General features: G+C 37.0%; 2 protein-coding genes and 1 pseudogene across 5 annotated transcripts; 1 reads left to right on the plus strand and 2 right to left on the minus strand.

The window, feature by feature from the left end:
* Positions 1 to 2,119: 2,119 nt before the first annotated feature.
* On the minus strand, positions 2,120 to 62,879 carry CDS2 (CDP-diacylglycerol synthase 2). 4 transcript variants are annotated; one of them, XM_074287154.1, is made up of 15 exons: positions 61,181 to 61,807; positions 29,309 to 29,362; positions 20,831 to 20,945; positions 20,072 to 20,205; positions 19,443 to 19,539; positions 18,703 to 18,800; positions 15,904 to 16,043; positions 14,871 to 14,929; positions 14,255 to 14,337; positions 8,979 to 9,066; positions 6,521 to 6,589; positions 4,672 to 4,824; positions 3,885 to 4,004; positions 3,404 to 3,507; positions 2,120 to 3,072 (listed from the first exon to the last, which is right to left on the minus strand). In XM_074287154.1, the coding sequence occupies exons 5-15, from the start codon at positions 19,497 to 19,499 to the stop codon at positions 2,931 to 2,933; spliced, it is 1,113 nt and encodes a 370-aa protein (XP_074143255.1). In that variant the 5' UTR covers positions 19,500 to 19,539; positions 20,072 to 20,205; positions 20,831 to 20,945; positions 29,309 to 29,362; positions 61,181 to 61,807; the 3' UTR covers positions 2,120 to 2,930. The 4 variants fall into 4 exon arrangements, with proteins under 4 accessions (XP_074143255.1, XP_074143254.1, XP_074143253.1 ...); XM_074287153.1 differs by lacking the exons at positions 29,309 to 29,362; positions 61,181 to 61,807 and adding an exon at positions 62,706 to 62,879; XM_074287152.1 differs by lacking the exons at positions 20,831 to 20,945; positions 29,309 to 29,362 and having other exon boundaries at positions 61,805 to 61,979.
* Positions 62,880 to 78,491: 15,612 nt separating this feature from the next.
* Positions 78,492 to 83,521, plus strand: PCNA (proliferating cell nuclear antigen). The gene is made up of 6 exons (XM_074287149.1): positions 78,492 to 78,921; positions 79,508 to 79,605; positions 79,691 to 79,758; positions 80,780 to 80,974; positions 82,726 to 82,849; positions 82,943 to 83,521. The coding sequence occupies exons 1-6, from the start codon at positions 78,701 to 78,703 to the stop codon at positions 83,020 to 83,022; spliced, it is 786 nt and encodes a 261-aa protein (XP_074143250.1). The 5' UTR covers positions 78,492 to 78,700; the 3' UTR covers positions 83,023 to 83,521.
* A 10,668-nt stretch (positions 83,522 to 94,189) lies between these two features.
* On the minus strand, positions 94,190 to 94,308 carry LOC141559256 (5S ribosomal RNA; annotated as a pseudogene).
* Between the last annotated feature and the right edge of the window lie 12,917 nt (positions 94,309 to 107,225).

Genomic DNA, 107,225 nt, shown 5'->3' on the forward strand with positions numbered 1-107,225 from the left:
ACAGAAGCCTACTCATTTTTCTTCTTTTACTTTTTTTACCCACTTTAATCTTCTCATATGTGAAGTAAGGATAATAATATTTGTACTACTCACTCTGTGGGATTAATGAGCAAAGTACTTTGTAAACCTGAAAGTGTTGTAAAAATGTGTAATTATCATTATAAGATAACATTATCTTATACCCTCAATAGGGCAAAATCATTTTGATTGGTTCTGATGCAGTGATGATGGATTTGGATATAGGATCTTCTACAACTTCTTGCCTCTTGTAAACAAAAGCTATGACTACAGAGGGTGTCTGGCCTCAATCCATGATTCTCTAGCCATCTAAGCTAACCACCTCACAGTCATGAGTTTTTTACATTTTAAATGCTTTTAGTTGGCGGGTTATTTTTTTTTTCTTATTCAACTAAAGTCAATTACTGTCTGAAGGGCAAAAAGGTGAAAAAAAAATAGGTGGAAACCAATGAAAAGGGGAGGAAAAAATTTCTTTGGTGTGGATACTTCCTCAAATGATGCAAATTACTACCTCATTTCATCATAATAAATGGGTCTTCCTGGAATACTATGATTTAAAGTTCATCATACTGTGGAAAAACTCACTTAACTGTGCCAGTATTACTTGAGTTGTCAGATTCTCTTTTCTTATCAAGATTCTTTTAACACAGTCTTCCTAGGGGTAGCATTCTAGTTTTCTTCTTTGAATTGTAAATAAGGTTCTATCATTGAAAGAATGCCAACCAATACACCAAATCCAGAATGAATTAAATCTGATTCTCAGACTAGATATATACTTCCATCATTTCAATGTCAAAGCCAATAATTCATTGTTGATTTTCCTCTTAGAGATTTAGGCTCTGAATAAATTTATTTTGGGATGCCAGAAAATAACTCGATAACAAAAGCAACCTTTTATATTTTATCTCTACCCAGCCAGAATCAGAGCATTTTAAAGCAATAGAAGGAACCTTAGAGATCACCTATTCCAAACCTCTCATTTTATAGATAAAAAAACCAAATCCCAGGCAAAATATTTTCTACAAATTAGAACACTAGAAAACTAAAACACAGATCTTCAGACTCTAAAACCCCTTGCACTGTAGCATAATACCTCATAAGGGGGTCTTGGCAATAAAGAAAAAAGAAAATACTGATGTGTTCTTATTCATTCATTCATTTCATTCTCATTCTCTCTCTCTCTCTCACACACACACACACACACACACACACACACAATTTACTTTTATTCCACACACATAAAGCTATACTCAGCTTTGCTTCCCCCAGCCAATACCCACTTGTCCTCAGTAAGATGTTTGGCCTGTGCCAAGGCCCCAGTGGTTTGGCCTAATGACTATAGATAACAAGGCCAGTAAAAGACACAGCTAAACAGACCAAGGTGCCAAGGAAATTAAAAACATATTAGATTCCACATCTCCATTTTCAACAGAGCAAGTGGACCACAGTGACACTGTGTGATCTGAACCACCTCCATTAGACTACCAAAATCTCTCTCCAGAATCACCTTGGTTGCCTGGATGTATCTCCAGGTTTGGAGATACAAGCTTGTCTCTTCTGTCAATTTCATCTTGTACTCAAGAAGAAAAAAATGTTACAACTTCTTTTTTTTCTTTTTCAAGAGCTCTGGGAAAAGACAAAGTAGGCTGACATTACCAATGTCAGAGACTAATGCATTTAACTATCAAGGCATTTAGAATTGTACAAAGGTTCTCAAGGACTCAGATTGGGTTTGCAGCAGGGTTCCATTTAGATGAGACACATAATAGTTAACAAATTGGTGACTATTTACAAAGACACCAACAGTGCAACAAGTACAATTTAAGTTAACCAAGTAAAAGATAAAAGCAAAGAGCCCACAGGCTAGAAGCCAATCCCTTCCTATTCTTTGCTCAAAGAAAAACACAAAATCAACAGAAATAATTCAGCAGCATCAAGTCTCCAGCTTAAATACAGCAGACAGACATGAGTGACATAATCCCTGAAGAGTGACAGAATGAGCTATGCTATTCTAGCTAGGGCTTGTATCTAATAATGTAAGAAACTCTGTATATTTGGGTTAGGTATACTTTCTTATTGACAGATGAAACACTACTGTGTGGGCATTCTCCCCATCCAGATTTTATTTTTAAATCAATTTTAATGCTCCATGGTTTCTTGTTTGCTTTTAATTAAAACTGAAAGACATCATCTAATGTGCACTGGAACAAAAGGGAAAATCAAATTATGATAATGCTCACTCAAAGTGGGATTTCTTAAATGAAATGTCATCTCATTAATTTTTTTTTTCAATAAATAAACCTTTATCATAAACCATGTTTTCCTTTCATATCAGAAGACAACTTTGCTTTCATTCCAGAACTGATGCTAGAACTTGAAAATGGTTTGTGGTGAAAGCGTTCTGTGACTGCAAAGTAATTCGGGCTATGCATGAGTTTTAGATTATCTAGAAAAGCTGCAGAAATGGGTGAAGTTTACTCTCCAGCCTGGCCATCAGCCCATATATGATGGTTCTGCTCTCCAAAAAGACAGGACAGAAGTACTGTTAAATTTTAAAGGCCCTGGATCCAACAGTACAAACCTTGGAACAGATGCCCCCAACCTTAAGGATTCTGTATTTTATTTTGCTTAAACCCATATAGGTTTAACTCCTGTGATTTTTTTCCAACTCAAAGCTCTGATTTACATACTTAGTCACATCATATAAACACACATATGCAGTATGCGTATATATAGATAGGTATTTGTTCCTTAAAACCCATAGCACAAAAAAAAATTCTACCAAAGAAAAAAAAAAAAAAAAAAAAAGAAAACAGTGAAATGAAGTCTTATAATGGTCTTAAATGTGACACAAGCTGGGATTGAGTTGAAGACTTGCCCTAGAGCTCAGTTCTGATCCTATTGTCCTCTTTTTAGATTGCCTCCTGATCTTCAGTGCTGGCAGTCAACATCCCCTTGTCAATAAGGTGAGCCTTTAATGTATTGAAGATGTGAAGCTGCTGATCTGGACGCAAAGTCAAAAACTGCTGAATCAGCTTACTTGGATTAGGTCCTCTGAAAGAAAAATCAGAAAAAATTAAATAAATCAAAAAAGAAAAAGAAACTAAATCGGGGTTAGAAATACTTTTGTCATGTGATTATGCCCAATGGCTTAGTTTCTTAAACAAAAAAACGATCAATACTCAACACAAGAGCAACATGGAAACAGTTAAGTAAGCAGCATGTTGAATCCCAAAATTCATTTGTATTTGGCTATGGGACATGTTTTTATGTTAAAAGTTGAATAGGAAAATATCTGACATGCTACAAATTCAATGCTGTAAGAGCAAACTGGACAACCAAATCCAAAGAACCATCACTGGATGCAGAAGGAAAGCTGTGTTACCTGATAAAACTGGCAATGTACACATTAACAAAGGTAGCCATCAGATACTGGCAGTCGAAGCGGTCCATGATACCTCCATGGCCAGGAATGGTATTGGCAAAGTCCTACCAGAATTGAGGAGAGAATTTGTAAATCTAAACTCAACAAAATAATCACATACCTACCTAAAAGTCCTAATATACCCAACTACTCCTCAATAAAGAAAAACATTAAGCATTTGTCTTCTTCTCTAGAACACAGCAAAGACATGAATATAAAAGACAAATGAATATAGTGGGGCTTGTGGCAAAGAAACTTCTAAAAACAGACAAATTAAACAGCCAGTCACAAAACTCCATTTGTTCAACAACTGCAAGTTTACTTTGAATGATCTCAATTAAATTCAAAACATGTAATATGAAAGCAAAATGAATTCAGAAAATCTGACTGGTTTTGTCTTTGGGGAGAGGAAAAACTGAAAAAATAAAAGAGGTTCTCCTACCTTGATTTTAAAAGCCCGTTTGAATCCACTTGCAAAAAAACCTCCAAAGGGGCCAATGAGGGAGGCAAAGGTGGAAAGAGCAATGCTGTGGATCTGAAAGGGATACATTCGGACTGTTTTCTGTAAAAGAAAATTGAGGTTGCCTTCAGTTTTTATTTTATTTCTTTAATATCATCACTAAAAGAAGTTAATTTTGCTAGATCTGCAGTTTCAATGTGCAAAGCTCACCAACATAAAAACAAAAAATAAAAAAAAAAATAAAGTAAAATAAAACAAAATAATAAAGTAATAAAACAAAATAAAACAAAACAAAACACCAAAACTGTTTCTTGTAATTTTTTTCCTTTGTAAGAGAAATAATGTTTGGCTTCATTTTGTTAAATATCAAAGACTCTGAGCAAGGAATAATCATTAATTGGGAATTACTAAAAGATATTTCTTACACAAATTGACAAAAAATTCCAAGGTGCCTTTTTATTCCTCAGCTAAAGGACTTCCAACATTTGATTAAAAAACTAGTAAGTGCCTTCTATATGCAAAATAACACAGACGCATGTATACTTCCATGTTATTTTAAATAATTAGGGGGGAGGGTAGCAAGAGTTTAAGAGAAGGGTTATCCTTGCATTGAACCTGCCCTGACTATGCTATATAGATAGGCACCCATTCTGGTTCGGCATCTTCATACCTTTTGGAAAATTTTTGTGGAGAAGACCCTCACTTAGTCTACCAACCAAATAGATGATCTTAGTTGGGTTTGATCCATGCCAAATTAAAAGGGACGCACCCAGCCAATGATGGACTGGATCACTAAAGGGACGTTGTATTCTTGAAGTCTGAAGAGATCTGAGGGTTCACAATCCACAGTGAAGCTGTTGGTGTCATTGTTGAACTCCACAGGACAGATGAAGCATCTGTATCCAGACATTAAATAGGAGAGCTATTTGGAGAGATAAAGAGCACCAAGTTAATGACAATTATAAACAATTTATCTTTCCTCTAAGCTTCCAAAATGATCTTGACCCCAAAACAGCTGAGTGAAAGATGGGCTGGAATGGGGAGAGACTTGTGGCAGAGAATGAGCAAGCTCTTCCAACAGTCCAGATAGAAAGTAATGAGCCAGCATGAGGGTGGGGGCAGTGTTAGAGGAGAGAAGGGGCATATTTGAGAGATGTTATTGAGGCAAAATTGACAGGCCAGAGGAGTCAAGCATGATGCTAGATTGGGGGACTGGGAGTTCAGTGTAACCCTCCAAAGCAATAGGAGAATTAGGAAGAATTTTGGGGGAAGTAATGAATTCCATTTTGGACATGTCAAATTTAAGATGTCTCTAGGAGGTGTCCAATTCAAAATGTCTAACACACAGCCCAGAGTCATAAAGATAGTAAGTATATAAGGCAGGATTTGAGTCCAGGTTTTCTAGATTACATGATCAGTGTTTTATCCACCATATCCACTGGTTGCCTAAAGTATATACCCCTTAAGAGCCACATTCTAGATATGGATATCATCCCCAGCTCAGTGAAAACTATGAGGTTGGATTTTCTACTTAGTATAAAGACTTCTAGTTCATCCTGTTGCCTAGATTTTGGATCTCATCAACTCCCCTGGATTCAGTAATCATCTTGACACTAATGTTTCTCAAATCTACTTATCCAGCCCTGTCTCCCATCTTCTCTCTCTCTCTAATGCTATGTGGCCTTTTATGGGAAAACCATTATTACTGACTTGAGAGGAGGATTTAGAATAGCCCCTAAAAGATGAACTCTTCCCTGCTTAGGAACATCATTTTTCTGAGAGTCCTCCAAAAAGTGGGAGTTTGATCAGAGTACTTCTCAGAAGAGGAATCTTGGTTATTAAATACAGAATGCATTTTTACATCGAGCCAGCAGAGGGCAGCACAGGGATACCTCTACCCACTTACCCCATACTCTCCTACCTTCTCTTTTAATAACTCACCACACCCACATTTCTCTCCCTAAACCCCCTTCCTTTCAATGAGCTGACTGCCTAAAGATATAATATTGCTTTTGTCTGGTCATAAGAGAGTTGAGCAAAGTATCTAAAGAAGGGAACATGCCAGATTCTGAGGTAGTAAAGTAAAAGAGAAGAAAGTGATCCACTGCCATGACCCCACAGTAGTTAGTGGCTGCAGCAGTTCTCTGGGGTCTTATTGATATTCTGGCACTGGGCTGTGGCAACTGTCACCTTAAAAGGCAGCGCATTCTTTAGCCAGCTGCTTCCTGACAGATTCAGGCGGCTTCAAAGTTATGATACGGACCTACTCTAGCAGAGAAGGGCTTCACAAGTCGATTTGTCTACAAAATGTAAATCTGAGAGACAAATGGTTCACATTTATATAATGTCTTAAGGTTTGCAAATCACTTTACATACCTCTTCTCATTTGATCTTCAAAACAACCCTACCCAATAAGTGCTATCATTGTCTCCATTTTAGTAATGGGCATGTAAGCAAACATCAGAAGCAAGATTGACACTGCTGACCTTTCCATTACACACCTCTGTACCTGAGGTGAACACATGGCACCCCTGCCACCTCAAAGACACTAATATGGATCAATAATAATTGCAATAATTCAACAAACATTTACACATTTGGGATTGTCAACTACCTACCAGAAGCCCAAACAACACAGTGGCGAAGAATCCGCCAATGAAACCTTCCCACGTCTTCTTTGGAGAAAGCTGCAGTTGGGGGAGGAGGGGAACAAGAAAGTAAGATTTGATTGATATTATTTGTTATCCTACATATCCTACCATAACTTGATTTTGTCTATACCTCCAATGAATCCCTTTCAACTTTATATATTTATTTAAATTTATTTTAAAATGCTCTCAGAACTATCCAATTTCTTTATATAAAGGTCAAACTTTTAGAAAGAATAAAGCTTACATTTTGTTACTGCTTACTCGACCTCAAATTGTTACAATCTAGCTTCTCTCCTCCACTTTAAAGAAACTTCTCCAAGGACACTAACACTCCTAATTAACATACTCCATGTTTTTGGTTTTGGTTTTTTGTTTCATTTCCCTTTCTCTTTGTATCATTTCTTTTCCCTCAGTTTTTGTAATAATTTTCATATCTTCCACTATCTCTGACCATTCAGCTCTTCTTTAATCTTTGATAGTTTTAAATGGATATGTGTTCAGTAGGGTTCTGTCCTCAGCCCTCCCCTCTTTTCTCTATATACTATCTCCCTTGACAATGGATGAAATCATCTCCATGCAAATGACTCACAAATATTTGTCTCCTGTTCTTTTGAGCTCCAAATAGATATATGACTTTGGTCATATCATAAAAAAATTAAAGGAACAGGGAAGGAAATACCTTTTACAACTATGAACAGGGGAAGAGTTCATGAAGAAAAAGGACATCAGAAGATAAAATTGCAGAGTACAGGCTAGCTTCCTGGAGGGCCTCAGGGTCAGTCAGAATCAGGATAAATTAAAATCCTTGGTCTTTAGGGGGAGAAGTGAAAGAAGCAGGCAAACTGCCACGAGGCTCGTCAAGGATGTCTCCTGGATCCTGGAGTCCAGAATCACCAGCGTCTCTCCCCCTAATCCTGCAGCCAAGTGACTCTGGCCCCTCTTCCTCCACCCTCCAATCCCTGCCTATGATTATCTTAACACCAAACCTTCAGCAAGGACCAATGGTGAGAAGAGCCATTTATCCAAATATATGCTAATAGAGTCATTATCTCATATAGAATAGGTAGCCTTAAGTGCTCAGTTGTCTGATTCAAGCACACTTTTTTGAAGTTTCAGCCCTCTATATAAAGTGGACAATTTTGATTACATAAAATTAAAATATTTTTGTACAAACACAACTAATGCAGTTTAAATAAGAAAAGAAAGTTAACTACAGGAAAAAAAAACTTTTTTTCTAATTTTTCTAAAAAAAGTCATATCTAGTATATGTGTATACATAATATATGTATATATAATATATGCATATATATTACATACATATATATATTAAATTTTTATGTTAAAAATGAGAGTTATTCCCCTTTAGATAAATGGCCAAATGTTATCACTTCTCAAGGGAGGAAATCTAAGCTATTAAGAATACATGAAAAAATGCTCCCAAGCCATTAATAATTGGAAAGATATGAAATGAAAACAACTTTTAGGATTCTACCTCATATCCATCAAATTGGCAAAGATGAAAAAAAGGAAAATACTGCAAGAGGGCTGCAGAGGAAAAAAATACACACTAATGTACATTGGAAACTCTGTGTATTGGTTCAACCATTCTGTAAAACAAGTTGGAACTATGCCTCAAAAGTTATCCTTCAGTACCAATCCTAGATCTATATCCTAATGAATCAAAGAAAAAGGCAAAGATCCATATATACAAAAAATAGTTATAGAATGAATATAGTATATATATATATATATATATATATATATATATATATATATATATATATATAGTATATAGTGACGGAAAAAAAAAAACTGCTAAGGCCATGCCCATTTACTGGGGAATGGATAAAAAAAGTCTGTGACATGTGAATGGAAGAGAATATTATAATTCTGTAGAAAAAATTATAAAAGGTAAGATTTCCAAGAAGCTTGAGAAAGCTTGCATGACTGCAATAAGTAGAGCCAAAAGAACAATTTCAACAATAACAACAAATTTTTTTTAATTTAAGGATTGGAAGAGATGATTTATAATATCCTTTTCAGCTCTAAACCTAATATTGTTACCCAAAGGAAAAAAAAGGTCAAAGTAATGAGGGTCATTGAAATATTTTTTTTTAAGCACATAGGAGAGAACAAAAGGAAATAAGGCAAGCAAGAGAGCTTTGAAAGTTACATGTTGAATTTATTATATTTTTAACAGGAAAAAGGAAGATGTATATAATACAGATTCAGTTTCAAGCATAATTCTTTTTCTATTCTATTTTGTATTTCATATAGAAATGCTAATTTTATTTGGTCTTTGCTAAATTCAGAATTAAAAAATAGATTTTTTTAAAAATCAATAAAAGTTTCTATCTCCAAAGGCAACTTTTTCTCACTGAAAGAATTGCCTTGTGATATTTCAAGATAAGGAGAATTCTCTTACCTTGATGAGTGGGGTTCGACCAAAGAAAAAGCCAAACATATAAGCCATGATATCATTACAGATCACACATGAAATGGGGACAATAAACCTAGGAAGAATGAGAAAAGGAAGGAAACGAGAAGCACCATTAGCAAATTGTCAAGAAATTTAAGAATATATAACTCTAACATTTGTTTTTAAAGAATATCTTTTTTATTATTAAAACTTTCAATTTTCAAAGCATATGCATAATTTTCAACATCCACCCTTGCCAAACCTTATTCCAAATTTTTCCCTCTTTTCCCCCATGCCCTCCCCTAGGCAATAAATAATCCAATATATGTTAAACATGTGCAATTCTTCTATACATATTTCCACAATAACATGCTGCACAAGAAAAATCAGATCAAAAAGAAAAATGAGAGAAAAGAAAATGCAATCAAACAACAATAAAAAGTGAAAATACTATGTGTTGTGATCCACACTCTCACTGTCCTCTTTCTGAGTGTAGATGGCCACACTCCCACTGTCCTCTTTCTGAGTGTAGATGGCTCTTTTCATCACAAGACCATCAGAACTGGCCTGAATCATTTCATTGTTGAAAAGAGTCATGTCCATCAGAAATGAGCATCATGTAATCTTGTTGTTACAATGTACAATGATCTCCTAGTTCTGCTCACTTCATCAGCATCAGTTCATGTGTAAGTCTCTCTAGGCCTTTCTGAAATCATCCTGCTGGTCATTTCTTATAGAACAATAATATTCCATAACATTCACATACCATAACTTACTTATTCAGCCCTTGCCCAACTGATGGATATCCACTCAATTTCCAGTTTCTTGCCACTACTAAAAGGGCTTCCACAACCATTTTTGCACGTAGGTCCCTTTTCCTCTAAAAAATATTTTATAAAGTGGCCCTGGCCATATCAGTTCTAATTCTCTCTCCCTTGAGCTGTCTCACCCAGGAACAATTGTCCTCTCTGATCCCCTCATCAGCAACACAAGTGTGACCAAAATGGAATGACACTAACATATCTGAGATACTTTTACACTATAAGGATCTACAAGTTCATAGCTATGAATATTCCTTCCATTAACACAGAACAAAACTATTCTGTGACTTAGCAAATAGTCTGTGAGGTGTGCATACTTGATTCTTTTCAATAACGAGGTGATTCAGATCCATTTCAACAGATTTATGATGGAGAGAATCATCCATATCCAAAGAGAAGATGATACAACAACCATTATCCCAAAGTTTTCACTCTTCTCTTATTTTTAATCTCTCCCTAGCCACTACTGGCTCCTTCCCTGCTACCTAAATAAAATGTCTCCTCTGTCCTTATCACTGATACCACCATTCTCACTAGTTTCTTCTATCTTTCCTCACACCTCTATAACTAACCTACTTGATACTTCACTTTCCTCTCCTCTCATTCTGGCTTCATACTTCAACTGAAACTGGTTTCTCCACAACTACTCAATCTAGTACTGCCAGATTTGTTTAAGCCTTTCTTCAGTCTTCATCCTTCTTAACCTCTCTACAGTCTTTGACAGTTTTCCATTCTCTTCTGGATATCCTCTCATCTCTGGGTTTTTGATACTATTTCTCTCTTATTTCTCATCTTAACTCACAACCCCTTTCTCTTTTCTCTCCCTAACTCATTTGGAGATCTCATCAGCTCCTATGAGCTCAATGAACATTTCTAAGCAGATAGTTTCTCTACTGAGATACAGCTATACATTTCCAACTCCTCTGGGACATCTCAAACTTAACATGTCCAAAGGGGAACTTATTATCTTTTCTCAAAAACCCTCTCACTTTCTGAATTTCCTTATTAGAGATAAGAGCACCATCATTCTCCCAGTCAACCAAGTGTGCAAACCTTGCCCAATCTTGTTTCTACCTTTATATTATTTCTCACATGTCTCCTTTTCTCTATACATACAACCACAACCCTGCTTTTAGGCCTTCTAGGCCTATTGCAACAAACTTTTTTAAAAACAGGTTTTTATTGATACCTTTTATTTCGTACATCATCATAGTTATCATCCCAAATATCTCTTCTTAGGGCAGCTAGATGGCACAGTAGAGCGAGCACCGGCTCTGAAGTAAGGAGGACCTGAGTTCAAATCTGTCCTCAAACACAATACTTATTAACTGTATGATCCTGGGCAAGTCATTTAACCCCAACTGCCTCAGCAAAAAATAATAAATCTCTTCTCCTTGCCTTCCAGAGAGCCCTCCCATATGACAAAGAGTATTTTTTAGAGAGAAAATAAATCAGTATAATGATCAATACATTGAAAAAGTCCAAAAATATGTGAAATGTCTAACCATCTATGGATTTCCCACCTCCACAAAGTGGCAGGCTGGAGGAGTCCTGTCATATCTCTTCATTTGATGTTTATAATTTTGTTAAATTTACTTTTGATTTTTTGATGTTCAATTGTACTTTCCATTATATTGTAATAGTTATTTTGTATTGTTTTCTTGACCCTGCTTACTTCAATATTCAGATATAGAACTTTCCATGTTTCTCTGCAGTTATCATACACCATTTCTTAGAACATAGCAATATTAGTTATATATAGTTATTCTTATGTACCACAATTTGTCCCCGTTGATGGGCATGTACTTTATTTACAATTCTTGTTGGGATATTGTTCAGTCATTTCAGATGTGTCCAACTCTACCTGACCTCATTTGGGATTTTCTTGGTAAAAATCACTACGGGGGTTTGCCATTTCCTTTTTAGCATAGAAGAGGAAACTGAGGCCAACAGGATGAAGTGACTTGTCCAGGATCACACAAACTACTAAGTCTCTACAGCCAGATTTGAACTCAGGAAGTTGAGTCTGGCTATGTCAGATAACATGATTACAATTTACTTACCTGATGCCTAGGAAAAAAAAAATTCCATCCTCTCAATTTTACCGTATTTTTTTAATGTGTTTCTTTTAAGAAACAGACTGTCATGTTTTCTTTTTTTTCTAATCTGTCACTTTTTCATTTAATTGGATTATTTAATCCATTCATATTTAAGGTTGTGAGTTAGGTGAGTTTTTTCCCCTTCCCTGTCTCTAATATTATTGTTATTTGTTTCTCCCCAAGTTAAGATATTTCCCCCTCTTCTGCTGTAAATACAGTACTCTTTTTTTTTTTTCATTTACTTAATCTTACTTTCTCTTAAGGTGTCCATGTCTTCACTGGTTCTCTTTCCCTCAGCCCTGATCCCCTTTTCTCATTTGTTATCCCTTTCCCTTTAGGGTTTTATCTGTTACTTCCTTTTTTTCTTCTGTTTTTATTTGGTTATGTAATTCTTCCCCCTTATATTTCCTCTCGGTCAAATAGATTCCTTCTTTCTCTTCTTCCTTTCAACTAGTCCTAATCATTAGGCTTTTTTAATTTCATTTTTGCTCCCTTTCCAAAAAAGGTTTTTCTTACTCATCTGTTTACTCTAGATCCTCATTCTCTTATAATTATCTCTTTTTTCTGTATTTTTCATACAAGTATTTCTAAGGCAACCATTCCAAGGCTCTCCCTTTTAAACAGTTACTACCATCGCCTTTAGAGTCTGGCCCATGAATTCCATTGTATCTCATTCTCAATATATTGCCAATTATTGTAGGGGTCAGAGAGAATATTGCCCCATAGAAGGGTCTCTCCCCAATGACACATCTAATTATGCAACTCACCACTGATCTATAGCTTCTTCTAATTAACTTTTTATCCCCATTTTACTCAAGGTCTTTTCCTTGTCCCCATGGTTTCCCACTTCCCCAGGAGTTAGATAACCTTGGGAACTCCAATTCTAGTCTATTTCATAAAGAAGGGTAAGTAGATTTTTTCAACCATCAAATCTTCTAGATCATCATAAGCACAAGGTACCTATTTCCCTTCACAAAACATCTTTTTACCACTAGCATTATTAATCAATGAAACCCCTTTTCTCTCTCCCACTTTACAGTCCTTCCTCTTTCCTCCTTACCCACACCTCTCTGTAGGTTCTTCCCTCTATGACACCAAAGAAGTCACTTTTCCTTCATTGTTAGCCCTTGATTTGACTCCAACACAAAAAAAAAATCAACATTTCTATTTCCCTGTTCCCCTTTTCTACTTTTATGTACACCTTTTTCATGCTGTAATGTAGTCCCATAGAAAAAAAGTGATTCAATTTCAAAGTCCAATTCTTTTTGTACAGCAAAATAACTGTATGGTCATGTACACATATACTGTACTTAGCTTATACTTTAACATATTGGTCAACTTGCCATCTGGGGGAGGGGGTGGGAGGAAGGAGGGGAAAAATTGGAACAAAAGGTTTTGCAATTATCAATGCTGAAAAATTACCCATGAATATATCTCATAAATTTAAAAAAAAAAAAAGTCAATATGAAAAAAAAAAAAAAAAAGTGATTCATGTGCAGGCAAGGTATAGTCAGATTCTGTCCATAATGGCTCAGACCCATCTATTCACCATTACCTCCAATAAACTTCTGCCTTTAACCCTATCTCCTTATGTACATTAAGAAAGAATTTTTTTTTTTAAACTGATCTCTCCCTGTCACTCTGCTGCTGTTACTATCATTGGCTGATTCATTTCATTGGCTGATTCATTTATTCCCTTTTCCTACATGTCTGTTGTTTGGACTACTCAAAAAACAAATAATCTCTTCAGTTCTGGTTTTCTTTCCAAAAATGTTTCAAACACTTTATTGTTGAATGCCCATCTTTTTTATTTTTTTTTTCATGAATGGTCAAACTCAGATTTGCAGCTCCTCACACATAACACTTTTATCTCCTGTCTTCTGGGCCTTTACATTGGCTGTCCCCCATACTTAGGATGCTCTACCTATTTTCCTTTATCTCCTAGCTTTCTTGATTTATTCATCTCAAATCCCACTTTCTGCAGGCCCTTTCCAGTTGCCCAGCTGCTAGTGCCCTTCACTCTATTTTTCCATTTACCCTATATCTTATTTGTATCTAGTTATTTACATGTTGTCTCCATTAGAATGTAAGCTCCCTGAGAAGAAGGGCTATTTGGGAAGAAGGGGAGGGTTATTTTTGCAACTGCAATGTTTAGCAGAGTGCCTCAGGGATTCCTGCAGGGAAATGAAATGATCTGAAACCTGATCCAAATATTCAAGAGGACATCTAACACATGCTAATTTTTCTTCAGTTAAGGTTACATTTCACAAGTTAAGACTTGTTTTTCCTTCCATTCCCATAACCCACCTACACACACACACACACACACACACACACACACATTCACCTTGCTCCAACTCACCAGATCATTCCTTCAAACAAGTTGTGGATAATGAGATGAGATTGGGTCACAACAATAAGCAGAGTCACATGAGTCCAACCAAACTGTAGGAAAGAGGAAAAAAGTATCCTAGATTCCAGTCCATCACTAAAGTCATTTCAGAGAACAGGCTTAGGTAGAAAGCTATGGCAAATTATAAATAGAATATCTCCATTTGTGATATGGGTATATATCTGTACCTTGAGCTCTTATTCACAATGTTCTCCCTTCAATACTTCCTCTCCCCTTCAAGACACCGGAGATCAGCAATATGGCCAAACCAAGGAAAGATTCTTATAATGAAATGATGTGCTCAAATTACTAAGAGGGGCATCAAGAAATACCTCCTACATACTACACTAAGTAATGGCATCTGACTGAAAAGATTTAAGCAGCTCTAAATACTCTTGATTTATAAGATGCACTCCCATCATGTGCCTGCTCCAAATGTCTTAGAAAGGGAGGAGTGCTTATGGATACTGAGTTGCCTTACAGTGAAATTTAAAAAAAAATTAGCTGAATGTCCACCCTTAAATCTCTTTTAATCTAAAAGCATTAAACTGACTCTCCCCACTTGCAATCCACCATTTCCTCTTACCATATAGAACTGAAGTCGGTAATGCTTCTTAACAAGACTCAATACAAACATGCAGAACCCTAATGGAAAGAAAGAAAACAAAGATGATAGGGATGAGTCATTTCCTAGACTCATCTTTTTTTAATTATTTCCATCATCAGTACTTAGTGGCCCTTTGGCTAAATTCCTGGCAACATCTCAAAGCTTAGTTACAAAGGCCGGAGACAAAAAATAGCATTGCTACTAATGTTCTATACGGCTCAGTCACATGAATAATCTTTTCAGCAGCTTTCTCATTAGAAAGATGTTGTTTATGCTGCTATACAAGATTTAGCTGGTATTCTAGACACTGACTTTATCTTCTCTTCTGGACAAGCACTGAAGTAAAAGTCCATAGTCAAGCTTCACCAAATTTGTGCATGATTACATATATATACATTCTTTATACACAGAGAAATCAATTTATATATTCATTTATTGCATATTTATACACTCACCTTTAAAGTTGCAAGGAAACTAAGTCCAACCTCTTCATTTTATGCATGAAGAGAACCACTTTCAAAAATCAATATTATATTAAATTATTCCTATTAGTAATTTTAAATGTGTAAAGCACAATTAAGGTTTACAAATCACTTCCTCACAATGAATTTTTCAGAAAAGCAGTATAAATATAATCCTATTTTAGACAAAGAGAAACTGAGTTTGAGGGGGTGGACAATCTGCTTGTGGTCTGAATTTTTTTTTTGCATAAAGAATTTGGAGTTTAGTGACTTGCCCAGGCTCACACAGCAAGTAAGTATTAAGTGTCTGAAGCTATAGTTGAACTCAGGTTCTCCTGACTCCAGGGCCAGTGCTCTATCCACTGCACCATTTAGCTATCTCCTAACTAATGAATTTCAAAAGTCAAACTGAAACCCAGATTTCCTAAATTTTGGTATCAAATTATTTCTACTATATCATACTGCCCCTGTCTAAATTGCCTTATTTCCATTCAACAGGCTCTACAAGTGACAAAAACTAAGGACTAGTGAAGTGAGTTATAATTAATTACCTGTTAGGTAAAGAGCAAAGGAAATGAAACGATGATATTTACTGAGAATCCTCAAAGGTTCCTCTCTCTGGACCAGAGTGAAGAAGTAATCAGTCACTGTTTCACCATAGAAAAAATAATTCACACACAGTAGAAAGTACCTGCAAACAAAGAAAAGTTGCTTTCCATGGAAAAAGAGGGACCTACAACATGCACCTTATACTGAAATAATCAGACAGTGATGCAGGAAGATGTTCAACAGACATCCTATTTTTCTTTGTTCTGATTTCCTGTATATGGGAACAGCTTCCTAGAGTCTTCCACAACTTTTCAGTTGGAAACACTCCTTAGTAATTCTATTCACTGCAATATTCAACTGTTACTCTATGCAACTGTTACTCCTATGCAAATAATATTGGCTATTAAACAAATGATTCCCAAAACTCTATGCAAATAACATTAGCTATTATGCAAATGATTCCCATATCTAGCCCTTTGGTCTTGTCTGACCTCCTTCTGAAATTCAGAACTACAGCTCTAATTGATTTCAAGATATCACCAACAACATCCAACTCAACAGATCCCAAATTTTCATCTTTTTCTTCAAAAACTTTTCTCCTGAGTTGCACATGTTTAACCTATATTAGATAACTTGTGATCTAGAGGAGGTAGAGGGAGAGAGAGAGAAAAATTTGGAACACAAGGTTTTTGCAAGGATGAATGTTGAAAACTATCTTTACATGTATTCCGAAAAATAAAAACAACTTTTATTCCTTATGATCTCAGTTATGATATCACTATTCATCCAGTTGCCTATATCCAGAATCACTAATTATCTTTGACTCTTTTCCTTTCTACAGCCTTCTTATCTATCACTTATTAAAAATCCTGTCAATTCTTCCCAAAATCTATTTTTCCTCCTTTCTCTATTTTCAATACAACCATCAAGGTAGAGGACTTCATTGCCACATAGCTTACCATTACCACCAGATTATTGCAATAAACTTCTTCAGAAGTCATCCCATCCCTAATCCAACCTCTATACCTTCATACTATTTTCCTTAAGAATATATCTAGTCCTCTTATTCTTCAGTGGACATTTCCTGCCAGCCTAGCAGTATTTAAACCCCCTTTCTGGCATTCAATTCTCTTCAAAATCTGACATATCTTTATTTTTTCAGCCTTCTAAAATACTAATTCACTTCACCTATTTTGTGGTCCTTCCAAGACAGACTTACTATCTTGAACCCTGAACACCCATAGATTCTATTACACATCTTAGCCAATCCTATAACAGGAACGTTTTTCTACCTTCTTCTATATCCCAATAAATTTCTCCCCATCTTTCAAAGCCCTACTTAAATTTCACTTCTAATCCTGATAACAATATACAATTCTGGCATACAATTTTTCTCTTGATGCTGACATAGCACCATTTTGTACCTAATTATATTTCATGATAAATATCACTTCTATGTGATAAACATACTATAATCTATGTGACATATGTCCTCTTACCAGACTATAAGGTTCAAGACTGCAAGGATCTTATCATAGTTACTGAACTGCAGTCAGATCCTACAAATTAAATTTTCAACTCTTAATCTTTTTTGTGAAGCTTCCAAACTTAACCAGGAATATAAAAATCAGAATAACAATGTAAACTAGCATTCCATACTCTCCACATTCTGGGTCCAACCTACTCTGCAATCTACCTTCTTAACCACTATTCTCCTTATAGAGTTCTTCTACCTGAATTGGTCAACTCATTAACCAACTGCCCAAGCTTCCTTGCCACTTCAGTACTTTGATTCACTGAACTATAGTGTGTGTGTGTGTGTGTGTGTGTGTGTGTGTGTGTGTGTGTGTGTGTGTACACCTTCACACAGCTAGAAGGAATCATCAAACACTCATTTTACAAATCAGAAAACGGAGACCCAGAGAGGCCAGATACCTTGTCCATGCACATACTAGTCCGTTAGTGGCACTACCCATCTCCTTTTGGTCATTCCATGGTTGTAGGTCCCCCTGGCCCCCGAGCTTATTCACAAGACCCAAGGAATCCCCCTAATTAATAAGTCACAAAGGAGATTGTTCTTTACAAGAAGAAATTTTGGAATTTTCAGTGGCCTGCCACTGCCCACTATGATTTGTGCAGATTTTCTTTCTAAGTTTTATTATCTTGTATACATTTCAGTAACTTTGTGAAAAGATAAAATATTGAATCTCTAAATTCTAGCCCAATGGGAGAAGCCAAGTGAATGTCTAAAAGTAAATTGATAGCAGAATGAATATTAAAAATAAGCACCTAAAAATCTCAGTCCTGGACTGGAAAATATCTTAGTCTAGTTATAACAATAACTTCATTTTACAAAAAAGAAAAATGAGACTTATATGAAGAAGGGAAAAGAGAATAGCACTGAGGAAGAAATGATTTGCTCTTAATCACACAAATATGGTTAAAAGCTGAACTGAAATTAGAACCCAGATTTCCTGACTCCCAGTTCAACATCTGTCTTCTAAACTTTGATGGATAAATTATGGTGGATCAGAAAATTTTAGTTTCTTAAGCAGATGCTATAAAGCCCAAACATACTCCATGCTATAAATATGACCATTTAAGTTCCTTCTGAGTTAAAATTGACATTTGTGGAAGCTGCTTAATGCCTCCTTGGCTCCCATGAAGCAGAAGCACACTTTCCTACCAAGAGAAGGGCACCATACACCTTTGTAGGTGTTGGTGAAAAATCTGGGAAACAAAAAAGCCCTTGATTTGTTATTCAGGGTTCTTACAGGCCCTTGGGAGGGCAGAGTGCTTACCAACTGAGAGTCCTGAACCAAGGTAAGTCATATGAGTGATACACATTATAGCCAATCGTGATGATCTCATGGAAACATTTAATCTGAACACACATTACCTGTAAGACACAGAAGAATTTAATCATTTCCTATGCTTTATATTTTCAGCCACTTCCTCCCCTCTACCCCAACATTATAATCTGAGGGAGCAAAATCTTGTGGTGGTGAAGGGAGGAGCAAGACTTTAAATCAGTACATAAACTATTGGTTAAACACCAAACAAGACATAACAAAGATTTGACCTGCTCAGACCTACAAATGATACTTCTATTCTCATTATCCTGATTCCCATCATTTGCTTCCCTCCATAAATCCTGGGCAAATATCTTTTTTTTTTTTTTTTTTTTTAATTTACATTTAAATATAGTCTCTTTTTAAGAATTAACTTTAAATTAAAAACTCAGGGTTTCCTTAATGTAGTTGCTCCTCTCACTAGAGATAACAACTCTCTAATTCAAACCTAAACCTCTTTCTAGGAGCATTGAAGCCTTTATTTAAAAGGGAAACAGAGGCCCTGGGAAGTCTAAAAGGCTCTTAATCTTACTGCTATGCACATAGGAAGCACTTAATATTTACTGAATGTCTGTGGCTGAGTTCTGGAAGCATTCTCATCTCCAGATCAAATCAGTCTCATAATTAATAAGATGACAGACCATATAGAATTCAAGGTCAGACTACATTAACATGCAAATACTACTTACGATCATCATTAAAACCATAGGTCCCAAATAGATGATGATGAAGAAAAAGGCAATCATAGCCAAAGTCAGGATACCTCTCACCCACCAGTTTTTCCATCTAGTTCAGAGAAAATACATTTAGGTACAAAAAAAGAGATCTAAACACATTAAGTAGAACCCAGAATCAAACCCTTCTTACATCACTCATTTCTGATGGGTATGTCTATGATTAAGGAAAATAAGCATTTTTTTTTTTTTGTGAGAAAATCTTTTCTCCAGGTCAAGAACTCTGGCACACCTTCAAAGAAGTTGAACGCAAAGGACCTTCACTCAGCCAAATTAACTTTTTGTCTCAAAGCACTGAAGGAAACTAAGCAATGAACTTAGACCTTTAGACCAACCATAGCATTAATTATCCATTCCACACATTTACACGTAAACTTAACCACTGACCACACACTGTCCAGGATTATTTTGTAATTATGTTCTGTAGGATAACCATGACTTTTCAAAAAAATAATCATTTTAAAAAATACAAAAAGATAATCATCAACTTGAACAAATGGACCATTTCATATCTGATTTTCCTATAGCAGTCAGTAAATTGGTAACCATTAAATGAATTTCTAGTACTTGATGATTTGAGTTACCTTGAGGACAAATTTGACAGTGCTCGGTTGAAAACCTCAGGAGTATCATCAGAGGTGGGTACTGGTGCAGGTTCAGCTCGGCTTTCGCTATCTGATGCAGTCTCCCCATCTGTCTTTGTTTCCACCTCAGACTCCTAAATGCAGTGAAAATCCAGAATGTTAAAAAAAAAAAAAAAAAAAAGACTTGACTTAAGTAAATACAACCTACAACATGACAAAAAGATAGCTTCCTAGACAAAGATAAGACAGATAGACAAGTAGATAGATAACAGATGGATATAGTAGATAGAATATATGGATAGATGATAGACAAGACAGAATGACAACCAAGTAGATAGATAGAAAGACAGACAGACAGAGAGAAATGGATGGGTAGATGCCCAGTTCAGTGAGCAGCTGTGGATGTTGAACAAGCCACTTCACCCACCTTGGGCCTCCCTCAGATTTCACATCAGAAAAATGAGAGATCATCTTTCCAATACACTGAGATCTTTTCCAACTCAGTATATTTAATTACACAATTCTAAGCATAGCTGAAGAACACAAATCCTAAGGGAATACAAATGAAAAGGTACAAGTAATCACGCTACCCTGATGGCAAGTTTCCCTGTCCATCACTGGATGCTGATCTCTGTCTGCACCACCATACGGGGAATGTGGCAGGACTAAAGGCACAGACAATTTTTATATAAAGCAAAGTGAAGGTGGGAAAGGTAGAGCAGGCTACTTTATGATCTCACCCCCCTCTTACTATCATACTTATCATAATCCAGAAGGGAGCAGAGGAAACTAAAGCCAAAAGAAAATCTACTCCTAGCAGAGCAGCCTTCTCTGTTCAGGTGGCACGATAGGCACAAAATGAAGCTGGCAGAAACTGTGGAAAACGAGAGGAACAGAGGTACCATAAGCTTGAAATTAAGTCTGCCAGCTACCTAATTCCAGGGCTGAATTCTTATTATGGCTGAGTCACCCCCCTGACTTTAGAAGGAGTCCAAAGTTCTTTTTATAAATTTTTTTAATATCAGCATAACTTTGATTCCTCAATGAAATGCAGATACGACTAGTGCAAAGAAGCAAGAACAACCAATAGCAGGTATGAGGAGGCTCCTTCAATTGAAAAGAGGCATTTTAGCCACTAGCTCCAGCTCTACCATACCAAAGCTCTACCTTTTTGTGAGGAAAGCACCTTGTAAACTTTGGAATACTATAAAAATATGATCTACTATTAGTATTATCACCCAAAGTGTTCTCCTATATCTATATAAAAAGGAAGCATAAGACAGTTGAAAAGCACCGGATTTAGAATCAAGTGACCTGAGTAGCTTTAAGAATTTCAGTAACTCCTTTAATCACTCTGAGCCTCAAGTTTCTGCATCTGAGAACTGGAGATAATAACACTTGTACTACCTACTTTACAGGGTTATTGTGAGGAAGATGTTTTATAAAGCTAAAAGTACAACTGAAACTGGAATAATTTAATGCAAACAATTCAGAAAGTTTAGTGTATTCACTCTGGACACACAAGGAGTCAAACCCTCAGACTTAACCTCAGAAACCCATTGATACTGTGCTGGTGGCAAACTAAAAGTTAGCAAGAGAGAAATACATTAATATTGGATAGACCTTTGGGGTAGAAAAAAAAGCAATTGAGAACAAGACTCCTATAATGTAATTCAAAGGGTTTTATAGTAAGAAAAGAATGTGAAGAGGAAACAATCTATATAGGTTCTCTAAGATAAAGAAATATTTAAAAAGCTAAGATGTCGAAAGAGTAGCAAGAAATATAATGTAACTAGCCAAATTACTAGCCAATAAACTAGCCAAGAAGCTAATATGAGACATTATAGAAAAGAACAAGTAGTAAAACTCAGGACAACATAAGCACGATAAATTAGAGTGCCTAACATAAAGAATCAAATTTGACTTCTCAGGTACCACTGAGACTTGCAACATAATTAGAATATGTCTCTAGACAGATATACTTTATTCAAAAGAAAAAGCAATTTGTTTTTGTTTTTGTCTTGTTTGTTTTAAAGAAAGACATAAAAGCCAACCTGAAAAAAATCTGGTTAATAAACTTTTCATCTCACAACTCAAGAAGATAGGAAAATGACATATGTACTAAAATATTCATAGTAGTTTCTGTGGTGGCAAAACACTACAAACAAAAAAGGGTATCCATCAATTGGGAAATGGCTAAACAAATTATGGTTAATGAATGCAATGGTATACTACTGTGCCATCAGAAATGATGAAGAGGAAAGTTTCAGGGAAACCTAGTCAGACTTATATGAATTGATGCAAAGTGAATGAGCAAAAAAAGGAGAACAATTTATACAATAACAATGTTTTGAAAACAAACTACACTGGAAGCTGTGTGCTCTCATCAATGCAGTATCTATCCATGATTCCAGAGGACTAATCCATGTCTGAAGAGAGGTGTTGAATTCAGGGTACAAAATAGACTTTGTTGGATACAATCAATGTGAGAACCTATTTTATTTAATCATATATATTTGTTACATGAAGGCTCGTTTGCTTTTATTTTTCAAATGGTAGGAAGAAGACAGGGAGAAATAATCAATTTTTTAATCAATTGAAAAAATAAAATGTAATTGAAAACTGAAAAAACAAGCAATTATAAACAAACAAAAAAAAAAAAATAAGGAAAAGATGTGAAGACTTCTTATATGAACTGATACACAGGAAAGAATCCAAAATCAAATCAACATATCGAAGGACTACAACAATATAAATAAAAACAATAAAAGGCAGTCAAATGATGATGAGAGGCATTTGCTCTTCATAGATTTAGGATGGTGACTGGCTATAGTTGTTTTTTCAGTCAGTTTTGTTTAACTATTTTTCTTTTACTGTTGCAAAGGAAGGTGAATCAAAAAAAACCCATTGTGATGTAGAAAATAAAAGACATCCAAAAACATTTTAAAAACAGTGATAAGGCATGTACAAAAATGTTTGTGTACAAAAATGTCCTTTTTGTAGTGACAAGGAATTGGAAACTGAGTGGATACCCATCAGTTGGAGAATGGTTGAGTACAAATGTAATAGATTATTATTCCCTAATGATCAGCAGGCTGATTTTAAAAAGACTTGGACAAGAGATACAAAGAGAAATTCCATTCCAAACAAATGTTGAGAGTATAAAATATTTGGGAATCCATCTACCAAAGAAAAGTCAGGAATTATATGAGAAAAATTACAAAACACTTGCCACAAAAATAAAATCAGATTTAAATAATTGGAAAGACATTCAGTGCTCTTGGATAGGCCGAGCGAATATAATAAAGATGACAATACTCCCCAAACTAATCTATTTATTTAGTGCTATACCAATCAGACTCCCAAGAAACTATTTTAATGACCTAGAAAAAATAACAACAAAATTCATATGGAAGAATAAAAGGTCAAGAATTGCAAGGGAACTAATGAAAAAAAACTCAGAGGAAGGTGGTCTAAGTGTACCTGATCTAAAGCTATATTATATAGCAGCAGTCACCAAAACCATTTGGTATTGGCTACGAAATAGACCGGTAGATCAGTGGAACAGATTAGATACAAAGGACAAAAAAGGGTACATCTATAGCAATCTAATCTTTGACAAACCCAAAGATTCCAACATTAGGGATAAAAATTCATTATTCGGAAAAAACTGTTGGGAAAACTGGAAATTAGTATGGCAGAAATTAGATATGGATCCACACTTAACACCATATACCAAGATAAGATCAAAATGGGTCCATGATTTAGGCATAAAGAGGGAGATAATAAATAGATTAGAGGAACAGAGGATAATCTACCTCTCAGACTTGTGGAGGAGGAAGGAATTTATGACCAGAGGAGAACTAGAGATCATTATTGATCACAAAATAGAAGATTTTGATTACATCAAACTAAAAAGTTTCTGTACAAATAATACTAATGCAAACAAGATTAGAAGGGAAGTAACAAATTGGGAAAATATTTTTAAAAACAAAGGTTCTGACAAAGGTCTCATTTCCAAAATATATAGAGAACTGACCCTAATTTATAAGAAACCGAACCATTCTCCAATTGATAAATGGTCAAAGGATATGAACAGACAATTCTCAGAGGAAGAAATTGAAACTATATCCACTCACATGAAAGAGTGTTCCAAATCACTACTGATCAGAGAAATGCAAATTAAGACCACTCTGAGATACCACTACACACCTATCAGATTGGCTAAGATGACAGGAACAAATAATGACAAATGTTGGAGGGGATGTGGGGAAACTGGGACACTAATACATTGCTGGTGGAGTTGTGAAAGAATCCAGCCATTCTGGAGAGCAATCTGGAATTATGCCCAAAAAGTTATCAAACTGTGCATACCCTTTGACCCAGCAGCGCTACTACTGGGATTATATCCCAAAGAAATACTAAAGAGCGGAAAGAGACATATATGTGCCAAACTGTTTGTGGCAGCTCTTTTTGTTGTAGCTAGAAACTGGAGGATGAATGGATGTCCATCAGTTGGAGAATGGTTGGGTAAATTGTGGTATATGAAGGTTATGGAATATTATTGCTCGGTAAGAAATGACCAGCAGGAGGAATATAGAGAGGCCTGGAGAGACTTAAATCAACTGATGCTGAGTGAAATGAGCAGAACCAGAAGATCACTGTACACTTCAACAACAATACTGTATGAGGATGTATTCTGATGGAAGTGGAAATCTTCAACATAAAGAAGATCCAACTCACTTCCAGTTGATCAATGATGGACAGAGGTAGCTGCACCCAGAGAAGAAACACTGGGAGGGGAATGAAAATTGTTAGCACTAATATCTGTCTGCCCAGGTTGCATGTACCTTCGGATTCTAATGTTTATTGTGCAACAAGAAAATGATATTCGCACACATGTATTGTACCTAGACTATATTGTAACACATGTAAAATGTATGGTATTGCCTGTCGTCGGGGGGAGGGAATAGAGGGAGGGGGGCTAAATTGGAAAAATGAATACAAGGGATAATATTATAAAATATATATATATATATATATATATATATATATATATATATATATATATATATATATATATATATATATATAAAAAAAAAAAGACTTGGAGAGAATTGCATGAACTGATGCTAAGTGAAGCAAGTAGAATCAAGAGAACATTATACACAGAAACAATAAAATTATGTATTGATGAATTGTGTTGAACTTGGCTCTTTTCAACAATGAGATGATTCAAAGAAATTTTAGTAGACTTGGGATGGAGAGAGCCATTTGCATCCAAAGATAGGACAACTAAGGAGACTGAATGTGGAGTACAACACAGTATTTTCATCTTTTTTGTTGTTGCATGTTTGCTTATTTTTTTCTTTCTCATTTTCACCCTTTTGATCTGATTTTTCTGGTGCATCATGATAAATGTGGAAATACATTTAGAAGGGGAATATACCCTACCAACAGGGGTAAGGCCAATAAAAATCAAAATGAGCTAAAAATAGTAGGGGAATCTAAGACTAAGAAAAAGCTTACTGAGCTATTTTGGAGAAGAGAAAGATCAAAGAGAGAGGACAGAATGTTGTTTAAGGTGAAAAGAACTATAATTGACAACCAAAAAAAAAAAAAGACAAATCTATTCATTTGTTTCTATTTTCTCAGTCTTGGTGAATGAAATGTGCACTGGAAAGGAAAACAGAAACTAAAAGTTTTAAGAAGAGAACAATTAGAAGGCCCTTGATGAGTTTATATCAAGTAAACTGAAAGAACTGACAGATGTAATTGCTAAACCGTCAGTAATCTCTGAAAAACCCTGGACCCATAAAAGAAATACTACAGGACTGTAGAATGGCAAATGTCTCAACTTTTTAAAAAGGAAAAGTGAATAGAATATGTAAATTATAGGCCAGTGATCTAGTCTTCGAGTCCTGGCAAAATTCTAGAATAAATTCTAGAATAAATGGCTGAACAAGTAGAAAAGAAAGTTATAATCACAAAGTGCAACATATCAGACCAACTTTATTTGACTTTTGACAGAGATTACTATTCTGATAAATTATTTAAGAGAACAGAAACAAAAAAGACAACTCAAAAGGGATAACTCAAAAGCTGGAAATAAATAGGGAAAGAATAATGAGAAAAAAATTCAAGGGTAGAACGTTCAATATTGAAACAAACGACCTTAAAGTCAAAACTCTAAACTGGTGCCAGCAAAGCCAGAAAGGCGTAATGGACTGGGAGAAAAGAGAAAGAATAAGACCACAAAAAAGGGAGAGAAGAAGAATTTCAGGAGGAAAGGTATAAAAACAGAACATTATGTTTGGAGAGTGGATCTTCACAGTTCAAGCTCTTGGGAGTTCTTCATTTAGGTAACAGTAAGGTCTAAAGGGTAGCTATTCTGGTGAGCAGTTAGTAGAAATGAAAATGGAGGTAAGTGTAAGAATATTAATGCAATTTAAATATTAAATGTCAATAAAGGTAATAATAGGGAATGGCTGAAGGGGGAAGTTTATAAATTAGATGCTGAAGTATTGAAGGGGAAGAATTCTAGATATCCATGTATTTAAAAAAAATAGGGTGGTATGGAAGTTAAGAGAATAGAGTGTACTGAATGATGATGATGGATTATGGCATTAGGAGAGAGAGAGAGAGAAAAAAAAAAAAAAAAAAAAAAGAGTAGAGGCAAAATGACAAAATTCCTGAACTAAGCCGCAGGGGATGTGGACCTAAAGGCTAAGCCAAATTTCAGATTACTCAATGAGACAGAAATTATCTAATAGAAATTGGGGACTCAAGGAAAATTTCTTTATAACAAAACATGGCACTAGGATCCTACAGGATAAAGTGAAAGAAGCTAATTATCCACAGAAGAGGTTAAGAACCACAAAGTCTGGCATTAATTAATAATAATGGAGATGGCTTAGGATAGTTTTAAAGTCAGGACAACCAAGTGTTGCCTCCAACAAATAAGGGCTCTGTGACCCAAGGCAAGATGTTTTACCTCTCATTGCTCTAGGCATTAGTGCTCTGGGAACATAGAAAAGCAGGTGGTAAAAGGAGATTCCTCACTTGTGAGGTTCTCTCTGCCAATGAAATCCTAAATCTAATCTCCATTTTACCCTTAAAAACAGCTCTAAGATAGGTGCTATGGTTGTCAACACTTTGCAAATGAAGAAACTAAGATTGAAAGAGATTAATACTTTAAGTGTCTTGTCTAGGGTCAAACAGCTATCAAGTGCCTAAAATACAAACCCAGGTCTCCCAAATGCTAGTCCAGCACATTTTCCTCTATCTAGTGCTGCCTCTTGATAATAACTAACTTCTGCAGAATGCTGTTACATAAACTATTTCGTGTGAGCCTCAGAGGAAGATTCAGATATTGTTCCAGGTCCAGTATGGGAGACAAAACAAAGTATGGCAATAAAATCAAAGGAAATAAAACTTGTAATCATGCAGCAAATCACAAGAATAATCCACATGTCCATAGCACAACAGTCTAATGGGGGAGAACATCAGATTTGACTTCATGGTCTAATCTGGCAGGTCACTTCATCTACACGTTTCAGTTTCTTCATCTGTAAAACAGGGAGCTGTATTATTTGATACTAAAGATTCATTCCTTTCCAGCTCATTAAAATGATGTTTCTATGTGAGACGATGAACAAATATGTTCATGTCTTTCAGCCTCATTTTCCTCTCCTTTAAAAGGAAGAAGGAAGCACAGCTGACCTCTCAGATCTCTTCCCAACATAAAACCATGGTCCTAGAATCTGTTTGAAGCTGATGGAACTGACACTCAAAAAGGTCAGGATCTGCCTGGACTCATATAGCTGGCAATCAGCTCTCCTGACTCCACACTCTACCATGGGTTATATGTACACTCACAATGATTAGCAACTGTTTCATGCATCTATCTGGTCTCCAAAACCAGACTTCAATCTCCCAGAATTGATCCCTATGGTTAGAATTTTATCTTACCCACAAGAGTGCTTAGAACAGCAAGAACTCAATATAATACTTGATGAACTGAATGGGCATAGATAACAGTAGGGATTTGGGGGGAGGGGGAATTGCGGATCAAATTCCTTATGCTGGATTACACAGCAAAGAGTGTAACAGGAAAATCTATTGTTTGTGCATTAAACAGGCTGCAAATGACCCTTTTGTCACCAAAAACACTGCCTCAGCTCCAGAAATCTGCTGTTTGGTGTTTGCCTTGGTATGCCAGATAACCAGCAGATACACATATACCATGACCATGGAAATAAACAGATGATTCCCTTAACCTTAAGATATTTATTAGTACCATGCACAAAAATTAATTTCACTATCAATTTTGACTCAAGAATAGAAGCTCAAGAGCTTATCACATTCAATATGGTTTACTCTGCAAAATTTGGAACAAAAATGTACTATGGCTACCAACTAGACAGTCCTTGCAGTAGCAAGAAAAAGGAGGGGGGCTAGACTGGTGAAGGTGTTTTGAGAGACAGTAGGCTAGAGAGGATGGCTCCTCTGAAAATTTTTGCTTAGAAATACAATTTATAAAAATGCATAACACTAAAGAAACTTTTCACTTTGCTAAATGTCTTTTTCCACCCCTGGAAGTAATAAAGAGAACAAAAGGGCTTCAGTTGTTCCCACAAAAGAGAGAATTCCTTCCTTCACATACTTCTCACTTCTCAAGGCTGACACTATTATAATGCAAAGGACCACAGCCAGATCTTACCATAGCCAGTAAGTTCTCATGGGAAAGTATATAAGTTAGGAGTCAAGAGACCTAGTGCTGGTCCTGCCCCTATCTAGTTAACTGACCTTAGTCTTTACTTCTTTGCAGCTCTAAAACTTGCAGAGACAATTTAATGTCACAGGACCTCTATTTCTATATTACCTGAAGTGGAAATGGTAATATTCTTCCTTATCTACCCTCAGGGAATAGTTAGAAAAGAAAAAACAAAAGCACACACACCAAAAAAAACTAAGATCTGGGAAGGATTTTAAGGCTCAACTAGTCTAACTCATACCCGAACCAGGATCCCCCTCTACAACAACCTCCCAAAAAGCAGAAATCCAGTCTTTCTTTTTGAAGATCTCAAGTGGTGGGGTATCTTCCACCACCAAAGAAGGACATTCCACACTTTTGAAGAACTCTAATTGTTATGAGGTTTGGGGGTTGTTTTTTAACACTGTTTTTTGTTGGGTTTTTTTTAACATTGAGCTGACAACAACTTCTCTTTAACTTACTAGCTATGTAACCTTGGGCAAATCGAACAATGTCTCTGATCTGATGTCTTCACCCTATAAAATGAAGAAAATCATAATAATTAGAATAGCTAGTGAGTCTATGATCTAATTACTTTCACATCCATTTCTGCATTGAGCTTCAAACTCTAGGAAGAAGGAAAGATATTAAACCCACTTTACAGACTAAGGCAACTAGCTCAGAGAACTTAGTTGCTTGTCCTGTATCATACAAGTAATAAGTGGGAAAACTAGAACTTCCTCCTCTTGCTCTGAAGTTCTCTTCTCTCTAGCCAAGAACAAGTTTAATTTCTCTTCCACATGACAGTCATTCTAATTCTTGAAGAAATCTATGCTATTCCCCTTAACTTCTCTCCAGGCAAAATATTCCTAATGCCTTCAACTGTTCCTTACAGGGCACAGCTTCCAGCCTTCCCATCTGCAGCCCTCTTCTCAAGAAGCTCCAACTTGCTAGGGTCCTTCTGAAAGGGATGTGAGGGGTGAGCTACACTAACAAGGCTCAATGAGAAAAAAGATTTAGCATCAAAAGGCATAGTATTTTGGTCTCAGAAACAATCTGATCCACTACACTCTGACCTTTCAGGCAACATCTAGAATACTATATTCAATTCTGAGAATCTAGAGAGACAACTGGGTAAGGGCTCAAGTTCATGTCATATCAGAGTTGTTTAAATAAACTAGGGATGTTCATCCTAAAAAAAGAAAAGAAAAGAAAGAAAGAAAGAAAAAGACTGTAGATGGAAGGGAAAGGAACATGACAGATGTCTCCATGTATTTAAAGGATTATCATTTGAAAAAAAAAAAAAATTCAGTATTAGATTTTGTCTGGGTAGCCCAAGAGGGTATACCAAATTAGCAACAGAAAGTTACCAAAAAAAAAAAAAAAAAAAAAAAAAAAAGCACATTTAGGCTCTCTCTAAACCATAAACTTCCTAAAGATTAGAGCTGTTTAAATATAAAACAGGCTGCCTCTCAAATATGTTCCCTCTCATTGAAGGTCTTCTAGCCAGTCGGCCAATTGAAGAGCATAGTATACTGGAGAGGGAATTCCTATCTGGGGATGAGTTGGAATATAGCCTTTTCAAGTCTGATATTTTGTGAGGTTGAGTGGGAAAAAGCCAAAAGCACTAGCTGTGAAATCAGATCTGGATTCAAATCCCACCTCTGATGTTAAGAAACAAGTCACTTCACTTCCCTGGCCCTCAGCTGAGGTGGGTGGATTAGAATAGCCTCACAGGTCTTTTCTAGCTTTAGATGCATCATCCTATGGTCCTGTAATGCCCAGATTTCCAATACTGCCGATGTAGTTCTGACTAGGAAAGAAGGCAGTTCAAATCAATTGTCATTCATTAATTTCCCTCCACATCCCCAACCCATGCTAAACCCTGTGCAGAATATGAAAGGGTTACACAGCCTAGTTTCTCTACTCAATACGAATTGAGTCAGAGAAAGATGATCAAAATACAGTCACAGGCCATAACACCAGTGACCTGTGTTTGCACCAGCAGAAAAAAAAAGTGACTTCAAAGAACAGTTATATGGGATATTTCAAAAGCCTTGGCGAAGTTTTAAGTGCTAAACTTCAGACTTTGGGGACATCATGCATATGAACCACAGATAAGGGCAGGGGCAGATTTTGTGGATCTAGAAAGTCAACTAAGGAATCTAAGCTATTAGGATTGCAAATTTCTTAACAGCAATAATGACTTCTTCAAGACTTCATTCACATCAGTGATGGTACAGAGAAGATTTAAATGTTTGTTAAACTGAAGTTACTTGATGTGGCAAGCAATGATTTCACTTTACATTTGCAGAGCATTTTACAATTCACAAAATGCTTTCAGATACATTCTCTCATAGCAAGTACAGTCATAATGTACAAGAGAGAGCACTGGGCTGATTAGTTATGTCACCATAAGCAAGTCACCTTCTCTCTCTCAGCCTCAGTTTCCTCATCTGTAAAATGACCAGAACAGCACCTGCCTCCAAGGATCAAATGAGATGATTTATATAAAGTACTCTGCAAGCCTTCAAGCTTAAATGTCAGTCATTATTATAACAATTTTTATCCTCATTTTACAGAGGCGGAAACACTGCAAAGTGAAGTGATTTCTCACAAAATTAACTGGGCAGTCAAGTTAAGGCTCGTAGGATTCCACTACATTTTTTCCCACTATATTAGAGCCACTATGAGTTCTTAAGATAAGAAATAAAATAGCCAGTTCTGTGTTTTAGGAAGACTAAACTGACTTCATGTGTTGCAGAAGCAAGACCACTGAGGAGGCAAATCTAAGGACATAGATAAATGGAGTTGGAATGGGAAAGCACTGAATCAAGAGGATGAAGTACTACAAAATTCTAACACCAGAGGTGGTAAACAGTAAATATGAGAGGGGAAGTTTGAGAAAGGAGGAAGCTATTTGGAAGATTTGGGCCTTTTAGAATACATTGAGGTTGCAATATAGTGGTCACCATAAATGACAATAAAGACGATGGGAAATGGGAGACTGGGGGAGAAATCAGAGATACTAGAAAGAATATGCAATCTGCAGTAAGAGGACCTGGGCTCAAATTCTGTCACTGACACTCACTAGCTATGTGACTTTGGAAGAAAGTCATTTCCCTTCTTTGGATCTCAGTTTCCTAATATGTGCTCACACCATATGTCAGGCTCCAAATGATATAAAAAGTCACATCATAAACAAATTGGGAACAAAAAAGGGAATATCTTTCCCAACTCTGGTAAAGCAAGAATTCATGACCAAACAATGAAAATGAGTTTCACAAAAGATAAAATGGATGCTTTTGAATATATAAAATTCTAAAAGTTTTTTCACAAAACAAAATCAATGTAGTTAAAGGAGTAACAGTTAAATGATAAAATATTGCAGAAAATTTATCTGATAAAAGTCTCATATCTTCTATTTAAGGAACAGTTTCAAATTTATAAGATCAAGAGTCATTCCCCAATATGGTCAAAAAATATGATGAACAGATAATTCTCAGAGGAAGAACTTTAAGTTATAAATTAACCACACAAAAACAACTTTAATGCTCCACTTCACAACATACCCATCAGATAATTTTTTAAATGACAATTATTGGCTATAAAGTAAACTTATAAAGTAAAAGAGAAAGTACACTTATGTTAGCAGTTCAATTCACAAAAAGCAATTTGGAATTATGCCATCCCAAAATCATTAAATCATCTTTAATCCAATGATAGTACTAAGCATATATTACCAAAAAAATAAAAAATAAAAAAATCAAAGAAAAAAGGAAAAGACCTATATGTATAAAAATATGTATAGTAGCTCTATTTGTTGTAGCAAGGAATTAGAAAACTAAGGGAACATCCATCAGCTGGAAAAGAGTGAACAAATTATGGTATTATAAATGTGAAGAAATAGTATTATATACAATATGTAATAGTATTATATGAAGAATGAGATAAGAGTCAGAGAAATTGGAAAGCCATGTATGAACAAATGTAAAGTGAGCAGAACCAGAATAATTTATAAAATAGCAACTTTTTCTGGAAAAAAAAAAAAAAAGAAAGGGTTTGGAATTGTTTCTGGGGTCCCTTCCAACTCCAATTCTATGCATTTTTGCTTTGAGACCATGAGAATGGATGAGTATCAAGAGGGTGAGAAAAAAAGAGCATCAGACTATCAGCAAGGAAAATGAAAAAGCTCAATCAGAAATTGTCTCTTGATTAGAACAAGATTAGTAACAAAACTGGGAAGGCTCTATAATGTGTGCCTGTCAAAATATTTTGAAGATACTCTGTTACCCAGAACTAAATCCCAGTAAGAAGTCTGTGTCCTAAGCTTTGGATAACAATAATCCTTTGCACTCTGGGTAATAGTACCATCTGGCTAAGTGTATTGCTTGGATCAGTATCAGGTGTACAATGAGGGATTTAGCTCCCCCTATTTCTAAGGGCCATCCATCACATGTTCACAATCCCTGCTCCTTGTCACCACAGATGGACGTCCAGAGTCCTTCCAATCATTTTCCTCACTCTGATTCCACTGTACTAACTCTGCTGTCACTAGCCTTTCTATTTTGGCTCTGGCCACACACAGGTTAAAAGTTGATTCTGGATGACTACATATTGACTCATTATTCTCAAAAGTATGACTCGGGCCACATAATTTATAGACAGCAGGGAGAACAGACACTTTTAAATGGTGAAATATATATATATATTCTTATTTTATATGAAAAAAGCCAATTGCTCTTCTGGGGGTCTCAGAAAATACCTCTTTTTAAACATATATAGTTAGCCACTATCAAATATAAAATGATTTAACCATTCAGAATAGATAGCAAAATCTCAAAAAGTTTTGGGAGGCAAAAAAGCAAAGAAATATTGCCCCTGTCTTTCTGGCATGAGATGGGTTCATAACAGCAAAACTTACAATTCTCTAGCACAGAGGTTATATCAAAATACTGCTGAGTGTGGTAAGCTCCTTCATCTATTCCTTCCCCTTGAAATAACAAAATGACATTTGATTCTCATAAACCTATTAATATTAGGATTCCCACTGTATAGATGAAGAAATTAAGGCCCAAAAAGGGTAATTATCAAAAATCACACTCCAATGTTCTTTTCCACTAGGGCAGTCTGCCTCTCAAAATGAGTGGCTTGCTTGCTTCCCCAACTAATAGAAGCTGCACAGAAAGATGAACTAGCACAGTTATTTTTAACTTCCCATCCTGTTGTCAAAGAAACTCACTCATGCTGTTTACCAAAGAGGATGAAAGGCCAGGGAGTAACAATGCAAGATTAAAGGTCATACCACACTTCTGGAGGACTGCCAGATGATTCAGTATTTATTCAGGATATTCTCCTTGTACCTTTGGATATTCTAGCAGCCTTTTTCTAAATTTCAAAAATTCTTACTGCTCAGTGTAAACTTTGGCTACTAGGCCTCCAACAACATTTTCCTGCCACAATTGTAACCAAGTGTCTCTTCCTTTCCTCCTCTTTCCTCCAGGTTATGAAGGGTTTGAGAGCAACAGAATGATTTTGTAGAAATAATGTAGAACTATTTCAAAGTCCGATTCTTTTTGTACAGTAAAATAACTGTTTGGACATGTATACATATATTGTATTTAATTTATATCTTAACATATGTAACATGTATTGGTCAATCTGCCATCTGGGGGGGTGGGGAAAATTTGGAACAAAAGGTTTGGCAATTGTCAGTGCTGTAAAATTATCCATGCATACTATCTTGTCAATAAAAAGCTATATTAAAAAAATAATAATGTAGAATATGTAATTATATTCTATATTAAACAAAAGCACAGTCTCCAGAATAAGAATGCCGTTCTCTGATTTTATAACTCTTTATCTGGTACTCTCTCCATCATTGGGCAACTCATTTTACAAAGGATATTAATAATCTAGAGCACAACCTGTCAGGTATGAGTGGGCTAGAGAGGGGACTTGAAACGATGCAAAAGAAGAAGTACTTAAAAGAAATAGGGACGCTTACCTTTGAGAATATAAGGGAAGATAGGGAAAGAATTATAACTATTTTTAAATATCTGAAGAGTGATCATGAGGAAAAAGCAATATGTTTATTTGGTCCCAAGGGACAGAACTAGAAGCAACTGGGAAATAACAGAAAGGCAAACTGCTGCTCCATACAAAGAAAAACTACTCAACAATAAGAACTATTAAAATGGAATGGACTGTCTCAGGAGCTAAGCAGAAATACAAAGATTTCTTTCTAAGAGCTAATTAACTGGATTTCCAACTCAAGGCTAGATGCTAGATGCCTATTAACATAGATTCCAACAATCATGGAACCTATCCTCCCCTCATTGTATATAGATGAAGAAAATGAAGACCAAAGCTAGTAAGAAATCATCCTGAGATCACATCACTAAATACAGCAAAGACTAAAATATACCTCTTCCCCTCCCAGTCCAGTATTTCTTCACTCCATCATGCTGTCATCAACAGGAACAGTAGTTACACAAGGAGAGACCACAGAATAAAAGTCTTAGTACTTTATATTTGAATATACTGCTCAATGGATAAAAACAGAACTACTCTTGAAGAAGGGACCCTGAAACTCTAAAACTGCTTGAAGGAGAAAAGGAGAAAATCTTTTTCAACCCTGCCTCAGTGAGACCCCACCCAAGAGAAACAAGACAAACAGCTTCATTTTGTTATCTAGTTGGGGTTGGTTTAGTCCTGAGCTAAAAGAATTCCAACCCTATTCAATTAAAGATCTTCTATTTAATTCAACTCTACCCACCAGCTTCTTTGGGAGGGGGAGCAGTCCTCCCTTGCAGCCAAAGACCTCCTTATAAAAATAGCAATTAAAAACTCATTTCTTTGCAAAGGTTCTAAACATGCCATGCTATGCCAAGGAGGTCTCTGCCCACTAGATGATATTCTTTTCCAGTGCTACCCTCTCTTTATCCTCACCCATTTCCCTAACCAGACTTTATGCCTCTGTCAGGATTTTTAACCTTACTTCCAATCCCCATAATAAACCTCTTTTATCAATATCTAGGTTTCCGGGTCTATAAATTCCTTTACAGAGAATTGTTAGGATCCTTACTAGGTGGTAAGTCGGTTCTTAACAATTCTCTAGCTCAGAATTCACACCTTTAGTTCACACCTTTAAAAGGAGTTTATATCTTTAGACTTCTGAAAGGAGTTTACACTTTTAAAGGAGTTAACATCTTTAAAAGAGCTAGCTCATTGGTTGTAAGGAGTTCCCACATGCCTGTGGAGTACCCACAAGCCCATTCTCTGAGAGGATAAAAGGAGCCAAGACTCAGTAGAGAGGGGCAGTCTGGAAGAAGAGAGTCTGGACTGGATCAAGGAGAAGACTTCCCGTCCATTCACAAATCTAAAGGAAAAGCCTGCTGCTCATGGATTTCCAGGAGAGAAGATTTAGAAAGAGACAGTAAAGGATTTTAATTTCTGGCTGCATTTTGGGGATTACTGGTACTGGAACTAAAATAAAACTAAGACTGCCTCCCCACAAGCTCCCCAAGAGATCTCCTCCCAGAGAACGATTACAATTCAGAGACAACAGAACATTAGAGAGAATCTCTGCACTGCCAAAAGGGGGGGTTCCCCAAAACTCCCTAACCTTGCGCCAAATCCCAAGGGGATGCAAGGGAGCCAAAGCTCTCCATTTGGTTCCATGAAGCCTGAACCTGCCACTGGAACTTATCATTTAACTCTCTGACCACCAGAAACCCTAATCTCATTTTGGTTCCCTAAATTTAGATCTCATTGTTTGGTTCCCTACAAAAAAAGGGAACCCCAAAACCTAAACCTCATCATATTTTTTATTCCCTGACTGGGAACCCCAAAAACTAGACTTCACCTCATCACCTGACCTAAAGGCATAACATCAGCAAAATTTATATTAGTTTTGCTGAATTTTGTTTGTTCTTTCATTTTAATTATTAATTACAAGGAATACCTTACTTGGTAAGGGAAAGTAGAGGTACATATTTGCAAATGAGAGAACATTAATACAAAAAAAAAAAAAAAAAACAACTTTTTTAAATTCTACTGACATGTAATTCTTATGTTCTGCTCTCTTTAATTCCCATTACTTCCAACTTACTGAACAGTTGTGTTTCAGAAGTTCTTATTTTAGTTATTTGAATTCTGGAACACATTTTCTCATAGGAATGATAATACTATTCATAGTGATAGTGTCCCTAACTCAACCCATAAAAAATAATGTTGTTCTGACCAATATTATTTTAAAACAATAAGATTAATACCAAAGGTCACAAAGTGTGGAGCTGATGCTGCTCAAAGAATGTTAAACAACATTAAAAGTTTCACCCAAGATCCTATTAAAGTTCTGTCCCAAGATTCATGCAAAGTGGAAAAATCAATACAGCAGAAAAGAACACTGAGAGGAAAAGACAAGAATAGAATTTTTCTAAGAAGAGATCACAGAAATCATAAATTAAGAGCTAAAAAGGACCTTAGTCATCTAGGCCAAATCCCTCATTTTATATATCTCTGAAGTATCCCTGAACTACTGGAACCAAATATGACAAAAAATCAATTACACAAAGGCTAGATACTGTACAATCATACAGATAATTATTTCCAGATACAGCTGGATATTCTGATGCCCAGTCCCTCCTCCTGCCCATCTGTGCCTCTGTTGATCTCCTAAAGATGTACCAGTGGGAATGAAGGGGGATGAACTCTGAAAACTGTGTCTCCTAAATTGTGTCTCCTTTCATCTGTAAAGAAGAGAGTTTCCAGTCTCAGCCCTCCTGGGAAAGCTTATCTCCCCAGACAGGTTAAATGGCATCATTCAACTGGGTTTTTCTGAGGCAAATCATCCCCCTACACATTGATCTTTTTGGGAAACCAGATCCCCCTAATCAGGCTGAAAAAAAGCCTTCAAAGTGATTTTCATTCATTTGGGAGATCTGGGTCTGATATTGATAAGTATCTAGGCCTGGCTTTCTTTTCAACTGGGTACTTGTCTCCCTATTAAGGAGCAAATTCAAACTCATTTTTTTGCAGAATGTCCAAAGCAGGATTATGCCTTGTCAAGGAACTTCTTGGCATAGCTGCCTGCCAGGACTCCTGCCTGCTGTTGACGAGACCTTCTTCTCAGGAAAAAACCTTTCGTTATTTCTCTGCCACTGAGAAGTCAGATTCTTAGCAAAGCCGACTTCTGCAGTGCCAATAAAACTTGGGTTCATGAATTCTTTCACGTTGAATCTGTGCCAACCAGAAGGGGATTCTCACAACTTAACTCTGCACTGCCACTAGAACAGCATCAGGAACTAGAACAGCATCCAAAACATTGTGAAATTCCACTGGATTGTCATATTGACAACTGCTCACTTATGACATTCCTGTGAAACTAATTGATGTTAAATAAAATCAGGTAATCCAAAATCCAAGTTTTCACAGAACTAACTCCCAACATTGAGAAGACAACCATTCTCACTTATAATCATATATAATAGTATTTATATATAAGAATATATATATTTAGCATCCCAAAACATATCCCTAATCCCAAACATTCCTTCATTTCTTATTAACCAGCCTACAGGAAAAGAAGCTTCACCCAGTTCTAAAACACTGATGGTAGTTCTTGTACACTGAATTAGGACTGACTGATATGACAAGAGACAGGGCAAGAGAGATCAGAAGTAAGGGGGAATCCAGAGCCATCATCCAGGAAAAATCAAACATTCATCGACCTGCTTCCCTTTCCCTCTTTTAGCACTTGTCATTTGCAAATAGAGTTTCTCTTATTCCAGGTCCTGCAGAACAGAGAGCTATTTCAGTTTCTTACCTATCCTCATCCCTGACCATTAATAACTTTACTAAGAGATATTCTAAGAATTTAGGATTTGTTGTTGTTTAATGATACCAGCTGTATAACAGATACACAAGGTGTTTTTCTAAGATCACTTTTCTTTCCCCTCCTCCCAAGACCCCTAATGCCTCATAAGCCCAGTGTTCATAGAGGTTTCCAAATATAAACTATGCAACATAATTATTGCCACAGGGCAGGCAGCTCACATCTCTATACTAATTTCAAGTTTACAAAGTATTTCTCTCACAATACAGTGAGGCAGACCCAGCAAGACCAATTGTCCTTTTTATATGAATGAGGAAACTGAGGCTTAGACACATTAAGCCTGTACTTACTGGGTCTGTCTCGAAAGGAAGTCATAAAGGAGGGGAAAAGACCCAAATGTGCAAAAATATTTGTAGCAGCTTTTTTGTGGTAGCAAAGAATTAGAAAAATGAGTAGATGCCTATCAGTGGCAAATGGCTGAACAAGCTGTGGTACTTGAAGGTAATAGAATATTAGTGTTCTATAAAAAAATGATGAACAGGCTGATTATAGAATGGTCTGGAAAGATTTACATGAACTGGTGCTGAGCAAAACAAGTAGAACCAGAAATATGGTGTACACAGTAATAGCAAGATTATGCAATGATCAACCATGAAAGGCTTGGTTCTTCTCAGTGGTTTGATGATCCAAAGCAATCCCTTTGGACTTTGGACAGAAAATGTCATCCGCATCCAGAAAAAGAAATATGAAGAATGAATGTAATATGTTCACTTCCTTTTTCTGTTCTTTTTTTCTTTCCTATGGTTTGTCTCTTTTGTTCTGATTTTTCCCTCCCACTAAGATTCATAAAGCAATGTGTATTAAAAATAAATTTTAAAACAAAATAAAAAAATGAAAGCAGGAACTAATGTGGGGTCATCACAGCTACTGACACTGAGTCTCTAAGTAAGACTCATGTACATTTCCAATGAATTAGCAGGTTCAGTGAGAAGATAATAAAATACCCAGAATAAAATCTCCAGAAAACAAGAATCAGTATTTTCTGGATGCCACTGAAGGACATCTGGGGAGCTACAGGGGTTATCTGTGGGAATAGGAAAAGAATTTGAAGCTTTGGCAACTTGAAGCCAAGGATTGTGCTCTGCTTCTTGAAGATAAAGGTGATTTTGGTTTTTTATCTTTGTATCATCTGTAGTTGGTAAAGTAGCAATCTGCACACAGCACAGAATAAACAGTTGTTCCTGCTTGGCCATTCACATAAAAGGTACACAAAATCGTCTAATTCAAGAGCTTTGAGGATAGAAAGCATTTCCATTCCCCATTTTGTGGCCTAGCAACATGAAATATGCATCAGTACATCTGGACAGAACATTGAGAATCAGAGGACCTAGGGTCTATCTCTGGGCTATAGTAGATAACAGCTATTATCTAAATCTTTTTCTTCAATTCTGTGCCCTGTCTCTTTCCACTGATATTAAATCCACAAGTCCAAATAGTTCCCAGTGTCCTGATACATTTGCCAAATATATAATTACTTAAATATTTGCCAGCTTTTATTAATTCAACTGGAAGGCTGACTACCATTATGAAAAAACTACCCATATCATGGCTTTTCCCTAGAAAATACCTGAAGATTAATTTATAATAATGAGAAACACAAGTACTTAAAGCCCTCCTTCTAATGTGAGGCCTTGTTTTCCATGTTGCACCTCTAGTGAAATGTTTGGTTTTGTTGTTGTTGTTGTTGTTTTGATGAGGCAATTGGGGTTAAGTGAATTGCACAGGGTCACACAGACCTCTAGTGAAATAGTAAGATACAACTGGGCATAGAGGAATACAATCAATGAGGTGGCACAGACAGAGCCCTGACCTGTGCTCAATTCTGCCAGCTCATCTGACTCTTGACTATTCCTGGCCTCACTTTCCTCCTGTATAAAATAAAGAAGCTAGGTTCTCTGGTCTTTAAGATATCTTCCAATTCAAATCTATTATTCTATGAAATGTGTCTCCCTCTTACTAATGTTGCCTAAAAAAAAAGAATGAGAAAAGGTCAGGAGGACCAACTTAAGGATGCAGATCCGATCCTCAATTCCAATCTCCCTCTCCCATTCATGTCTCAACATAAAGAAATGCACACTAATAATTTCTCTATTTCTCCAGGTAATACTGATCACATTCTGGTACTCTTAAGTGTAAACTCCCATCAGGGGACATAAAATGAAAAAGTATGATTGTTCTGTGGTACATTTTTCTGTTAAAGAACTTAAGAGGTTTGTGATTTAATTGTGCAGCTACTTCTTCCAATGATCTGGGTAGATCACAACAAGGCATTTGTTACCTTAGTACTGGGACTCCTAATTAACATGGGTTCTATATTTTGATAATTATATTACAATATACTTTCCTTTGTAATTTTATGCATTTTATTCTTTTAAAAACATTCTGAGGATGCTATAGGCTTTAGACTGCCTAAAGAGTCCATGACACAAAAATAATAAGAAATCTTCAATAGAGGGATACCTATAAGACCAGTTAAACTCATCACTCAGCAGCTAACCCTCTGGTTATGAACTTCTCTGAATTCTGATATATAATCCACCATTAGGCCCATACACTTAAAAGTTGGATTAGCAGAACATTCCAAAATTCAAATTCCAATGGCATTACCATAGCATGGCATTAAGACAGAGTAATGTAAAAGAAAACAGTACTTAATGCCATGGAAAATATAAAAAAGGGGAAAGGACCCATATGTACAAAACTGTTTTTGCTGTGGCATAGAATTGGAAATTGAGAGAATACCCATCAACTGAGGAATGGCTGACCAAATTATGGCATATGAATATAATGGAATACTATCATGCTTTAAGAAATGATAGCAAATGGATTTCAGAAAAACTTACATGAATTACAGATGCTGAGTTAAGTAGGTAGAACCAGGCAAACACTGCACATAATAACAGCAACACTGTGCCCTGATCAAAATAATCCAAGACAATTCCAAAAAGACCTATGATGGAAAATGCTAACCACATCCAGAGAAAGAATTCAATGCAGATCAAAGCATACTATTCACTTTTTGGTTGTTTTTTCTTTCATTCTTTGGTTGTTTTCCCTTTTGTTCTGATTCTTTTTTCACAATATGACTAATATAGAAATATATTTAATATGATTATATAGGTATAACCTATATCAGATTGCTTGCTGTCTTGGGGAGGAGAAAGAGGAAGAAAAGGATAATTCTGAAACTCAAAATCTTATAAAAACAAATGTTGAAAAATTATCTTTACATGTAATTGAAAAAAAAAATACTATTAATTAGGAGAGGGAGAGTGGAAGAAAGACTACTTGATAAACTTTAACTGGATTCCTAGGACCTGTATTCAAATCCCGCAAGTTCACTTGTGACCTGTGTGTTAGTGGGCTTGTTTTTCAACCTGTAGAATTCTGTGTCTCATTCATAACATGAGGAGATTGGATTAGATTGACTGACAAGACCTTTCCCAGTTCTAAAACTGAGCAGTCATTCATCTCTCTTGTGAAGAAGCTCCATCTTCTTCATCCGCCTCTACAAACACTGGTTCCAGTGAGCTCCCTATTCTCCTTCCTTCCCGTCCTATATTTATACAGCTATATTTGGCTGCCCATTAGGACATAGATTCCTAAAAGACCTGAGTCACATCTGTCCTAGCAACAATATGTGTTGCATGTTTACTGACTTACATGCGATAAAGCCAATATTTGAAAACCTGCTTAAATCCCATCACACATCTGTAGGAATATAAATATAGCCCCAAGATCTTTTAGAAACACCAAAGTATTCAAGCATATCCTGTTAAAGAGTTTTCATTGTTGTTTTCTATCACTATACATCTAGCTGTTTTCTCATGCAGAATTATAAAATTAAAAAAGAGCCAAACTGGATACAAATACATGAACTCATACTGATGAAGAGTAAACTGAGGTTCTAAACCGAGATGGATCAGTTCCTTTTCTCTCTCTCCTTCCTTCCCCAAAGTAACCAAGGGCGGAGTTCGGTAGCAACGGAATTTGCTACTTAATGCTGTATGGAAACAAAGTCTTTATTGATAGTAAAGGGATAAACAGGCATTTGGTCTTCAGGAAGACCCAAACTGCCTGAAAGGGGGACATTATGGCCATTTGGCTGGTATATACCAAATGCAAAGATTTCATTTTTCAGCCTTCCTTATATACATACATGATGACTAGAGTCATCAAAACAATGCTTGCACAGAGATGTTATCAATAGGTTCCGGAGATATTTGTCAATAATACAAGAATTCTCTGTAGTTGTAAATAAGACAGGAATTTTCTTATTATTGTAAGTAAGACAAAAATTCTCTTTTGTTATCTCCTTCAATCTCTCCCCAGAAAGGAATTTCAGATCATTAGAATGGGGGATGAAAACCGAAAATAGCCCAAAGGAAGTTGGAGATTAAACAAGAAATATTAAAGGGGGCTACTGTCCCCAACAATACTACCACCAGCCCTCCCTCAGTCCCCACCAAATAGTCCATCTGGGATAAATGCTTCCTAATGCATTGAGAGGTACAAAGCAGTTCCAATAAACTAAAAGCAATTGCAATTAGCTTTGAAGGGAAATTTTTAAGAAAATGATCTCATCAGCTTGAACATTCTCTCCCTTCCATTCTATATACTCTCTCGAACCATAAATCCCCCACTAAAAATATAACCAAAGAATTAGAGTCCTTCCTCTGCTTTTAAAAATTATCTAGAGGAATAACGTTATTAGTCCATTTTCTCTCATCTGATTGTCCTCTCATTCTCACTACACAGTCAGCCTGCCTCTTCAGGTCACTGAGACTTTGATAAGGCCTTTCCTCTTTTAGCATTAAAGGTAAACAAAAGATGGCACAATTAAATTCAAGGCAAAGAGATGAAGTTCAAAGTTCAATTACCTCATCACACTCATAGTTTGAGAAGCACTCATCCCATTTAACTTGCAATTTGATAGCAACACAATTTTTTCTATAGCCAAACAGAGTACAAGAAACCCACAATAAAAACCAAGATACCCACCCAAGCTAATAGCTAATGCCTCATTTGGGCACCATCTCCATAGCCAGACCTCTTTCCTTGGCTACTTAAGAGTAAAAGTACATCTGCACTCTGTGGGAAATGTGAAGTTTGAACATTTCCTGTTTACTCATGGAAATGAAATGGCTCTTAGAAAGAAAGCCAGGAACAAAGGGAGATTATTTGGAGTATTAGAATGAGCACATTGGTTCTGAGTTCAAATCCTAACTCTACTACTGTGTAATATTGAAAAAGAGACCAGCTCTCTGATTCTTCCTTTCTAAAACAAGAGAGACAGAAAGATTAATGAGACAATCTAAAGAAGGAAGAATCAAAAATAACTTTATTAATACAAAATCTGATTAATTTGAAAACAAATTATAGTCGGATTTGCTAACTACTGGGAAACTTGAAAGCAAGCTGGCAAAAACTAGATAAAGATCTTATAGTATATTCCGCAATAAATTCAGAATAGACACAACTTGTATATTAAAGGTCATACTGAAGAGGGGAGCCCAAAACTCTTAAAAAAAAAAAAAAAAAGAAAGAAAGAAAGAAGATATATTAAAATCAACATGTACAAAACTAAATTCATTACTTTTCTTCCCAAACTTTTCCCTCTTCCTAACTTCTCTATTGCTGTTTAGAGAACCATCATCATCAGTCATCCAAATTCCCAGACCATTTCCTCCCTTATCTCCCCATTCTCTCCCATGCCCACCCACCCACCCAATCTGTTGACAGTACTGTCTTTCTACCTTCCTAGCATCACTTAGGAGTCCCCCTCTCTCTCTGATCTCGCCAACACCCTGGTGCAGGTCCTTTTCACCTTACAAAGGGATTATTGCAATAGTCTGCAGGTAAAGTCAGCTTTGTCTCTCCTCTCCACTCCTGTTCATCCTCAACTCAGCTGCCAAATTATTCTTCCTAAAGCACAGGTCTGACCAGTTTATATCTCTATTCAATCAATTGCAGTGGCTCCTTGTTACTTCTAAGATAAAATATAAAATTCTCTTGTTTGGCTTTTAAAGCCTTTCATAACTTAGATCCTTCCTATAGACCCAGTCTTTGTAAACTTTACTCTCCTCTCCATGTACCACAGACCTCCTTGCTAGAGCAATATCATTCACCAGATGGTCCCTCTCCAGGCTTCAGGCATTTTCACAGGCTGTCTCCTAGGCCTGAGCTCTCTCCCTCTTCATCTCTGCCCCCTGATTTCTTTCAAATCTCATCTAAAGTCCTATGTTTTGCAAGAAGCCTTTCATCTAGTTTCCCTTTCAAGTCTCAACTAAAACCACACCTTCTACAGGAAGCCTTTCTCACCTTTCTTTAAGTCGCCTTCCCTTATTATTAATGTCCTTTTGGAAAAAGAAAAGGGGAATAAGGGAAGGGACTTGGAAGGAGGGGGACACTAAAAAAGGGAGGGGTGTGCATCACAAGTGGGGTCTATAAATTAAATATCGAGGAAGGGGTTCAGGGGGGTCAAGGGAAAAAGCATAATCTGGGGATAATATGATGGCAGGAAATACAGAATTAGTAATTTTAACTGTAAATGTGAATGGGATGAACTCTCCCATCAAACGGAGACGGATAGAAGATTGGATCAAAAAGCAGAACCCTACAATATGTTTACAGGAAGCACTTTTAAAGCAGGGAGATACATACAGAGTAAAGATAAAAGGTTGGAGCAGAATCTATTATGCTTCAGGTAAAGCCAAAAAAGCAGGGGTAGCCATCCTTATCTCAGATCAAGCAAAAGCAGAAGTTGATCTAATTAAAAGATATAAGGAAGGAAACTATATCCTGCTAAAAGGTAGCATAAACAATGAAGCCATATCAATACTAAACATATATGCACCAAGTGGCATAGCATATATAACTTTCTAAAGGAAAAGTTAAGAGAATTGCAAGAAATAGATAGTAAAACTATAATAGTGGGAGATCTCAACCTTGCACTCTCAGATTTAGACAAATCAAACCACAAAACAAATAAAGAAATTAAAAAAGTAAATAGAACATTAGAAAAACTAGGTATGATAGACCTGTGGAGAAAACTGAATGGCAATAGAAAGGAATATACTTTCTTCTCAGCAGTTCATGGATCCTATACAAAAATTGACCATATATTAGGACATAAAGATCTCAAAATTAAATGTAAGAAGGCAGAAATAATAAATGCCTTCTTCTCAGATCACAATGCAATAAAAGCCACATTCAGTAAGAAGTTAGGGGTAAATAGACCAAACAGTAATTGGAAACTGAATAATCTCATCTTAAAGAATGACTGGGTGAAACAGCAAATTATAGAAACAATTAATAATTTCACCCAAGATAATGACAATGATGAGACATCATACCAAAATCTGTGGGATACAGCTAAAGCGGTAATAAGGGGAAATTTTATATCTTTAGAGGCTTATTTGAACAAAATAGAGAAAGAGAAGATTAACGAATTGGGCCTGCAACTTAAAAAGCTAGAAAAAGACCAAATTTAAAACCCCCAACCAAAAATCAAACTTGAAATACAAAAATTAAAAGGAGAAATCAATAATATTGAAAGTAAAACAACTATTGAATTAATAAATAAAACCAAGAGTTGGTTTTATGAAAAAGCCAATAAAATAGATAAGCCTTTGGTAAATCTGATCAGAAAAAGGAAAGAGGAAAATCAAATTGTTAGTCTTACAAATGAAAAGGGGGATCTTTCCACCAATGAAGAGGAAATTAGAGAAATAATAAGGAGTTACTTTACCCAACTTTATGCCAATAAATTTGATAACTTAAAAGTGAAATGGATGATTTTCTCCAAAAATATAGGCTTCCTAGATTAACAGAGGAGGAGATAAATTGCTTAAATAGTCCCATTCAGAAAAAGAAATAGAACAAGCTATTAATCAACTCCCCAGGAAAAAAATCCCCAGGACCAGATGAATTTTACCAAACATTTAAAGAACAATTAGCCCCAATGTTATATAAACTATTTGAAAAAATAGGGGATGAAGGGGTCCTGCCAAACTCCTTTTATGACACAGACATGGTATTGATACCTAAACCAGCTAGATCGAAAACTGAGAAAGAAAACTATAGACCAATTTCCTTAATGAATATTGATGCTAAAATCTTAAATGAGATATTAGCAAAAAGACTTCAGAAAATCATCCCCAGGATAATACACTATGATCAAGTAGGATTTATACCAGGAATGCAGCACTGGTTTAATATCAGGAAAACTATTAGTATAATTGGACATATTAATAATCAAATTAATAAAAACCATATGGTCATCTCCTATTAATGTCCTTTTTATCCTGTATATAGCTCGTTTATACCTATTTGTTTGCTTGTATCCCTCACTAGGTGGTTACTTTAAGAGAAGGATTGTCTTTTGCCTCTTTTTGTATCCTTTAGTACTTAACACAATGCCTGGCATATGGTAAATACTTAATAAATGTTTATTAACTGCCTGTGAGATGTGGTCCTTGAACCAAGCCCTGAAATTGAGTGAGATAAGGTGAAACACATGGAACTTTCTTGTGCAAAAGTATGGAGAGGAATTGTGTTAAATATCTGCAAAGGCAAATGGACGATACACTATGGAAGGCATTAAATGTTTTATTTTTCTCTCTCCATATGTATCATACTCTCCATACTCCCCCTTACCAGGAAGGCAAAGATTCCATTTTAATTTACACTTTGTCTTGCCATCCCTTAGCACAACACTCTACACAGGTGCTCAATAAGTTTTTTTAATGAATGACTATACCATTATCTGAAAGGTATCTTCCACTTCTTTTGTATTCCTCAGAGAACCTAAAAGAGCCAGGGTAGGCATAGAGGAAGGAAGCCTTCAGGAAATGCTTGAGTTGAACCTAATGAATCAAATGAACTATGACAGTCCCTTAACACCTTAATAATAATAATTTTTTGTCTTTGCCTACTGCTTTTACATATATAACTTCATCTGATCTTCATAATAAACCATCAGAACACTAAACTACAAAGAACATTGATGGTTATGAGGTAAAGAGGTTAATGGAAATGAAGCATCTATCTCCAAATCCTACCAGGAAAGAGAAAGCCATTAATTAGGTATTATTGCCCATTCACAGATAGTGGTTCATTTAACCTGGGCAGGACTCTAAGTCCACTCAAAATCATTAAGATCTTTAGATCCAATTTCATCCTGCTTGGCAAACAAACCTCTGAGGAGAGCAAATTAGCTCTTCCTTTCTATGCTTTGGAAAACCATTACAGTAAAACTTTTAAAAACTTTTAAAAACCCTGAAGACTTAAAATTACAGCTCACTCTTTTGTTTTGAGAAGCCTATTTTGTTTGCTACTCTAAAATCCTCTTTCACAATCAAATTGTATTTTGGTTTGTGAATAGGCTCCATGCCATTTCCCAAGTGGATGTTGACAAGGAGATTTCTGAATTACAAAAACTGGGTTTTTCTCTGCACAGTGTAGTGACCAATCTTGATTGATTTCAAAGGGCCAGTGAGCAAAGAAACATGTCTTCCTTTCACTCAGCATTGACCTTAGCCAATATGTGCATTTGTTTTGCTTAACTCTTATTTGATTGTTACTGACATCACCTAGGTGCAGGTCCTCCTCACCTCACATCTGGACTACAAAATAGAGTATTAGTTGGTCTCCCTGCCTCAAGCCTCTTCCACTACACTCAACTATGAAATTTTTTTTTATAAGTATAGATTTAACTATGTCCTGCCCCTACTGAATGAACTTAAGAGGTTTCCTATTTTCATTAGGAACAAATACAAAATCCTCTGACTTTTATAGCATGACCCCTTGCCATCTTTCCAGTCTTCTTACACCTTACTCCTCTTCCTTCCATGCACTCAATCTCTTTGTTGTTCCTCAAACAAGACTTCTATTCCCTGATTTTAATCATTTTCAGTATTAGGAGCAGCAGTTTATAGTAGTAACCAGCATTTATATTTGTGCTAGGTACTGTATGCTAGGTACTTTATAAACATCTCATTTGATGTTCACAGCTATGGGAAATAGATGCCATTTTTACAGTTGAGAAAACTAAGGCAAATAGTGTTAATAAACAAGTTAATAAATAAGTTAATATTAAATAAATTAATAATATTAATAAGTAATATTAATAATAATATTAAATAAATTAATAAAGTTAATAAATGTTTTGACTATGGCTGTTAGGATTCTTGAAGGTGCTAAGTCACTGGAATGAATAGAGACAATAATTATGCAATTTAGCATGGTTCAGTCTGACTGATCTGACCCTAAAGGAGATGTTATGGGCCAGAACTTGAAACAAGATACTGAGTGGAATTGAGGAGACAATGGTTAAATCTAATTTAGCATTGATTTAATCTTACAACAAATAATGGTTTCCTAGTGATAAAATGACTGGTGTGCAGCATATAAGCAAGAAGCTCTCAGGGCCAGGGGGAGACTTTGGGAGATTCTTAACTAGGATTGACTTCCAGGAGATTCACAAGCCCGTAGAAACCCACAATCCCTCTCTCGGAGGAGGAATCAAGATTCATTCCAACTTCCACCTTTGTGCTGGAGGAGACATTCGGACAAGAACTCTCAGGAACCAAGGAGAGAGATAGGCCTCTATTAAAGCTAACCGGGCCCAAGGAAGGAGGCAACACTTGGAAGGAGAAAATAAAGGATGTGGACTTTAACTCTTGGCTGCATTTGGGATTATTGAAATGAACAGAAACTAAGGCTGCCTCCAGAAGCTCCCCAAGAAATCTGCACCCAGAGAACGATTATAATATAGAGAAGAGAACATTACATATGGCCACAAAGTTAGAAAGTGACTGAGGGTGAGAGATGCACACAATTTTTCCTATCTCTAGAACCCATGTTTTATCCACTGAACCACCTCACTGTCTCCAATCAAGAATTGTTGGATGACTTGATGCTTAAGACTATCTCTTCATCTTTGTCTCCTTCAAGTTCTCAGCTAAAATCCCATCCTTTAAGTCTTTCCAAATCCTCTTTTTTTCCCTTTAAAAAAAAAAAATTAGCTTTTTTATTTTTCAAAATACTTGGAAAGATAGTTCTTAACATTCGCCCTTGAAAGCCTTGTGTTCCACATTTTTCTCTCTCCCCATTTCCCCTTTCTCCAAGTCAGCAAGTAATCCAACATAGGTTAAACATGTGCAATTCTTCTAAACATATTTCCACCTAATTCTCCTTAACCTTAATGTATTCCCCTGAGATTATTTCCAATTTATGTTGTATACATCTGATTTATACATAGTTGTTTGCATATCATCTCCATCATCAAGCTGTAAATTCCTTAAGAACAGGAAGTAATTTTTGCCCTTCTATCCCTAACATTTAGCATAGAGCACATATTGTTGTTTCATCATTTTCAGTCATATCTGATTGTTCATGACCCCATTTAAGGTTTTCTTAGCAAAGATACTAAAGTGGTTTGTCATTTCCTTTTTCAACTTATTTTAGAGGTGAAAAAACTGAAGTGAATTGGCCAGGGATAAACACAGTTGGTAAGTTTCTGAAGCTAGATTCAAATTCAGGAAGCTGTTTTCCTTTCAGGTCCAATACAGTATTTACTGCATCATTTAGCTCCCCTACAGGAAATACAGTAGGTCTTAATAAATCTTATTGATTTGACAAGGGAAAACAAGGGAACAGTGGGGAGATGGAATAACTAGGAAATTACAGCAATTTTTTTTAAATATATCAATTAAATATTTAAGTTTCTTCTGCCTACGAGTTAGCAAGTTTCAGTATATATTATATTAACAATGCTTTTAACATTTCAAAATGCTTTTATTAAATGTTTAATTCAATTATTTCATTATCACTACAAGCTTGAGGAAGAAGTCACACCAAATGAGAAAAAATGGAGAGTACAGCATAGGCAGAGTACTCATACCACAGAGCTCACACATCCATCAACCACAGAGCTCACAGATCCATCAAGAATCAAGGAGCTGCAATCTCACAGGCTGGGAAAGGCTGTTCCCTATACTAACCCTAACACAAAGTTTCAGCAAGAATGCACATTTTGTAAACATAAATTAAAACTTCTTTGCAAATAGTAATCATTTAATAATGCTTTTCTACCCACTCATTCATTCATATATTCTGGGGGCCTCCAATATAGAACCAATAGAATCCTCCTTTTTTTACAGCCCTCAGTCCTACAAGCCTATGGAATCCTCCACATTGAGCAACAAATTTGGCACAAGAGAAAGAGCAATGACTCCAGGGCTGGACTATCTTGGTCAGAATCCAAGGGTTGCCACTTAGTAGTTGTATAACAATGAGCCAGCCACTTCACCACCACGGGCCTCTATCTCCTCCTTTCTAAAATGAGGTTAATGACAGTCTCTGTCTAGATCACCAAAACCTAGCTCTCTTCTGACTTCTCAATCAAAAAGAAGGCCCAATACAAAACCCAAGTCTCCCAAAAAAAGGTTTCTTCCTATAAGTGCTGACTAGAGAAGATGCACTATTTCTTCTGATGTAAATGCCCAACAAGAAAATAATTGAGGATGTAATCTCAGTAGGTATGCTTGGCTCAATAACAAATGTAAAATGTTCTTCTTAGAGTCAGCATTCTGAATTTTGCTGTGTCATTCCCAAAGGATTTGGGGAGTCATAAACAGCACCAGGCATTACCAGTGAAATCATAAAGACCCCCTGGTTAGTTGTATCTAAGAAATCCCTCTGCATTTAACCACTCTGCCTCCCAAGTTTAAAACAGGTGATGAATGTTCTATATCAGATTTAATTTATTAGTTGCTCAAAGAGAAAAGGATGGTTTAATTATCCAAATATTCTATTTTAAGATAAACCATATCATAGAATAGGATAAAATTTTACCTCTAGAAGGGACCTTGGAGATCCCTTTATATAATTCTCTCATTTTACAGATGAGGAAACCAAAGCCCAAAAAAAGAATGGCTCAAAGATGGAAAGAACTTCAGAAGACATCTAGTCTCCTTTTAATTTGCAACATGGAAAATCTAGTTTAAGAGAAGTAAAGAGGATTGCACAAGGTGAAACAGTAGTAGTGAAGCAGAGCACTCTCTCCACTATACAAGGCAACCTGCCTACAGAAAGTTTAAACAGAAAATTATAGGTGAATGCTTGCATTGTTGAAATAACATTTATAGGATCCTTTCCCATAGAATTCCCCCCAACCAAGAACATATAAAATTATGTAACTTGAGAAATTTGATCAATAATGACGATGGGCATTAAACTAAAAACTGCATATGGCCAAAATTACTCTTAAAAATCCTTTACAAAAAATGTTTATATAGTTGTAACTAAAAAGAGACTAAGATCTTTTTAAAAGAAGGAAGTTTGTATCCAAAAGCATGGAGAGATCTCAAGTAATTGCTCTGAAAACATATGACTGGAAGGAAAGAAGCAGAACATCTATTCATGTAAAAGAATAAAGGTTTAAAAAATAATAAAGACAGTTAGCAAGAATAATGCTGATTGGAGAGAAAATAATCTTGAAGGCACATAAGCGTGATTGAAAAATCAAAGAAAACAAAGAAGGGGTCTTCTTGATGACTCAAAAATGCTAAGATTATTAAAGGTGTCCTCATCAGCTCAGAATGAATGGATTGTGAGCATGGTGAAGAGATCCCACACAGCTTGGCTAGAGCTTACCCTAACACATGAAAGGCATGAGAAAAGGAGGCCAAATGAGGGTAAAGAAATGCAAATCCTCCAAGTCCTGTTCATTCCAGAGTCTAAGTTCATGAGTTAATGAAGTGGAATGGTAAGCAAAATCAAAGTCAAACTCAATCTCTCTATTCTCTCTCTGTTCCTCCCTCCTTCCCTGAGCTCCTTCTTTTTAAGCTAGTAAAGAAAGAAGTTTTGAGATATTTTCCCATTCTTCAAATTTTTAAATGAATAAAACGTACTTGTTACTTCTAACAGCCAGCTTATTTCAATGCTATCTAATGAATATAGACACTCAAAAGCATTCTTTTCACTGGCCTTTTAAATGGCTTTTTAAAAGCCATAAAAAATCTATTTCGTAAAGGCTTTTGTCTAAAATTTACTGTTACTAATATGAAAGATGAACTGCTGGAGGAGACATTAATTACCACAACTTATGCAGAAGTTAAGGGCTAACTCAAGATATTAGAAAATTTCAAAAAACAAAACAAAAAAGTAAAGAAATTCAGAGCACATTATTCATGAAACTTAAAAGGTCTTTCAAACAGGTTATCTTACTAAAGAGACAGTTTGTGGAGTACATTAAAAAGCACTTACCTTGAAATAAAGACCAGTTAGAGTGGGTTCCTACCCTTCAAGTGACCCTTGGGAAATTTCAACCCCTCCTAAGTACACAATGGAATACTTACTGATTGCTTCCTCCCAGTGATTAAAGCCATAGCATCAAAGATTTAGACTTGGAAGAGCATTTAAGAAATCATTTAGTCCAACCCACCCACTTTACAGATAGAGAAACTGAAGATCAGAAAAAAACAAAGTTATTTGTCCAGTATCATACAATTAAGACATGACAAAGGCAAAATTTGAAATCAGTTTAAGTTAAAATACAATGCTTCTACTACTACACTACAATTATATCTTATGCAATAAAAACATGGACTATTTAAATTCAACGTAAAAATTTCTCTCTCCATGGATTTTTATAGAGCGATTTGTATGCATACATCATTTCCGATATGAGTGCCTTTCAGCTAGCATTCATCTTCTACATTTTGGATCATCCACAGAACCTAGGTAGGCACACCAATTTACACATAGTAGACAGCAATTTTTTTTTTTTAAGTGTCTATTATAAGTCTTTGAACTTATTAAAACTTTGAACCTCCTCATAAAGATTTTTCTACAATGCATTTAGAATTTAATCTACTTTTTAAATTTTTAAAAGTTGATAAGTAGAAATTCATCTTGATTTTTACTAATTTAGAAAGGCAGTGATATTTTTTTAAAAACCTTTCTAAAAAGTTAAATAGCAAACAAGAGTAAAGCAAACATGTTTTGAAACCATGAGACTGACCAATAAAATGACATAACCAGCCAAATGACCTTGGGAAAGCCACTTCCCTTCATTGGCCCTTAACTTACTCATATGTAAAATGAAGGAACTGAGCCAGATAATCTCTAAAGTTCCTTCAGCCTCTACTATTTTTGGCACCTGAATCTGTAAGCAGGAATTTAGAAACTTTTTATAACAAAAATTCTTAGGCTGCCATTAATAAACTAACTGTAAAAAAAAAAAAATCTAAAATAGCAATAATAATAAAGAACAAGACAATTAGTTATTGAAGTAGATCAATACCAAGCCTGAAAAAACTATCCAATTATAGAAGCTGAAAATAACTCAGCCTTTTGAAATATATATTTCATTTATATTTCATTTCATTTATATTTCATAACATTTCATTTGTTACTGATGAAAATTATGTTTTCGTTTGGTCTGGCAAGTGCTATGAGCACTGTGAGAACAATTCCTTTATTAGAAACTGGCCTTTTTAAAAAAGGAAAGTAATAACAGATCTTAAAAGCTTAACCCTAAGATTCTGAATGCTATAAATGTCTCTGAAGTGTATGAACACAAACACATATTCCAGACTATTTTTAAATAAATAATGGCTGACTTATTTGGAAGAGTGTTTTGGTAGAAAAGTTAAACAGCTATGTCTAGAGGAATCTTTCAAAAATTTTCCAGCTCTTATATATAGCCGATATAAAATGATTCTTTGAATCCTCCCCCCCCTTTTTTTTAATCAGCAACTACTCAGAAATTTATTTTGATATCAATGATTAGAATTCAAAAACTGTTTCCAACATTTCTTAATTATGTAAAACCCATGGGCAAGTACGCCATCTCTGGGTCTTAGTTTCTATAGTATCATCTGTAAAATAGAAATATTTACTTATACAAATTTTTTCTTCATAACCCCAAGCCACTCCCTGAAAGAAAGGCTCCTCCTTTTTAACAACAATAATCACTCAATAATTTCAAATAGCTGTGAGTCACAGAATATGACTGCTCCTAAAGACCTAAAGTTGATCAACCAAAGGGTAGTTAAGAGTCCTAAGGCACGAGCAGGCTTCAACACATAACAAAAGGAGGAAGTAGGCAAGAGAAGCAGTATAAAGCATGTTATAAGAGAACCTATGCCCCCCCCTCCAGCCTTTCCCCCCAAAAAAAGGCCAATCAAACAGCAAAGAAGAGGGATAATCCAATAATAGCATTAACACTTCCCACTTACTGACATCAAGAGAACAGGGATATAGCTAGGTAGCACAGTAGCTAGAGCACTTCCGTGGAATCAGGAAGACCCAAATTTAAATCCAGTCTCTGACACTTCCTGGTTATGAGACCCTGGGCAAGTCATTTAATCCTGATGTGAGAGAAAGATACAGTGAGTGGCTGAGGAAGATCCCCCAACATATTGTTGGGTGAGCCTACACTACAGCAGATTTAGAACAAAATACTGACAAAGTGTCTCACGGATGGGCAAAAGACAAACTGGCTGTGACCTTAAATACTGGAAGGAGTATGAACATTAATGAGATCATAAATCCATTGACTTATTATAATACTTAAAGTTATAAGTATCCAGTCAACATTAAATATTATAAGATATGAGTCAATCTCTCTTTTAAAAACTTCCTTAAATTTCTATTGGTCAGAGAAATACAGATTAAGACAATTCTGAGGTACCACTACACACTTCTCAGATTGGCTAAAATGACAGGAAAAGATGATAAATGTTGGAAGAGTATGTGGGAAAATTGAGACACTGATACATTGTTGGTGGTTGTGAATTGGTTCAACTATTCTAGAGAGCAGTTTGGAATTATGCCCAAAGAATTATCATACTGTGATCCAGTAGTGTCTCTATCTACTAGGCCATAGAAATCATAAAAGAGGGGAAAGAACCCACATTTGCAAAAATATTTGTAGCAGTTCCTTTTGTAATGGCAAGGAATAATACTTGTAGCAGTTCCTTTTGTAATGGCAAGGAACAATACTTGTAGCAGTTCCTTTTGTAATGGCAAGGAACTGGAAACTAAGTGGATGTCCATCAGTTGAAGAATGGCTGAATATGAATGTAATGGAATATTATTATTCCATAAGAAATGATCAGCAAGATGATTTCAGAAAGACCTGGGGAAATTTATAGGAACTAATGCTAAGTGAAGTGAGTAGAACCAAAAGAACATTGTATACAGCAACAAGATTATGTGATGATCAATTGTGATGAACTTGGCTCTTTTCAACAATGAGATGATTCAGGCTACTTCCAATAGTCTTGTGATAAAGAGCAGTCCACATTCAGAGAGAGGACTGTGGGTACTGAATGTGGCTCACAACATAGTATTTTCCCTTTTGTTGTTGTTGCTGTTTGTTTTTCTTCCTCATTTTTTCCCCTTTTGATCTGATTTTTCTTATGCAGTATGATAAATGTGGAAATATGTTTAGAAAAATTGCACATGTTTAACTTAAGACTTGCTGTCTATGGAAGGGAGAAGAAGAGAGAAAAATTTGGAACACAAGGTTTTGCAAGGGTGAATGTTTAAAATTTTTTTTTTTTTTTTTAAGAAAAATGCCTCCTTTTATAAGAAAAGTCAATACTCTAGATGAAAATCTGGACAAATTATGAAATAGATAAGACTGAAAAAGGGGAGACATTTCTACTTTGGATTTATAACAAAATAACAAAAATGTACCCATTTTTTACTATTTAAAAAGTCTACCTTATGCTTAACCCTTTGCCTTCATCCTCTATTCCCTTCTCTGATCAATCATTTAGAAACCAAAAAAAATTTTCTGAATATTTAGATTAACACATCCATGATATTGTCTTAAAGTTTTAGAGCAAGCTTTTATTGGATACAGCTGTTATGCTTCAGGAGACATGATCTAATTAGTGTAAATAATGAACTTGACATAACATATTTGCATCATAATATAAACACAGTTTTATATATATATATTGTGTATTCACTACTTACAATTATTGAGCAGTGTCTATTATACTCTCTGCCTATTATACTCTTTATTCAACAAAATAGAATAAGGAGACCTTATCATAACCAGGTACAGAACTGACCTTAGTTTCTTAGTGATAGTGGAGTCCTAAGTTCTCACTGGTTGCATCATGCTGGAAAGACTCTGAGCAGTCATGCCATTGATTGAATCTAAGGAACCTAAGGAACAAATACAGCTAAAAGCATCCCACTGGAGCTGGCTATTATGTAATGAATTAACCATGGTAGTCCATTAAACAAGGAAAGGATCTGTACAGACCCCTTCTTTAGTAATAGTATTAGAAATATAGGGAAAAGAAGCTAAGGGTGTTAAAAAATATATATGTTTAGACTTTAAGTATAAAATTAACTATAGATATTCTAAATGTGATGAATGAAACAACAAAGAAAGTTGTGATTAAATGAAGAGGTACAGGTTTGTTATTAAGTACCCACAATAGAGGCATCTGGGTAGCACAGTAGAAAAGTCCTTCACCTGACTCAGGAAAACCTGAGTTCAAATATGGCCCAAGGTAATTACTAATTGGATGATCCTTCCCAAATAATTTAATTTCTATCTGCTTAAACCTCTGTTTGCCTATTTCCTCAACTGTAAAATTGGGATAATAACAGCACCTACCTCTTAGGGTTGTAGTAGAAACCAAAGGAGATAATATTTGTAAAATGCTGAGCATAGTGCCAGGAACATAATAGACAATAAATGTTTGTTCCCCATAAGCAATAAGGAAAAATTCTTTCATGGCACACTTGGTCTTTTTGTCTTTCAGTGCTCATAATGAGCATAAGTATAAAAAAAGAAAAAGAAAAAGAAAAAAAAAAAAAAAAAAAAAAAAGACTTCCCCATGAAATTAATTGTAGCTTTTGGGCCTGTACCTAATAAAGAAAATGAAGAGGTAGAAAAACTACAAAGAAATTAACAAACTCCACCATATTAACACACTTTGACACAAAGTTTTTTCAAAGGGGGCCAAATGTGGGGGGAGGGAGGAGAAAGGTTTAGGAAAATAGAACAAAAAAAATAAATAAATAACAAGTGTGAGAAAACTCCCCCCCCAAAAAAAAAAAACCACAAGTACATAACCTATTTCAGAAGCTATATTTTCATAAATACTGTTTTTTCAAAAAAGAGTTAGAAGGTAAATTTGAGTACGTTAAATTTAAAAAAAAAAAAAAACCTGCAATCTTTAAAGACTGAAAACAAACTGGTTACTAATATTGATGTTTTCTCAAGATAACTTTCCATATGCACTCAAACCACAAACTAGGTATATTGTTGTTCAGTCATTTCAATCCTGTCCAATTCTTCTGGAGTTTTCTTGGCAAAGATATTGGAGTGGTTTGTCATTTCCTTCTCCAATTCATTTTACAGATGAGGAACTGAAGCAAATGGGGTTAAGTGACTTTTCTAGAATCACACAGTTTGAGATCAGTTTTAATTCAGAAAAATGGTTCTTCCAGACTCCAGGCCTAGCTAACATTGAGCCACCTAGTTTGTCCCTAGGTATAGCAAAAGTAATCAACTTGACTTATTCAAACAAGCTATTGATGCTGGAAAAATCTTGACTTTGGTTATCCCCATTTCTTACAAAAAAACTTCACTGATATAAAAAGGAGTGGCTACAATAGGATTCCCAAAAGAAATACTTTAACTAGCAAATACTTGATCTACTTGCTAAGGAAGAAAACCATAAAAACTAAGGGAAACACTGATTTTAAACTAAAAAAATTCATTTGTAAAATACTATGGGACTATAAGGGCTACAAACAGTAGAAACATTTCATAAAAGTACAAAAGAAAATAAGCCACAGTAACAAAAACATTTCTATAGAAAACACTTGGCATGTGAACCAAATAAACCACACCATACAAGGAGCTCTCTCATGAGTTAAACTTGCAGGATAACAACAAACAGGTCTAAATTTAATGAGATGGATGATAGTAACTTTAATATAATTTTATAAGGAAAACCACCACATTTAGACTCTAATGCCCCAGTTATCAATGTAATAATAATAATAATAATAATAACATATATATATACACACACACAGAATCTGAAGTTTCCATTTAGAAGACAGTCAAAAAGAATAGTTGAATCTATAATAGACAAAAAAGGACATCTCTGCTGAAGAGAATATATCTTAAAAGCACGGAAGCACCATATTATACAATATCTTAAGAAATGGAAAATACTAAAAGAATGGAGGACAAAAATATAATATACACAATTTATGTTATTGTTGTTATTTGTAATAGCTAACATGTAGAGCTCACTAGGTGCCAGACACTGCAAAGCATGTTAAAATATCTCATCTGATCCTCATAAAAACCCTGCAGGTAGATATAATTGTGATCCTATTTCACAGATGAATAATTTGAGGCAAACAAACCTTAAGTGACTTTCCCAAGGATTCCACTGAGCCCAGAGTTGAACTCAGGGCTTCCTTACTCTAGGCCTAATAGTATATCTATGTAATAATGGGCTATGCCTTAACATATTTGCCCTATAATGAAAATGCAGTTTTATATGTATTTGTTAACTACAATTAATCCAAAGCACTACTTAGTGCTTGAAAATGTAATCAAGAGACCAATCACTAACTACTGACCTATATGTCTATTTTCTCATAAAAGCTTTATAACAATGATCTTCCACATATGAGTTCTTACTTTAAAAATATATATATGAAAAGGGAATTTCAGGCAAGTTTTGGCAAACTGTCTTCAACTGCAAATCACATATGCAACAGTAACAAAATCGAATGACAAATATGGAGAAGACAAGATTCCATTGCGATTATTGAACATAAAATCTTTCCCTAATTAGACCACATCTGGATTTTAAGTTGTATTTTGTAGTTCTAAGGGTCACATTATTTTTTAAAAATAGACACTGAAGAGCACAAAGTATTTCAGAGAAATGGACAAACAGTACTCAAATCACATCATACAAGTAATTGGTTGACTGAATTGGGGTTCTTTAGCCTGGGACAAAAGAAGGTAACAGGAGAGAAAAGAAGTAATCATCAAATATTTGGAGGATTCGATTCTGTAAAGGAAATAGTCTTCTGTTTTCCCACAGGCCCACACCACAATGTGCAGCTTACTAACAATTATAAAGGAAAGGCTGCCTCACAAAAGAGTAAGGAAATGTTTAAATAGATGTCTAACAATAGAAATACAAAAAGACTGTTAATCAATTTCTGAGGTCTCCCTTCCACTTTTAGGAATCTGATTCCAAAACCAATTCTTCCCAAGAGCAGACTCATACTGCCATGCAGCCCAGCCCAGCCCAGTCCTTCTTTCAAGAAACTCCTGTTTTTCTATGTAACACTTTCTCTCTTCTGCTCCCAAGTTCGCTTTCTTTCTTTCATTTTCATACTCTCATCTCATCATCTACTTGCATAGCTTCAAATAAAACAAATGACTTTCCGACCTCCAATTCCAGTTCTAGTCTCACTCCAAGATTTAGTCCCACATAAATATCTTCACTTGGATGTCCTGTTTTCACCAATATGTTCTGTTTAAAACCAATTTTGCCATCATTTTCCCTCCAAACCAGGACTCACTCTAATATTTCCTATTACTATCATTAGTAGTCATGGCCTAGAATTACTCAAGTTCAAAAAGTCATCATTTTCTTCTTCCACCTCCAGGCCAACCTGTATCTGGCTGATCCAACTTCAGTATATACTAAACCCTCTCTCTTTTTTCTGATGCCATCAACCTACTCGTGATGCCTATGTTGTCGTCCTTCTTCCTCTCCAAACAACCCACATAGCCCTGCCAAATTTCCTTCTTAAAACCCAACTTCACACCTAACCAACCAGCTCAAACTGTCCACACAGTAAGCCCCTCCCCTACCTAGCCCGTAGCTTTGTCTCCAAATTTATCTCCCGTAACTCCTCTTACAACCTCTCCACTTAACTTAAATTGGCCTATTCATCATTCCTCAAAATAGCGAGCATTCCTAATCCATATTTGGTTGCTGTGCCCTAAAAGGCGGCCTTGCCACCCAAGTCCTCTACTTTAAGATCTCTAGGAGACCCATCTTACCTAGAAAGACTCTGCCCACAGTCCGCTACAGTCGTTTTTCTCCACCGAATTCCTGTAACACTGATCTACAGGCTCCTCTCAGACACAAAGCGCGCTGCGGCGCCTCAGTGCATCTCTTTCCCTGGACTGGAATGTCCTCTCTCCAATAGGACTACAATATCTGATGGGAATTTATCTGGGATATAAATGTGTATCCCAAGCACACAAATCGGTGACTTGCTCTCAAGAGGACAGTGACAACAACAAAAGGAGCTCGTGCTTAAGATGCGATAGAGGATATAGTCCCCGATTTCAGACCTTGCAGAGAAGTGGCCCTGAGCCTCAATTTCATCAGTACGTAGCTTCTCCCTTGACCAGCTTGCTGACCTGTCTGCCTCGATGAGGGTGCTTAGCGAACTCCCTATGTACCTCCACAAGACTGGTTCTGCGTTTGGGGGGAGGCGGGGGATGAGTGTAAGCCGTCGCTCTATCGCCGGTCAGGATTACTACAAAGCCGGATGGCCGGGATGCTTCAGAGAAGCAGCGACCACAGGAGCCCCCTTGTCTCAGTTACAAGGAGATCACCTTTGTCCAAAGCCTCTCAGGGCATCCGTCCCTTCCTAGAAAGCTGCCTTTTGGAAGGCTCTCCAGTGCGGGAGCTCACCACGCCTCAGAGACGCGGAGTCCGGGGGATTCTTTCAAATTCCACCTCTGGCTCTAGCAGATAAGGAAAGGGAGGCCCCGGAGATGGGGCAGAGTGGGGTTTACGCCCATTAAAAAGGCCGGACGGGAGCAGGAAGGCTGGCTCCCCGGGCAGCACTCTCCACCACCACCCGCCGCCCACCTCGTCCTACCAAGCGCGCACTACGGGGCTGAATCCCCGGCCAGTGCAGCCCCTACCCCCTGCAGCAGCTGCGGGGGAGGGGAGAAGAGGGGAGGAAGCATCCTTCCGGCCCCGCGCAGGGCGGAAAGGGCACGAGGGCAGCCGCCAGCCCCCCTCACTGCCTTTACCTTGTCCTCCGCCTCTGGCCGCCCGTCTGGCTCGTGGGCCAGCCTCTGCCTCAGTTCCGTCATTCTCCCTTAGGCCCCCGCCTTCTCTCCAAGGACGCGCTATTTAGGCAGCGAAGCCGAGCCTCTGGGCCTCCGCCTCCCCCACCGCCCGGCCCTCGGCCGAGCCCCCGCCGCCGCCCCCAGCTGAGCCGGAGCGCTGCTTCCTCCAGCGGGGCTCGGACTCGCTCGACACCCCGTCCCAGGTGCAAATGAAAAGCGAAGCGAGGCAAAGAGATGGAAACCAAAGGAGAAGCTACGCTAGTGAACCTCACGCGATGCTAACCCCTCAGACAAATAGCAGCCCGCCTAGGGTCTCGGAGAAGCTGATTTTGTACCCGCTCCGCCCAGATCCCAGACGCAAGACACCAGCCCCCTCCACCTCCCCTAGTCGGCTCCGCCCCGGGCCGCACCCCCTCCTTCAACCCAGGCCATACGCGAGCCTGCCGATTCCCCTCCTCCGCTCTAGAGGGAGCCCACGGATGCAGAGCGCGGGAGCACGCGAGCAGGCGCGAGAATGCGCAAACAAGCGCGGGCCCGCTGACCGCGTCTCACTCTAGTCGTGCCGCTTTCCAGGCCTAAGAGTTCGGAGACGTGCTTTCACTGGACGCCCAGCCCTGAGGGGAGGAGCCCCGAGAGCTGGCCTTCTTAAACTTTGCTGGCGCCATGGACCTCTTTTCTTTAACAGGTTGCTGAAGCCCATGATTCCCGCCTCAAAATTGTATTTTCAAAGGCATAGGATTAAAAAGGAAATCAGTTGTATTGAAATAGCAAAATGTCGAAGGAAAAAAGTTCACTGAGCCCAAGTTGAGAACTCCCGAGTGTTAAAACAATACAATGTAAACTACTAGAGGGCTGGAATTACTTCATTTTGGTCGCCATATCCCCAGCATAGAGTTGCACTTATCGTTCAATAAATAAATGTTCCCGATTTGGGAGGGTGGACGGGTTCAGAAAACAGAACAGGAAGAGTCCGGGAGGAAGAAAAAGAGTGGGAGGAGGATGAAGATGGAGGGGCGGGGCTACACCGCTTATGTAGTAAGAGGACCGTTCCCCAACGGCCCGTGGAGTGTCGCGAGGTGGGCGGGGCTAGGGGGATGCGCGCCGCGGGGCTGTACGACTGGGAGCCTAGACGAAACGGGCCCTCCCCACCGCAGGAGTGGCTGCGGGGAGAGTGTGCCATGCCGGATTCTCTCCCTCTCTGCTCTACCTTGGGAGGGAAGAACGGCTGTGGACCGACGAGCTCAGTTTCCAGCCGGCAGCTAGGTGACGTAACGGTTAGGTCAGCTTTTCCCCCGCCGGGTACTGCGGCGGGTTTTGATGGTTACGTACGGCCGCCCATCCCGCCTTTGCCTTTTGCCCTCCCCCTCACTGTTCTCTTTAGCCCATCCCCTCCTGACTGGGATGTTTGTTAAAGCCCGAGGCGCTGGCTGGGTGAGCAGCGGAATTTTCGTAATCCGCTTACTTAACTAAACTGGAGTCCTGACGGAAAGGGATTGAAAACCCCTTATTTATGCTCCCGGCTGCCCTCCTAGAGACCAATGGCCGAGCCCGAAACTTGAAAGGGGGAGGAGGGAAGTAAGGGAAGAAAGGGGAGTGGGACTTGGCCTCCTTTCTAAGCCATCCTTCCCTCTTCTGTGCGGGAGCTAGGGAGCTGACAAGCCGTCATCTGAAATTTCATTTCTGCGGACTTTGGGCTTCTGGTGTACTGCTGAATGTTTTAAGTATCCGCTCCTAAGGGGTTTAATAAGTATATAGAGAGACGAAACGCTTCTGAATTTAACTATTAAAATTTCTCCATCACTTTCCTAAATTTAGACAATAAAAAATTTGCACTTTTTTTTTCATGGATCTCAAGCACTATTGATTTTGTTTAGTTGCGTCTAACTTCGTGACCCCATTTGGAGTTTTCTCGGCAAAAAGTTTTCCATTTCCTTCTCCAGCTCATTTTACGTGAGGAAACTGAGGCAAACAGGATGACATGTGACCCTGAGCAAGTCATTTAACCCTGTTTACCTGCATTTGTAAAATAAGCTGGAGAAGAAAATAGCTTAAGTACTCCGGTAGCCTTGCTAAACTGAGTTTTTTTTTTTTAATTTTAGCTTTTTATTTACAAGATCTATGCATGGGTAGTTTTTTCAGTATTGACCTTTGCAAAACCTTCTGTTCCAACTGTTCCCCTTCTTCCCCCCACCGCCTCCCCTAGGATGGCAGGTAGAACAATATGTGTTAAATATGTTAAAGTATATGTTAATACAATATATGTAAACATTTATATACTTATCTTGCATAAGAAAAATCAGATTTAGAAAGAATGTAAAAATAACCTGAGAAGGAAAATAAAAATGCAAGCAGACAGTTAAGAGAGTGGAAATGCTATGTTGTGGTCCACACTCATTTCTTTTGCTGAGTGTAGCTGGTTCTCTTCATTACTTAACAATTGGAACTGATTAGGTTCATCTCATTGTTGAAAATGGCCACATCCATCAGAATTGATCATCATACAGTATTGTATAATGATCTCCTGGTCCTACTCATTTCACTCAAGATCAGTTCAAGTAAATCTCTCCAGGCTTTTCTGAGATCATCCCGCTGGTCATTTCTTACAGAACAATAATATTCCATAATATTCATATGCCACAATTTACTCAGCCATTCTCCAACTGATGGGCATCCACTCAGTTTCCAGTTTCTAGTCACTACAAAAAGGGCTGCCACAAACATTTTGGCACATACAGGTCCCTTTCCCTTCTTTAGTATTTCCTTGGGATATAAGCCCAGGAGTAGCACTGCTAGATCAAAGGGTATGCACATTTTGATAACTTTTTGGGCATAATTCCAGATTGCTCTCCAGAATGGTTGGATTCTTTCACAACTCCACCAACAATGCATCAGTGTCCCAGTTTTCCCACAGCCCCTCCAACATTCAGCATTATTTTTTCCTGCCATCCTAGCCAAAGAGGTGCATAGTGATATCTCAGAGTTGTCTTAATTTGCATTTCTCTGATTAATAATGACTTGGAGCATCTTTTCATATGACTAGAAATAGTTTCATTTCTTCATCCAAAAATTGTCTGTTCATATCCTTTGACCATTTATCAATTGGAGAATGGTTTGATTTCTTATAAATTAGAGTCAATTCTCTATTTATTTTGGAAATGAGGCTTTTATCAGAACCTTTGACAGTAAAACTGTTTTCCCAGTTTATTGTTTCCATTCTAATCTTATCTGCATTGGTTTTGTTTGTACAAACACTTTTCAATTTGATATAATCAAAATTTTTTATTTTGTGATCAACAATGATCTCTAGTTCTTCTTTGGTAGCAAATTCCTTCCTCCTCTACAAGTCTGAGAGGTAAACCATCCTATTTTCCTCTAATTTATTTATAATCTCATTCTTTATTCCTAGATCATGAACCCATTTTGACCTTATCTTGTGTAAGGTATTAAATGTGGGTCAATGCCTAGTTTTGGCTGTAAAGGGCTAGAACTGAGCAATGCACTTGGATAATGAAGCACGTGAGACTAATTGCCAATTGGACGGTTCCCTATTAACTTGTTTAAGGTTGACCCTCCCCAGCTGTTCTGTGCTGACTTGATTGGTGAGACAAAGAGAGGGAAGTGACTTGTGTGGGAGGAGCAAGAGAAACTTGGGTGGTGGAACTCACGCTCACTTGCACTCGTGACCTGGCGTTGGGGGCGACGGTAAAGATCTAGAATAAAGACATTTAGTGATCCTGACTCCTGCTGATTTCTGGAAAGATAGAGTTCCAGCATTTGGCGTCCAACGTGTAGCTGGCACCCTACTTCCACCGAAGTCCTCCTGTGACCAGGAGATTAGGTGAGTATTCTAATAGAAATAAGGAACTTACCTTGTTAAGGACTAAATCAGCAATCTCTAGTAACTGAGATGGGGCAGATGTTAGGTAAATCCTGGGCCTCAGCTGACCCTGCTCCAACCCCAGCCCCTGCCTCATCTAGCAATGCTATAGAGGATATAATTAAGATAATTGATGAGAAAAGTTTACTTGTTCCCATCCCACAAATAAATAATCTCTTACACTCATTGATTCCCACGTCCCCTTGGTTCTTAAATGAAGAAAAACTACGTATAGATAAATGGAAGCTAGTGGGACTTGAAATGAAAGAATTTTACTCAAAAAATGGGATTTGTCAAATTTTCCCAGAGGTATTTTATCTATACAACTTGATTCTATTAGACTTAAGCTATCGGGAAGAGTTCTAAAAAGGCACAGAGAAGGAAGCATGAGGTACAAAAGATAGAAGATAGACAAACTCAGGACATTGCCAGAGGGCAAGGGGATTTGAATGAGGAATCTGAGTGTGTAGACTCTGATTATCCGGAAGAAATTTCAATCCCACCTAGAGAGCAGATTATTGATCAACCCACATCCACTCCACCCTCAGGGACGGAGGGAGGAGGAGTAGTGGGAGGGGCGGTGACATCATCAGCGCCCCCCCTCCTCCCACACAGAGCCCCCCCAACAACTGCCCACTCCTGTAACTAGATTAGAAAGAGGGCTTATTGAAGCAATTGAAAATGAAAAAGAAGTAGATAATGATTTCAAACTTCAAATTTTTCCCGTGATTCAACAGTATAATTCTGCAGGTCAAGAGAGTAGAAGATATGCTCCTTTTAATATGGATGTCCTTAAAAACCTGAAAAAATCTTGCACTGTCTTTGGGGCTACATCAGATTATGTTAAGATGTTAATACACAATTTGGCTTATGAAACCTTAACCCCTAGTGACTGGAAAGTCATTGCAAAAGTGTGCTTAGAACCTGGACAAAATTTGTTGTGGTTTTCTGAATTTACTGAGCTCTGTAGAATTCAAGCCCAACAAAATAGTCAAAGTGCAGCTAATACTTCCATCACCTATGACCTACTAATAGGTGTAGGTTCTTATGCAGACGCTTTGGTACAGATTAATTGCTCCATAACAGCATTTGAGCAAATTTCTGCTGCTGCTATCAAAGCATGGGCTTCTCTCCCCAGTAAAAACTACAAGGGTGAGACCTACACAAAAATTGTACAGGGACCAAATGAACCTTTTGCTGATTTTGTGGCACGTTTGCAGACAGCTGTCATACAGACTAATGGTGAAAATGAAGTAACAGACACTTTGGCGAGGCAACTTGCTAGAGACAATGCCAATGAGGTTTATAGAAGGATTATACTAGGACTACGTAAGGATGCTCCTTTAGAGGAGATCATAAGACGCTGTGCCACAATGGGCACAAATACCTTTTATAGCCAGGCTATGGTGCAGACTTCCCAAGATCCCAACATGGGGAGACAGGATCCCTTTTGGCAAGGGGTTTCCAGAGAGACTCGTCAATGCTTTCAATGCGGTAAAGTAGGCCATTTGAAAGCTCAATGTTGGCATAGAGACAGAGTGAGAAAACAGGGTAGGAGAACAAGACTCAATACCCCATGTCCAAAATGCAACAGAGGACTCCATTGGGCCTCAGAGTGTAGACTGATTCAGGGAAACGGGATGAGGGGCCCAGCTCCAGGGCCCCAGGCAAAAAACATTTGGGGCATGACGGCAGCCGGTGCCATACCCAGAGAGTGCCTCCAAGTCCAATACCCAGACATGACCAATCAGCCAGGAAGCCATCTGAGGGGAGAAAGGGATTACACAATCAGTCAGCCAGGAAGCAACATGATGGGAGAAAGGGACTACAATTAGGGAGGATAGAGTTGTATGCAGCTGGGACAATTGAGATACCCCCTGGAGAGGTGAAATCTGTTCCTCTCCAACCTATGGATCCCTTGCCTCCAGGCACAGTAGGCTTGACCATTTCACCTCCTGAGAGTACTTACAAGACAGTGTTCATTCATACACTGATGTGGGAAACTGGGGAATGTGTAGATAATATCCCAGTCACTAACACAGGGAGACAATGTGTGACTTATCAACCAGGGGAAGTAGTAGCATCAGGTTTATTGATACAGACTCCTAATAAGCAACCTGGTGACAGTCACCCATGTTCGGACTCCAAGCAGAAAAACCCAGGAATATACTGGACAGCAGCTGTGACAGCTGACCGACCTATGCTCACCATCTATATAAATGGCATAGCATTAGAAGGACTGGTGGACACAGGTGCAGATCGCATAGTCATTAGAGGTGCCAACTGGCCCAGTCACTGGCCAAAGAAAAAGGCAGACACCTACATGTCTGGGGTAGGAGGATCAATAGCAGCTGAAGTTAGTGCTACCCCTTTAAGATGGATATTTGAAGGTGAAACAGGAGTTTTTACTCCTTTTATAGTTGAAAAAATCCCCATCAATCTGTGGGGAAGAGACATTTTACAACAATTAGGGTTAAAAATGAGTATTTCAGTTTTTTAGGCATGGCTGCTGTTGAAGGTCTGAAGCACTCTCACCTGTTCCTATCCAATGGAAAACTGATTCACCAGTGTGGACAGAACAGTGGCCCTTAGGTAGCAATAAAATTCAGGCCTTATTAGACATAGTACAGGAACAACTTGACCAAGGACACTTACAACCTTCTCTAAGTCCTTGGAATTCCCCAGTATTTGTTGTAAAAAAAGAAATCTGGAAAATGGAGGATGTTGACTGATTTAAGAAAGGTAAATGAACAGATTGAAACTATGGGAACTCTTCAACCTGGACTTCCATCTCCTACTCAATTGCCTAGAGAATGGCCTCTGTGGGTTATAGACATTAAGGATTGTTTCTATTCTATCCCTCTAGATAAGGAGGATATGAAAAGATTTGCCTTTTCAGTGCCCAGTGTTAACTTAGCTGAGCCTTATAAAAGATATGAATGGACAGTTTTGCCACAGGGAATGAAAAACAGCCCTACTATGTGTCAAATGTATGTTGCTGCTGCTCTTAGTCCAGTAAGAAAAGCATTTCCAAAAGTAATGTTATTACATTACATGGATGATATATTGGGATGTGCACCTGAGGAACAAATGTTAGAAGCATGTCTACAAAAAACCATAGAAACACTAAGGAATTATAAATTGCACATAGCTTCAGAAAAGATTCAAAGACATGCTCCTTTTCAATATTTAGGATATGAAGTATATCCTAAGGTGCTTACAGTACAAAAACTCTTCTTAAGAACAGAGAAGCTAAACACCTTAAATGACTTCCAGAAATTGATAGGAGATATCCAATGGATGCATCCCGTGCTAGGCTTGACTACCTGTCAATTGCAACCATTATATGACATTTTAAGGGGAGACAATGCTTTAAATTCACCACGCCAGCTTACAAAAGAAGGTCGAGAGGCTTTGAGACAAGTTGAACTGGCTTTATCCAATGTGGTTGAAAGAGTCACTCAAAAACCCTTGGAAATACCAGTTTTTGCTACACAAGAGGCCCCCACAGCAGTCCTTCATCAAGGAGACAGTGTGATAGAGTGGGTGAACCTCCCAGCACAACCAGAACAAAGCCTTATTCCTTACCCAGTGCTTGTGGCTAGAATTTTATTAAAGGCCATTAAACGAGCAGTACAATTATCTGGGACAAGACCTGACAAGATATACACCTTTTATACTAATGCACAAGTTAATGTGTGCTGCGAAACCATCCCAGAGTGGCAAATTTTATTAATCATGGCTCCAAATTTTGCACACGGGTCTCCATTAAAGATAACCAGACTGCTACATAATTGGCAAGGGATTCTTGAAGAAAAGGTTTCTAAAGTTCCTCTTAAAGGACCAACTATCTTTACAAATGCATCCAAACATAATATTTGCGCTGCATATTCTCATGACTTAACTATAAAGAGAGTAATCAGAACTCCTTTTCAGTCCACTCAGCAGAATGAATTGTATGCAATCATTCTAGCTCTTGCTTATTATCCGGGAGACATAAATATAATATCTGATTTGGCCTATTCAGTAGGTGTGGTACAAAGAATTGCCAGAGGCAAATAAAATTTGTAGCCTCCAATATATATCAGCTCTTTAAAGAGCTTCAAGAGCAAGTGAGAAAGCATCCGGGTAAGATTTATATTTTGCATGTCCACTCCCATAGTGGACTTCCAGGTCCTATTTTTAATGGTAATTCAAAGGCAGATAGCCTTCTAACCATGCTGGCCAGTACTCCTTTATTTCAAGAAGCACAAGAGTCTCATTCTAAATATCATCAGGCTGCTCGAGCTTTACGTTTGCAGTTTGGAATAACAAGAGAAGAAGCTAGGAGCATAGTAAAAAGCTGTACAGCTTGCCTTCCTTTCCATGCTCCTACACTCCCTCCAGGGAAGAACCCTCGTGGTTTGAGACCTAATGAAATTTGGCAAATGGATGTGACCCATTATAAATCTTTTGGTCGTCTATCTTTTATCCACATCATGGTAGACACCTTTTCAGGATTCACATTTGCAATGCCAGCAGCAAAAGAGACAGCCTGAGTGGTCACTGAATTCCTTATACAAGCATTTGCAATTATGGGTGTGCCACAAGCAATAAAAACAGACAACGGACCTGCATATACATCTAAACATTTTACACACTTTTGTGCACAGTATAAGATTTTACATACCACGGGCATACCCTTTAATCCTTAAGGGCAGGCAATAGTAGAGAGAAGAAACAGAGATATTAAGACACTCCTCCAAAAACAAAAGAAAGGGGGAGCCACGGGTAACCCTAGAGAACTTCTAAATTTAGTTCTCTATACCATTAATTTTTTAAGTTTTGACAAAGATGCACTGGCTCCAGCAGACAGGTTTTATAACTCACCGGAAGGGCAGTGTCCAGTGCGAGCAGCTCCACTATCTTTAGATAATCGCCAGGTGATGTGGAGAGACCCAGAAAGTGGTGAATGGAAGGGAACAGATAGGTTAACTGCTTGGGGGAGAGGGTTTGCTTGTATCTCTACAGATGGAGAAGGAATCAGATGGGTGCCAATGCGCCGTATTCGCCTTGTCCATCGGAGAGAGACAGAGCAGACCCTTGAAACGAAGGAGAAGGCCCAAGAAACATCGGGTGGTTCCGTTGCTGACTGTGCCCACCACTGAAAGAACCTGGCAGTTATGGCGTTTGACCCATGGACATCAAAAACTGTTGGACTTGAAAATCCTCAGGAATCATTGGATTCTCTGAGACATCATAAGACTATTGTAGGACTGAAATCCTCAGGAATCATTGGATTCTCTGAGACATCATAAGACTATTGTAGGACTGAAATCCTCAGGAATCATTGGATTCTCTGAGACATCATAAGACTATTGTAGGATTGAAAGTCCTCAGGAATCATTGGATTCTCTGAGGCATCATAAGACTATTGTAGGACTTGAAAATCCTCAGGAATCATTGCATTCTGTGAGGCATCATAAGACTGTTGAGGGACTTCAAAACCTTGTGGGGATCATTGGATTCCCTAACATATAAAAAGACTGATGTGGGATTTTAAAAACTTGTGGGGATCATTGGATTCCCTAACAGTGAAGCAATGGACAATAGATTGGTTTTGGACTATCTCTTGGTTGCTGAAGAAGGGGTATGTGTGTCTGGTGTTTACATACCCTCCTTCTAGGACTTCTGGAAATCTCTTACAATACCATGTTGATTTATATTGTTTGTTATATCACTACTTGCATGTACAATTCCTGTTTGTTACACCACATCGAGTCTGCACTGACTGTGGGGAGAGTCACCACTAATAGCCTCTGCGTCATTGCTATGTGCTTGTGTAATAACTCCCATGCTGATGGGTTTGTGCATACTTGTCTCTAATAAGGCCCTTCAATCCAGAAACCCGCTAGCAAATCCCCACTTCTCTTTGGTGCTTTTCATCTCCCTTCCTGAGATGTCAGGGAGGGTGTGATTATCTCCTTTTTAGTGCTTTCATCTCCCCTCCTGAGAAGTCAGGGGGGGCGTGATCACCTCCTTTTTGGGGTTCTCATCTCCCTGAAAAGTCAGGGATGGCGAGACCTCCTGTGGTCTAAAACAAAAGAAAGCGGGAGATGTAAAGGGCTGGAACTGAGCAATGCACTTGGATAATGAAGCACGTGAGACTAATTGCCAATTGGACGGTTCCCTATTAACTTGTTTAAGGTTGACCCTCCCCAGCTGTTCTGTGCTTGATTGGTGGGACAAAGAGAGGGAAGTGACTTGTGTGGGAGGAGTAAGAGAAACTTGGGTGGTGGAACTCTCACTTGCACTCGTGACCTGGCTTTGGAGGTGATGGTAAAGATCTAGAATAAAGACATTTAGTGATCCTGACTTCTGCTGATTTCTGGAAAGATAGAGTTCCAGCATTTGGCCATACTAATTTCCAATTTTCCCAGCAGTTTTTGTCAAAAGTGAATTCGTATCCCAAAAGCTGGGGTCTTTGGGTTTGTCAAATATTAGATTATTAAAGTTATTGACTGTTTTGTCCTGTGAATCTAACCTATTCCACTGATCAACTAGTCTATTTCTTAGCTAATACCAAATGGTTTTGGTGACTGCTGATAAAGCTGAGTTTTAAAGGAAGCTAATGATTGCAAAAAGCAAAGCTAAGGAAGAATTACCTTTTATTCCTGGAGGATCTTATGTAGCAAAAATGCAGAGACATGAGCTAGAATGGCATGCAAAAAATATCCCTCAGGTGCTGTTCTTTGTTCCAAATACTAGTCATTTGTCACCACTCCTCACTCTGCCTTTAAGTGTTTTAGTAGCATATCTACAACTTAATTGGAGGTCAGTTAATTCTTCTATTTCTCCTCATTCTGCCTTTAAGTGTTTTAGTAGCATATCTACAACTTAATTGGAGGTCAGTTAATTCTTCGACTTCTTCCTTGGTTACAACTCAAAAATTTGGGAGGAGGGAAATTTTAGGAACGAGTCCATTCACAAGTATTTATTGAATACCTATTATGCTAGGCACTCTGCTAAGAGTTTTGGATACAGAATGCAAAGGAGGAAATAATCCCTTCTCCAAGGAGTTTACATGGAGAGCTTCTAATGGAAGGAGGCCAACAAATTCACACTGGATTTATATATGGCAAATAGAAACAAATACAAAGTAGATATTTTAAGGAGCTATATGGAGAGCTTCTAATGAGAAAAGTCAACAAATACACACTGGATTTATATATGGCATCAATATATAGTGAATAAATAGAAATAAATACAAAGTAGTTAAATATAAGGTAAGTGTTTTGGGAGAGAAGGCCAGATGCTGGTAGTGATTAAGAATGATAAGACTTTCAAGTAGAATACAGTGGTTGATTGCTTAATGGAAGAAGGACCATAAAGTAGAGGTAAGAAGAGAATGCACTCCAGGGTTGGGAAATGGCCACTGTAAAGGCATGGAAATGTGAGGTGGCCTATCAAGAAGAGATAAGGCAGCCAATTTGGCAGAGTGGAAGAGAAGAAAAATCCATTGAGGGCTGAAAAATAGGGTGGAGCCAGGTTCTGTCTAACTAAAAACTAAATGATGGAGCAAGTAGCAAACTATAAACATCTTGTTTTTACAGGTGAACTGAAGCAAACAGGACTAAGTGACTTGTTTAGGGTCATACGGCATCTGAGACCAGATTTGAATTTAGAAAGAGTCCTTACTGATTCCAAGGACAGAGCTCTATCTTCTGTACCATGATGAGGTCCTTTTGGTCTTTGAGAATAAAGAACATCAACCAATCAACCTACCAGCAAGCTATAGTAGCTGAATAATAGTCACTTTCTGAAAATTTTAATGTCAGTGCTTATGGTTCCAGTTTGCCACCACAAAGGAAACTGATTGGCTGTGGCTTCATAACCAGAAGTGGAGGACATTTAGAAGGCATACTAGTTAATCTTCTCTATAATGGAGCTATTATTAGCTCCATTTTACAAAGGAGAAAACTGAGGCATTTAAGTGGCTTGCCCAACATCATACAACTAATAATAGCTACCATATATATAGTGCTCACTATGTGTCTCGTGCTTTACACATATTATCCCATTTGATCTTCACAATTCTGGGAAATGTTATCTCCATTTTACAGATTAGGAAAGTAAGGTAAACAGTGCCAAGAGTCACACAGCTAATGTCTCCAGATTAGAATTCGGATCTTCCTGATTCCAGGCCCAGCACTACATCCACTGAACCACCAGCTGCCTCTAAATTGATAAGGGGTAGCTGTATAAGTAGAGAGCAGGCTCATGAGAGAATTGTAGTGGTAAAAATGGTAAGATTTTTTGGATATATACATGTAATGAAGAATGGGAGTCCAGAGTAATGTCCAGTTTATAAATCTATAAACTGATACCTTCAACAAAAATAGTGATGTTTGGAAGAGGGAGGAATTTGGAGACAAAATGAGTAAGTACAGCTAGTAATCATTGATCTTAGACAAAGTGAAACTTAAAGATTCAAGAGATAAATCTATATTATATGTTAGCCATATTAATATTGTTTTAGATGCATGTTTACATATGGGTTAAGTGCATATATGTATCTGAAAATTTGTAGATTTGTATGCATGTTGCTCTATGTATGTATAGATACATATATATGTGTGTGAATCTGGGGGTGAATAGGTGGCTGTGGGTGGGAGTATATGGCTGTATGTATATATGTAGATATATAAATATATTTGTGTTTAACTATAGCCTGCTTGGAGGATGTGGGAGAGATGGAAGAGGAAAAAAGAATAAAGTAAAAAAAAGTGCAAAGCAGAGAACAAAAGAACAACCTACAAGGAAGCAAAGAAAAGATGGAGACTCATGAATATAATTTCTTCTATTATATTCTACTATATTATATATCCTTTCTTGAGCTATTAATTTATTAATTTGAATTCTCCCTGATGTTCTGCTGGGCACATGACAAAGTTCATTTTGTTTTACTTTCCTTTTCTGTCTTTTTTCTATTTTTTTAAATAAGCAGAAAACAATAAAAAAAATTATAAAAGAAAGATGAATTCAGTTTCAGACATTTTGAGGTTGATTCTCAGAGAGAACCAGTTTGAAATGTTCCATTTACAGCTGGTGATGAGGGACTGAGTGAAGCTCAGAAACTGGAACTAGATATTCTTATCTGTCAGTAATCTGCATGGAGTTGGTAATTAAACTTATGAGAACTGATGAAGTTAGAAAGAAAATAGAAAATACCCCCACTACTTTCAAATAGACTCAGTTGTATGTGCTAAGAATTGGAGATATATTGACAAAAGTGAAAATAGTCCCTGAATTCAGAGCCTATATTCTACTAGGAAACAGATAACTCTGTTTTGGGACTTTGGAGAAGAAATTCTATAACTTGTTCTGGTCTGCTTACCATAGAAGAATTTTTAATTGGCTGTGGCTTTATAACTCATAGTGAGGTGCTTTGAAAAAGCACTAATTAACCATAATATGCTCTTTTCTTGGGTTGACTTCTTCCTGCTGGGTGACCTAGTGAGAAGGGAAAAACTGGGATAAAAAGGGAGAAGCCTCAACCTCTCTCTGAGTTGGGAGAAATTTATACCAAGCAATCTTATAAAATGTAAAACATCAATATTTTCCAAATTTATTAGGAATGTTCAGATAAATTAGTCTTAACTCATTTATATCTTTATACTAGTCTTGTCAAGTTTCATTATATTCTATGCTTCATTTTTCATTTTCACCTTTCCTTATTTTTAAAATGAATTTAACATTTTTTTAAATTTTGAGTTAATTCTCTTCCTCCTGAACATTCCACCCATTAAAAAGGTAAGCAATATGATATCAATTGTACATTTCCACATTAGCCATGTTGAGGGGGAAAGAAAGCAATAAAAATAAAGTAAAAAAACTTCAATCTGCAGTCCAAGTTCATCACTTCTCTCTAGAAGTTGATAAGAGTTTTGCATTATAAAACCTTCAGAACTATCTTGGATCATTATAAAATCAGAGTAGCTAAATCAAGAGTTTATCATTGTGGTTTTATTGCTATTACTATGAACAATGTTCTGCTGGTCCTTCACACTTCATTTTTACTTTAGTTCATATGTGTGTTTCCAGGCTTCTTTGAAACTACCTCTCGTTCTTTATAGCACATTAGTATTCCATCCCAACTTGTTTACATATTTTCCAGTTGATGGGCGTCCTCTCAATTTCCATTCCTTTGCTACCATGAAAAGAACTGTTTTTGTACATAAGATCCATCTTTGGGATACAGACCTAGTAATGGTATTGTTACTTCAAAGGATATGCCCAAATTTATAGCTCTTTAGGCATAGTTCTAAATTGTTCTCCAGAATGGTAGGTTTCATTTTTGTGTAGAAACAACATTCAACCTAACATAGTAAGGAACACTAAAAAGGAAAGGTAATAAAAGGTTGCTAGATTCAGGGAGGGATTCACCATAAACAAAACGCCCAAGAAGGCATCATAAATAGGGGATTAAAAAAAAAAAACTACTTACAATATAAAAGTGAGAAAAATAAAATGGAGAGAAATATAAAACTCTTGGATATAAATGCTTATGTGATACAAGGTTTCATATTTCTTTTTGCAGTGAGGAGAAAAATTATTGATTATTGAAAAAAAATTTCACTAGCTTTGGCAGTTATGTGAAAGATGGATTGTAGACATGAAGGGGAATATAATCCAAGTGAATGGTGACAAGAGCCAGAATTAGGGTGTCTGTATCAAGTGAAGCGAAGTAAATTGATGTAAGATTTGTTGTGGAGCTAGAATTGACAAGACTTATCAACTAAATGAATATATGGGATGAGTGAGGAATGGCGGGTTACTCCAAGGTGAAAACTTGGGTGACTAGAAAGATGATGGTGTTCCTATAGAAATAGTGAAGTTTGGAAAAGGGTTAGGTTTGGGAGGAAAGACAATTCTATTTTAGACATGTTGAGTTTGAGATACATATAGAACATTCAGTTTGAAATATCCAATGGCAGTTGACTCTAGTTGGCTAGAGTTTGAAATACGCATCTGTGAGGATTTCCAATTTCTTTACGGCCCCATATCTGGCTTTCAGTACATTTTCAGTACCTCCTATTCATTATGAATGGAAATAAAATATAAAGTTTAGTATGCATATATACAGAAAAATGAAATCAAGAGATTAATTTTTCATGATGAAAATTTATTTCATACATAATATTTTTAGCAATATGCTTATATTCTTTTCCATGATATCTCCTCCCCACTACTCCTTTGGGAATATTTCAAAAAGATAAGTTACTGGGGCAACTAGGTGGCGCAGTGGATAGAGCACCAGCCTTGAATTCAGAACGACCGGAGTTCAAATCTGGTTCAAACACAACACTTCCTAGCTGTGTGACCCTGGGCAAGTCACTTAACCCCAGTCTCAGGAAAAAAAAAAAAAAAAAGATAAGTTGCTTACTAAATAATATTCTTATCCTACTGTCAAGCTCCTAGTATCCCCTAAGAGTAGACATATCCCAAGTTTAGAACTTAGGGTGTGGGGGGAGAAGAGCTTTGAGGAAGAAGGCATTGGAAAATACTGAAAGGAGACTTGTATATTCTACCTATATCTCTGAGACTCCTGGACAGTTTTTTAAATTCCCATGGCTTCAGTTTCCTCATGCCAAACGACAGGGATTCCACCTAAGCTTCCATGAAAATGAGCTATGTGCTCCCTTATCCAACCGCTGAAAGAGGTCGGCTTGATTTTAAAAAACACCCACTAAAGGGATACAAAAAGGAAATCTAGGCACTCAAATGAGTTATTGGTGCCTAAGGAGTTTAAAAGAACCTTCCTCACTTAATTCAATATTTTTATTTGATAGAAGAGAACAATCCAGAGAAAGAAGGGAGTATGGACAAAATATCTGTCCGTACATGAACCAGAACACATATATAGTTATGGAAATGAAAAGTTTTTAGTTGTGGCTTAGATCTAATAACTGAGTCAGTGAAGATAATATCTTCTGATATGTTCAGGAACCTGACGGCCAAAAAGTTGTGGGAAAGATGACTGCCCCATTGCCTCAGAAGGAAGGAAAAGGCATTGTTACTGTGCGCCAAGCACTAAGTCCCGTGTGTTTTATTTTAAATCTATCCACCAAATGATGCTGCCACCAAAGGAACTCATGTCGAAGCAAATTCAGGAATAATAGATTGCAATCTACATATAAACATGGATCACATAAGTATCTATGAAGAAGAGCAGGCGTACACATACTACTTTAGGTTTGTCATTGGCTCATTCAGGAACATCTGCATCACATTTTTTCTAATTAAAAATTTGCTCCGTGGCGTAGCGAAGAAGAAAAACACAAGCCCCGCGAATCGGTAGCTTTGCAGAGATCCTGGGTTTGAGGCATTTGCAATGCATTTTGCCACTACCTATGGCGTCCTGGGTTTGAGGCATTTGCAATGCATTTTGCCACTACCTATGGCAAGTCATGTCACTTCAGGAGGCCTAAATTTCCTCATCTGTAAATTGAAGGGATTGGATAAAAGAATCTCCGAATAAACTGCTGGCTCTAAATTCCAGTCTCCAAAGAAAAAAGCACTTTCGTAGAATAAAATTGCAACTACAAAACACCCGTTTGTCCTAATCTAAAAGGGCTGCGTATGTATTTGGGTGAACCTGAACAAGCCCGGGCAATTATGGAAGGTGGGGCAAGCCCGTTCCCTCTGGTTGGCTCAGGAGGTTTAGGTGAGGCCTTTGTGAGGGGATTGGTCGACAAAGCACCAGTAGCGTTATCGGAAGGCGGGCGGTTACGCCATGACGTCACAGCGGCTTGCCGGCGAGAGCGCGAGCTGGAGCCGCAGAACCTCATTTGGTGAGAGGCGGCTGTTGTGTGTGCGTCTTTGCGCCCGCGTCTCCTCTCGGGCCGCGGACCTCACTGCAGTGGCTGAGCCCAGCTCTCCGAGCCTAGGCCAGGCTTAGTTTTTTCTCGTTCCTGCTCTTAGTACCTCTGTTTGCCACCATGTTCGAGGCAAGGCTGGTGCAGGGCTCCATCCTTAAGAAGGTGTTGGAGGCGCTGAAAGACTTCATCAATGAGGCCTGCTGGGACATCAGCTCAGGCGGGGTGAACCTGCAGAGCATGGACTCGTCCCACATCTCCCTGGTGCAGCTCACTCTCCGCTCGGAGGGCTTCGACACCTACCGCTGCGACCGCAACCTGGCCATGGGCGTGAATCTCACCAGGTAAGCGCGGTTCCGTGCACGAACTTGGACTAAAGGGGGGGAGGGTAAACCACGTACTCGTTTCCCCCTCCCCCGGGCTTCTCTTGGCGGGAGCGCGGCGGAATGGGGTAGTTTTAGCTGCCGGGCCCGGGGTGGGTGCAGAGGACCGGGCAACGCGCCTCATTGGTCCTAGTGATGGCGGGAGGCGGGACTAGGCCGTAGCGCGCGGTTTGGGGATGGGGAAACGCGCCCGGGCCGCCTCCCGCCCAACGTCATTTCGGCGCCAAGCTCACAATGCGGCCGGAGAAGCTGTGGCGGGAAGGCCCCCAGAAGCAGTTCCGAAGGTTTCGAATTTAAAGTCAAAAGCATGCTGCCCCCTACTAGACCTTGTGGCCCGGCGGGCCTGGTCATCTCTGCGGTCCATTTACTCTGTATCGGTAGTAGGGAGGGAGATGAGCTGTGCCGGTGCTCCGGTCTCGAGTTGACATCCGCCTGAGAGGCGCGTATTAGGTGATGCTGCTGCTTATGATAACAGCATTAAGCTCATTGGGACTTTTCTTGACCGCATGGATGAACGTGTGCTTACCTCTTGTTTTCCATTGTCTAGCATGTCCAAAATATTAAAATGTGCCAGCAATGAGGACATTATTACTCTGAGAGCCGAAGACAATGCAGATACGCTCGCCCTGATATTTGAGGCACCTAGTAAGTTGGCTTCCATAAGTTCACATCCCATTTTAAAACTAGTCCATTAATACTGAAATATAAATTTTCATTGTTTTATTTGTAGATCAGGAAAAAGTTTCAGACTATGAGATGAAATTAATGGATTTAGATGTTGAACAACTTGGAATTCCAGTAAGTATCAAGGTTTCTCACCGTGTGCCCAATTATAATTAAATTATATGTATATGTGCCCAAATTCAGTTTCTTTCTTTCTTTTTTTTTTTTTTGCTGAGGCAATTGGGGTTTAAATGACTTGCCTAGGCTCACAGCCAGGAAGTGTTAGGTGTCTGAGGCCAGATTTGAACTTAGGGCCTTCTGACTTCAGGGCTGGTGCTAAATTCAGTTTCTAATACTTATATATTTATAGTTCTAATATGTAAAGAAAATTTTTGGCAAGAGAAAAAAATCACGAATGTGGCATTTTAATTTAATAGGTAACTACTTTGTTCATCTAATGAAATATAAGATTAAATAATGGTCTAAATTTGAGCTTAAATCTCATTTCTCGTGTTTAATTACTAAGAATGCATAAGAGCAAAAAAAGTAAGTTGTGATTTAGAAGTAGGAGCCACTTTTAAGAGAATATGTCATGTACTGTACAGCAAAGCTTCACAGGTTAAATGTTTCCTGCAGATTGTAGCAAGTAATAACTGAGTCATGATTTGAGTTCATGTCTTCTCCAAAACATGAGTTAATTTTCACCACATTCAGCTTCTGTCCTCTTAATTTCCCCTTTAGATTGCTTTTCCCTTCTATTATTAATCTCATTAAACATGCTGCATTTTAATTAATAGTTTATATGGAGCAGATAAGTTTTTATTACTTAAACAGAGTAAAAAGTGATCAGATAACAATTTTTAGTGTAAAAACAATTGATTTGTTTTGGAAGACAGATTTAGGTAAATTACATAGCTGTTCACATACCCTTTCTGTACTCTTATCATTATGCAACTGGTCTGTTAATATTATTAATAATCCATAATCTAGTAGGGTGATAGTGGACTCAAAGCTCTTAAGTCATTCCAGAATACATTCAAGAAAAGTGGATAGTCAAAAAAATGCAATTTTATAGTTTGTTTTGTTTTGTTTTCAGTAATTGAGATCGATGACAAATCTTAAATTCTTAAATATTCAAAGCTGTTTTTTATTACAGGAACAAGAATACAGTTGTGTAGTGAAAATGCCTTCTGGTGAATTTGCAAGAATCTGTCGGGATCTCAGTCATATTGGAGATGCTGTTGTAATTTCCTGTGCAAAAGATGGTGTAAAGTTTTCTGCCAGTGGAGAACTGGGAAGTGGAAATGTAAAACTATCACAGACAAGTAATGTTGACAAAGAGGAGGAAGCTGTAAGTGAAATCTAGATCTTGAGAAAATTTAAGGCAGCAAATTATGTTGCTGAAACAAAATAACCTGTTTAGACTAGAGAATAATAACTTGAAATTGTATATATTAAATGGATATAATTTGATATTTAAATGAAAGTCATCGGTAGAGCCTTGTTTTGTCTTTGCTGCATTTTCCAACTTTCTTGGATAATGTAAAAATGAAAATGACATGTCTTTTACCTGTAGAACATAAGATCATAGATTTACAATTGGAAAGAATTTTGTAGATCTTTGAGGCTAACCCTCTTGGTTTTTTTTACAAATTTTTTTTTTTATTATTATAGCTCAGTTTAAGAGATTTTGTCCAAGGTCAGACAGGAAGATTTGCATACCTATTTTAAAAACCACAAATTAACAACAGCTAGTTTTGAAACTCAACCTGAAATGAATTAGAGGCAGAATCCCTTATCTAAAGTTAAAGGTTAAGTAATTGGTCCAAGGTCACATCTAGTGGTTTAATTAGTTGACTTGATTGTAGCATAATTTCAATTATATTCTTCTACCTATCTTGAATTTGTTGTAATTTTTGCCACATTCCATTTTGTATTAAAATGTATGAATTATATCTCTCATTTATAAGGTTTTAATACTATAAAAATTGTGTTCTTCACATCTTTTATTACCATAAGCATTTAGGACAGTACTTTCCTTAGATGCTGTCTTTCAATAGATATCTAATTATACAAAATAGATAATAGGTTTACCAAGAAATTTCAATAAAAAATATAGCTTGGGTTAACAAATTAACCAAAATCCCCAAACCTTTCAAATCATTGTACAAGTTGTAAAAAGGAATGGCTATTATTTTAAAAACTCAGAATTTAGGTTCTTTTTTACTGAATATACATATCTTTTCAAAATGAATTTTATGAATATTTTGTTTTTGCATCTTTATTTCCTAGTACAATATGTATCCCTTTAAAGCCTTATCCTGGCATAGTAAACCATCCTTTAGACTAACACAGTAAAGTTCAACAAATATAAACTTAACCTTGCCAATATAACCAAATTGGATGTTACATAGTAAGTTACACATCTATAGCATAATCCCTCCTCACTTCTGCAAGATATCATCACATATCTCTTTGAAGCCAAGTCTTAATTTCACAGCATTAAGTCTCAATTTTTTTATTCTTTCTGTTTACGTTTTAATATTTCTGGATATTGTTTTCTTGGTTCTGCTTAATTTACTTTGCATCAATGAAAAGTTCTTAATCTAAACAAGGGATTGAGGTGATTAAAAATTTTGTTTATATAAAACTTGAAGTGTTTAACAATGCAACTAAGAAGATAAGCAATTAAGGAATATCTTTAATCACATCTCTGATAGTCTTATATTCTAGGTACATAGGTAACTAACAAATATAAGAAACCAAAATCATATTCTAGTTGATGTGTATTTTAAAGGCACATATAAGCAAATGCTTCTCAAAAATTTTAAATTGTTAGAACAATAGAACAATTGCTATTTTTTCTTCTCATTGCCACAAAATTTAGCCCCTTCTTGAAGCCATTTTTTTTTTTTTTTTTTTTTTAAGAATCTATTTCTGATTAAATGACTTTATGAGAACTACCAACTCATTAATTAAATTCGTACAAAAGCATTATGTCTATATTTCAATGACTTTGAGGGAAAGGGTATTTTGTGGTTATTTATATTTTTTAGCAAATTTTCAGTTGAATTTAATTCTAAGACTTCTCTACTCCCTTAGGTTACAATAGAGATGAATGAGCCAGTTCAGTTGACCTTTGCACTTCGATACCTGAATTTCTTTACCAAAGCCACTCCACTTTCTCCTACAGTAACACTCAGTATGTCTGCAGATGTACCACTTGGTAAGATAATAAATTTCATCTTCAATCAATGGACTTAAGTCTTTTCATAATACTACCAAATAATTAACTCCTTTTTTCTTTTCTCTTCTTTAGTTGTAGAGTATAAAATTGCAGATATGGGACACTTAAAATATTACCTGGCTCCCAAGATTGAGGATGAAGGAGGATCTTAAACATCATTTCTAAGAAGATAAAGGGGAAAAAAAGCTCTTGAAAAGAGAATTACTTTTGAGATGTTCAGCAAATGTTTAATTGTTAAGTCTTTTCAGTCTTAACTTCTGTTTGTACCTCTAGGTACATAAATATGTAGATAACTTTCTGTAAATATAGTACTTCTTTCCACATAATTTGTTTTTAAAAGTCCAAAGTTGAATCTTAATACTATTATCCTAGACCATGCCTTATTTAGAAATTCTATTTTAGATGTTTTTATACCAAAAGACTCCTTTTGTAATTCTAACAAAGGGGATGTACTCAATTTAAATAAAAGTTGTATAGGAATTGAGCTTTTCAGAGTAGTGTCTTAAAACAGGATCCTGCTCTGCTGCAAAAATCATCATGGATTCACAGCTGTAGCTTTTGTAAAAATTACTTGCCAATATTTTTATTTTTCACCCTGAAATTGTTGAATATGAAGCATTGTGAAAATAGCAATAAATATTTCAAATATTAGTGTGTGACATGTATATATAAGTATGTGCATACCTGTGGTTTATGGACTTAGATGGGGAGGGAGTGAATTTGTATGCTTTTATTCATTCCTAAATCAAAGAATATTCAAAACATTTCTATATTATGGTAGCATTTAGCTTTGGCCACAGTTATCTAGAAATTGGATATTAAACTATGAAATAATTAAAGAGTAGAGATATTAAAAATTAGTCAGACTTTTTATTTCCTAGTCTGCTATCTTTAGAGGGTCACAGATAATGGGGAATCCTAGGCAAGTTGTATAAAACACTAGCATAGCCAAGAAATCTGCTGATGGGTCTGGTTTGGCTCCTCATTACCACTGGGCTCTTCGCCTTCCTGAGAAGTTAGGGAGCATGACACCCTGTGTTGTAATTAAAACAGAATTTATACTAAAGTATATTAGGGTATATGATTGAATTTTGAATAAACTGCTTGACCATCTTCATCACTCCTCACCCCATGATTGATTAGAATTCAGGCTGATACCAAAATCCTCCACTGAGCAGGTTCTGATATTATCCACTGTGTAATGTCATAATTTCTGTGGGTTTCTTCATAAAGGATAAGCAATTGGGTTAGATGACTGACCTTCAAGATCCCTTCTTGATCTAGATTTAAGATTCTGCAATTCTGAAATTAATGTTTGACATCCCTTATATATTTCTACTTTGAGAATATATTCCCATGTAAGAAGTATAGTTCATTATAATAGAATACCTGTTATATATTAGCCAGTTGTAAAGTAACCCAAAAAGATCTTAATTTAGTAGCCTAGATATTTAATACATAGAGCCATTCATATTTAATGAGTTTACTATAGATCCTAAAATCTTTATTCAATTATACTTAAGATAAATTCTAGATGATTAAAAAACAGGCCTTTCTTGTCAAGTAAAAATCTAGGTCAGTAACTAATGAATTCCAAAACACTTTGAAAGCCTAACATAAAAACAAGTTCTCATTGCAGGTGCCTATCTTTTGTAGATATTCCAAACTATATAGAATTATACTGTGGTTCAAGAATAAGTTAATTTAGCTCTTAAAAAATGGAAGTCATTTACATTTATTTTTGTTAGATGTTTGGAAGACAAGGACAAGTATTCTGTGTGGGTAGTGTGATTGAGAAGAGATGAAATGTAAATTAGATGTAGTTCTTCCAGCAGTGGTTTTCTTTGGGTATCAAGAAAAAAGCAGCTTACTGTGTTTGTGTACATAGTTAAGTTTCTAATAAAAATAAGTTCAGCAGCTAATGGCCTCAGGCCACTGAGATAATAAAGTTTTAAAGTATTGTATCTCATATAGAACACAAGATTCAGAATCAGGATCTGGGTTCAAAATCCAGTGTTGGCATTTTGGGAGTAATCTAATTCCTGTGATCTTGTATTCTAGTTAAAGTGCTTAATATGTACTGGGCCCTGTGCTAATTGGCAATTTCTGCCCTCAAGCATACAGTTTAATGGAGATAGATAATCGACAAAGAGAAACTGAAAAGTGGGAGCAAGCAAGGAAAGTTCCTGAGGTAAGACATCATAGAGAAATCAAAGTAGTCCCAAAATAATGCATCTGGTTAAGAAATTAATCCACCCTTCAACTGGAGAGATTATGGATAGTGATGAGGTAAAATTTACTAAGGCTGATGGGTACAGGATGAGGAGGTTTTCTCAATAAACTTCCTGAGACATAGTAGAGGAGTCCCAAAGTGTGTACCAGATGATAAATGAGACTGACCCAATTCAAGTCTGACCAGGATGATGTAGTAGCAGAACTTGTAATAGCCAATTAGTGAGAAATCAATTGGATTGTAGTGAGGAAGGGCTGTGGAACTGGCTTGTCCCCATTAAAATTTCCACAATCCAATGCCCAGAGTTCTATCAATACCTTCTACAATTCACCCCAAATTATATAGAATATTTGGCCTTAAGATATGTGGTTTAAGTAGAAAGGGACAGATGGTAGGAAGTATGGAGGCAGAACTTCCAACTGATTATGGGGGAGATAAGGAGAAATGAATCAGTATTGGGTCAGGTTTGGGGTTGCAAAGCTGCCCTCAAGGAGCTTATGTACTTTATGGGAAGACAAAATGCACCTAATAAAAATACACAAAGTAAAGGAAACATACAAAGGTGCTCTTTGAGCAAAGTTTTGAGAGAAATTTGAGGATTATAAGAGAAGAATCAAAGATTATTTCAGGCCTTCATATTTACTACTGTTTCAGTAAAGTGGTCCTATTACTATAGACCCTGGCAATGGAGGGAAAATTATTTTTCTCTAGTTACTGGCATATTTAAGATGGCTTACATCTAGTATAAAATTGTCTTGTTCCGTTCACTCCTATATTATTATCTAACAATAGAATTGTTGCATTTTTTAAAGAATCCTTTTACCTGCTAGGTATTATTTCATAGCCCTGACTATTGCATGCAACATAAAGTGTATTTCTGTTGTGGAGAGAAAACATTATCCCTATGCTTCCAAATGGGCTTACTTTAATAATCTTTTACTTATTCTGTAAGTGCTTCGTTATGAAACAAGATGACTGGAGTCCTCAAAGTTTATACCAACAGTCCAAGCTCTACTGGAAAGGTTTCAAAAATGGGGTAGAGAGAAAATAATTGAAATCAAGGATCTTGGAATAACAACCTTATATAACAATTTTAAGCTTTATAATACAGTTTCCTTAAATAGTCTTTGAAATATAGAAAGTCATCCCATTTTATAGACAAAGCTCAAATTAAGTGACTGGATCACATAAGCTAAAGGCAGAGCTTGAATTTTAATTTGGAGGTAATTTCAGTGTTCTTTCCACTATCTTCCTATCTGTCAATTTAATAGGCACCAGATTTTTTTTTTTTTGTTATTATATAACATAACATATATATAATTTGTTAGCTGTTAAATAACTTTTAAAAAGTAAAAATTAATTAAAAATAAACTCTACAAAAAAATCACAAAATCAGAATGTTAAAACTAAATACTAGTTGTTAATTGATCTAATTACACCTTTGCCTCTCTTTTTGTGGCTGGAACATTGGGAAAGGGTGTCAGCAAGAAGTTCCAACAGTTGGCTCTAATGTTTAAGACTTGTAGTGTTCTGTTCTCTAAATTGTAATCCTCTGAGAACAGATTTCTTGGGGAGCTTCTGGAGGCAGCCTTGGCTTCAGTTCAGTACTCCCAAAATGCAGCCAGGAGTTAAAGTCCAGATCCTATATGGTGCCCTTCAAAATCCTGAATCTTTTCCTGGGGCCCGGTTAGCTATAATAGAGGCCTATCTTTCTCCTTGGTTCCCTGATGAGCTCTTGTCAGAATGTCTCCAGCCAGCTTCAGCCTCTCATCCTCCCAATGTCTCCAGCCAGCACCAAGGTAGACGTGGGAATGAATCAGACTCTGCCTCCAAGAGTGGAATTGTGGGTTATAGAGGGCTTGTGGGAGCTCTCAGAAGTCAAGCCTAAATGTGAATCTCCAGGAAGTCCATGAGCAGGCTTTTCCTTTAGACTTGTGAATCTCCTGGACTTGCAAATCCACTGAATCCTGGCTCTGAATCTCCTCGAGCTTCCCTGAAGTTCTCCCCTTGACTGAATCCTGATTCCCTATATCTTCCCAGAGAATGGGCTTGTGGAGCTCCTTAAAAGTATGCTCTCTTAAAAATGTGAATCTCGAGTGAAACAAGGTTGCCCACTATCACCATTACTATTCAATATAGTACTAGAAACGCTAGCCTCGGCAATAAGAGCCGAGAAAGAGATTCAAGGAATTAGAGTAGGAAATGAGGAAATTAAACTATCACTTTTTGCAGATGACATGATGGTATACTTAGAGAACCCCAAAGACTCTGCTAAAAAGCTACTAGAAATAATTCAAAATTTCAGCAAAGTGGCAGGATACAAAATAAATCCACATAAATCCTCGGCATTTTTATATATCACTAACAAAATGCAACAGCAAGAGATACAAAGAGAAATTCCATTCCAAACAAATGTTGAGAGTATAAAATATTTGGGAATCCTTCTACCAAAGAAAAGTCAGGAATTATATGAGAAAAATTACAAAACACTTGCCACAAAAATAAGATCAGATTTAAATAATTGGAAAGACATTCAGTGCTCTTGGATAGGCCGAGCGAATATAATAAAGATGACAATACTCCCCAAACTAATCTATTTATTTAGTGCTATACCAATCAGACTCCCAAGAAACTATTTTAATGACCTAGAAAAAATAACAACAAAATTCATATGGAAGAATAAAAGGTCAAGAATTGCAAGGGACTTGGAGAGACTTACATCAACTGATGCTGAGTGAAACGAGCAGAACCAGAAGATCATTATACACTTCAACAATGATACTGTACGAGGATGTATGCTGATGGAAGTGGATTTCTTCAACATAGAGAAGAACTAATCCAATTCCAATTGATTAATGATGGACAGAACCAGCTACATCCAGAAAAGGAACACTGGGAAATGAATGTAAACTGTTATTTTTACCTTCTGAATCCAATTCTTCCTGTGCAACAAAAAATTCGGTTCTACACACATATATTGTATCTAAATTATACTGTAATATATTTAACATATATAAGACTGCTTGCCATCTGGGGGAGGGGGTTGGGGGAGGAAGGGAAAAAATCTGAATAGAAGTAAGTGCAAGGGATAATGTTGTAAAAAATTACCCATGCATATGTACTGTCAAAAAATGTTATAATTATAAAATAAAATAAAAAATTAAAAAAAAAAAAAAAAAAAAAAAAAAGAATTGCAAGGGAACTAATGAAAAAAAACTCAGAGGAAGGTGGTCTAAGTGTACCTGATCTAAAGCTATATTATATAGCAGCAGTCACCAAAACCATTTGGTATTGGCTACGAAATAGACCGGTAGATCAGTGGAACAGATTAGATACAAAGGACAAAAAAGGGTACATCTATAGCAATCTAATCTTTGACAAACCCAAAGATTCCAACATTAGGGATAAAAATTCATTATTCGGAAAAAACTGTTGGGAAAACTGGAAATTAGTATGGCAGAAATTAGATATGGATCCACACTTAACACCATATACCAAGATAAGATCAAAATGGGTCCATGATTTAGGCATAAAGAGGGAGATAATAAATAGATTAGAGGAACAGAGGATAATCTACCTCTCAGACTTGTGGAGGAGGAAGGAATTTATGACCAGAGGAGAACTAGAGATCATTATTGATCACAAAATAGAAGATTTTGATTACATCAAACTAAAAAGTTTCTGTACAAATAATACTAATGCAAACAAGATTAGAAGGGAAGTAACAAATTGGGAAAATATTTTTAAAAACAAAGGTTCTGACAAAGGTCTCATTTCCAAAATATATAGAGAACTGACCCTAATTTATAAGAAACCGAACCATTCTCCAATTGATAAATGGTCAAAGGATATGAACAGACAATTCTCAGAGGAAGAAATTGAAACTATATCCACTCACATGAAAGAGTGTTCCAAATCACTACTGATCAGAGAAATGCAAATTAAGACCACTCTGAGATACCACTACACACCTGTCAGATTGGCTAAGATGACAGGAACAAATAATGACAAATGTTGGAGGGGATGTGGGGAAATTGGGACACTAATACATTGCTGGTGGAGTTGTGAAAGAATCCAGCCATTCTGGAGAGCAATCTGGAACTATGCCCAAAAAGTTATCAAACTGTGCATACCCTTTGACCCAGCAGCGCTACTACTGGGATTATATCCCAAAGAAATACTAAAGAGCGGAAAGAGACATATATGTGCCAAAATGTTTGTGGCAGCTCTTTTTGTTGTAGCTAGAAACTGGAAGATGAATGGATGTCCATCAGTTGGAGAATGGTTGGGTAAATTGTGGTATATGAAGGTTATGGAATATTATTGCTCGGTAAGAAATGACCAGCAGGAGGAATATAGAGAGGCCTGGAGAGACTTAAATCAACTGATGCTGAGTGAAATGAGCAGAACCAGAAGATCACTGTACACTTCAACAACAATACTGTATGGGGATGTATTCTGATGGAAGTGGAAATCTTCAACATAAAGAAGATCCAACTCACTTCCAGTTGATCAATGATGGACAGGGGTAGCTGCACCCAGAGAAGAAACACTGGGAGGGGAATGAAAATTGTTAGCACTAATATCTGTCTGCCCAGGTTGCATGTAACTTCGGATTCTAATGTTTATTGTGCAACAAGAAAATGATATTCGCACACATGTATTGTACCTAGACTATATTGTAACACATGTAAAATGTATGGTATTGCCTGTCGTCGGGGGGAGGGAATAGAGGGAGGAGGGGTAATTTGGAAAAATGAATACAAGGGATAATATTATAAAATATATATATATATATATAATAAAATAAAAAAAAAGAAAAAAAATGTGAATCTCATAATTCTAGTAAATACATTACTGAAATAGAGAATTGTACCATGCTAAATTAGATAATTACTGTCTCATCCATTCCAGTGACTTAGTACCCTATAAGAATTCTAACATCTCCCCCTTTCTTTTGATTTAGAATATAGGGTATCTATGGCCTTGAAACAGATATACATAAATCCATCAATATGGGAGGTATTACACATAATTACATAAATTACATAAACACATAGTAACATAACACAGGCTAGAAGTGATGTAACAAATAACATGATCAAATAATCATAAATTGAGAATTTATACATGTCCATAAGTCCTAGAAATAGTCCAAAAGGAATCTATTGTCCATTAGTTCATGTGCCCGGAATCCAATAATTCCTGCAAGTTTTGAAGTCTTGCAATAGTCTCATCAACATTCTTTAATCTCAAGGAATCCAATGATTCCTGCTGGCTTTCAAGTTCTTCAACAGTCTTTATCATTAGCCATGCTCTTTCAGTGACAGATGTTTCTTAGATCATCTCCTTTGTTTTGAGGTTTTTCTCTTTTTCTGTCTGTCTCTGATGGACAACTATTTGGCACCCAACTGATTCCTTCCCCATCTGAAGAAATACAAGCAAACTCCCAAGCAGTTAACCTATCTTAATTTCCTTCTATTTACCACTTTCTACATCTCTTATCATCTGGCAATTACATTGGAGCTGTTTGCACTGGACACTGCCCTGTTGGTTTAAAAGGTCTATATTCTCCCCAACTGTAATCCATTTCTGAAATGTGATTGCTTTTTGGATGATAGATCTCATCAAAGTCCTGACCTTCTAAAGGCTTTTTGGGTATAACCTCAGCTGCCATCATGCCCTACCTATCTTTTGATTGAGGTCGTGGAACTAGGCCCCACCTCTCATTTCCCTGGGTCAATCTACATTCTAAGGCCCAGTGGAAATCCTTGTGGCATTTTGGACATGGGGTTTTAGGTCTTCTCTCAGCCTGTCTTCTCACTCTATCTCCATATCTGTACTGAGCTCTTAGATGTCCAACTTTTCCACATTGAAAACATTGACGAGTTTCTCTAGAAGTCCCTTGCCAGGAGGGACCCTGTCTTCCCATTTTCATCATAGTTTGAGTATAATAAGCATTTGTGCCCACCATAACACAGCATTTTATGATCTCCTCTAAAGAAGGATCTTTGTGTAGTACCCATATAATTCTTTTGCAAAACTCATTGGCATTTTACATAGCCAAATGTCTGGTTATTATTTCTGTATCTGCATTTTCTTCAATGGTTCTTGTTACAGCTGTTTGCAAATGTCCCACAAAAACTGCAAAAAGTTCATTGGGGTATTGCTCTATTTTTGTGAAGGATTCACCTCCATCTTTCTGTCTGGGGAGGAGACCCCAAGTTTTTACTGCAGCTTTAGGAATTTGCTCATATACTGTTATGGGATAATTAATCTGTTCTGAATTCTCTCCATACTGACTTTCACCTGCTAGTTGGTCAAAAGTGAATTGTGTGTTAACTCCTGTTTGCCTATTGTGTCTTACTTGAATCCTACATAATTCATGATACTCAAAAACCACAATAAGTTTTGTCCAGGTTCTAAACATGTCCTTGCTATGGATTTCCAGTCACTTGGGGTTAGGATTTCATACGCCAAATTGTCTAGTAACATTTTAACATAAGATGATGTAGCCCGATAAAGAGTGCAGTCTTTTTTCAAATCCTTAATTTTATCCAAATCAAAAGGAGTGTATCTTCTCCTTTTTTGACCTGCAAAGCCTTCAATCACAGGGTATGCATCTATAAAATCACTTATATCCTCTCCTTCATTTTTTGCTTTAACTAGTGCTTTTTCTAATCTTGTCATAGTCTGCTTAACAGGCCATTCTGTTTGTGTCACTGCCTCTTCCCCTCTTCCTCCTTCCTCCACCCAGGAAGGGGGTTAATTGAGGGAGGAGGAGATGGGAAATGCTTCTGTTGCTCAGAATTGTACTTAACTCAATTGTTATCTGATTCATCCTTTTCACCTAGTTTAGTTGGATCCTTCCCCTCCTGTTCTTTCTTCCTTTTCTTTAACATTTTTTAAAGCCACATGGATTAAATTGTACATATGAAGTGTATCTTTGGAAATTAAGTTTGGTTTGGAATTGTAGTATTCACCTAGTTGCTCTCCTACTAATTTCCACTCATCTAGGTCCAATCTTTTTCCATAGAGAACCAAGGAGAGATACACTGCACAGTTTTTAAAAGTTCAGTGATCTCCTCCAAAATTATAATCAATCCTTGGCTTTTCAGAACCTTGACAATGCTCTCTAAACATTTTCTTTGAACAGAAACAGAAGGCTGTTTTCTAAAAATTTGGCCCATTTCCAAATGTTTGTGGCAGCCCTTTTCATAGTGGCTAGAAGCTGGAAGATAAATGGATGTCCATCAATTGGAGAATGGTTGGGTAAATTATGGTATATGAATGTTATGGAATATTATTGTTCTGTAAGAAATGACCAACAGGAGAAATACAGAGAGGCTTGGAGAGACTTACATCAACTGATGCTAAATGAAATGAGCAGAACCAGAAGATCATTATACACTTCCACGATGATACTGTACGAGGATGTATTCTGATGGAAGTGGATATCTTCAACATAGAGAAGAGCTAATCCAATTCCAATTGATTAATGATGGACAGAATCAGCTACATCCAGCAAAGGAACACTGGGAAATGAGTGTAAACTGTTATTTTTACCTTCTGAATCCAATTCTTCCTGTGCAACAAGAAACTTGGTTCTACACACATATACTGTATCTAGAATATATTGTAATATATTTAACATGTATAAGACTGCCTGCCATCTGGGGGAAGGGGTTTGGGGGAGGAAGGGAAAAAATCTGAACAGAAGTAAGTGCAAGGGATAATGTTATAAAAAATCACCCATGCATATATGTACTGTCAAAAAAAAGTTATAATTATAAAATAAAATAAAAATTAAATTAAAAAAAAATTTGGCCCATTTCGCTGAAATTCTACTTTAGCTCTTTAACAAAGTTTCCTTGTTACTCACCCTAATTTCTGGGTCAAAGAGACTTTTCCACTGGATCAGGATCAGAGCATTTCCACTGGAATCAGAATTGTGTCTGCCCCACATTGGGTGCCAAAATGCAATGTTCTCTTTTCTCTAAATTACAATTGTTCTCTTGGGGAGCAGGTTTCTTGGGGGGGCTTCTGGAGGCAGCCTTAGTTTCAGTTAAGTTCAATAATCCCAAATCCAGCCAGGAGTTAAAGTGCTTTACTGTCTCTTTCCAAATCTTATCTCCTTCACTTGGGGCTCAGCTAGTTTTCTGGAGGCCTTCTTCTCTCCTTGATTCCCAAGAGCTCTTGTCCAAGTGTCTCCAGCCAGCACGAAGTTTCCCCAAAGTCCTCCTTGGCCCTGAGAGCTTCCTGCTTAAATGGTGCACACTGAGTATACACCAATCATTTCATCACTATGAAATCATTATTTGTCGTAGGATTAAATCAATGCTAAATTAGATTTAATCATTGTCTCCTCAATTCCACTCAGTAACTTGTTTCAAGTTCTGGACCATAACATCCCTTGTAGGATCAGATTAATCATACTGAACCATTAGATAATTATATCCATTCCAGTGACTTAGCACCTTGTAAGAATCCTAACAAATACTTATATTCCACTGGATTCAAATAATTAAGATAAATGCTAAAAAGTCAAGACTATGTTTTCAAATACTATGAGTTAACTTCAGTAATCCATAATCAAAATTTGTCTTTTTAGCTTATTTTGATACACTTGATGCAAAAAATACTTCCTAACAACCATCCACAACTCCCCCCTTACAAAACATATTCCCTTAAATTTATTGTTCCAATTGTTTTCCAGCCATGTCTCATTCTTCCATGATCTGGTTTGGGATTTCTTGGCAAAGATAGAGTGGTTTACCATTTCCTTCTTCAGATCATTTTCCAGCTGGGAAAACTGAAGCAAATTGAGTTAAATGACTTGCCCAGTCACATAGCTTAGTGTCTGAAGTCAGATTTGAAATAAGAATCTTCCTGACTCCAGCATGTCATCTTCCTTTTCCCACATTCTTGGAAAACAATTTATCAAACATTAACAAAGTTTGAGAAAGTATAGTATAGTAGATGGAGCTTGATCTGGAATCATGAAGACATGGATTCAGATCTTATCTCTGACTGAACAAGCATAACATGGACAAGTTACTCTTTTTTTTTTTTTTTTTTTTTTTTAAAGCCTATAGCACTCAGTATTCCCAGGCAGTCTCCCATCCAAGTACTAACCAGGCCAGACCCTGCTTAGCTTCTGAGATCAGATGAGATGGGGCGGCTTCAGGGTGGTATGGCTATAGATGACAAATAACTTTTAATCTTTTAGACCTTTGATTTCTTCTTTTGTAAAATGGAGTAAATTATGTAATATCTATTGAGAGATTTAAACAACAAAGTGTTAAGGCAATTTGAGAACTTATATTGCCCTATCAAAGCCAAACAAATATCCTTTAAAAATAATATTGATTTAATATTGACACAAACATTGATCACTGTACCTGACCAATTTTTTGTTAGCCCTCAATGTTGATTTTATTTGCATTATTGTCATTGTGAATACTGACCTTCTGGCTTGGCTTTCTACTCCTGCATCATTTCATAAAAATCCTTTCATATTTCTTAGTTTTTATTCTTTCCTGTACAATCACGCTGATATGCCATAGTTTATTCAGCCATTCCCCAAATGTTGAGCTCAGATTATTTCTAGATTCTCATTATTATACATAATACTACCATGAAAATTATTTTTCTATATCTAGATCACAGCTGTCTTGGAAAATAAATGAGTGCCCTTTGATCAAAGAGATGGGTGGACAAAAGATATAGAATGAATAGATCACGAAAATTCTGTCGTTGTGCTGGAGAAGGGGAAAGAATTCACAAAACACTGGTTGTCATGATGAGTTACTTATCTCATTTTCATATATGAAAAATGGTATTTTTTTTCATGTAAATTACAACAAGGTATAAATGACCCTAGCCAGCTTTAATTTTGAGTAAAAGTGAAGCCAAAATGTGGAAAAAAGTGAGACAATTTGGAACTGGTCCTCTAAGGCTACTCCTAGCTCTAAAATTCTATGATTCAAAAATGATTAATAAGTTGTTTTATAATATTTTAGATTGTTTAATTGGGAGAAGAGATTTTCCCCATTATTAAGTAAAAAACCATTAACAAAAATAGACTCTCTACAAAAAGTCCCAAAAATCAGAATGTTAAAACTAGATACTAGTTATTATTGATCTAATTATACCTGCCTCTCTTTTTTTGTGGCTGGAGCATTGGAAAAGGGTGGCAACAAGAAGTTCCAACAGTTGGCTCCTTGAGAGCTCATAAATATTGTTATTACATAATATTAACTAATTTGACTGTACTTCCACTATTAAGCTAATAAAAGGAAATACTTTGTATGCTTTTATACTTTTCAATTGTTAATTAAAAAAAAAATAAAGTGATACATAAAGCATAGTTTTCACAAGGCACAATACAATCCAATCATTCACTCAACAAACTTTTTGAGTACTTATTTTAGGCATATGGTGTTAATTGCTATGAATAATTATTTACTATACTGTGAGTGATAATTAAATGAGATCATGCATAAAACATATTTTACAAAGAACTTTTCATATTTGCTGCATTATCTAATTGAATGTTCTGTGCATCCTCATTTAATTCTCATAGAAGCCCTTTGTTGTAAATGTGATGGATGCAACACACTCAGAGGGGTTAACAAATTTTCCACAGAGCTAGAATTCTGAAACTAATTAACTATGTTGCTTAACAGGTGGCTTCAACCAATCAGAAATGGGTCCAGTATCCTTTTCAACCACAGTCTTACCATAGATCCTGATTCTGCTCAAACTAGTTGTGGTCAATGACCTAGTAAAGATACATGGGGAGCGAGCAAATTTAATAATCTGATTGCATATTAATTGACACATCACATGGGATACATGACAAGGGGAAGGGACATAACTAGGAGGACATGAAGAAGGTGGAGAGAGAGGGTGCTGAGTCAGCAGAGTCAGCCAATCAGGAATGACAGGAAGGAGCCTGGGGGGGAACATGGGGAGCATAGTTTGATAACTGTTTGACCATAGTTTCAAATTGCTCTCCAGAATGGCTGGATGTATTCACAATTCCACCAACAATGTATCAGTGTCCCAGTTTTCCCATATCCCCTCCAACATTCAGCATTATCTTTTCCTGTTATCTTAGCCAATCTGAGAGGTATATAGTGGTACCTCATAGTTGCATTAATTTGCATTTCTCTGAACAATAATGATTTAGAGCATCTTTTCATATGACTAGAAATCTTCATCTGAAAATTGTTTATTTATATCTTTTGACCATTTATCAATTGGAGAATGGCTTATATTAGAGTCAATTCTCTATATATTTTGGAAATGAGGCCTTTATCAGAACCTTTGACTGTAAAAATGTTTTCCCAGTTTATTGTTTCCCTTTTAATCTTGTCTGCATTAGTTTTGTTTGTACAAACACTTTTTAACTTGATATAATCAAAATTTTCTATTTTGTGATCAATAATGATCTCTAGTTCTTCTTTGGCCACAAATTCCTTCCTCTTCCATAGGTCTGAGAGGTAAACTATCCTATGTTCTTCTAATTTATTTATAATCTCATTCTTTATGCCTAGAACATGAACCTATTTTGACCTTATCTTGGTGTATGGTGTTAAGTGTGGGTCAGTGCCTAGTTTCTGCCATACTAATGTCCAATTTTCCCAGCAATTTTTTTCAAATAGTGAATTATTATCCCAAAAGCTGGGGATTTGGGTTTGTCAAATACTAGATTATTATATCTAATGACTATTTTGTCCTGTGAACCTAACCTATTCCACTGATCAATTAGTCTATTTCTTAGCCAATAACAAATGGTTTTGGTGACCATTGCTTTATAATATAGTTTTAGATGTGGTGTTAAGCCACCTTCATTTGATTTTTTTTCATTAGTTCCCTTGAAATTCTTTACCTTTTGTTCTTCCAGATGAATTTTGTTGTTATTTTTTTCTAGGTCGTTAAAATAGTTTCTTGGGAGTCTGATTGGTATAGCACTAAATAAACAGATTAGTTTAGGTAGTATTGTCATCTTTATTATATTCACTCAGCCTATCATATAGTTCCTGACTTTCCCTTGGCAGATAGATTCCCAAATATTTTATACTATCGGCAGTTACTTTAAATGGAATTTCTCTTTGTATCTCTAACTGTTGGATTTTGTTAGTGATATATAAGAATGCTGATGATTTATGTGGGTTTATTTTGTATCCTACAACTTTGCTAAAGTTATGGATTATTTCTAATAGCTTTTTAGTAGAATCTCTGGGGTTCTCTAAGTATATCATCATATCATCTGCAGAGTGATTATTTGGTTTCCTCATTACCTACTCTAATTCCTTTAATCTCTTCCTTAACTCTTATTGCCAAAGCTATATGTATGTATATATATATATATATATATATATATATATATATATATATATATATAATATTGAATAGTAATGGTGATAGTGGGCAACCTTTTTTCACTCTTGATCTTATTGGGAATGGTTCCAATTTATCCCCATTACATATGATGCTTACTGATGGTTTTAAATAGATGCTATTGACTATTTTAAGGAAAAGTCCATTTATTCCTATACTCTCTAGTGCTTTTATAATAGGAATGGGTGCTTGATTTCATCATATGCTTTTTCTACATCTATTGAGATGATCATATGGCTTTTGTAAATTTGATTATTGATATGGTCAATTATGCTAACAGTTTTCCTACCAGCCCTGCATTCCTGGTATAAATCTTACTTGATCATGGTGTATTATCCTGGGGATGATTTTCTGTAATCTTTTTGCTAATATTTTATGTAAGATTTTTGCCTCAATAGTCATTAGGGAGACTGGCCTATAATTTTCTTTCTCTGTCTTGTCCTACCTGGTTTAGGTATCTGTACCATGTCTGTGTCATAAAAGGAATTTAGAGGACTAGGAAGGGCAAGTTCTTTACTGAAACTTGCTGTTTGCCAGGAGAGGAAACAGCCAATGTTGGAGCACGTCATTAACTAACTGGCTAATTTTCCCCAGTGCCTTCTCCCTGCCTGCCTAGAGGATTCTAAGGTTGCATAGGCAAGGGAAATAGACTGCAGCACCTGCTCAATTCCATGCTTTGTAAACTTACTGGGTTTGGAAAAAGCTTGGTTCTGGGTGTGCAGTTGGAATCTCTTCACCTTTAGGTTTCTGGAGATTTTTGATTGGGATTTTTGGTAATCTAAAATTAGGATTGAAAACTGCTCCCTCTCCCCCAATTAATTGCTTCTATTGTTTAATGCTATTCCTTTATTTCTACTAAGGCTTCCTTCTGTTTTCAGCAAAATTATTTAATATTTTTAAGTGCATAATGGTCTTCTTGTTTAAGGAATATGATAACAAATGTGATCTGTAGCTTTCTTGAAGTACTTAAAGTAAAATTTTAATCTGATATCCCTTCACTAGTTTTGACTGTGTCTTGCAGGTTCATCTGATTGATTATTCACAATGGTAAGTCGTTTTGTTTTGTTTTGTTTTTAATATAGAGAGACCTGAAGCCTCTGATTAGTGAAATTTACTATTGAGAAGGAAATCTCTTGGGACTAACTAATATTGTTTTGAGTTTTGAATTTGGGAATGATAGATGAATTATTAAGTCAGTATCCCACCACTTGAGGAAAATACCACAAGCTGCTCCAGAGAAATGTGATCCTGAACTGTTATAAGAGAAGGTCTGTGTCTGGGCAAAAGTTGGGAGAACAACCTTGGCCTCTGCTCAAGGTGGGAGCCTTCTGACTCAGTTTCCCAGTTCGTGTTTCTTTGAATAAGAATCCACCTGATTTTTCCTGAGTTTGGCTATGAGATGGAATTTTTTGTCAGTGAAGGAAGCTTTATCCTGTCATGTTTGTGCTCTCAGGCTGAAGCTCTGAAGGATTGATTTTTATGCTATTATAATCATGTCCCTGCTTTTTCGTCTTATACCAAATTTTTGTAATCAGAGCAAATGCTCAGTAGAAGCCATTAACACAATACCCGTATATAGATGATATCTTGATCTGCAGCCCAGCCCTGGAGGCTTCCCTGGCTGCAGCCATAAATACCTTTGGCTTCCTGGGGTGAGAGTTTCATTGTCTAAAGGCCCACTTTGCCTATTTGGGCCATGAATGGCCTCCCACCTCCCTTTTGCTCACTGCTGAGAGGAGGCAGACAATCTTCTCACTCCCTGAACCCTTCTCTAAGAAACAGTTGCACACTTTCCTGGGCCTGGCTGGGTTTGGTAGAATCTGGATACCTAACTTTGGTTATGGCCAAATTCCTCTGTGATTCTATTCCAGGCCCTGATCAGACCAAGACTTTTTAAGACTCTGAAAGCTCAACTAATCTAAGCCCTACTTAAGGCTTTTACTTTGTATGGCAAGGCCAGGTCCTAGGGATCTTGAGTCAGTCTCTAGGACCTGATCCCAGATTCCTTGATTGCATCTCAAATAAACTTGTTGTTTTGGGGGCGACCCTCCTGCCTCAGAACAGTGGTTGCCATAGTATTTCTAATTGAGGAAGCCTTTAAGCTCATCCTTGGCCAGTCATTGGAGATTCTAACTTCCCATCAGTTTCAGAGCATTTTTGCCCTTACCAGAGCTTTAGAATTGGGGAAAAGAATAAGAATGAACATCTATACTGACTCCAAATATGCTTTTCATGTTTTCCATGCTCATGGGGGCTATATGGAAAGAAAAAAAGGATTTATTTATTTATTTTGATACCCAAGCATTTCCCCATTAAGTATGCAGGGGAACAATTACTACAAGCTATTCATGGACCTAGAGAGGTTTCTGTTATGTTTTTGTACCGAACAACAAAAGAGGGATTCACTTCAGGCCAAGGGAAACAGGCTTGCAGATTAAGCTGCCTGTGCTGCTGCCTGTTTACCCTGACCACAGCAACTTTAATTCTCCAACTTCTGACTCCTGCACTGCCTCATACAGCTCCCAAACAAGTAAATTCTGAAAGGGCTGTTAAATCCCCTCATCCTGAAGCTTGTCTGGAGGAGGGGTACACACTTAGGGCAGATGGATTTTGTACATTTGCTCATTGGCAGGGGCTTGAAACTGCTTTTGGTTTTTGTTGACAATTGTACTAATTGGGTAAAAGCCTTCCCTTGTAAGAAAGGAGATCATACCCACTTAAGATGAATTATTATCTCTACTCTGCATATCCTTCCTACCCAATGCTAATGCCTTTTAAACATTATGGTGCTTGCACCCTGGGCCACTCCTTTCGCCCTGCATATTGCCACTCTTCTGCCCATTACCCCTACTCTTTGGGGAAAACAAAAGCAGGAATTTGGGGGAAATGTTCTTTCATATTTACCCTAGGAAAAGCTGTCTGGACATGAGACATTCATGAGCCTTATCTAACCCTGGTTACTGTTCCTAATAACCCCCAAACTAAATGCATTCTTTCACAACTCCACCAACAATGTATCAGTGTCCCAGTTTTCCAATATCCCCTCCAACATTCAGCATTTATCTTTTCCTGTCATCTTAGCCAATCTGAGAAGTGTATAGTGGTATCTCAGAGTTATCTTAATTTGCATTACTCTGATCAATAGTGATTTGAAACACTTTTTCATTTGTTGTGCCACAGTTCTTTTTTACTGTCCTGACCCAGTTTCCCTAATTTGCCCTATTCAGTTACTCAGCCTCAGGTTATAACCATTCCCTCTTAATGTTAGAATAAAGACCTTAGGCTATACTTATTCCCTCTTCATGTTTGATGGGATAAAGGTCTTTATCCATTTTAGTCATCATTAGTCAGGAGCTGGGGCAGCTAGGTGGTACAGTGGATAGAGCACCAGCCCTGAATTCAAACCTGATCTCAGACATTTAACACTTCCTAGCTGTGTGACCCTGGGCAAGTCACTTAATCCCAAACCTCAGGAAAAAAAACAAAAAAGAATATCAGGAGCATCTCACCTCCCTCCTAGGTGCCTCCCCCCCATGAGGTTTTCCCCATTCAGGTACCTCCCCCATTATGCCATTGTTCTTGTTACCCTATAAAAGAATCTTATGTGGGACACTCACTGCTGGATTCTTTGAGAGGATAGTTTCATTCAGCCCTGGGACCAACCATGGATCCATTTGGTCCCAGTAAATCTCTCCATTAAATTAATTATTAAATTGTTCTCTAATCTCTATCTTGCTCAGTTTCTCCAGCATTACACATATGACTAGAAATGGTTTTAATTATTTCATCTGAAAATTGTCTGTTCATATCCCTTTGACCAGTCTGGTCTTTTTCTCTTATTGTTTTGGGGGAATTCAGGCTTTCATTCTGTTCCATAAACAAAAAAGCGTAAGTCCACTATAATAAACTCAATTTAAATTTCCCTAGAGGACTGTTATACAAGCAGATATCCTCAGATAAGAGAATTCAAAGCCAACATCACCTTTAAAAGAAGTGTGCGGTACGGAAATGGTGAGGGGGTCACCATTTAATAAAAAAAGCTGGAGAGAGCTCTAGAGAAAAGCAAAGTTTATTGCACATTCTCGCGAGAAGGGCGTCCCACCCTTCGAGCAGACAATGGAAGAGAGGAAGCGCCTCCTGTGGGCAGGACAGCACCTTTAATCCCTAACGCAAAACGCCCCCTCCCACCACTGACCCTCATCCTCATTGGCTGAGAGTCTTACATTCTAAACGCGAGATCTACCCATGAAATTGAACTTGACCAATAAGTACATAGTTGCCCATATTTGGATGAAATAGGGAGATGTCATAGGAGGGGAAGGCAATGCCCTTTGCTCGAACTTCAGAGTCTTTCAGGCCTACTCGAACTCTGAAGTAGATGAAGCCTTATTCGATTTTCACAACTGTCTTGAAAGATCTCACCTCATCTCATTCAGAAGTACTTAAAAACTAATTAAGAGGTGGTGAGAAATTAGGAGACAACTTTTTAGCTATAGCTCTTTTTGTAATTATAAAGTCTTAAGTCTCAATTAAGGTATAGTTTAAGGCTATATTCCCATGAAAGTGTCTTCACTCAGTTAATTCCACACAATATAATACATAATAATGAGTAATAATTGCTTTGAAGAGATACAGAACAAAATATTGTTACTGGCCCTGAATAGTCTTAGGCCTTTTAATCACAGGATTTAAACAAGTAATTTAGAGTTACATAATATCAACCAGGCTTTCTGATCATATATTCTTCCCTCCCCAAATTCCTCATCACATAGCCTCTAAAATTCACTACAATTTTACTCATTAGCTTTCTTTTACATGAAATAAGGTACAAGGAACTTTAGACTTTATAATAAAACCAGAAATTTAGGCTCAGGGAAAATAATATGGCCCCAGGCTTAGTTTTTCTCCTGAGCTTCCACATATTCAGACACTTCATTGATTCCTCTTCATAAAGAGACAAAGGAGTTTTAGATTAAAAAACCAGGGATCCAGGATTCCAGAAACCCTTGCCAGTTTGTCACTTTGGAGGAGAGGGCAGAAGGAGACACCCTTTAGAAGGGAGATTAATGTGGCATTCTCTACCTTTCAGACATAAAAAAGTATGGGGAAATAGCTACTGTAGAGTGACACCTAGAGAAACCAGGAAAGTTGAGTTCAGAAAAATACAAAATGTAGAAATGCTAGTTAGGTGAGAATCAATTTCTTCTATATCTTAAAGAGCTTATAATTTTGGCCTAAAGAATTTCTTGCTGAATTGACTTTTCTGACCAAGATTAAACACACTCCTTAAAGGGAAAGAAGAGTCCCATCTTCTGAGGGAGAAACAATAAGTATTCTGTATGAAGTACAATTAGATATACTTATACATAAGCCTAATGGAACCTCAGTTTGCAGTGATCATCAGTAGTCCTGAATCCAGCATTTGAACTAATTATGTCCCCTGCTTGACTAATAAAGTTAAACACATTGGTAGGGTCTCAATGTATTATCCCTTTGAGTGGAAGCACACCTAAAAACTGGGCGACCTTGCTGAGTGACTTATTCTGTGAGATGAGGATGTTTCTATTGTTGAGTCATTTCAGTCCTGTCTGACTCTTCATGACTTCCTTTAGGGTTTTCTTTAAGATGTTGCAGGGGTTTGCCATTTCCTTCATCAGCTTATTTTACAGATGAAGAACTCAGGCAACCAGGGTTACATGATTGCCCATGGTCCCACAGCTAGGAAGTGTCCATGGCTGGATTTGAACTCAGCAAGATGTGTCTTGACTTCAGCCATCTAACTGCGGACATGAAAATATTTTCCAGTGATGATATAAAGGCAAGAATGTCAAATAACATGCAAAAACCTTCTGCCCCAACATGTTTTGAAATAATAGTATGCTTTGCCTTCAGAGTATGAAGAACTTTTGAGGTTAGATAATTCCTTTTTTTAAAAATAATAGCTTTTTATTATTTTTAAAACACATGAAAAGATAGTTTTCAGCATTGACTTTTTTCCCCTGAGGCAATTGGGATTAAGTGACTTGCCCAAGTTCCCAGAGCTAGGAAGTATTAAGTGTCTGAGACCAGATTTGAACTAGGGTCCTCCAGACTTCATGGCTGATGTTCTATCCAATGCACCACTTAGCTGCCCGTCAGCAGTCACTCTTGCAAAATCTTGTATTCCGTATTTTTATTTCTCCCTTCCCCCTACTCCCCTAGTAATCCAATATATATTAAACATGTGCAATTCTTCTATACATATTTCCATAATTATCATGCTGCATATGAAAAATCAGATCAAAAGAGAAAAAAATGAGAAAGAAAACAAAATTTGAGCAAACAACAAAAAAGAAACTCTATGTTGTAGTCCATATTCAGTTCCATAGTTTGCTCTCTGGATGCTGAATGCACTTTCCATCCCAAGTCTATTAGAATTGGCCTAAATCACTTTGCTGTTGGAAAGAGCCACATCCATCAAAACTGATCATCATTATAGTCTTGTTGCCATGTACAATGATCTCCTGGTTCTGCTCATTTCACTTAGCATCAGTTCATGTAGGTCTCTCCAACCCTCTCAAATAATTTTCCTGAACTATTTGGCAAAAAAGAATTCTTAACAAAAGCATTTCATTTTCTTTGCAAAACAGTTTGGTCCCAGTATAATCTGAGGGACCAGGAAAAATTGTTTGAGAAAAGCTCTCTAAATTATAATACCATCTTGCAATTGAACTTATTTTGTACAAGGGAAGGAAAACGGGGAAAGGTCTAGTTCTTTCTCCAAAAATTTCTCCCTTTGTGATTCTTGTAAATTGCCTCCAACATGTCCTGTTCAGCCTATTGAGAGGAAAAAAAAGTCCAGAGACTTTGGTCAGCTTGATCTTGTGGATGGGATCCCAGATCTCAAACTCCCCTCTCAACCCAAATCTCCTAGTCATAAGTCATTCAGATAGTACCTTTCCCCTGGGAAGCCTCTTAGATCATTGGACAAGTTCAGAAAGGGGGAGTTCAAGAAAATCTCATTTCAGTACACCTTGAAGGATTAGGAGGGGCTTCTCAATTATTTTAATTGCTTTTGACTTGTCATTTTGTCTGTTCATGACTCTGTGTTCGCAGAATGTCATGTTCGTGTTATGAGCAAGATTCTGTTACCTTGAAAGATTTTAAATGCAGCCAGAAAGAAAAAAAAAAAATCTTCTAAGGGATACAGTAAGAAAGAACATAAGTAAAGATTGTAAAAAATAATAAACAGTTATGTTCCCATTTTGGAGGAAAACTGGAAGTCTGGAACTGGAATAAGTGCAGAAGAAAGTAGGGGAACTCCTAGAACCATTTGAAACAAGGTAAAACTGGACAGAATTAATTGTCCAGTAAAACTAAAAAGCTAAAAGTAGGACAAAGATGATAGCTTAGCATGCCTAATTGCTTCATAAATATTAACCTCTCCTCCCCGGGAGGAGCTAAAGCTCAGTTTAATGGTCATATAATGTATGTAGTGGGAGAGGGGACATATTAAGGGGAGCAATTGTAGAAGAATCAGGAAAGAATATTAACCTAATTTCCCCAGCCACTGGATGAAAGAGATAAAAGGCTATGATCTCGTCTTGTGTAAAATGCATGAGCTCATTTTGAGCTTTATATTCACTTCCTGCAGGAACATTTTAAAATTTTAAACTGCTTCACTCCTCCTGAGTTTGTTCATTTACTGCCCCTTTATTTGGGGTTTAGAGTTTTGTTTTGAGCCTTGTCCAGGATGACATCATCTGTTTGGGGCTGGCAGCTGCTGAGGTTGGCAACTTTGTAGTTTGGACGGTGGGCACCCCAGTCTGACTTAGGGGGGACCGAGAATTCAGTGTTCCAAAAGGGTGAGTGAATCAGGAAGTGATAAGGAGGGAAGTCTGTAGAGATTGAGGCAAGGAACATTAAGTCCTTCTCCATTGGGAATCCAGAATTAGACAAGATAAGGGTTTGAGTCACTGAGGTTAATGTCCTCACAGTGGTCTGTCAGGATGGGAAAGAGGGGCTTTGAGTCCCTGAAGAGAAAAGGGAGATTCCCCTTATAGCCCATTGGGGAGAATGCTCAAAAAATACTGGGAACGCATTGAGGCTGCCCAGGGTTAAAATAAAAAAATGAGATTTGAAAAGCCTGCACTTTTTCCTTCTCTGTCTTCCTGGTTTTGTGTATTTGTGAGTCCAGTCTTTAAGTTGTTCTGAATTTCTCTTCCTGTCAGCTAAGTTACAAATGACTAGAAAGGTTTGATATATAAGCACTTGATAAGAATTATTTTGGGGCAGGGAAGGAGAGTATTTTTTCCTCTCTCCACACCCACTGCCCCATTCCCTTCTTGATTGCAGGGATGGCTGGATGGGAGAGAAAGCATGGAAAAGAGTGTGCTGAAGATAGTGGAAATTATTGGAGATGTAGTGGTGGAAGCAAGTGGAAGAGGATCGTGTCAGATGAAAGGAGGAAAGAAATGAGATGTACAGTTTAATTTTCAAAACATATGCAAGGATAATTTTTCAACGTTAATCCTTGCAAAACCTTGTGTTCCAATTTTTCTCCCTGTTCCTCCCCTCGATAGCAAGTAATTTGATATATGGTAAAAAAAAAAAATGTTAAATCCAATATATGCATACATCTTTATACAATTATCATGCTGCACAAGAAAAATCAAAAAGGGAAAAAACTGAGAAAGAAAATAAAATGCAAGCAAACTACAACAAAAAGGTGAAAATGCTATGTTGTGGTCCACCCTCAGTTCCCACAGTCTTCTCTCTGGACGCAGATGGCTCTCTTCAACACAAGACCATTGGAACTGGTCTGCATCATCTCATTGTTGATGAGAGCCACATCCATCAGATTGATCATCTTATAATCTTGTTATTGCCATTACAGTGTTCTCCTGGTTGTGCTCATTTTACTTAGCATTGGTTCAGAGATATGCAGTTTTAAAGGGGCTTTAATCAAAGTTCACTAAAGGGATATGTATAGAGAAAGATAATTGAGAAGAGTTTAAGCATGCAGGAATGAAAGGCTGAAAGGAATTTGAGAGCTTGGGAACTTTTGGGAAAACAGAAAAGCAGTATGCTGCTACTTTAAAAATTCTGGCCAACAACCAATCTGTAACTGCTTTATCAGGAATCAGACTGGCTGAGCCTTGCCAGGGAAAATTTCAAGGTAAAAGTTTGCATCATGAAGCGAAAACTGGCGCTTAACTCTTTCCTGGCTCACAAAAAGAGAAGGTGCATGTAAATTAGGAAACAACTAAAAGGTAATTTTGTTTGCATGTAACATCTAGTTAGAATTTAGGGAATCTGACAAACTAAAGTACTTGTTAATTTTCTTTTCTTTTCTTTTATTATAGCTTTTTATTTACAAGATATATGCATGGGTAATTTTACATCATTGACAATTGCCAAGCCTTTTGTTCCAATTTTTCCCCTCCTTCCCCCAGATGGCAGGTTGACCAATACATGTTACATATGTTAAAGTATAAATTAAATACAATATATGTATACATGTCCAAACTGTTATTTTGCTGTACAAAAAGAATCGGACTTTGAAATAGTGTACAATTAGCCTGTGAAGGAAATAAAAAATGCAGGCGGACAAAAATACAGGGACTGGAAATTCTATGTAGTGGTTCATAGTCATCTCCCAGAGTTCTTTCGCTGGGTGTAACTTAGTACTGATTAATTTTCAAATAACTTTTAAAATAGTGTGTGTTAAAATGC

The sequence above is a fragment of the Sminthopsis crassicaudata genome, chromosome 2, assembly GCF_048593235.1.
Source record: "Sminthopsis crassicaudata isolate SCR6 chromosome 2, ASM4859323v1, whole genome shotgun sequence".
NCBI lineage: Eukaryota > Metazoa > Chordata > Mammalia > Dasyuromorphia > Dasyuridae > Sminthopsis > Sminthopsis crassicaudata.

Bases quoted from the DNA above. Each gene is read 5' to 3' on its own strand.
- PCNA (XM_074287149.1), top strand. From the start codon at position 78,701: ATGTTCGAGGCAAGGCTGGTGCAGGGCTCCATCCTTAAGAAGGTGTTG. The intron at 79,606-79,690 runs GTAAGTTGGCTT...TTTTATTTGTAG, and splicing joins CCTGATATTTGAGGCACCTA to ATCAGGAAAAAGTTTCAGAC. The intron at 79,759-80,779 runs GTAAGTATCAAG...TTTTTATTACAG, and splicing joins TTGAACAACTTGGAATTCCA to GAACAAGAATACAGTTGTGT.
- CDS2 (XM_074287152.1), bottom strand. From the start codon at position 61,867: ATGACGGAACTGAGGCAGAGGCTGGCCCACGAGCCAGACGGGCGGCCA. The intron at 9,067-14,254 runs GTGAGTTGGAGC...CATTCTTCCTAG, and splicing joins TTGTTTGAAGGAATGATCTG to GTTTATTGTCCCCATTTCAT. The intron at 3,508-3,884 runs GTAGGAGAACCT...CAATTCTGGTAG, and splicing joins AACGGGCTTTTAAAATCAAG to GACTTTGCCAATACCATTCC.